This window comes from Panthera tigris, chromosome B1 (assembly GCF_018350195.1).
Source record: "Panthera tigris isolate Pti1 chromosome B1, P.tigris_Pti1_mat1.1, whole genome shotgun sequence".
Lineage (NCBI taxonomy): Eukaryota > Metazoa > Chordata > Mammalia > Carnivora > Felidae > Panthera > Panthera tigris.
This window is the reverse complement of record NC_056663.1, coordinates 8,821,132-8,965,310: the sequence shown is the minus strand read 5'-3', so window position 1 is coordinate 8,965,310 and position 144,179 is coordinate 8,821,132. Positions and strand designations below refer to the sequence as shown.

The following is a 144,179-nucleotide window of genomic DNA, read 5'->3' as shown; positions in this document are numbered from 1 at the left end:
TTTCAATCCTGGTTGGCCATTAAAATCATCTGTGGAACTTCCCGTGCCTGAGCCCTGCCTCCTGAGATTTTGATTTAACTGCTGGCAACAAGACATTTGTTTTGTTTCCTTTAAAGCTTTCTAAGTGATTTTGATTTGCAGCTAAGATGGAGAACCACTAAGCTATCACCTCTTTCGCGATTTATTGCTCTTAATGCCCAGTCTGCGTGAGGTGCCTATCTACTGTGCTTTCATTCAATCCTGTCCATGCCATGAACTTGTCATTTATTCATTGGATTGCATATGTTTGCCTCATTCATTCCAAGACCTACTACCCCAAGAGTAATTTCCGACTCCTTCCCCCCCTCCCCCCGTCTGAGGCTGCTGGTACAACTCACTGGGGCAGAAGTGGCTCCAGAGCTTGGCGGACATAAGTTTGGGTGTTAGAGGCAGTGCATCTGATTCAGAAAAGGCGGAAACAGGCTGTGAGAAAGAAATTCCCGGCCTCGAAGCCATGATGAGAGAAAAAGTGCAGTGGCCAGCGCAGGGGACATATAAAGGTTCTCTGTAGTGAAAGGGGGAACTTCTTGAAAGACACTTTCAATTCTGTAGGTCCAGTGGTTAATACTTAAAAATGACCCATAGTAGCGCCTTCCCTTCAAAGAGTTCTGTTTTTATTAGTAAGACATTGACCACCAAAGATCTCCCCCACCCCTTGCCAAGGTTCCGGGCTCCAGAGAACAAAGCAGTGCCCAAATGGCTTTTGAATCCTGTTCCAGTTGTGTGACCTTGAACAAGTTCCTTAACCTGTCTGGGTCTGTTTGCTCCGACTTAAAGTGAGGAGACTAATTGTACAGTACTTACCTGAAAAGCTATTGTGCAGATTAAATGGATTAAACGCTGTGAAGCCCACATTGTAATTATTTGCTGTTAGGAAGTGGTTATTGAGACTTGCCATGATTGATGTTACCTTAATAAAAGTCCTCATTGTGTATATTTTTAATAATCTAATGATACAGAAGAAATTTATAAGCCCGTGGTTTAATGAACTTTCAATTTAACTGCCTTTTAGTGGCTTCAATTATAAAATTGAAGGAGAGAAGACATTTCTTACACAGCATAGAAATATTAGTAGGTAAAAAATAAAAAACCCTCACTTTACATCAATAGTGTTTAAATTCTTCACAGTAAATAGTTGCATTATACAATTTGTATCACTCATTTAATAAAGTAAAATTCTGTTTAAGGGTAAACATGAAAATATTTTTTTAGATGAGTGCTCAAAACATTTCTGGTTTGTTGCATTTGGCATTGGAAAAAAAAATCAATATATAAACCAGCACTCCTGGGATTTGATTAACAGCGTGGAGGACGTTAGCATCTGGAGGCTCTCCCTTGGATGCAGTTGAGCAGGGCTGTGCTGTGTGTGAGAGGGAACAGTGTGACGGTACCGTGGGCTTTGGAGGGAGTCCTGATGAACTTGGAGAGACCACACTGGATGCCATGATCATGGACGGGTAAGAAATCTTCACCCCATGTTGAGTCACACTGAGCAGTCTTCTACGGATCTACTTGCTTTTATTGAGAGCAAGACGGACGAATATGTAAGTTTCATCAGGTCAGAACCCCTAGCTTATGGTACCCAGCCTTTCCAAACACAAGTTAAGAGAAAGTCATTAGAATAATAGAAATTTCACATGGATGCAGTAGTCTCCTTAGAACACATAAAATCCCACACTACAGAAATACGTCTCTGACGTGGTAAACAATCACTTAACTGACTTCTATGTACGGTGTGGTTTGCATGACCTGAAGCCTTAAAACTCTTTAGAAGCCATGTTTAAAAATCGGGGGTGGGGGGCGCACCTGAGCGGCTCAGTTGAGTGTCTCACTTTGGCTGAGGTCATAATCTCGCAGTTTGTGAGGTCAAGCCCCACATGGGGCTTGGGGCTGTCAGTGCAGATCCCCCTTTGGATCCTCTGTCCCCCTCGCTCTCTGCCCCTCCCCCGCTTCCACTATCTCAAAAGTAACAACAACAAAAAAGCTACGAGGAACTTTGAATTGTGGTGCTGTTGGAGTATGCTGTAGGTTGATTTGCTATTTGTTCCTTAATTTATCTGATCATGGGAATTTGTATGCACTTCATGGATGTGGTATCATCTTTACGTTAAGACAGTGGAGTTTATCCTACAAAGCTATTGCTTGGAGTAAATCAATGTAGTTTTTATCTGTGAACCTGAGAAAGTACCTTAATAAATCTTACTGTGCTTCTTTTCTTGCAGCACTACAATGAACGTAGGAGCAGTGGGAGGTCTCAGACGAATTAAAAACGCTATTGGTGTGGCACGGAAAGTTCTGGAACATACAGCACACACGCTTTTAGTGGGAGAGTCAGGTATATTTTAGCTACACTGGAACTTTATCTAGTCCTTTGTCTATATTCCTCACTGTGAAAATATAAAATAGTAGATAAAAGCCAACGCAAGGTCAAATTCTAGCTGTTTTGCTTAACATCTATTTACCATCAGATAAGTTACTTCTAAATTCACGCTTTTTTCATCTGTAAAATAGGGTTTTAAAAATGAGTTCATTATCTGTGGGGAGATAATTGCTGGATGGAAATATGAGTCAACATCATTTCTCCTCCTGAACTAGTTGCACAGAGCGCAGAGCATTCTTAACATCAAAAGATGAGCACCAGCGTATTTTTGTCCCTTGCTTGAACGTCTTCCAAGTTATATGCCAAAAATCATACCATGATCTATAATCAAATATACTTTAAAAAAAATTTTTAAACATTTTTTTAAGTTTATTTTTTTTATTTTGATGAGATATAGAGAGCAAGTAGGGGAGGGGTAGAGAGAAAGGGAGACAGAATCCAAAGAAGGTTCCACGCTGTCAGCACAGAGCCCGATGTGGGGCTCAAACTCATGCACTTTGAGATCATGACTTGAGCTGAAATCAAGAGTCAGATGCTTAACCAACTGAGCCACCCAGGCACCCCCAAAATACTTTTTTAATATATTTTTTTAATGTTTATTTTTGAGGGGGGGAGGGAGGGGCAGAGAGAGAGGGAGACACAGAATCCAAAGCAGGCTCCAGCCCTGAGCTGTCAGCACAGAGCTGGACATGGGGCTCGAACTCATGGACTGTGAGATCATGACCTGAGCCAAAGTCGGATGCTTAACTGACTGAACCACCCAGGTGCCCCCCAAAATACGGTTTTTAATGTTGTATTAGCTAATAACTCCAGTAGGTGTCCTTCAATTGTGCCGAAATCCAGAATTAAAAACTGCCTGACAAACAAAAAGGTCTGTTTGTTACTCATGCATAGAATCCAGTTGGCCCCTTGTGTGGGGTCTCAACACTGGGTATGGCGCCCTAGTTAGAACAGGAAGATTCTGTGTCGGTGAGCGGGGTGCTTTCCCTTTTGTGATGTACAGGAAGGGGGATTGTGAAGGGGGTGGAACAGAGAACTGTCACCATACGCACCCCAGGGTGTCAAGAAGATCAGTTGAAACTGCCTTAACACCGTTCCCATCTAAATATTGCTCTGAAAGTCTTTGTGCGACCCAGGATGGTATACCCCACTTAAGAGACCGCTAACCGAGAACACTCCACGTACATGTGTTTTCTTTAGAAAACCGTGCTTAACTAATGTACATTTTCCTTCTCTTCCTAATCTCCAGCCACCAAGTTTGCTGAGAGTATGGGCTTTATCAGTGAGGATTTATCTACCAATACTTCCCGAGCCCTTCATTCAGATTGGCTTGCTCGGAATTGCCAGCCAAATTACTGGAGGGTATGTAGACATAATTCTTACAAGCAGATCATTGGAAAATACTCAGTGACATCCTGTCTGTCCTCTGTTGCCTAAGGTGCTGGTTATCACCCTGGCTGCACTTTAGAAACAGTGACTGAAGGTGACTCTCTGGGCATGGATGTTCATGAACGTTCCTTAGCTGCTTCTCATGCACATCTCTGGTGGAAAACTCCTGGTTCCTCGCAGTAGCTTTCAAACTGACGGATGTGCCGCAGGAAGAGGGGGCGTCCTCAGTCAGACCTGCTCTGCTTGTATTTCCTTGTGACAGAAGGTTCCAAGTGTAAAAAAAATCAAAGTTTGGAAATCATTCATCTAGAATATGTCTTACATTTTGTCTCTGTGGAGTATACCCCTTATCTTACCCTTATTTGACTGGATCTATACTATTTGGTGTCTAGTGTGTTACTGCTGGGATAATTTATCCTTAAACCACTGGGACTTTGAGCATAAATCAGGTTTTCTTTGCCATCCAGAACCCTTCTGTGGCCTGCCTTGGTCTCATCTGTTTCTTCCTCCAAATCCTAATTACGTTTGAGTAACTAAGGAGTCTCTGGGCTTAGTTAGCATCTAAAAGCGGCAAATGGATAAAACCAGGTCAGGGGAGGCACTAAGTGTGCTAATGAGTAAGACATAGGTAGTAGGTTTCTTGATCAAATACTAATCCACATATACAACCTAAATTAATGGATTTGGATTATTTTCTTGTGTCTTTGTGATCCACAGAGGAATCGACAAGTACAACTTAGAATATGTTCACACAAACCTAGCTTTGAAATAAAGAAGGGTTTTGGTTTTTTTTTAATTTAAAGTTAATTTATTTATTTGAGAGAGAGAAAGAGAGAGAGAATCCTAAGCAAGCTCCACACTATCAGCATGGAGCTGGATGCAGGGCTTGATCTCACGACCAGGAGATCGTGACCTAAGCTGGAATCGAGAGTCAGATGCTTAACCGTCTGAGCTGCCAGGAGCCCCAGAAATAAAGAAGTTTTTTAAAATAGATTTTCCTTTAAATCTCAGAATTCTTCATTGGCCAGGGAACAAATTCTGAAATTTAAAGGTAGGGCTGTGTACCTGATTCCTTTGAGGATTAAGATCTAACAAAAAAAAAAATCTTCATTTGTATCTGCCACTGTGCTGAGAACTTTAGCCATAGAAGGAGAAAAATCAGGGATCGTTTCCAGACATAGATGTCTATTATTCTACGTTATGTAATTCTGAGATAAGACTAGGTATTCAATAGAATTATATCTATCTGTTCACATAAGACTCAGCTAATCTTTGGTTTTTAATTCATAGCTTTCTGTTACCAGACACCCTTTGGTTTCTTGCTCATGTTTAGTCATTGTATGGAACTGCTTGCCAATTTCTAAAATGAACTTTCCTAAAAAATAAAACTTAAATCTTGTTTGCAGAATGTTGTGCCAGATCCTTCAAAATACTGTGGACCTTACAAACCACCTAGTATCTTAAAGCAAGATGGTCCTACCTATAAAGAAACAGGAGATAATTACAGTCATGATACAATTGGTAATTTGCCTTTTATATAACTTTTAGGGTTAAAGTTCAGCCTTTTTTTTTTTTTAGTTTTACTTTAGAGAGAGAGACCATGTGAGCCGGGGAGGAGGCAGAGGGATAGAGATAAAGAATTTTAAGCAGGCCCCACACTCAGCTCAGAGCCCAATGCAGGTCTCAATCCCACGACCCTGGGCTCATGACCTGAGCTGAAATCAAGAGTTGGAGGCTTAACTGACTGAGCCCCTAAGGTGCCCCAAAGTTTGGCCATTTTTAATTGCCTTCCTGTAGTTCTTAACTTCTTTATCCCTATTTACAGTGCCAGATGGTGATTTTAACTGTTTTAACTGCTAAATAAGCGTGCACACACATTCTTTTCATCACATCTATTTACATTTTGGTAAATTACTTTATACAGGGCTCCTAACATCTAGTGATTATCCACTTGTAGATATTTAAATCTTTATTTGATATTTAGTTGGGTTTTTTGTAGTTTTTATTTATTCATTTACTTAAGTAATCTCTTTACCCAACATGGGGCTCGAAATCAGGACCTTTGGATCAAGAGTCACATGTTCTTCTGACTGAGCTACTCAGGTGCCCCTATTTGATGTGTAGTTAGTTCTTTAATAATTTTATGTTGTTTGCCATATCTGAGCTATAATGTTGAAAATTTCCCTTATTCTATATCAGTGATTTTTTTTTTTTTTTTTTGGAATTACCTTTGAAAGGTAACTGAGTAACTTGAAGAGTAAGGATATGGAAAGTCTACCAAATGATGCTGACACTGGGTTCTGAAACAGTACAAATGACACAGCCAGTATAAGTTTCAGTATTCCTGAGCTTCCTATTTTCTTCTACCTGAAATTAATGAATGAGGATATTTATATTACCAACAGCTCAATTATTTCTTTATACTTGAGGTAAACCTCAGAGTTGATACAATGATTTTTTTTTTTTTTTAACTTCTAGGCATGGTTGTAGTCCATAAGATGGGGCGTACTGCTGCTGGTACATCTACAAATGGTATAAAATTCAAAATACATGGGTTAGTGTTTCGAAAAGAACAGATCTCGCAAATATGTATTGAGTGTAAACCAATATGTGCAAGGTGCTAACGGGAGATGCAAAACATAAAGCACAACCCTACCCTCACAGCTGAGATAAGTAAATGTGAATGAAAATAAATTAGTACGTGCTAAGTGCCACAGGAGTGGGCGTCACAGTTAGTGCTAGGAGCTCAGGGATGGGAGTGGTGCCTGAGTAAGCAGGGCAGGCAGTTGGGGAGACCAGCAGAGAGATGCTGGGGGCTGAGCCTGAGCCTCAGGAGGGGAAGGGAGCTTGAGTAGTACACGCTGGAGTTCAGGGCTCCCCCTGGAGGGGAGAGAAATAGCATGAATGTCGGGTACCTGGGAGGAGGACCGGAGCCAGATTTCAGAGAGTCCTGAGTCACTTTAAAGATTTCTGGATTTTGTTTTAAAATAGCAGAAAAACACTGAAGGTTTATTACAAGGAAAAACCTTGGTAAAATTTTGGCACGTCAGATAGAAAGCAGGAGTAGATTATAGACGAGGAAAACCACTTTGAACCTATTGAGATAATCCAGAAATCTGATGATAAAGGATAGTAATAATTGAACAGTCACTGTAAATCTGTGCCATCCTCATATTTAGCCAACTGGTATCCAATTCTTACATAATTAGGTTTATGGAAACCTTAGCTGAAAAACTAATGAAAATCTTTGATCTGTGTGTTCTGATGAAGAATTTACTTAAAACGATCCTGAGTGGCGAATTAGAAACAGCCCCTATTGTGGAAACCTCTCATAAAACAGTGTGTGCATGCACGCTCGGTCTCCTGTCCTAAATCACTGTGCTGTGCCCTCACACAGTCGAGTCGGAGATTCACCGATACCTGGAGCTGGTGCCTATGCCGATGATACCGCAGGAGCAGCCGCGGCCACTGGGGATGGGGACATCCTGATGCGCTTTCTACCAAGGTGTGAGTCCTCACATCTCTGACCCTTGGAGATCCTTAGGGGAGATGTTGTCTGTCAAGACAGAAAGTAATGGTTTGTGCCACGCAGTCTGATTTTGTGGGTACCAGCCCTGCTTAGAAATCCTACCTCCACACTCTCCACCTATCATTTTTGATGATAATTTAAATTAAGTAATCATTGTCCTCTGAAATAGAATATTTCTTGCTTTACTTCACAGATGAGAACACTTATGATGCATTTAAATAATTTATGCAAGGCCACTGAGTAAAGGAAGGGTGATAATTGGCGATAAAAGCGGGGAAGTCAGTCACGGTGTGCAATTAATTACTGAAAGATGATCATTACGACTGGATGTTTTGCACATGCCCAGTATTTCCCCCACTGATTGTAGCCCCATTTCCTGTTTAAATAGAACCTCTTTTTTTTTTTTATCACTTCTGGCTGTTGTTACTGGGTAGCAGTTACTCAGCCAGAGCCAAAGATAATAGTCCTCATCTGAAATTGAGGGACAGATTAGCTGAAAAGACAGACATGGGGTCAAGGTTTACTTCCTTTCGTGTTGATGCTTTCACAGGTGCTACCAACTTTTCTTTATGTATTACATCACACATGTGACAGCTCGGATGGTTTTAGGTGTCTTAACTTCACGCTAACACCCTTGGACTTTGTTCTGTGATGCTTACGTTTTGCCTCTGTTTAAACCAGCTACCAGGCTGTAGAGTATATGAGAGGAGGAGAAGATCCGACCGTAGCTTGCCGGAAAGTGGTTTCAAGAATTCAGAAGTATTTTCCAAACTTCTTTGGGGCTGTGATATGTGCCAACGTGACCGGAAGTTATGGTAAGTTTTATGTGGAATTCGTATTTGTGTGAACTTGTAAATGTTGTTGCAAACATACGCTAAAAAATACTCTGGTGGATTTTTGCTGCAATACAATGGAAACAGGGACCGTATCGGGCAGGCACCAGGTAAATGTTAATTGTTGATCCGTCAAGACCCCCAGAGTCCTTAAATATACCTAAACCCCCCCTTTGGTTGACTGCTAGTGGTTATGACCTACTCTTTGGCTCTTAATTCTTATCTTTGACATTGGTCCTACATCAGGTTTAGCTTCAGCTCCAGTACATGCTGAGATGGGCTAACTCTAGTCAGATGCTTTTATTAATTCGAGGTCGATAGGGACAAATTATCTTCCCTGCTTCTTTTCCATTCATTATATTAATGTCTCAGTCATTTAGACCTTCTTGGGGCTCCACAGTACAAAATGTATTACTAATTAGTAAACCAAAGAAGTTGGCAGAATTATTTTTGCACGGCATTTGAGGCATGTCCTTTGCTTCATTTACTTTCTATATGAGCCTATCACCGTTTCAAAGTGTTTCAAGATCAACCACTGCTGCTTCTCATTAGTGCATTTTCAGATGGGGAAGAGATACAGCTTACTGATCAATATAACTTATTAGGTTAGACTGCTTATTATTGTTCTTTGATCTTTTCCTTCCCACAGTTCTGTATTTGAAAAACTTGTTTGAGGAATTCCTTATTCTTTTTTAAGTACTGAGATACCAAAGTCAATAGACGTTATGGGCGGGCGGGGGAGAAGGCTTTACATTTAAAGTAAGTCGGTTTGATTGATTCGGTGTTAAGAAAGAAACCGTAGAAGGCTCAGAGTTGGATTTAACAAGATGTAAAAATGACAATTATATAATGGGAGATGAATTTAAAATTGACTCGTTCCTTAAATTATTGGCATTAGAAGAGGCCCCTGCAAGGTGTTTGCGGAAGGGGGGGGGGCGGTGACGGGGAAGAAGCCCCCTATTGCCATAGGGGTGTGTGGCTGGTAGGGCAGCAGGGAACCGCGTCAGTGAGGCTAACTGGATTAGACACAGAGTGTCTTAACAAAGAGCTCGTCTGGCTTTGCGTGGGAGTAGAAAAGTAGGAAAGAACAGGGAGAAAGGGGAGGGGAGGATTAGGAATGGATCATGGTCACGTCCTAGTGGCTAGGGAAATAAAATGTGAAGCCCTTGCCTAAAAAAATTATTTTTTGCCAAGAAAAGGATATGAAAACAAAGTAGTGGTAGCAATGACCGCGTGCGTGCCTAGAGTCCCAGATCAGCCTGTATTCTGAGGTTCAAAGAGATGGCTTTCTCTCACGGACCGCCAGCTAGTCCGTGCACAAAGCATGCTTCTGCGTGGCTCTGTTCGCGTTGGGTTCGCCATCGCCAGCAGCAAGGCGAGGAAGCTACGCGTGTATTGACCGTACTCACGTGCGTTCTGTTTACCCGGATAACTTTCTCTCTTCTTGGCCCCAGGTGCCGCTTGCGGTAAACTTGCAACATTTACTCAGTTTAGTTTCATGGTTTATAATTCTCTAAAAAATCAGCCGAGTGAAGAAAAAGTAGACTGCATCTAATCCTTCTCGTCTGTCAACATCTCTGTTTAAAGAAGAAACAAAGGCTGAAGAGGTCACGCACCGTCCTCCTCTCACGTGCCTCGTGTATCCTACCTTCTGTGTGTAAGAGAAGCACAAAAATAAATGTGCGCTGAATTAGCACTTGCGGTTTCTACATCGGAAACGTTTTTGATGATCTTTTTATCTAAGCTTTGTATATGCCCTGAACATGAATGTGTGTGTGTGTGTATTTTCTGTATGTTTAAATTTTAAGTGATACTTGGATCTCTGCTAGTGTTTCAAGACATTGCAACTTTGGGGATTAATTTCCATAGTGACATATTGAGGCCAAAAGGACTAATGGGTGTTTGGACACTTACAGTAATTAGCATACCCAAGTTTTTAGACTCTAAGAACAACCTAACAATGAATCACAGCATGATTAGTCCGGATTCACTTTCATTACCTTACAGTGATGGGTCTCTTCTCACTGATTATCAGTTTTACATAATGCTCCCTACTGACTGGAAGAGGGAACAATGCTGTTAATAATAAAGTTGATTTTTGCATGTATTCGAAAATGTTGGGCGGTCTTCTGATGAGCAATTGTGTTAATTTTGTTTCTTTTTCTTTTCCTTTCCCCCCTCTGATGGAGTTCTTGGCGCGTGAAGTTTTTTCTCCAGAAAAATCTCTGATCTTTTAGCTACTGATATCTAGTATGATAATTTGTTCTGAAAATGTTTTCTGGCACTTGATTGATACTATGGTGTTACGAATCTCATGTGTAGAGGTTGGTGGTGGCACTTAGAAACAGGCAATGGAGCGGCTGGGTATCTCGGATGAGCAGCTGACTGTGACTCAGGTCATCAACTCACAGTTCGTGAGTTCGAACCCCACGTCGGGCTCTCTGCTGACAGCTCGGAGCCTGGAGCCTGCTTCGGATTCAGTGTCTCCCTCTCTTCCTACCCCTCCCCTGCTTGGTCTCTCTCTCTCTCTCTCTCTCTCTCAAAAATAACAACAAAAGAAATAGGCACTACAATGGCGTCTAGCTTGGTATTGTTTTCTTCAGCATTCAGTCAACTATCTGGCAACGAGAGGTGCACACGTGCCTTTCTAGCATCATTTCCTTCAAAATCATCTTTTACATCGGGAGTCATTCTTAAACCTGTATGTACAATATTCTTCTCAAAGCGTAGTATATCTGCTCTGATCTTTTTCTGCACTCATCGTAATATGCAGTGTTCTTTATAACTTACTTAGGGCTAGAAACCTATAGTTTTCAGATGCTTTCAGGTCACTTGTGACCTGGCCTGTATAATTGCCTGGAGAACCTCTTCACAAACACCCTCAGCTCGAGCTGTGAGAACCTAACGGCATCTTGAACCGATCTGCCTTGAGGACCTGTGTGTGACCCGAAGACTTCTGGAACACAGCCCCAGCCCCCCCCCCCCCAACACACACACAAACACACACACATTTTTTTTGGTATAGTCACACCTTAAAGTACATCCTTGGGGCAAAACATCCTTGATCTGCTCTGGAGATGGGACCACGATGCTTAAACATTTCCTTCTGGGTGATTCCCCCAGCCACTAGGGCTGTAAAAAGCAGTTTTACAGGAGGTGAGGTTGTGAACCTCTGCTTATCTTGCAGCTTCCCAAGATACGCGTCTGTCCCTAAGTCTCCTCAATAAACCATTTCTTGTCAAGCTGGACTTGGCAGCCTTTTTCTTCGGTCTTAAGGCAGCTTTGGCCTTTGGAGGTCATTCTGCAAATACCTCCTTTTCATGGGACACTAGCCCATCAAATCAGAGTCTTTACAAATCAAAGTCGGAAATCTGGAATTAGCAGCGACTAATGGGAACTTGTAAACTAAGAATCCTACAGCTTTATACTCACAGACCAGAAGAGAAAATCTTAACTTTTGACGGTTCTCATGAGGTATGTGGATTTGTGTAAACCTGACATTGAGCCTTGGAACAGGGAAAGGATACCAGATTCAAACTTGCAGAATGTTTATGTTAAGGTGGGGCCCCCGTTTTGTGTGGTGGCTATCTGTTCACACTTTAGGCACCCAGGTGCTACCAGCAGAAAAATGGGAAGTCTTTATGACCTATCTTTCCCCAGCAAATTAGGAGTTTAGCTGATAAAAACAACCCACTTATGTTTTTAAAAAGTATTTTTTCGGGGCACCTGGGTGGCTCAGTTGGTTGAGCTTCTGACTTGGGCTCAGATCATGATCTCATGGTTTGTGAGTTCAAGCCCCATGTCAGGCTCTGCACAGAGCCCGCCTCGGATCCTCTGTCTCCCTCTCTGCACCTGGCACCATTCTCTCTCTCTCTCTCTCTCTCTGTCTCAGAGATAAATATTTAAAAAATATATATTTACTCTTTCACTTTTCTTCTTCCTGATGGAAATAATTTCCCTGTATATCTCATGTAGAAAGACAGAAATGGAATTAGCTTTGGAAACACTATTTTTAGGTTCTAGATTTGAATACCGTATTATCTCAATGCTGCAGATGTGTTATCTTTTCTTTTGAAAAGCTAGAAATGCTTTGTTGTCCCTGGTGATGTGCACAGAGGGAGCTCACCTCTTTGATGATGAGCTTCTGGTTAGCAGCGTTCCCTGGGGTTCGCAGGGAAGACACGTGGGAAACTAGTGCAATAGCACAGTTTGAAGAGAGAATCGTGAGCCAATCATAAATGGAACTTAGAACTGGTAAAACTTGGTGAAAGCGAGAAAGTGCGTGGGACGGCAACCCTGGAAACATTCATCACGACCTAACTTTTTATGGCAAACAGTAGTCGGGGGTTTGCGTCACATCTATCCTGGCTGTGCCTCTGTGTAGGTGCGAGGCTATCAGGTGCTTGGGGTCAAGGTAAGATCAGACCGCAACACTTTCCTCTCCATTCTGCCAGGTTGGCTTTTTGTTTTTGTTTTGTCTTTGACCCCACAGAAAATGTTCTATTCCTTGCCTATTACTGTCTATTACTACTTCGGAGAAAATAAATTGTCCTAGCACACGCACGACTAGTCACCTTTAAGTGTTTCTGAGAACATTAACGCTGCCACTTGGATTTCGTTAGTCAGGTTTTCTATACTGTGTGGATACAAAGAGTTACACACACCCTTCCCACCACCTCATTCTGTTCCTGCCTCTTCCGCTCTTGTCTTTCAGCTTTCCTTTCCGGTAAGGTTTCTAACATAACAAAGGAGTTTCCTGGGCTTTAATTGGGGTATTATCTTAGCTCAGTTTAAAAACAGCCATCAGAAAAACAAAGCATTGTGGTGTCAACAGTGTCAAAGTTTCTTGATTGTTACCCTAGATGAACAAGACTCAGCTGTTTGGTATTTTTTAGCACGACAGGTAAAGAGGAAAACCTTAGCCACAACTAGGTAATAAAGATGTTGGTAATTGCATCTTCATTTATTTACTTTGATTAATCCCTGGAATAATTTTTTTTTTTTTTTTTTTAAATAATGGGGCAGCAGGGGCACCTGGGTAGCTCAGTTGGTTACGCATCCAACTAGATTTCAGCTCAGGTCATGATCTCACCTGTAGATTGAGCCCATGTGGGATCTGCTTCAGATTCTCTCTCTGTCCCTCCCACCTGGCACTCATAAATATAGATAGATGATAGATAGATAGATAGATAGATATAGAAAGACAGACAGAAATAAGCCTTTGTTACTGTGACCCAGAACAAACTACCTTCTTCTGATATGTAAAATATGCCTAAGTAGTTGAAAAGTTTTATGGAGGTTATTAAACTTACTACAAATGAACTGTTTAAAAGACAAAAGGAGTTAAAAAAAACAGACAAAAAATACCTAGAAAGATTATTGGTTAGAAATTAATCAAAAAGTTAAAGGCAGGGGCGCCTGGGTGGCGCAGTCGGTTAAGCGTCCGACTTCAGCCAGGTCACGATCTCGAGGTCTGTGAGTTCGAGCCCCGCGTCGGGCTCTGTGCTGACAGCTCAGAGCCTGGAGCCTGCTTCGGATTCTATGTCTGCCTCTCTCTCTCTGCCCCTCCCCTGCTTGTGTTCCGTCTCTGTCTCTCAAAAAAAAAAAAAAAAAATAATAATGTTACGAAAATTTTTTTTAAAAACAATAAACATTAAAAAATAAATAAATAATAGCCTGCATTGATTCAGCATTGAACAATACTGAACAATTTTATGTGTGGTGTCATTTTATTCTACCAAAAGCTGATTAAGGAAGATAATACGAGTATTCTGAGTTTTGATATTTTACATGCACTGACTACAACCCTCTCAGGCAGGCATAGCACTGGCTTCTGTTCTGGACTATTCTTTTCAACGTTTCTAAAGCAAAACCTTGATTGAGATAGTATCCCTTTCCCAGGCAAGGGGCAGTTTGCTTGCTGTCCAGCATAATAAAAAGAATCTCTTTTTTTTTTTTTTTTTTTTTTTTAAGGCAAATGTTAGGCAGATTTGCTTGCAACCTCATTATAAAAATGTGGGTTTCCTGAGCTTGAGTTTCCTCGGTTGTGATGCAGCCTTACTGTGTGCTGTGCCCACCCGAGCCCACTGCTCTGTACCCTCACTGGACCTAGGAGGGACCTGAATAGGAAGATCATGCTGTTTGCTGTGTTGAATAAGCAAGCAAGTCCTTTGTCTCTGACCCAGTATCTCTTGTCTTCTGCCAGCTTCCATGAAATTAGCAGGCTACCTTGTTATCCGTCAAGTAGGATGAGATCTCCAACTCTTCACAATTCTTGGCACTGTCAACAGTTATTAGTAGGAAATCCCTTATTTTGTTATTATTCCCTGTCTGTTGTCTATTTGAGGTAAATGATTATAGACCTGCAGTTAAGTTGAAGATAAGGACAAGGAATGTGGTTTCACAAATGCAGACTCTAAAGAATTGTTTTACAAAGGCCAAAGACAACCGTCTGAAGCTGTTCACACAAAAAATGTTAAAGTGATTGTGATAAAATTTCAAAAAGATTCCTTATTCTATTCAGGAATCCCATCTGAAACCCTAGATATTATCATTTCTTTAAATGAAATAATCAAATTTTACTCAGGAATCTCGTCTACAACCCTAGATATTATCATTTTTTTAAAGAAAACAATCAAAGGGATGGTAACTAATATAATTCAAATTATAACAAGGCGTACAACTAAATAACACATACCAAATAATGGATAAATGATACTTCAAGAGTCCTTCCCTGTTAAAATTGTTATAGATCTTGAAGTACTTTTCTAGGATACTGCCCTAAAGTTGCTAGAAATACACATGTACACTATATACACACAAACAAAAAAACATGTCTATTTCCAACACCAGCATTTACTCAAGTGATTGCTTTTGGTTTCAGAAGGCAAATAGGCATAATGTATTTTAATTGAGATATTATACGGAGTATAATATACTTTTCAAGCCCATCATTTTTCCTTGTTGAACTCCTTTTTAAAGTGTCATTACATCTGATGCTTGGTGATTGAATTTGGAGCTATGGACATAATTGAAGTCATTTAGTATCTTAACAGTTTCATTAAATTCATTTGAATAAAAACTGGTGACATATAAATATATATCTTAATTGGATGCTAATTATGAAGATAAATTAAGACCTATTTATGTCATTTTACTGGGATTTTTAAAAAAGAATCCTAGACCTTTGAAAAAGCTTCCAAAAAGACATATTTAAAATTTTTACTTGTTTTCTTGAATATTATGCTGTTTATGATTACTCAGTATAATTCCAACCCCTGTCTTAAGAAGTTAAAATGAGATAACGAGGTCTACAAAAAAATATAATTGCTTCTGGTTCATATGTGCCATATGATGTTTTCCTACCAACCCAGGCTCAGCCAGCAATGTGCCAATGGAGTGCACACCCATTTGAAGAATAAAATAATCAAAATAAAAAATGAATATAATGGGGGACACCTGGGTGGCTCAGTCAGTTACACATCCGACTTCAGCTCAGGTCCATGAGTTTGAGCCCTGCGTTGGGTTCTGTGCTGAGAGCTCAGAGCCTGGAGCCTGCTTTGGATTCTATGTCTCCCTCTCTCTGCCTCTCCCCCACTCATGCTCTGTCTCTCAAAAATTAATGTTAAAAAAGATCTTTTTAAAGTAAATGGATAGAATGGAACTTAAAGCTGCCACGATCACACTTATTTGCTTCTGAGTTAAAGGGACAGGAAGTTATTTATAGTTCTAATGCACGGACCGTGCACGAAAAAATGGATAAACTGATGTGAACTTGGGACCTTTCTATGCTGCATTAGATGTAGCTGCTCATTTATTTTCTTTAATTAAAATGTGGTTCCTATAATGTGGATGGTGACATAATATTTATGAGAAAATCAGATCTAAGCGTGGATGTAGAAAAACAGAGTCCCTTCCAATTGCTAGCAACCTATCTCTATTTTTTTCTAACTTAGGTAAAACCCTTCACCACCATCAGTGTCAAAATACTCTCCACTCCTAAGTAAAACCAAAATCATTTGCCTTCCTATTTTGTTCTGCTCATTGTAATTAAGGCCAAATGAAAATTAAACCAAAGATGAGTTCAGAATAAAAGTAATATCAGACAATCGAAGCTCCCTCAATTCAGTTCTAGTGAGGCTAAAGCAATATATTGGGTCCTACTTTTACCAGTGGGGCCAACTGTTCGATCATTAATACCTTGCAATCAGCCATGGTGGGAGCAGGCATACCACACCTGTCAGCAAACACTACTAATTAGGACTTGTTTTTCCCTCTGGAGAAACTGTTTACTAGCACACCATTGGCCAGAAGCATTTTGAGATCCTGTAGCATATGCAGCACGCGCGCGTGCGTGCACACACACACACACACACACACCATTTTAGAAGAACTCTGGAACCGGACTGTTTGCATTCACACTCTGCCTCTATCACTTATTAGCTGCAGGCTGTTGAGCAATTAACTTACCTTCTTTGTGCCTGTAAAAAGGGAACGAGGACAATAGTAACTACCTCACAGGACTGTTTTGGGGGACTCGTCAAAAAGTATTTAGTGCCACACGCAGAAGGTGCTCAGTAAATGTTGGCTGGGATTATCACTGTTACCTAGACTGGAGCAAGAAATTAGATTCTGAAGAGTATCTTTGGGCAAGTGTATCTGATAGAGGTCACGTAGTCTCACCGGCCACCATTTGTGTCCTACTGGGCTCCTTACACCCTGATTCCCTTGTCCTCCATATGCTGCTAGAAACTGCACGAACACACAGGTGTGGCGCCAGCTCCCTGCCTGGGACAGCCAAGATGGCACTCGTGCACACCTGCACACTTCCCTTCCTCGTCCCCACTGCATCCTCCCTACAGGTAAAGAAACCCGGGGCAGGAAGCGCCTCAACGAAATGTGTTCCTGAGCCCGCTTACTTAACGTGTGAAATTTCACTTACGGGTGACTGGTTTATTTCTCAATTGCTGCCTGGTATTCAAAGACTGGCTTCTCATGCCCCCTTCATGTTTAAGACCTTTTCAGGAGCTTACAAGTCAAGATGCTCATTTCCTCTCCCTCTACTACTTTAAAATGACTTTAAAAAGGAAGAGGAAGAGAAGGAAGCCCATAGCATCAAAGGAAACGCAAGGGGACAAGTGGAAGAGGTTTTGGAAATTTGGAAGACGGAAGAGTGATGCCAAAAGATGTAGAGTGAAGGAGGTTATACGCAGATGTGGTGTAGGACTGGCGTGCTCCCAAAACTCTAAAAAGAGGAAGAAATCAGAAATGTCAGGAACGACAGCGCACCCGCGAAATGTAGAGTTAAAAACAAGCGGACCTATATAGACCCCTCCGCAAGCTCCCTGCCACGCACACACACACCCCATTCCCAGCCTGCCAAGCAGGGCAGAATAAAAGGAAGCCTCGTTTAAAAGGGAGAAGGAGGCCATAAGGCCGATGCCTTAGGCTTACCTCTGTTGCCCTCTGATCTGCCTCCCCACATGACAATGGAATTACGCAAGCACTGTTGTTGATTTTCAGCTATTAGAATCATTTAAGCCTTAGCTTTTCCTTCCACAACACAACACACACACACACACACACACACACACACACACACTACACACCTTGAATGAACGTGTGCGCAGAACTAGAGAAGCTAGTGTTAGGGTTGGAATCATCATGTCAACTTCTGGAACCACACACAAATTTAATATGGTTAAAGACTAGACTAACTGTATACTTGCATACATGGGTAAAAGTACGATTAAATAGAAATACCAGAAGATGGGCAATGGAAAGGGGAAGAAAGATCAAATAAAGGAGAGGGAGATGAACAGTCTCATCTCACAAAGCAGAAAATCGGAACACTGTCGGTAGGAAATTAAACGAGAAACAAAGGCATAAATGTTTATAAGTAACCAAGAAAGAAGCTATAATATGACTGCAGTGATTTAAGTACAGTGACAGACACAAAACCTGCATCATCTAAACCTGATCAATCATAGAAGAGGCAGAAATATCACTCCCCCTTAATGACGTGGAAGTAACCACCACTGGGTGTGGAAATAGGACAAAGGAAGACCACGGATGCTTCCATGATAAGCCTTCCCCTGCTAGAATCTTTAAAAAGTATTTCTATTCAGCTCTACCTCTCTCTCTGTCTTTTTGATAATATATGAGAGCTCATTAGAGTTCACTTTGTAAATATAAAACATGGTTTGCAGGATTCTAGTTTTAAAAATGAAATACACGAATGAGATCCCCAAGTCGATCTCCCATATTTTGGAGATGAAGAGTCTGAGCTTAAGAGAGAAGTGAGTCATAATTCAGAGAGAAGGCCACATAGCTAGTCAGTGTCAGGCACATGTCACCTGTCTCTACCTCTGACATCCAGGCTTATCCTGCAACCGCTACAGTTAATTTTGCTCTTCGGGAATCAGGTATTTCATTTCCTTCCCCTTCTTCAGCAGTATCAGTAAATTATAAGGTTCACAAATTCTAAATCAGATATGACACCAGATAACCTCCAATATCTTCACGAGATTCTCAAGAAATTAGATCTCAGGTAAACTGATAACCCCAAGTGTCCACATTCTCTTAACAAATTATGCTGTTCGGTCAATATTCCATGTTCTTGGTGGGTTACTAGGGGTTATAGTTCAGGCCACCGTAACGAAAAACCCTAGAATGGGTGGCTTAACAAGTACCTGTTTCTCATTTCTGGAAGGTAGGAAGTTCAAGGAGAAGGTGCCCACAGATCCAGGATCTGGTGATGCCCCGCTCCCTGGTTTCCAGATGGCAGGCTTCCTGCTGTCCTCTCACAGGGAGGACAGAAGAGTAGAACCACGCTCTCTTGTGACTCTGAGTGGAACCTTCACGACCTCATCTAATCCTGGTTACTTCCACAAGGTTCAACTTTCCAATTCCATTCAATTGGGGACTGGATTTCAACATACGGATTGTAACAGGAGGATGACACATTCGGTTCATAGCACTAGGCTTCTAAAAATTTAATTTGTATACAAAATTACAGACATGGAAAATAAATTCACTCAATCTCTGATTCTGATATTTGGAGGCACAGAGGACAAATCTATATTTTGAATTGTGATTATAGAACCTAAAGCCACTTACTAGGGATTATTACTCTTGGGGTAATTAAATACACACACACACACAAACACAAACACACACACATATCTTGTAAGATAATGTTTGAATTATCTGGCATCCTTGGCAGTTTAAAGTAATATGCAAAAAAAAAAAAAAAAAGGAAAAAAACTCATGATACTATTTACCTGTTTACCTCTTCTGCTAGATCTGGTTCGTTTTATAAAAACATTTTTTAAATATTTATTTATTTTGAAAGAGAGAGAGCGCGCGCACGTACGCGCAAGCGGGGGAGGGACAGAGAAAGAGGATCCCAAGCAGCCCCCACGCCCAGCACGTAGCCCAACTCAGGCTCGATCCCAGTGAGACCACAACCAGAGCCGACATCAAGAGTTGGACACTCAGTTGACTGAGCCACCTAAGCACCCGTCATTTTATAAAAACATTTAAGCAGATATTGCTGCCTCGGGGGCCTCGTTTATCCAGATGTTGGTGCTCAAGTGAATAAAGAGCGGAAACACCAGAGACGCATAATCATCTGATCTTTTACAACTACAGGGAGATCCTCCACCATCACACCACCCCTAATTCCCTAGAGGATCCTACCTGTTCTCAGAGGAATTAATCATCGAAAGAAGATGCACACAGCGTTGTTTAGCGAGATCCAAACTCGACTAAGCTGTAGAGGAGTTTAGGCTGAATCGGCCTTTCTGAATTAATTAGAATCTCTCCTGGTTTGGCCTGGAAACCAACCTACACCGCCATGGTGATCCTGGCTTCAAAGGTCTCCATGGGGTTGGTTGAGGCCTTTGCTGATTCTGCATGGCAGCCCAGTCCTGCCTCCTTCCTTGCCCTTCCGGGAGCTGGGCAGGGCTGCCTTCTGGGTCTGGACACACGCTCTCCGTGTGTTGGCACCCACCCGGGTCTGCTTATTCCTTCACATTACTTGCCCGGCCACGGACGTTTGTGCTTCCGATCCCCACCGTGGAGGAACCGTAATGGTCTTCTTCCATTACTTGTCTCTCAGGCTTTGAACCGCTATACTTGAGCTACACTAAAAAGGCATCAACTGAAAGCCAGAAAACACAAAGGCTCGACTCCAGAATTCCACACAGAAGGGAAGGACAGCAACGGAACTGAAAAGGGGGTTCCGGCTGTTCACCTGAGTTGCAGAGCGAATACATGTGCATTTTTATGGGTCTACCTTGGTGGGGGCTGATGGGTAATAGGGGGGTGCCCTCCAAACCATCGTTTGGCATTGAGACCTGTTCAAACTCAGCTCTGCCATGATCTAGTTATGCGTTCTTAGGCTTTTAATGTCTAAGCCTTAGGTTTCCACAACAGAACTCGTGAGGTAAACTAGAGGCTGGCTACTCTGAGTACAGCCCCCAACCAAACACCATCGGCATGATCTGGGAGCTACTGAAAAAAATGCAGGATCTCAGGTCTCACCCAAGGCCCGGGGGCTCAGAACCTGCATTTTCACAAGACCCTCAGCTGACTTATGTGCACATTAGCATCTGAGCGAGATACGCCACGTTCCCTCCCTGATGAGTCAGCCTCGTGAATTTGAGAAAACACAACGCTGGGATTTGAGCGCCTGAAACTGGAACTCTTTTTCTGCTACCACAGTATCTGTGTGCCATTGGAGAAACGACTTGACTTCTTCGCATCTGTCAAATTAGGGATATTACTACATGTTTTACGAGGCTGATGCGGTGGCTATAAATTATGAAGCACCCTACCACGATGCCTGGCGTACAATAGGAATTGAACACATTTTAATTCTCCTTCCTTGCTGGCTCTCTCCCGCAGAACCAATATTTTATGAATCTGCGGATCTTATTTCCTGCCACAGCCTCATATCCTAGCGCCTTTGCCCCCAACTGAAAAAGAAACTAAAGTATCAAATCTTGCAAAAGTCACGCAAAATTCTAAAAGCTAACAGTTACCAGGTGGCGGCCAGTGGAATGAACCGAGGCCTTCATATGCAATACTTCTTAGGCATAAACTAGCTTCTCCCTCTACTGCCGTCAGTGCAGCTAAGAGACAATCAAGCTAACATTTTTGTTTGTCAAACTACCAAATTGATGCTGTTGCTTGGGGGCAGGGTGTGTGGATCCCCGGAGTGCTGTCTCAGAACAGGGCAATTGTGGACCGATTACCTAGTTCGTGCTTTTAGTCTCTCAAAGTAACCCCGAAGAAATCTGTTTATTCTTAAGAGCTGTTAGGGGAGAGAAATGTCTCCCAAGATATCCTTTTTAAGGCTGTTCCATCGTATTTTGAGGTGATATGTTTTGTCTTTTACTGAATACGTTGTTATTCAAAAATGCTCACTTATCTTTTACACTCTTCATTTTGAATTCAACTACGTTGTGACTTTTCTGTCAATCTTTTATGAACAAGGTCTCTGGTGGGTCCTCTTTAATTGGTTAAGGGTGATCAGCAGAGAGCATTGTCAAAACTCCAGACAGTGTTTCTTTTGAAACTCGTGGCACCAAACTTTTCCTGGGATAAGATGTCTGGATGTGGATAAAAACCAACCATGCTGTCCTGCCCGCAAACACTACCTGAGCCTGACTTGTCAAAACAAGAAGGGCTTTCAAGTCCTCCACCGGCAGTCAGAGTTTAGAAGGGCTTTGTTTTTCAAAACTGAATTATTTGTGTTATGCTTCTGACAAAAGGGGTTGAAAGAAGGAAGGGGATTGGAGGTCTTTGCTAAGAACACATTCTTGGAGCGATTCTTCCAGGAAAGACTAACAGAAAGTATCAAATACAAAAACTTCTGAAGGCCTTCCTCCTGTCATCTTGCAAATCTGGACACAACTTCATTACCCGGTGGGAAGGAGGAAGCGTAAACACACACAGGCACCCACCTGTTGCATGGACACCATGCGCTGCTTTTTCTCCCCCTTCTTGGGTTATTGTCTGATCCAGAGAATTCATGTTTGAGTACATACTGGCTTCGTTCAAAGTCCTTCCCTGCCCTCTTCCTTCCACCCCTTCCTCAAATTTGTGAAGATATCCTCTATCCTTTCTCAGCTCATATCGCAACACGCACAGATGCTTCCCAGGTTTTTCTGTATACAGCTTTGGATGGTCCCACTGGCTAGTAGGACTATAACTCCATTTGTAACTCAAGGTGTTCCTACATACCGTAATAAACTTAGAAATGGCACTACAGTCAATGCTAGCATGTATATTTTAATTCTAAAGCCCCTGTGCTATCACACTTACGCATTAACTGAACTACTTTTTGTCTGGTGTGTAAATGTCATTTACTTAGCATAGACATTAAAGGCAACCTTACAGGGGGAAAAAATGAGCTATTTTTACACTGCTTTTAAAATCATTTTCAAGAAAAACTGGTATTCAAAATCAAGATTAAACTAAAAATTAAAACGTGGGCAATATTCTGCATGACTTCCTAAGTTATATTCAGGGAAAGCAAGCGGATTCTAGAATTACTGGACATCATCCAGAAGATTCATTTCCTGCCAAGGTACTCAATCCAGACCTAACACTGCATCAGCAATTTCTTGATTCTGTATTATTTTTGGTTTACCATTCTGTTTCTCATCACTATTCTGCTGGACATAACATCCCTCTGCTGTTTAGGATATTCAAAAAAAATTTTTTTTGCCAGCTTTGAGAAGCTGTTTTGGTTGGATTGGCATAATTGCTCATCAGAACCACACTTAATTATATTACTTTTAACCTTGTCTTCGTCTTATTTGGGATTTACAATGCACTTACAGATGTCATGATATGTATTGTTCTTGGATTTTAGAAAAATCGTTGACAGTCCTCTGTATATCCAGGAAATCCATTAATCCCAGCACATCTAGATGTGTGTTTTCCCCAAACCTGCCTTCATCCAGGCAAGTCCTAGCCAGTGGTTAATAAGTAGGGCTTTCCCACAGAAAGCCTCTGCCGTATGACAAAGAACTTTCTACAGGTAATGGAGGCAGAGCTGTCCACTCTAAACACAGACGCCTTCCTGGGAGTTCCTTTCCCTTCTTTTTGAGATTCTGATCTGCTTTGGGAGAATGGCTCACAGGGTCAGGGATAGTTGAAAGAATGTGCACGGGGCACAATTTTTATATCTCTCTTTCACCTAGGAGATTTTTCATAAGCCTGCTCAGAACCTCTCTGCTTGGTATGCAATACAGAAATAACGGGGTAAGTCTCTCATAAATGGAATTGATCTGACCATGGATTTGAAGTTACTGCCTTTCCCACTGAGTTAAAGCCAAATAGAGTTGCCTGCCCGGCCAGCTTTGATCAGTAGCGCGGTACTTTCCTCTTTCTGACTGAAATGCGTCCAGTCCCTAGCGCTGGTTTTATTCAATGTTCTTGTTCACTTCACTGGAAATGCTTTAACTCTGGCACCTGCTGGCTGTGAAAGTGATTAGGGTTTCATGGGACCAGAGCGCTTCATTTCTAGTAAGACACACCACGGCCCATAAATTAATACAGGATTATGCTTCAGCATTTACTCTGCAGGCTTGTTTTGAACTGAAAAGGAAAGGCAATTGAAGGGTGAAGAAAAAAGGAGGTGATCAGATGAAAAGTGAGCAGGTGTACAAAACCTGACGGTGCGCATTCGCGTAAGCGCTTTCTTAGGAGGGAACCAAGAAACTTGCTCCCTTTGCTCTGTGAATGCTGACGAGCACCATTCCTTCCTCTCAAAACCTGGCTCATTCTGCCGCTGGAAAACATCTTGCCCTGCGTCAGAATGTAGACGGCTCGTCCCCAGTCCCTCTGCAAGCCGGAGCAAACGCTGCGGCCACAAGGCATCTGAGCCTCGCCTTCCAGGCACCCCCACCATCGTGCCAGACGTAGGAACATCAGACCCTCCAGGCCAGCAGACCCCAAGCCGAGTGCTCTCAGGTGACCATGCCAACATCAAGAGGAGCAGGAGAATTGCCCCGCTAAGCTCCGTCTTAATTCCTATCCCCCGGAATAATTAAAGGTAATAAAAAATATTGTGGCGAGCAGCAGCCCAGGAGCCAGATTCAGCCCACTGACGGTTTCTGTACGGCCTGTGAACTAAGAATGGCCCTGACATTATTAAATGGTTGCAGATAATCAAAGTAGCAATAGCATTTTGTGACACAAGGAAATCACACGAAGTTGAGTTGTCCTGCGCAGTACAATCGTTCCGGAACACAGCCACGCTCATCTGTTGACGTACCGTCGCTGTCTGCTTTCAGGCTCCTGCAGCAAAATGGAGTGATTCCAAAAGAGATGTCTGAAATATTACCGCATGACCCTTGACAGAAAAAGTTTCACTCTGTTTTGTTATTTTTAATGTTTATTTATTTATCTTTGAAAGAGAGAGAGAGAGAGAGAGAGAGAGACTGAGAGAGCATGTGTATGAGCAGGGGAGAGGCAGAGAGGGAGGATAGAGAGAGAATCCCAAGTAGGCTCCGTACTGTCAGCACAGAGCCCAACACGGGGCTCCAACTCATGAACCCGTGAGATCACGACCTGAGTCCAAACCAAGTGTCGGATGCGCCACCAACTGAGCCACCCAGGCGCCCCTTAACTTCTGCTTTAAACCACTAAGTTTTGCATTATTTTGTCACATGTCAATATGGATTTTGCAGATGGAATACCCAAGAAACACATTTCAATGTCACAGGTGATCTCTCAGCCACATACCCACATAGTTAAAACTCAAGAGGAAGCCAAAAGCTGAAGAAAAAAAAAAAAGAAAGAACTTTCTGAATGTTTCCCATTTGTTGTATACAAATGCAAGCATTTTATTCCACTGGGAAACAGGATGGATGTAACATTTCACGGACTCCCACCATATTTGAGGCACTGCTCTGGGCCACGGGGATCCAAAGGTAAGTAAAAACCCATAAAAACTGTGCCCTCCTGGAGCTGACAGTCAAATGAAGAAGAAAAACAGCCATCGACCAATTCCACAACACAATCTGCAGTAGGTTTATCAAAATGATTGCAAAGAGTACTCTGATCACTATTCCACAAAAATCTGACCTCGCCTGACGACAGCCAAGTTTCCCCAAAGATGTGATACTTAAGTCAATATCATAATGGTAAGTCACAGTTAATTAGACAAAAGGGGGGGGGGGCGGAGCGCTGAGAAATGCAGAGTTTTCCAGACTTTGAGAGCATGGGGAGATGTGTGTGACAAAGAGAAGCCCAAGATTGCGGGCCTTTGTGAACCGTCTTCCTTGTTTTCATTTGTATCGTAAGAGTCATTGAAGTATGTTAAGCAAGAGACATGGGGAAAGAGAAGGACCTTGGTTTAATGTTGTCAGATTCACATCTGGAAAATCATTTGCGTTTGTGGGAAAAACAGGTGGCAGAAAGCAGGGCGGCATGCCCAGAATGGAGGAGAAAGGCTGGTGGTAACCAATGGTGGGAGCGTAAAAACAAAACCTCCTCACAACCCAGGAATCCTCTCCATGAAGTGAGCAGGGAAAGAAAATCCTTATTACTGAGTAAGCGTTAAACCAGAGAGGGCTGCACATGGCGGGCAATCCGCTACGGAGTTGCCGAGGCAGAACGGGACCTCACTCTTGTATCCGCCTATTCCCCGGCACCGGCCACCAATCCTTAGAGAACTGGGACCCCCGCGTGGTTCGGCGACCCCAGGGGAAGATTCCAGCTGCAGGGGAGACAGCAAAGATCATCACCATGGCAGCCACCAGGAGCGAACGTCCCAACACTTCTGCCCACTGCAGCCACCACAGGGCGATATGCCTGCGTGCACCCCTCCACCGGTGCAGTGAAAGGGCCCCATCCCCCCCTTCACAGAGGACAAATAGAGCAGGAGGCTTGGACAGGTGTCATATGATGCACACAGTTGGCGTGAAGATCAACGGACCCTCGTGGAGCCCAAAACAAGGAAAGACAGTCCCACTCGAGATGATAAACCCCACACAGCTGTGTGGGCCCCTTAGGTCTCCGTAGGAAGGTTCTAGCCCCAGGCCTGTTCCTGTGCTGCCAGAAGACTGTGCGCATGAGTCTCCCTTTTCCAACAGCCAAGGAGACACAACCCATCACACACGGGTTCTCAGGATAAATAATTAGTCCTTAAGTGAGAGGACCGGCCAGCACCACTGGTTACACGGAGTCCAGCCTAACTTTACCGGTAACTGGGGGGAGACCACCCAGACTCGCAAACTGGCTTCATCCAGGGGAAAAGAACACACTTCCCGGATCTTTTTGACAGGGGGTGGTTGTGCAGTTTGAAGGAAGGCACCCCCTAAAATCCTGTTCCTCCTTCCCCCACAAACCTGGAAATGGGGGTGCCGGTCTCTCTATAGGCTTATGTTTCAAAGAGATGGTTCCCAGGTCCTTTAGAAAGACACGCAAAATTGACCAAAGGCCCATCAAGTTTTCAAACAGAAGACCAAGGACGTACAAGTTGTCCAAAGGAAATGCGCTGAGAAAAAGCAGGGAGGAATCTCTCCAAGAGGAGAACCAGGCCTCTTGTTTTTCACTTGTTTTTCTCCTCACACTGGTGCAAGAGAAAAGACAATGCATTTCTAAAAGGATGGAGTGTAGGGGAAGGATAATATCCTTTGAGCTTAGGGTCACAGAAATCACTGAGGACTTTAACGAAGCCCGTGACTACGACGTACTTACAGCAGAAGCCGGACAAGCCAGACATGAGCGGCAGGTAACAGCAGCCCAGGGGCTGGAAGGAGCGGGCCAAAGCCAGTGGCGCTTCCGTGGTGACACTCTCCTGGTTTGCTTTTGCTCCTCTAGATGCTTCTCAGATTTCTCTTCTTATGCCTCTACCTCGAATGTCTGTCTTCCTCCGAGCCCTGCCCTGGCCTTTTCATCCTCTTCCACACTTTTCCTCAGTTGTCTCATCCACTCGTCTGACTCCAAGTCTCAGCTACAAACTGAAGACTCTTCATCTGTTTCTCTTGCCAGCCAGCCAGCCATCCATCCATCCATCCATCCATCCATCCATCTCTCTCTCTCTCTCAAACTTGGACTCATAGATAAACACACCTACTGGAAAAGTCAACTGGGAGTTCACAATCATTCCAAACTCATCAGGTACACGTGGCACTCACTGTTCTCATCAAATATGTTCCTTCCTCCACGTTTCCTGTCTCAGAAGATGGCGGCACCATTCATCCAATTGTTCAAGACATTGATATTCTCTGGTCTGTCACCAAATATGAAATCAATCCAATTTATCTCCTTCATATTTCACATCCGCACATGCCTCTCCTGACCGAGACTGACCGGCAACTCCTTAGACTGGCCGTCATTTCTCTCATGGAGATTATTCCAAAAGCTACCTAACTGATCTTCCAACTTGTACTCATGGCTCTTTTCGGATCCATTCTCAAAAATTCAGCCGGACTGAATCACAATAACCCGAACGTGAGAACAGATATAATTTTTTCACAGTGACATTGGTGTCAGGATAGAGCGCTGGTCTTTAACATGGTTTGAAATGACAAGTTCTTGAAACCGGCAGAGTGACCTCCCTCTGGGAGCTCAGCTGTCCGGATGCTGACACTTCTCTAAGGGCAAAAGGCAATCTTGGCCCAACCCCCCAGGGATCCTGTGAGACTTCTTTAGCATAACAAAATCCCTTTGGAGACTTCCTTTATCTCTACCCACCCCCCACCCCCAAGATATATGTTAGCAATTATTCTCCAAGCATATGGCCCACTCAGAGACCTCTGAAGGGTCTCATGACTGAGGTTTTACCGGACAGTATCAAATGACCTTATTCCAACAACAGCTAACCTCAAGGTCCTGGAAACCTTGTTTCCCAAATTCCCTAAAGGCCTGTGCTGTCCCTAACTCCCTCCCAACCTGGACGTATATAATCAGCCACCCCTCAGCACCCCAGTGCAGCTCTTTCTGCCCACGGGTCCTGTCCCCAGGCTTTCAGAAAAAGCACCGTTTTGCCCTGAAGACATCACAAGAATTCTTTCTTGGTCATCAACTCCAAACCCCAACTCTTCCACATCAGTGTGGGCACTGTTTCAGTGTTAACTATCATCCTCCCAGTTCCGATGTAAGGCTTTGACCTTAGTAGGGAATCAATAGATGTTTTCATATAAAAGAGAAGGAAGGAAGCAATAAAACTCTTAGGCGGAGCAGCCTTGGGACTGGTCATCAGGGAATTTTGCAAATGCATAGGACGCTGCGGTAGCTGAGACAGGATGAGATTGATTTACAGCTTAAAAGGCAGGGGGAAGGCAGGCTTCCTAACTGCTCTTCGTACCTGGAGGCAAATACATCTTGCTTTCTTGAGCTTGAAATTAGAAAGAGAATTAGCTGTATTAAAGCTCTAATAATAAAAACACATCTACGAGTGACACAAATGGTCTCTGTTTACATCGGTGTATGACAATTAAGAAGATGTGACAGTCTGCAATAATTCACGGCTCAGGTGTTTTGTGCAAATGTGACAGAGAACAGGATGCCACCTTGACATTAAACAGGGTTCTGACCTCGGCCGGTAAAATATTAAATTTCAAGTTTCCTTGTACAAATCTTCTCCCTGGATTTTTCCCATTTAAGTACTTTAGTATCAAACTAGAAAATAAAGTAAAGGAATCTGAGCCTTCTCTTTTATTTAACTCACGGACTCTTGTGAATCAACTTCAGAACGTAACCACGTCTCCCCTGGCTCAGCCAGGTACGAAGCAGCAATGGCAGGATGGGGTGAACTTAGGGGGCATCCCCTTCTACCCCATGTCACCAGCCCCGTGGCATTCTGACACCCTTCAAGAAGGGAATCTCTTCACACAGTGGCCGCTAGCCCAGTGGGTGTTGAGATGTTTGCTCTACAGTGAGACTATCCTTCAACTTCAGAACGCCCATGTCCAACACGTTGGTACAGTTAGATGTACCCAAGTCAGGGACTTCTGGGAGGGAGAGGGAGGGAGGGAGGGAGAGAGAGAGAGAGAGAGAGAGAGAGAAAGAAAGAAAGAAAGAAAGAAAGAAAGAAAGAAAGAAAGAAAGAAAGAAAGAAAGAAAGAAAGAAAGAAAGAAAGAAATATCTGGTGGGGATTTTCCTCAGCAAAATAACTACTCCTTCCAAGATGCACTCAGCAAAATAACTACACCTTCAGAGTCACATCTTGACGTGACAGAAACAGAAACGATACATTCATCAAGTCAGATTTTTTTTTTCTTCTTTGGTTTTCCATCGAGGGACATTTCTATAATCGGTAGGTTTGTTTCTGTCTAATATAACATAATCTTTGCTTCAGGGCATGAGGAAGATGGGGGGTGGGGGGTGCGGATATTGCTTTGGCAAGACTCTGCCCGGGTCTACTTTGCTCCCGGATTAACACTGTGGCCGAGGGACGTTGCTTTCTACACGACTTGGGTGAAAATCATTGCTCTTTCTTGCATTTGAAATCACTCTGCTGAAACTTTAGCTCTGTTGGACCAACGTCCTAGTTTTAGACTTCAGCTCGGCCCAATTTATAGGATAGTATACTCTCAGGCAGGGCATCTATCCTTACTTGGAAGCTGGGGCGGATGTGTCACATTTTCCCTGCCCACAACTTCCCTTGGAGGTAGCAGCGGAAGCACATAAGCACATTATGCCCCGAGGGTGTCACACTATCCTTTCCCACCACTTCCGTTCCAGGTAGCGGAGGCAGCACATTATGGCCCCGGAGGAGGCCGGAAGCGGCCCGTTCTCACAGCCCCGGGAACAGAGCTGCCATTTTTGTTTGGGGTGCTGAGTCAGGAAACTGACATTCTCCTGTTGTGCTTTTAAAAGTATTTGCTCTAACTTCATTTTTTTCCCTCTGACAGCTGAAGCAGAAAGGTGGATTAGCTTTCTTGATTCCAATTATCTTCCCTGTAGTATATTGCTGATACGCTACTGTGTCAGATAACTTATGTGAAGTAGAAGAAAATGTCACCTAGTAAATGTGACAGAGCTGGAGGGAGGGCTTGAAAGGTATTTCTTGTCACTGATGGGGCTCCAAGAACGTTTTTAAAGACAGGTAGAATTCTCGTGAAATATCTGAACTGGATTTTTTTTTTTCCTGCCAAATTGGCTGAAAGATTCCCATGCACATGTCAACTTTTGCTTTTAGAGAAGACCAACTGAGATGGTCGATGTTGTGCTCTACCTGATTTCCTTGTACATCTGGATATGAGAATGGAAGGTGTTCCTCACGACACCTGAGTTTTCCTCTGTTTGTTTGTTTGTTTGGTTCACATCGTCAGACAGGAGGTCATATCTCAGAAAGACGGCGCTGTCACTGCCTTAAGGAGATATCTGGGACAATGACTGGTTAATATCTGGTGACCACGTGTGTCTTTGTGTTTATGTTTTTGTGTCCTGAGGTGGTGAGAGGAGGCTGAAGTGCCTGTGTGCTCATTCAAAGCCTTTAAAAAAAAATTAATGTTCATTTATTCCTGAGAGAGAGACAGAGAGAGAGACAGAGCATGAGCAGGGGAAGGGCAGAGAGAGAGGGAGACACAGAATCAGAAGCAGGCTCCAGGCTCTGAGCTGTCAGCACAGAGCCCGACGCGGGGCTCGAACCCACGGACCGTGAGATCATGACCTGAGCCGAAGTCGGACGCTCAACCCACTGAGCCCCCCAGGCGCCCCAAAGCCTTTTGATTACACAGAACGACCTGCAGTTTCTGACTTTCATTATTTGTGTCATGAAAGCTTATTATTAAATGTTTTAAATGTACAACTGTTCTTGTTTTCCCTGATGAATCACCTGTATCTTTTTACCACGTTGAGAGAATTTGAATCAGAGTTAAAATATAAAACGCTGCCCGTATTTCTGAGACAAGGACACCGGTCTGGAAACTTTGTAAGAGGAAGAAACCACGTCCAGAGGTCAGATTAAAGAGGAAAGCGGGTAATTACTTACATGGACGAGGCAGAAAGGGGCTGCAGGGAGTTAAACTTGAGTTCTTTGCCTTATGGACTTTATCACCGTGTCGTAGTGTGATATCAGGATATCACGGTGACATAAAACCACCAAACAAAATGTTGTGGTTTAAGCCAGGGCTCTCTGCTAATTCTTCACAGAATGAAAAGCAAAGACAAGAAATGTTTCTGACCTGCCAGAGGGGATCGTGACTTCCACGAGGCAAGACTGCAGCTCGCTTGATTTGTTCACTGTTTTCCATCCAAAAACTTCTGAATCATTCTCAGCACCATAGTGAACATACTCCCTTTTTCTTTCGTGACAGACGTAGTCCTGCAAACATAAATAATCTCAGGCCCTCACTCTCATTTAGTTGATTACTAGCATTTCAATAAAAGCAAAACATTCTCGGTTGAGGCTCTTGACTCGAGTTCCTCTTAGTATGTAGTCGGTCTGTAACAATGACCTCCGGTCCCCAATGCTCTTCAGCTCAGTCCTTAAGTATCGCCAGAAAAAGAAAACCGCCCTGATCATTCTCAAGATGTCTCGCCATGAGCAACCAGCCTCCTCAACCGAGTAAGCCATCAACACGGCCCTTACTGGAGCCCTGTAGAGACGGTCAATTTTATCACTTAGGGTTATAGTGAGCAGAAATGGGAGATGATGGGGGGTGAGTAGGAAGAAGAAAACAGAGCAGGAAGCCAATGGTACTTCCTCTAACATCTGCAAGAGACCTGGGGAAAAAGTAGACAAGCAGGGAAAAGCAAGCTTGCAGAGCATCGAAGAAAGACTTGCCAATTCAAAGTAACTTTTTCTCTGTGTGTTAGCTGGCTGACATTTCCCCCTAAAAACACCCTTCTCTGTCCTTCACAGCACACCTCAGGCTCTGAGTAACCAGGTTTGATCCGCAAGATGAATTAAGAAAACCCTAGGGACACAGAGGGAAACAGACGGTTATCTACAGAGAGATAGATTACACCTCCAACTTGCAAATATGTGGCTCCTTTCTAGGTCAGCTCCTGTGCGAACAGGACTCACCTGCTCCCTGATTTTTCCTTCAGGAAATGTGCTTCTGCTGAAAATGTGAAATGAGCAGGAATTTAGGAACAGGTGAGGGAGACGAGTATGTATTTATTAGAAATAATACTAGAAAAAAATGCATGTATTCTTTGGTAAGAGGGACAGGTGTACATTTTCCTGGGAACATTTACCAGGTTTCTGCCCAGGTTCAGAAAGGTCAACTAGTCCAAACCTTGATATGGCCCGCATAATGTGAAATTTGACGCAACTAAATTTCACGGGATGTAGCCCAAGCACTAAGCACAACAGGTTCCGTTTATTTTCTGAAAGTGTCCTTATAAAATTAAGGCTTGCTTTTAACAAGCGAGAGTCAGTAGTCCTGCAATCTTGCTCTGCCTCTATCATTATTTTCTATGTATTTACCAGCCAAACATACGCACAGCATGTTACGCATAGGCGTGACGTGGTTGTGAGCAAACACGGCATCCGAGTTGCCAGAGGCCGTGTGTGGGAGGCGAGGCTGAAGGGAAGATGGTTTGTGAACTGAGTGCACAGCTCAAGTACCCAAGGGAGGCCAGAAACAACTCTCTCTACACTCAGGAAGACTGATTTTGTTTTCTGTCTTGAGTGGATTAAGAAAGAGGAAGCGTACACACGAGTATAGACGCGATGCACCATTCTCTGCCACCTTGAATTGAAGGCAGGTGGTATCGCCAGGATGATGAGAAGTCCCGGGCATCTCTCCTTTGTCCGTAGTAACGTAGGAGGCTAGAAAAGGTAAATACCTGCCGGGCCAGAGACACAGCCCTTCCCTTCCCAACCAGCCTTTCAGAAGAGTGAGGATCATCCAAGGGGGCAGCCCGTGTGTCTGTGCAGCAAGACTCCTGCTTGCACCGAAAAGGAAACTTAGCTGAATATGTTTATCCTTCTGAGAAATACAGTCTGAAGAAAGCAGGCTTCAGCTCCTGAAAGACCTCGGTAAATGTCAATGATTTAAAAAGTACACTCCCAATGCCACATCAAGGACCATGCCTGCTAGAAACAGCTCGTTTACAATCTGAGGAAAACGGTCAGAAATAAAATGTGGGAATGGCGCTTTAAAGACATCTTACCAGTTGATTCTTGATAGGATTGATGTTAAAAAGTTCTCGCGTTAATGATATTTATCACAATAGCACAATATGAAAGCATCAAGGTCACTTTCCAAATAGCATGTTGCTTTCCAGAAGTGTAAATATGACTGAGTGTCTAGAAACTGCCTAACAGTGGTGTTATCATAAATTCTGATGATAAATGACTTTCAGGCAGTCCTAAACATCCCACAATGGGCTCTAATAATACTGAGGGAAAATTTTATGATGAATACAAATCACCCCTAAAACCCATAATACATCAAACTGAGTAATATCACAATGAGAGGGGAAAGAAAATGAAACTTTAAATAGGCATATGCTTTTATGTACTTTGATTGGATTTGTATTCATTCTACCCACTCCCTCAATCCAACAATAAATATTATTGTGGAAAATAAGAAAATATCGTAAACCTCTCTCTGAAAATTTGATTTGGAAACCAAACAACAAATATAACATCGCTATTGTCAGATATTTACATTTTAATTTTTACTGATTAAGTCTGGTATAACGATAAGGCTTTAACACATGCTCCCTTCTGAAAGGACATTTCCGTGGATTCTCCTTTAAACCTTATAATAATAAGGGGTAGGAAATTTGGTTCCTTGCAAATTGCACATTAGCCTTATCAACTACCCACGATGCACATGAATTAATTCGGGGGCTGCTCTTCTGTTTAATATTTCCGTGTAGCAAACAAACCCCAAACTTAGAGGTGTTTCATTCTGCTCCAGACTTTGTGGATCAGAAGCATGGGAAGGGCTGGGCTGGGTGGGTCTCACTGGAGATCCCTGAAGCAGGTTTGGTCCGGATGCCCACTGGGGCTTTGGTCGTCCGGGGGCTCTGCCAAGCGAGGTGTGCCAGAGGGTCACTCTAGTGGCTGCACTCTAGTGGCTGTTGGTTGGGTATTAGTGGGGGTTCTCTCTCTGGATCCCCCAAAAGATGCCTCTCCACCATGGTTATCTGAGTGTAGCAGGACCGTTTCTAGGAAGTCTGACTTCCCTCAACAAGAGTCTGAAAAGAATAGGGCAGAAGGCACAGACTTTTCTGATCCAATTTGGGAGATCACATGGCACTTCTCCATTCATTAAAGCAGTCCCAAACTCTCTTCCGGGTCAGGAGTATCAAATAATTTGCAGCCTTTTATTATAAACCAGTATAGTCCCCAAAGTCACCCTTCCCCTCCAATTTCATTTGAGCCAAATATATCTCACATAAGTTTATGATAAATTTTCTAAGAAAACTAAAGAAAAAAGTCATTAAATCAATCCATGTCTTTGCAGGTAAGATATGTTCTAGGTGGTTCCATTGAGTAATTTTAAGATAAGGCACCTGCTTAATTTGCTTTTTATGTTCCAAATAAAACAATTTTGATTAAGCAAATGCCATTCCAAATCGGTCAAGTCCACAGAGAGTAACTATAGGAGAAAGTGATAATTCCAAAAAGAAAACAGGATCACAGCGCTGGCTCTTAGTAACTGCTGTTGCTCAGTATGTCAGCTCAGTGCTTTTCTGTGGCTTACAAAATAGTTAATTTTTTAAAATAATGACAGTTCAGGGGCCTGTGGGTGGCTCAGTCTGTTGAGTGTCCGACTTTGACTCAGGTCATGATCTCGTGGTTCGTGGGTTCGGGCCCCGCGTCGGGCTCTGTGCTGACAGCTGGGAGCCTGGAGCCTGCTTCGGATTCTGTGTCTCCCTCTCTCTCTGCCCCTCCCCAGCTCACACTCTGTCTGTCTCTCTCTCTCAAAAATAAATAAATAAATATTTAAAAAAAATAAAATAAATAACTGTTCAGTTCTTCTAGAAGGAAAATAGCTCACCTGGTTGCACTTAAAGCATTCCCTTAACTAATGTCACTACGCAGGGAATTGTAAGACTGCCTGTCTCTGTGTCCCCCGGAGCTGATTCAACATCTTCCACACGATGGTACGCACACACAATGGGCCACTCCATGTATTAATTATTTCTTAATTTCAGCCATGCTGCTTAGAAATGATAAATGGGAAAAGCCAGTGCAATGAAATATAAGATTTATAACTTGGTCCTGTGCATTCATTTATATTTATGTTCCTTGTCAAAGTTTCTGCAATGTTTCCTCAGATTTTGAGGCTTTTGAGCCTCACGACATCATTATAAGGTAGAGGGGAGGAGTGTTTCCATTCACACCTTGATGATAATTCTGTTAAGATTCATAAAGGCCAAATGACTTGCCCGCGAAGCCCCTAAACGTTGGCGAAGGGAGCTCAAGATTGGGGTCTGATTCATCCAGTTCTCTTTCCACCAAACTACTCCCAGAAGAGGAGAAACCAGACATTGCGAAAGGGAGATTTTGCCGGTTTGCTTACGTGGCTAGTGTAGGTCTGAGCTGTTTCAAGAGCCCAGGTTATATGGAGAACCAAAGATGTTGCAGGACAGAAAATGTGTGGTCAAGGAAAAATGGGGGAAACAAAACAAAACACATCAGTCCAAGAACCGAAGAATATTCAAGTAACTGCTGATATACCTTCGAGTCTCCCATTAAGCCTTCTCGGTGTCACACACGAGGACCGGGCCTCTCCTGTTTTTCCACTTTTCCTCTGCATCTAATTAGTAACTTCTCTCTATTCTTCTTGAGTTTAGAAGACGATTTTCCCCATTAACACAGGCTTTGAGGAAGAAATGGAACAGCCTATAAGATATGATCGCAGATACGTGAAAGTATGCTAGTGAAGGAAAATATGTAAAAATAGACACAGTTGTGGTAGTTAGGCCTCTTGGGAGATACGTCGTTGTTTTTAATGTTATTTCACATATTGTATTTTCAATTTAAAAATAAACCCCATCCACTCCTCAGAGTCAAGCATTAAGGAAAACGAAGACACGGAGAACCTGGGGAGCATGAAGGCATGTATACACGACCTGCTTCCTAAATGACGCTTGGAGAGTTTTGCTCTAGCTTGTATTTTTGGTGACCTTTTACAAGCAGGTGGTGGAAAAGTGGATTACACGTGGCTCCAACATTGATTCTATTCAAGGGAGTATAAGGTTGAGTCCCCAAACCCCTGTGTGCTAAGGAATCTTATTTACTGGAAGACAAATTAAGTTAGTCTGAGCCCCATTCTGACAGCCTGGAGGTGAATTCTATTCCGGTCGCTATTGGTGTCTTTCTTTTCCAAAGTGCTCAGAGTGCCTGGGGTATATGCAGACTCACGCTGAGCAGCTGGGGATGGTCTTGTCACCAATGCTCTGGATGCCTCAAGTGTGTTCACGTTCCAGACCCACGGGATCGCCCAAGGGTCAGCTCTGCTGCTGGTGGGTCATCCATGGTGTCTGACAAGGCTTCGGCCCCCGTGACAAGAGTCCAGTCTCTCCAAACTCACCCCGGGGCTGTTTCCTTTCAGAGCACCTGGCCTCCCTGCCCTGGTAGAGAACCCCCAAGGGGCTCGGGGTTCCCGACATCAAAGTCCAGGAAGAAGTACAGGCTGCAAACCGCCCCTACTCTCTTCTCCACACTCGTTCCCTGGGGCCCAGGGCAGGGGGTGCACAAAGGCCTGGCCACCTGCTTAGAAATGGTAGGGATCTATATATCAACATATATAGACCCATAGATCAATATAGAGCAGATTGTTATACCAATATAACGTTCAGATCTATATATCGATAAATTATCCAGAACAACTTTCATTTCCTGGCCCTCCTGAGAAGCAGGTATGAGGCCCCCAAGAAAGCAAGATCTGACTGTTTCTTTCCCCTAATCCCCTTTCTTAGTTTGCACACTTTTAAAATGGAAATTATTAGTTTCTTTTCGAGAGGATTAAGCCTCATTCAACCTCCCGGTGTGAATTATTCTGGGTAGATGAATGCCCCAATTGCTTATTAGAGTAGAGAGATTCAGTTCCGGGACTGTCTCTCCACGCAGACTGTCGTGGCCGTATCTTTCCTGTAAGAGGGAGTCCTGCACAATTTGTCTTCCTCTGATCTTTCAACTCCTGACTCTCATTAGTTTGCGGGCATACTGGCATGCAGAGAATATAGATAAATATCTTCTGGAGTCAGTGTTTTGGTCATAGCAGTAAAGATTCAATGTCTGAGCACATACTGTATGATTTCGATAGGAAGATTATAATGCCCTAGCAAACATTTTTGTTCCTCAGCTTATTTTCTTTAGGAATCTCTGCAAAAGTGTACATCGCAGTGCACTACTGCCTTACCCACCGGCTCAATCCTTTTTCTTTTTTAAATGTTTGTTTATTTGAGAGAGAGAGAGAGAGAGAGAGAACAGGGGAAGGAGAGAGAGAGAGGGAGACACAGAATCCGAAGCAGGCTCCAGGCTCTGGGCTGTCAGCACAGAGCCCAATGCGGGGCTCAAATTCACCAACTGTGAGATTGTGACCTGAACCGAAGTCGGACACGTAAATGACTGAGCCCCCCAGGGGCCCCCCAGCTCGATCCTTTTAAATGGTCCCTAATTCTGAATGCCACAACATGTTCAGCACGAAGCACAGAGGACAGCCGACGCTTAATATTTACGGAAGAGAATGAAGGAAGGAACAAATTCTGAAGGCCATTTCTAAAAGTCACATTTCTAAGCCGCCAAGGTCTCACGAAATCAGTACTGTGTAAGTAGAATAGGGGAGTTGAACAATCAAAACTGAATGCTGATAGGAGTGATGTTAGCAGCTTGGCATGAATTGGGAGCTATTTGATAGTAGTGAGTGTAGACTCTGGAACCAGACTAGCTGCTTTCAAGTCTTGTTTCTGCCCCTTCGCTTGGGAAAGCTATGTAACCGCTACAGACTTCAGCTTCCTCATCTGGAAAATGGGGATAATAAAACCTCTAGTTGCTAGGGGTATTAAGAGAATGACACATTTTAAAAACACGTAGAATGGTCCCGTGTACAGTTAAGTGCAACGTGAGGGTTAGCGATCATCATCTTTGGTCAAATAAGACCGCTTTTAATGTTCGAAGGTAGTGAAAGACACATACGTTTTGAAATCCCTATACATAGCCTGTGTTTACATGTAACATTTTCAGTATCCAGATGTAGACTTTGTCCAAGTTAAGTTTGGAAGAAAAAGTGGAAAGAAACAGAAGTTTTAAAAGCAGCTCCAGACTCATGCATGACTTCGAGTGAATCAGGATAGTGGAGTTATTTGTAAGGTCTTAATCACTGTCGTTTGAGATGGTAGCAACGGATCTCGGGATATAATTATGTCACCTGCCTACATTTAAGTTGACACGACGAAATAGTAAGACAGCAAGCAGGTAGCTATTAACCCTTCTTGCCCAGGGAGGTAAGCATCGGATAATGAGTGGCAGGAAAGTATTTTAGAGAATTTCTTTTCCCTAAGGAGATCCAGTTTCTCAGGCAACAAACAGCCTGGAAGAGAATTAATTCCTCCTAAGACAAAGTCATGCCTAAAACCCCTTCTCATTCCAGGAGCAGGAGAGTCACAGAGGTCCTTCTTAGAAAGCAATCACAGCAAATGCTGTGGAAAAGGGAATCAGACCCTGTGTTTCAACATTAGAAGAAAAAAATGGGAAAACAAGGACTTTGTCCTGAATGAACACAGCAAAGACAAATTTGGGATATCGGGTTTTTTGGGTTTTTTTTAGTTGAAACAGAAAACATTTAATGGAACTAATGAACCAAAACTAATGGCATTTTGAAGTCCTACTTGTTAAGGTTGGTGGTGTTTTGTCATTAATATACAAATTTAAAAAATGCTTCCCGATACACAAGTACAGGCTGTGTCTATACAGTATTGCTGATCAAGTTTTACAAGTGGATCTTGAGTTAGAAACTAAAGAAAGGACCCACGTCTTGAAATCGCCGGCTCTTCAATCACCTTCAGTTCCCCAGGAGGATCTACTCTAATATTTTTCATTTCATTTTTATCCCAATCACAAAATTTACAATGAAAATAAAGGAGAAAAAAATGCATGAAACAAGATGTTGGGAAACCGTTTCTTCTGTCCTCAGCACTACCTCTGAAACTTCTTGCCTCCCCAGCGGCTTCAAGGATAGATGACATTTTCCATGCATGTGCCTCATCCTTCTTTATTTTTATTACCACAATAGCCACACTAGTCTATACCCCTCATGACTGGTCAACCTCACGACTGGATTATTGCAAATGCTGCTATTGTGTTCCTACTTCAATCTATACGGTACTCTCCTCACAGACTCACATTCGCGGGACACATCTCTGCTGAAACTCTTTGGTAGATTTCCACAGAGTTAGATCCACTTCCTTAAATGATTGGATCTCACGCCAATACCTCAGGTTCACATTCAAGATGCTACGCCAACTGGCCCTCCAATATACAATCTCTCACTGTCTTCAAATTATAGCCTCCATCTCGTCACATGGGTTTCCTTCCAGCCCTCTGCCTACGTGCCAACCAAAGCCCCATCTCTGGGCCTTTGCCTCAGTGATCTCCTTGCCTAGAACAAATACTTTACGAAGCCAGAGCGTACATATCTTTAGGTCTCTGTGCATCTTAACTGCTCTGTGAAGATTATTTGGAAAATTCTAGCCCATAGAAATGCTCCTTTGTCTGAATTCCAACAATATTTCTGGTAACAGATTATGTTAATATTAAATAACACTTGACGTTGGTTTCTATTGGGCTCATTAAAATAAAATATTCTATATACTGTGAAATATGAGTAACCCCTCCCAGGCTGTATCTATACAGTGAAAGTGAAAGATGACGGGGTCAAATATCCAACGCACCAATATGTCCCCACAGCCAGTCCAGACCTTTCAGAACAAACCATCCGAGAGGATTAGAGGAGAGGCCTGAGGCCAAAGGAAAAGGAAAGCAAAAAGCACGCCCTCACATCTACCCTCCTGTACTTAACCAAATCTTGGCAGGGGAGCTCCTCGTGGGTGTTGTTTTACAATAATTTTGTCTCTCAGAGGTCTTCTGCCATTTCCTCCTTCCTGTCTCCATTTTTCAAGCATCATCCATGCTTATCAAGGTATTTTTACTTCGATACTAGTCAAAATAGTTCAGTGATAACAATCAGGCTTTCTATTTGTTATGGTCTATGATCTCAAACTGAAGAACAGCTGAAGTTTTTGATCACAGAATTTTTGATATTTATCTCAGAATGACACGGAAGGTTTTTTTTTTTTTTTTAATCTGAGATTGATTGAGAATCAGGCAGAAGCACATGCAATAATTTCTCAGGGTTGGGGAAACAGGATAGTGAGGGGGAGCTCCACATGACAAAGAAGAAAACAAAAAGTTTTGGTATAACTTATCTTGTAGCAATTGCTTCAGCATTAGTTAAGGAAGAGAATTCGGAAATACAAAATATTTTATTTATTTATAAATAAAATAAAGGAGGCGGGCCTGGGTGGCTCAGTCAGTTAAGCGTCCAACTTCGGCCCAGGTCATCATCTCACAGTTCGTGAGTTCAAGCCCCACATTGAGCTCTCTGCTTCAGCACAGAGTCTGATTTGGATCCTCTGTTTCTCACTGTCTCAAAATAAATCAGCTTAAAAAGAAAGAGAGACAGAGAGAGAGAGAGAAAAGGAACTGTAGGAGTACAAATGGCTAGAACTATATTAATTGCGATTAAATCTGGAGAATGTGATTTCCCGTCCTGATGGGAATGTATCAGACAGAATACCACAGAGAAGACAGGGGAGACATTTATCATCTGACAAAGGATTTTAGTGGCACAGAGGAAAAACCTCTGTCACCGGAGAGGCTGATGGTGCGTTTTGGTCAGTGGATTGAAGAATTAAACCCAAACCTTCTGATGGGGTTTCAAGACGACAGACATTTAATAAATGCAACCAAAAGTTTTAACACATGTATGGCAGGAACAGTCAGGGAATCCATGTGGTTGCTATATTAATTTTTTTTTAAGTTTATTTATTTTTGAGAGAGAGAGAGTGTGTGAGGGGAAGGAGCAGAGAGAGATGGGGATAGACGATCTGAAGCAGGCTTTACGCTAACAGCAGAGAACCCCACGTGGGGCTCAAACCCACAAACTATGAGATCATGACCTGAGTCGAAGTAGAATGCTTAACCAACTGAACCACCCAGGTGCCCCTGCTTGTTATATTAATTAAGGAGAGTTGAAGTTCACCCTAAATAAACTAACTTCGGCTCCCCATAAAATCCATTAAATAGCAGGATATAATTTTTGAATTCAACATTCTGGAAAGCCAACTCTTAAGAAGGGTAAGATTTAGATCCAGGGGCTCAGCTAAGAGTAATAATGGTATTTTGTGGAGTATTTAAGGAGAATCGGAAGGAGTCGAGTGTTTCTTATACACTTAGTCCATTGAACTGCAGGAGGAAACAAAAGGCCAAGTCACATTAGGTGAATTCTTCAAAACAAACGTTAAGAGATGAATCACTGGGTTCTGCTCCTGAAACCAAGACCGCACTGTATGTTAACTAACTTGGATTTAAATACTAAATAAATAAACAAACAAACCCCAAAACATTGAAGGATGACTAGCATGCAGGGCAGCAAGGGAAAGCCTGTATATAATTTGAAAGTCAGATGTTTGGAAGATGAAATGGGACTGAGGGAAAGCAGGTGACAAATCTATAGGAGAGACACAAAAAGATGGGTCGAGGAGCAGCCTTGCCCCGAGAAAGCGGAAGCCATGCGGTACTGAAGCCTTAGTATGTAAAGTATGTGCGTTGTATTGGTCCGCCAGATACCCTTAAAAATCCGCAACGGAATATATTTCAGAAATCTGACAAGGATAAATTAATCTAAGCTAGAAGTACGAGTAGTGAGAGGGAGGGATGCAAACTTAAAACCATGGTAATTATTTGTAATGAAAGACTTTATCCATATTACGTTAGTGAAAGCTCTCCTTTGGGCAAGAATTATTTAGGGAAGGATAAATGGCCGTAGACTTGAACCTGGGCAGCGAACAGAAATCCTTGCTGGAAGTATCTGTGGATAAAGCCACAGTATAACAGGAATCAATGTCCTCTTGGAGAGTGAAGGCTTTTAAAAAAATCTATCACTTGGTGACTCAACGTTAGAAACAAACTATGATAAAATACAGGTACTGTAAAGCAGAGTCAATAATCAGCAGGAAATCTGTATACTGTTTGAAAACACCCTAGGGCAAACCCAGAAGTGTATGGCATGAATCAAAAAGAAAGATCATGTATTTCCTCACGGCTACCATCTTTCACGAACATCTTCCTCCTTCCTACCTGTTCCCCCATTGGGCTCATTTCTCCCCCACCAATCACCGCCCCCTCTTCCCCAACCTCCCACACCTAGAAACTCACAGACAGCATAGACATCTGGCAAATAGTAGGCTAGTGTTGTCAAAAACACATCTTTTTCGAATGAGAACCCCAAGCGCGTATATTGTGGCAGGTTAGTGACAAACCAGAAATCTAGAAGGCCAATAATAATTCAAGGTATATTAATATTATTGCAAGCTCTCAGGCAGAACATCTTGGAGTCCCTTTTCATTCTTTTCTCCTCCAGTCCCTCCATGCCCCTTTTCACCCTAATTTTCCCAAATAGAGACCATAGTAACTACAACTTCTGGAGTACTGCCTATAAACCTTAATGAATATACTGTCTCTAATGCTGCAAACCACAAGTAAGGTAGACAGTACAGCCCTCATTACTAAGGCTGAAAGACTGTCTGCGATGCACCCGAGGCCATGTCGGTAGCAAGTGCTAAGAGTCGTCTTAACCTGTTTTCTTTCATTATAATTCTTTTCGTTTTCTCCCCCAAGATGGCCTCATCACCACCTACTCTTATTCCGGGAGCTTCAAGTCTTTTAGACTCATCTCCTTTCAACTCATCTTTTGCAGGCAACTCCAAGACAGTTTTCCCAAGCAAAGCTTTTATATCAGCAATCTATTGAGAAATCTGTTTTATCTGTATTTTCAGGACAACACAGTGGATGGGAAGAGGATCCAACGGAAAGCAATTAAGGAAATTAAGACAAAGGAGGGACAAGAGTATAATAACAGACTAGGTGAATCAGGACTACGAGAAGTCAAAGCCGAGACCAGCTATGGCAGATGCCAAGGATACAAGAAGGCCAAGGGAGGAAACTCAGATAGAAGCAGCAAGTCAAAAAAATCCATGATGCTGAAAGAACTAATGAGTGGGAGAACTTGGAAAGGTCTAAAAGGAAGAGCCATTTCACAGGATGAATAATGCACTTCTGGAATATTCTACATTGTGAGATGCTAAGTATAAAAAGCATCAGTGACTTGAAGATGGCTTTGGATAAATCTACAGAAAACAGCCTGTAAAAGATCATTAAAGGAAGCTTCTGATATTTGCAGGACACTTTCATTTTTTGAGGTTCTCACTGATGCCAGTTACTCTTCCTTTTTAAAATTTTCTTTAATGTTTTTACTTATTTTTGAGAGACAGAGCGGGAGCAGGGGAGGGGCAGAGAGAGAGGGAGGCACAGACGCTGGAGCAGGCTCCAGGCTGTGAGCCATCAGCACAGAGCCCAATGTAGGGCGTGAACTTGTGAACCATGAGATCATGACCTGAGCTGAAGTCGGTCCCTTAACCGACTGAGCCACCCAGGCGTTCCTTATGCTTATTTTTTTAAAAGAATACTCTGTGGCTATGGTTAGAGCCAGAATCGTAGACGGAATGGTTAGGCCTCTCACTCCATCAGGAAAGGCCATGTAGCCTGATTCCATCCGATTCCCCTTTCACTAACTCGGTCCATTCCACATTCTTCCTAAACTTGAAGGTCAATATCTGCAAAATGGGGGAAAGGACACTTCCTACTGTAGAACATGATTGTGAAAATGAAAAAGATATCTATAAGATATCACCATGCCCAGAACATGATAAGTCTGAACAATGGATGGAAATCTATGACCCTTCCCTCTAATGCTGAAATAAGGAAGAAAACAAGAAAGCCAGAAAGCCGGAAAGAAAGAAAGAAAGAAAGAAAGAAAGAAAGAAAGAAAGAAAGAAAGAAAGAAAGAAAGAAAGAAAGAAAGAAAGAAAGAAAGAGAGAAAAGAAAGAAAGAAGAGAGAAAGGAAGAAAGAAAGGGCAGAACAAGAAATATGGAGGGGGAAAAAAAGGGATTTTTTAAAAATAGAAATAAGCCGGGATATTTCGAACAGGAAATCTATAGGAAAAGCCAAATAAACGAAGCATCAAAATTGCTCAGTTAACGTGAAAAGCGGATGTGAAAAATTGTAGTAGAAATGACTGAAACAGAGTAGCCAAATAATCCAACAAGTGAACAAATCATTAGGTAACCATCAGCAAGGAAAAAAAGACAACACAGTACAAAATCATGTGCAGATGTAACTTCTTCCCCAAGATTATCCCCAAGTGGCACCAGGCACTGTCACAGACGAGAGTGCGGTGAGCTCAGATGTACTCAGCTCAGAGGCTGCGGTCTGGAAGGAAGAGAGAAAGCCCGGGCGGCAGTTCAATGTCTAGGTGGTCCAAGCAGGGACACACGATTGGACTTGTGTCACATCACTTCCCTAGTTCATAAGGGTTTGATGTACCGATGGCCTAAATAATTCAGTGGAAACATAATTCTAAACAGAAGAGTGAAAATAATGATGATAAATAAGAGAAAAGCAGATATTATCAAGTCGGTTAAACCTCACGCCTGACCTTTTGCTATTGGTCCAAAAGCACCCAGAGCGTTAATTTAGTAAATTTCCCTGGAAACTTTAACTGCTTCCTGGTCAATAAGGCTGTCGAGTGGGTCCCTACGGCAGCTCAGAAAGACAACTGTGGAAAACCAGTAAAGCTTGAGACGTGTATTCGCAGCCATCTCCTTTGCCTGCCTCCAATTCCCCTTCATGACATCAATCTCTTGATATACTCTTAAAAATCATTATCTTCTTCTGACCTGGAGGGGTCCTCTCCTCTTTCTCACTCTGAGCAACAGCCACTCTTTGGTGTTCTATCAGACAACTTGATAACGGCTCAGAACTCCAGTCTGTGTGAAGGGAGAAAAACACTTTCTCCCCCGCAAATGCCCATCTTAAGGTCCACACAGTAAAGTGTTCAAATGCTATTCTGTGGATAGTTTAATCAACGATGCTAGAGGCTGGTATGCTCCACTCAGAAGCAGGAAACGTGGATTTTTGACATCAGCTCTCTTAGTGCCATTAGTCATTGGAGACGCTTGGCCTTTTAGGTGTTTTGTTTTGTCTTTTTTTTTTTTTTAAGGAAGGAATGAAAGCGTGTGCTCAGATGTGAGAGGGTTACCATAAAAAACGATAGGTCATCTTTAAAAGTGTTCAACATTTTTCATAGGAAAAGATGTCGTAAACAGAAAACTTTATTTTTATAATACTGTTAAGCTTTGCTTTATGATCCAATCTTTATTAGGAGGTTCTGTCACTTACAGAGAGTTACGTAATTTGTATCATAGGCTTAATTCTTTGTGCACATGATACCAGAGTACCCTACCCACTGAAATTAAACTCCAGCAAAGTGCCATGAATAAAAAGGAATTTAATAAACTTGATTTATTAATTATTATTTATTAATTTATTATATTAATAAATATGATTTTATTTGCTTATTAGCAAATAAAAACCACTGTGGATTCTTTCCCAGGAACAAGATCATGTAGTTACCAATCGTTTAAAAAAATTTTTTTTAGTGTTTATTTATTTTTGAAAGAGAGACAGAGAGACAGAGTGCTAGTGGGGGAGGGTTAGAGAGACAGAGAGAGACACAGAGTCCAAAGCAGGTTCCAGGCTCTGAGCTGTAAGCACAGACCCCGATGCAGAGCTCAAACTCACAAACTGTGAGATCGTGACCTGGGCCGAAGTCGGACGCTTAACCGACTGAGCCACCTAAGTGCCCAGTAATCAGTCGTTTTAAAAACCAAAGGGAAGAGTAGAATAAGCCCTCAGTGAATCAAATGGCTTTAAGATAAAGTATTGTGATGAACTAGGAAGAAATTTAACCATTATTGGTTCCTTATTTAAAATATACTAGTACTTTTCTGGTTGGGTACAGTATAGAAAGCAGTATGTAATCATCTTTTACAACAAGAGACCAACCTTTTGAGTATCACCCCCATTATGTAACTACAAGAGAAAGAGTTAGATCAATACTTATGCCAAGAGAGCCCCTTGATTTTTTTAAAGAAAAAAAGAGAAACAGAAAACGCCGTAAGCCTTTTATTTTGACATTTGTCTTTTACCGAAAAGCAATAAATACGGTAAAAAAAAAAAAAAATTACCATTTAATTACACAAGCTAGGTGATAGTTTATCAATGTTTTATTTATTTTATTTTTATTTTAGAGAGAGAGAGCTTGAGCGTGGGAAAGAGGGGCAGAGGGGGAGAGAGAGAGAATCCTAAGCAGATGCCCCGCTCAGAGCAGAGCCCAATGCGGGGCCTGATCCCATGACCCTGGGTTCACGACCTGAGCCCAAATCAAGAGTCCTACCCTCAACAGGCTGAACCACCCGGGCGCCCCAATGCTTTATCTTTATCACTTTCTTCATCTAAAGCCTGAAAATTGTCCTCACAGAATATGAGATCTGAATGAGTTGGGAGAGTGATAGGTACATGTTCTCAGCCCAACAAAGAACTTGGGAAGAGTCAAAATAAGGAAACAAGGAAGAAGGGACCCAGGTTTGAAAGCAGGTTCAAAGACCAGCCTCAAGTTTCTCAACCCTGCTGACAGTCGAAACCCCTGGGAGGCTTTCAAAGCATAAGGAGCCCTGGGCCCGGGTCTCAAGGGTTCCGATTTAATTGGTCTGGCTTGCGGCTGGAGCATAGGTATTTTTAAAAGGCTCTCCACCTTGTTTCAATGTATAGCCAGGGCTGGGAGTCCCCTGTAATAGGCCAGCGCGTCGCATGTGGTGCCTGGGCCCTGGGGGCTCTTGAGACATTTTCACACAGTCCATGAAGTCATAACGCTTGTCATAATAATACTAAGGCACCATTTGCCTTTTTCTCCGTGTTGACATTCACAGTGACAGTGTAAAAGCAGCAATGAGTAAAAGAGCTAGTGTGTTGGCATGAATCAAGACAGTGGCACTGAACCATATTAAGTGCCATCATATTTTTTACCATCGGACATCGTGCTTAAAAAAAAAAAATACCAGCTTCTCTTAAGAATGACCTTGATGAAGGAAAAATAGTATTAATTTCATTAACTGTCAAACCTTGACTGTCTTTTTGATACTCTGTGTGACAAAATGGGAATTCTGTATATAAAGTATGTCTGCTGTAAACTAACGTATAATGTTGTCTTGAGGAAAACCCTCGTGTGATTGAGTGGTGAGCTAAATGTAGCCAACACTTGTGCAAAACAACAATTTCATTTGAAACAAGGGCTAACAGGCAAACTCTGGTTAGAAGGATTTAGGTATTTGGTAGGCAAGTTATGGGATGAAGTAATAAGCCTGATGCTTCAAAGGAAAATAACTGTCAGTATGTATCGTTCATGATGAACTCTGAGTTTTCACGTGAAAATTAAATTTTGGAATACTTACATTCACAACTGTGAGACGTAACAGCTCCCCACTACTTAACGACTTCTGTGATGAGATCAGTATTTATAATAATATACCTCTTGATACTATATGATGAAATCATCACCATTTGTAAGAGTTGCATAAATCAGTTACACGGTGTTTTCCAAATGAGCAGTGCATGAGGGTACAATACTATGTGTGTGTAAGAGACTCATTCAAGTGTAAGATAAACCAATGGATTTCCACATAACACAGTGAAGGAAGTTCACCGATAGGATGTTGCATACCCTATCATGAAATACCAAAAGAAGTTCAGTTTTGGAGCGCCTGGGTGGCTCAGCCGGTTAAGCGACCGACTTCGGCTCAGGTCATGATCCCACAGTTTGTGAGTTCGAGCCCCACATCAGGCTCTGTGCTGACAGCTCAGAGCCTGGAGCCTGCTTGAGATTCTGTGTCTCCCTCTCTCTCACTCCCACTCATGCACTCACTCTCTCTCTCTCTCTCTCTCGAAAATAAATATGTTGAACTTCAAGAAATTACCACTTGTCAAGATTTGAGGTCCTATCAAAGAAGAAAATCCAACATTTTCTGAAAAGGCAATTAAAATACCCTTCCCTTTTGCAGTGGCATAGCTGTATGAGGCCAAATTTTCTTTTAAGACTTCAGTTAAAAGAACATATTGCAACACGGAATGGAGAAACAAAAATGAGAATCCAGGCCTCTTCCTTTAAGCCATGCATTAAAGAGATTTGCACAAATGCAAAGCAATATCCCTCTTCTCACTAACCTTGTCTGGCAAAATACAGTTATTTTTCACAAAAAAAATTTATGTTGACAGACAATGAGTTTGCTATTTTTTAATTAAGAAATAGATTGTTATAATGTCTCCATCTTAGTTTCCAAGATGGTGAAGATTAATGGACGGTAACACACATCAACATTGTGGCTCTCAGTGATTTTTAGGAGCGTGCAGGGGTCCCAAGACCACAACATTTGAGAACCTGCCGCCCCAAACCAGGGACACAGGTAACAGAACCTTGTCAGAGGAATGCCGTCACGCAGCTATGGCTAAACAGAAGGACACTGAGGGAGCAGAGATGGAATCTGATACAAAAGCCCAAGGGGAGCCGGGAAACTGGAGGAACCATGTGACATAGCCGAGGGGAACAGACACACAGAGAGATGGCTGTCACATGGAGAAAATGACAGTGGTCCAGGCGTGACAAGACTGAGACCTGATGCAGAGATGTGATTCTGATCTGTGGAAACAGACACGAATACTTTGATAGCCCCACAGGAAATTATACTGATTTTTAAAAATGTTTTTATTTATTTTTGAGAAAGAGAGAGAGAGATAGTGTGTGAGCAGGGGAGGGGCAGAGACACAGAGACAGAATCTGAAGCAGGCTGCAGGCTCCAGGCTCTGAGCTGTCAGCACAGAGCCCGATGTGGGGCTCGAACTCACGAGCCATGAGATCATGACCTGAGCCGAAATCAGACACTTAACTGACTGAACCACCCAGGAGCCCCGAAATTATTCTGATTTTTAAGGCAAGGAGTGAGCAATTTTCTCTAAGAGGTTGTCTTTGGATGAGAGCCATGAATACACAGGTGCCCCACGGTGTCTACGGGGCAGGAAGGGAGCTAGCCGTGAGGAGGGGCCAGTAAGAAATTAAACTCTGCTTTGCTCTGGTAAGGTTGTTTCTTGACCCAAAATTCTTCCTGATAATTTAGCCGATTATCCCATTTTTAGTATTTTACACCCTGTATGAGGATCTCTGAATACATCCATTTAGTTCTGTTTATCATCCGGGTCATGAATGTGTCCTACAACATACATTTCCAGGTTTGACGTTGGGAAGAATGAGGGAGAGAGAGAGAGAGATTCACTGGGATCTCTCAAGGGGAGAGAGAGGCCACAAAGGAAGGGCTCTCTCCTCTTATTTTCTTTTTAAAGCTTATTTATATTGAGAGAGAAAGAGAGCACAAGCAGGGGAAGGGAAGAGAGAGAGAGGGAGGGAGAGAGAATCCCAAGCAGCCTCCACGCTGTGAGCGTGGAGCCCGATGGGGGGCTTGAACTCACGACCCATGAGATCACGACCTGAGCCGAAACTGAGTCTGACGCTTAACCTACTGAGCCACGCAGGTGCCCAAGGGCTCTCTCCTCTTCTAGAGGAGAGTCTGGGAGCAGCAAACGACGTGCAGGCAAAGGCAAAGAATCAAGGTTAGGAGCTGAAGGCCGTAGAGAACAAGACAGTTTCCATCTCTAGGATATGATCTGTTTGTCAGAAAGTTGAGGCTGCTGCTTTATTCTGTGGTACTTGAGGAGGTTTGCTAGAATACATTTACCAGAGCTGACTGGCACACTGCTCCTGCTTAACCACGCTTCCTATGAAGTGCTGCTTGAAAATCAAATTGCCACGTTACATTTGCATCATATGTTATGCCTGGAGTATTGTCCTTGGAAATAGATTGGTCAGAGTACGCTATTCACAGAAGAACAATAGGCAACCAGCTTGATATTGCCACGGAAGCTTTGCTTTCGTGGGAAGAATGCCAAAGTAAGTTATCATAGACTCCTCTCAAAACACGAGAGCCTGTTCAGACCAAGCAGAGTCTGGGAAAAAAACAAAGTTTCCCCGTAGTCTTAGAACTAAGGCAACATTTCCCTGACTCCTCGTTTACAACCGTGCTTCTGACCTCTTCGTGCCGGTCGGATTCACGCGCAGGAGCCTCGTGCAAGCCACGTGTCTGCAGACGTGCACAGGCTGTCATCTGAGACTGCTTGGGAAAGGATATGCGTCCTCAGGGATGGGTATAAAATTTGGCTTTCCAGAAATTTACTAAATGACATGGGTTTCTTAATACTGAGTTCATGCCGTGATCCCAACTGGGGGAAAATAATTTCAAATCGGCCTCGGATAGATGTACCCGGAAATCACGCTGGAAGCACGTCAAGACCCGTGAGGTGAACATTATGCATTACGTACGTTTCTGAGAAAGTCAACGCTGAGGTGACATCATGGACCCAGAACACTACTAACACTTTAACATCGTAACATAACACGATGTTTCATTAGTTCATTTATCAGTGGCCTCAAATATCTGAATCAACAGCATTGATAGGGGAATAATGAAACTTGATGAAATGACCAAAAGAAAGGTTTCCTTTCCAGCTTATTGACTGTAAGAGCTTCTCTGATTACCAGTTAAGGCTCCTCTGTACAAGTGAAGAATACTGTTAATTAACTGGCACTGAAGAGGTTCTCTGGAGAAACACAAATAAGATCTTACCTGCTCCATCCGGGTAGGTGGGCTGATGTGGAAAAGGAAGCGTATGGAAGCTCTCCTTTAATTGTTTCTTGAGTGACCTAGAGAGGAAGGTAATCAGATGAGAGTGAGCACGTAGAAGGGGGTGGTTACTTGATGTCTGAGGAAGGGAGATGTGAAATAATGCCAAAGAGAGTCATGAGACAAGGGAGGCATTCAGAGCCCGCTGGATATTAGGAAATGGAAATGGAAAGTGAGATGCACAGTGTGATTGAAATCCCATCACATGGGGATCCAGAGATGTTGGTGCTTGAAAGAGATTCATTTAACTGGGGTTATGGTTTAGCCAAGCGGGAGGATGGATTATTAGGATGGACCATGCACTTGAGTTGGCTAAGAAAAGCAATAAGGGAACACGTAGTGAGCCAGAGTGTAAAGGTAGTAGGTTCAATTAATTTTAGGTCTTATTTTGCTGGAAGCACTGTTGGAATTGAGGAACTCGATCTGGACAAACATGCAGTCTTGGGATTCTTCTCAATAAGCCATTGGTCTTTGCTTTCTTAAGATATAGTTGGATTGGGGCACCTGGGTGGCTCAGTCAGTTAAGCATCCGACTTCAGCCCAGGTCATGATCTCACAGTGTGTGAGTTCGAGCCCTGCGTCGGGCTCGAGCCTGGAGCCTGCTTCAGATTCCGTGTATCCCTCCTTCACTACCCCTCCCCCTCACTCTCTCTGTCTTTCAAAAATAAATAAACATTAAAAAAATTTTTTTAAAGATATACTTGGATAAATATTAGATATGTATTATGTAATTTAAATCCATATTCTTCTTTGTTTTGATTATTATGATAATTAGAAAAATCTTTCCATGCCAAGTTTATAAAAGCAATGGACATATTTTAAAACCTAGTTTGATACCTTTATTTCTCAATACTTAAAATCTTGTTCCATGTGGAATCTGGTTTGGAATGAGGAGTAAAAAAGGAGTTTGGTGTTTTTCTTCCAAGTGGATAATTCCTCCCTTAATTCTTCTTTTTTCCATTCAAAGACATCCGACCTGTTTCTACAAGAGAATAAATGGCATCTATTTTGAGAAAAGGAGGAAAGTGCCTGGACCTTTTATTATGTGGTCAAAAGCATCCATAGTTAAAGTAGCAAATTTTATTACTGAGTGCTTATGAATAAAATTGTAAAATGCAACTGAAGAAAACAACGTACATTAGATCAGAGAGACAGACAAATACCAAGTTCTTAGGAAATATCCATATCGTAAAAATGTGCCAATTATTTCTAAATTAACATAGGATGTCAGTGTGACACAGTCCAAAATTTTTTTGGAGGAAAAAAATTTAATAATTCTATAATTTATATGGAAGAATCAAAATGTAATAACTTTATAAGAATTATATTTTTCAATAATGAATATTTAATTTAATTCTTATAAAAAGATTTTTCTTTTATTTTTTAAATGTTTAATTATTTTGAGAGAGACTGTGTGTGCAAGCCAGGGTGGGGGTGGGGGGCAGAGAGAAACAGTGAGAGACAGAATCCTAAGCAGGCTCTGTCCTGTTGGTGCAGAGCCCAGTGCAGGGCTTGACATCCTGAACCATGAGATCATTATCTGAGCTGAAAACAAGAGTCAGTCACTGAATCAACTCAGCCACCCAGGCGCCCCAAAATATAAATTTTTAAAGTGAAAATATGCTGAGCACTACCGATCCTAGGAGAAATGCAAATTAAAATTCAACTCTTACCTTCTATCAGATTGGCAAAGAACAAAATGTTTGAAAACCTACTACTTTTGTGACAATGCAGGAAAAGTTGTCATTTTATTTTTGCTGGCAGAAGGGTACAATGGTATAGGTTTTAAGGAAGGCTATATTGCAATATCTAAGTTAAAATACACACACCTTAGATCTAACAATTCTACTTATATTTATCTTACATTTATTATCACTTATGTAAAAGGTGATTAACTGCAGCCTTCATATATATTAATAAGAAATGGACTACACAAATCTCCATCATGGACTATTATGCAGTTGCATAAAAATGAGGAACAAAGATATACGTATATTTGTCTATATATTTACAACGTGCTTTCAAAGGATATACACATAAAGATACACACACACGTCCCCAGTACACATCGATTGTCTCTGGAAGAGGAAATGATTTCTTGGAAATGAGCAAGAGTGGAGACTTCTAACTCTACATTCTTTTGTATTTTGCAACTTTGAACCATATGAATATAATACATATTTTTAAAAAATAGAAATGGAGAAGGAGGTCAGAGAAGAAATCCCTCTGACAAAGATCTATGTTGAAAACCTCTCCCAGATTTTGTCCGAAAATATTCTGAGTCTCATTCTCGTTCTTGAAAGTTAATTTTGTTAGGCACACAATTGCTAATTGATAATTATTTCCTCTCGGAACTTAGAGGAGTTAATTACACTGGCTTCTGGCTTCAGTGGTTGCTGTTGAGAGTTAACCCTACATGTAGTTTCCTGTCTTTTGCAGGGAGTCTGTTTTGTCTGAATACTTTCCACATCTCTTTATCTTTGGTGTCATTAATTGTCCAAATGATGTGTGTATATATGAGTTTATTTTTATGGTTTTTTATTCTGCTTGGAGTGCACTGTGCTTCTAAATCTAATGACTCATATCTTTCAACATATACTTAAAATTCTCATCACTTTTCAAAATACTTGTTCTCTGTCATTCTATTATTTTTTTCTGTCAAATGACAAAATAATAAGTTTAACTTTTTTCATATCTAAACATTTCTAAATGTTGCAAATTACTCTCAACAGCATGCTATAGTATCTTTGGCAATGTCTTTCATGCTTTGTCTACCCTGTCTCAAACTCCATTTCATATTTTCCATTTATTATGCTACATTATGCATGTCTGTGCTGCAATCTGAGTGATTTCTTTTCCTCTGTCTTCCAGTTCATCATCCTCCCTTCAGCCCTTTCTATTATGCTGTTGAGTTTGTACATCACATTTTACGTTTCATTGGCTATATTTTCACTTCCACAAATTCTGTCCCTCAATCAGCCTTTGAATCCGATGCACCAGGTAAAGAAAATCTTAAAAATTTCTCAGGCCTTTGGTATCTCCTTAATTCTCTGCATTCTACCCATTTAGAATTTGGTCAGTGTAATCTCCCTGGGTTTTGGTAAGCTCAGCAAAGCATTTTAAAAGACATTTCTTATATTACTGAGCATTTCTAGGTGTTTCCAGGGGTGTATCCAGCATTTCCAGGTTGTTCCAAGCATGTGATCTGTAAGTTGCTGGCAATGAATTAAGGAAGGAGATTTCAGCGACTTAAGGGGAGAAGGTGATAACATCTACGTAGAAGAAACTGTAATACAACAACAAGGAAGAACAGGGACAAATAGTTGCAAAGGAGCTGGAGGTATTCACGGAGGAAAGACGGGAAATACTTTAGATGTGTCAATAGAGAGCAAGCAGGTCGAATTCTTTATCTTGAGTTAGTTGGGATGCCTAGGAAAAAATAAAGGCCTTCATTGAAAACGGCTGCAAAAAAACAGTGTTTCACGTGTCCTCAAAGTTTCGGCTAAGACCAAAGGTAACTGGAATGTTTAGAGCAGAAGTCGGAGATAGGGCAGGTTTTGTTGATTACAGCTGTGAGATTCCATATTTCTAGAGAGGGGAATGGGGGGATGAGAGAGAAACGGTGGAGGCAGCTTAGGGAGTGAGGAGGGAGGCAGAGGAAAGTCTCCAGGTAAGAGGGTATCTGACATATTGTCTTAGAGACAACCCCTCTCCTTCAGACACTACTCCTCTCCGTCAGACACACAGCGATAGCACATTTCAGAAATGAAAAAGGTAAGGTCTCACCAGGCTCCACAGGAGACCATCGTTTCCACGGATCAGATATGGGACACGGACACACAATGGCAACTGGAGCTGAAACGAGTAACAACAGTCAGCAGATACTCCTGAGATCTGTCACCTCTCCAGAGCAACGCGCAATAAGAAACGTCTCCTTCGCACCAAAGCAGGGGCCAGACCCAGTGCACTGCTTGAAACCATGTGCTTCTTTGGAATAGCCATGCTTGTAAAAGAAGTACAAGGGAAAACTACTACAGACTATTTGACTGTTGCTTTTATAGACTCACATGGGGAGGCAGAGAAACAAAGAGCTTTGCAGCCAGAATGTGGACCATTTGTCTCAAGGACTAGAGCTGGGGTGATCCCACCAGCACGAGTCCTGAGTCGTCCTAATGAGAGATCATTCCAGACCTGTGAGTCAGCATGGGGAGACAAGGAGGTGAAGCACTTGAGAACAGTGATTTGGAGAGAGATTAAGTGTTTGTGACTGGGAGGGAAGGGGAAGGGAGGGGAGGGATGGAAGAGGAGAGAAGGGGAGAGAAGGGAAGGGGAGAGATGGGGAGGGGAAAGATGGGGAGGGAGGGGAGGGAACGGAAGGTGAGGGAAGGGGAGGGGAGGGGAGGGGAGGGGAGGGAAGGGGAGAGATGGGGAGGGGAAAGATGGGGAGGGAGGGGAGGGAACGGAAGGTGAGGGAAGGGGAGGGGAGGGGAGGGGAGGGGAGGGAAGGGGAGAGATGGGGAGGGGAAAGATGGGGAGGGAGGGGAGGGAACGGAAGGTGAGGGAAGGGGAGGGGAGGGGAGGGGAGGGAAGGGAAGGGGAGAGATGGGGAGGGGAAAGATGGGGAGGGAGGGGAGGGAACGGAAGGTGAGGGAAGGGGAGGGGAGGGGAGGGGAGGGAAGGGAAGGGGAGAGATGGGGAGGGAGGGGAGGGAACGGAAGGTGAGGGAAGGGGAGGGGAGGGGAGGGGAGGGGAGGGAAGGGGAGAGATGGGGAGGGGAAAGATGGGGAGGGAGGGGAGGGAACGGAAGGTGAGGGAAGGGGAGGGGAGGGGAGGGGAGGGGAGGGAAGGGGAGAGATGGGGAGGGAGGGGAGGGAACGGAAGGTGAGGGAAGGGGAGGGGAGGGGAGGGGAGGGGAGGGAAGGGGAGAGATGGGGAGGGAGGGGAGGGAACGGAAGGTGAGGGAAGGGGAGGGGAGGGGAGGGGAGGGGAGGGAAGGGGAGAGATGGGGAGGGAGGGGAGGGAACGGAAGGTGAGGGAAGGGGAGGGGAGGGGAGGGGAGGGAAGGGAAGGGGAGAGATGGGGAGGGAGGGGAGGGAACGGAAGGTGAGGGAAGGGGAGGGGAGGGGAGGGGAGGGAAGGGAAGGGGAGAGATGGGGAGGGGAAAGATGGGGAGGGAGGGGAGGGAACGGAAGGTGAGGGAAGGGGAGGGGAGGGGAGGGGAGGGGAGGGAAGGGGAGAGATGGGGAGGGGAAAGATGGGGAGGGAGGGGAGGGAACGGAAGGTGAGGGAAGGGGAGGGGAGGGGAGGGGAGGGGAGGGAAGGGGAGAGATGGGGAGGGAGGGGAGGGAACGGAAGGTGAGGGAAGGGGAGGGGAGGGGAGGGGAGGGAAGGGAAGGGGAGAGATGGGGAGGGAGGGGAGGGAACGGAAGGTGAGGGAAGGGGAGGGGAGGGGAGGGGAGGGGAGGGAAGGGGAGAGATGGGGAGGGAGGGGAGGGAACGGAAGGTGAGGGAAGGGGAGGGGAGGGGAGGGGAGGGAAGGGAAGGGGAGAGATGGGGAGGGAGGGGAGGGAACGGAAGGTGAGGGAAGGGGAGGGGAGGGGAGGGGAGGGGAGGGAAGGAGAAAGCGAGAAGTTAGAGGAGGAGGAAAAAGGAGAGCTAAAAGGAACAAAAGAATAAACCAACATTCGGGGTGCTGATGCAAATTACAATTGCAAACGTGAGGAAAAAGATAAAGCTTGGAAAGGCAACTAATGAGCTAAACACAAAGCAATCAGGAGATTAGTGCACTCCAGAAAAAATGAAAATAACAGAACACTTTGAAAATCACAATAAATAATATGTCTAGGGTAGAAAGAACAAGAAATCATGAAACACAGCACAGGGAAGTTAAGTAACAAATGGTTACAAAGCAACACTTAACACATTTGCAAAGAAAAACACACTTTGCAATAAACTCTAAGTATATAGGAGGGGTGGCTGGGTGGCTCAATCCATTAAGCCTCTGACTCATGATCTCAGCTCAGATCATGATCTCACAGTTTGTGAGTTTGAGCCCGGCTTTGGGCTCTGTGCGGACAGCTTGGGGCCTACTTGGGGTTCTCTCTCTCTCTCTCTCTCTGCTCCTCCTCTGCTGGTATTCTCTCTCTCTCAAAATAAATAAGTAAGTAAGTAAATAAATAAATAAATAAGAACAAAATCTAGATATAGAAGATAACTCTGGACTAGGCCAAATTAAAGAGAGAATAAATAAAGTATTCATCTAAGAGGGATTCACCTCTATCGCAAAACATAAAGATACAGGACAGAGAACACTCTAACTGAAAAGAGGCTGAATGACAATTAATCCAACCCAGAGATTACAGAAGAAATACATACCATAAGGGGCAGAGAGATCGCGGAAGTTGCCTCAAGCATTAGGGACGGTATTTTGGGAGATAACGGATGACGGGATTAGCCCTGTAGGCTCTCAGAGAGGGCTTCGAACCCCAGTGTGTAGCCAGGCATGTGACAGAAGTGTAAGAAGTCAAGGGACTGTGAGTTGGTAAGATGTTTAAGGACCATGGATGCTCTCAGCATGCAGAGGCAGTAAGGACGGGACCGGGACAAATGTGAGCAAACACCTTACAGACAGAGCAGCCCACGTGGGAACACAGATCCATTGTTAGGAGACAGAGTTTTAAGAGAGAACCAATAAATCTGGACTTCTAGGTCACAGCTTCTAATTTTAAATGTTGGCAAACAATTTAAAATAAGGAGCTGTACCCAACAGGGCAGGCCAAAAAGCACTGGCTGAAATTTGCACTGCTGACTTCAGAGAAATGTGTGCAATTAGTGGAATCTTTATAGCTCTGAATAGGCTTGACGTGACTCTGTGGGTTTCTCTGATCTATCTCCTCTCTTGTCAAAACCATGCTTTTTAAAGCAATATCGCAGCATCTGCAAAATGCAGTCTGTATTGTGACTCTAACAGACTTCCTTTCCGCCCACGGAGAGCGGGAGGGTTGTCACCTTACCCCTGGGGTCACGAGCCATGCCTGAGATTTTGTTAGGTTGGCCAAAACTACATCTCCAAGTTCCAGAATACTTACACATGATAGCTTCCTGTGAAATTATACTGGGCCTCGTTGTTTTCTTTTTACTAAGGAGAATTTAACTAACATCAGCCACATTTTCCCTCAAAAATAAAGACAAAATCAGGCTCTGGACTGACAGTGCACAACCTGCTTAGGATTTATTCTCTCTCCCTCCCTCTCTCTCTCTCCACCCCTCCCTCACTCGTGCCTTCTCTATCAAAATATATAAACTTAAAAAAAAAAGACAAAGTATAAATGAATTTTGAAATAGTCTGTGCTCTTCTGCCACAGTCCTTTTCCATAACTCCGAGGGAGTTAAATGGACACCGGAAAGATATTAAAGTATTGTAAGTTATTCATAATTTATTATCTTTCTGGAGAAAAAAAAATTTTTTTCATTTTTATTTTAAGATTTTATTTTTAGGTAATCTCTACACTCAACGTGGGGCTCGAACTTACAACCCTAAGATCAAGAGTCACCTGCTCTTCGGACTGGGCCAACCAGGAGCCCCAGAGACCATCTTTTATGACGGTCATCTTACCGCTTGGCTTTGCTCATTTTCGTTTCTTCGAACACGACTGCACACAAACGCATCATCTAATAACCAACTTAGGCATCGTAAAATAACAGGTGATGATGAAAATCACGTCTATGTTTCTTACAATGACAGTAAGTATTCCAGTGAGCAATCAGTTGCTGATTTTTCCTCATCATTTCCTATACAGCAGTATATAAAGTGGTAGTGCTTATAGAATGAAATACAGTATAGGGTTATTTTGATGACATTTGTGTGAGACGAAGGAGTTACCCTGCTCAGTTTAAGTGTCTTGATTTTATTTCATCTAAAGACACCTTATTTTCTTTAAATATTTTACTTGAAAATATTTCAAGGTTTCAGTGAATAGGAGGAATGTCTCAAGCATTATGCTGCTGTAATAAATCACTTAAATTGCCAGGTTATATGTTACAGCTTTGGTGGCTTGAATATTTATTGTAAAGCACCCAGTCTCATGATTTCCATTTTTATAATTAAGAAGACCCGGAAAAATCATTCTAATTGCTAAGGCAAGAATGATAGCAATGTATTCTCAGAATTTTGTCAAAGTCCCTAGGTATTATTCTCTTTGGTGAACACAGATCAGAGGAAGAATGATTACAAGAAGCTAAGTCCCAGACACTTTAATGGTGACGGGGGTTGGGTCCTATTAGGCAGGTCCTAACTTTCAATGCACAGTCATCTTCGTTGGTGCATTTTTCTATAATTGTTAACGTTATTTCTCATTCTTAACCCGCAAAATACTTCCTTCACGGGAGGCAAGGAAGCCTGAGTTTGGAGGTCCCGGTATAATTCTGATAGCACTATTGAACAAGAACACTGGCCTCAAACCTCTTCTATCTACATCTTCTCTTTAGTTTCAATCTGTTACCTTCCTGAACTTTTACGTCAATCCACTCTTCACTCTTGAAAGACCGCAGTCCACCTACTAGTTATGCTAGACAGTAATTTGACTTTGCTCTTTTTCCCTCCAAAGTGTCTCATTTTATATTGCTCCCAAGACCCCAAACAGTTAAGTGATCCTTGACGTGAATTCACCATTTTCTCCTCTGCTTTTCCATCTGTCACCCACTCCTGAACATCTCCAATATACGCCCTCACCAGAGTCGTGCCTACACTGGGGCTCTTACTTACATTTTAATCATTTTCTCTATCAAATCCTACGTCTACCTCATTTATAGCCTTCTTAAATCTTTAATCTGCGAGCTTCAGAAGATCCAGAATTCTGCTGCTACACTGTGTTACCTCTGCATTTTTCACAGCTCTATATTCTCGACCTTTTCCTATAACCTTTGATGGCTTCTTCATCAGAAACTCTCACTTAGCAGCTCCTATGTTCCATTCTTGCTATCTTTTTAACTTCCTCACACCCTTCTATGGAAACAGCCCCATCAAAGAAATCACAGTGCAATGTACCTAATTTCATTGTGTTTCCATGAAGCTTGTCTCACCGAATCACCCAACATAAAGCCCGAGTCTGTGCCAGAAATTGTAATGGAAACAGCATACAGAATGGTATACTGTAAACAGGACATCTACCATTAAATGTTTACTGAGTTGGTCACCCGAGGTTAAGGTTTTGAACATGAGTTACTATTCTATGCTGTAATAAGGGCTGACTTTAACACAGAATGAGACAGCAAGGCCCCCTACGTTTGGAAATCTTCATCTCTGCTTTTTGTAGTTCTGGCATTTACGTTTCCTTGCTTTTACCAGTGTGGATACCAAGAAGCTCCCTCCCACCCTCTCATTTCTGCTTTTTAAAATTTTTTATTTTTTTAGCTTATTTCTTTTCGAGGCAGAGAGAGCAGGGGAAAGAGAGAGAGGGAAAGAGAGAATTCCAAGCAGGCTCTGCACTGTCAGCACAGAGCCTGATGCAGGGCTCAAACTCAAACACCGAGAGATAATGACCTGAGCCACAAGCTCAACCGACCGAGCCACCCAGGTGCGACCCTCCCCACCCCCGCCCCACCATTTCTGCTTTTGTCTCCTAAGGTCTGGAGCACTGGACAACCAATTTTATGAAAATAATGTACAAAAAGTAAATAGGCTCAGAATCTGATCCTCATCTTTAGGGTGGTAGGAGTTCATCCTGAAGGCATGTTGTAGAAACGTAGTGCCTGGATTTGGGGACCCATATTTTATCCCCTCAAAAGCACGTTTTGTATTCATAGTGCACACCCTTTGTTGACAGTTGGATACATGGTTCTGAATGCAGATGTTATTTAAAAAAAAAATTTTTTTTTAACGTTTATTTATTTTTGAGACAGAGAGAGACAGAGCGTGAACAGGGGAGGGGCAGAGAGAGAGGGAGACACAGAATCTGAAACAGGCTCCAGGCTCTGAGCTGTCAGCACAGGGCCCGACGCGGGGCTCGAACTCACGGACCGTGAGATCATGACCTGAGCCGAAGTCGGACACTTAACCGACTGAGCCACCCAGGCGCCCCTGCAGATGTTATTAAATCTGTCAGTGAGGTATCTAAAGATATACTAAAACTTTTTTAAACTTTTATTTTTGTTTTTCAGAGACAGACAGAGAGAGACAGAGAGAGCACACACGAGTGAGATAGGGGCAGAGGGAGACAGAATCCCAAGCAGGCTCTGCACAGAGCCCAAGGTGGGGCTCGATCCCATGACCCTGGGATCATGACATGACCTGAGCCAAAATCCAGAGTTGGTCACTCAACCAACTGAGCCACCCAGGCGCCCCTAGATATGCTAAAACTTTATTCCACTTCTGAAATGCATGACCACTCATTTTGATATAGAGAATAACTTGAAGCCTTTTGGGAATGGTGATATTCTATAACAAAAAAGTTATTTTTGAAATTTCAATAAACGGAGTTATTTGTATTTTTGTTTATCCCTTACAAGTAAAGTTCTGTGGGCTGTATGTCAAGAGATTACATTTCCTGTAGGCTAGAGATATTTGAGGAAATAAAACAAAAATGCGTTTTGTGCACACTTAACTTTGTAAACCTATACTTCTCATCTCTTGAAAGCAATTAGAAGTAGGCCTGGAGCCAGAGCAAAGGGGTGGACCTGAACGCACACATGGAAGGTTCCGGAAATTCTGGAAAACTAGGACTCCCAAGCATTAACTTTTTTTTTTTTTTTTTCAATTTTAGAGAGAGAGAAAGAGGGAGCTCACCCAAGTGTGAGAGAGGAACAGAGGGAGAGGGAGACACAATCTTAAGCAGGCTCCAAGCTCAGTGCGGAGCCTGACTTGGGTCTCAAGCCCCCAGTCCTGGCATCATGACCTGAGCCAAAATCAAGAGTCAGACGCTCAACCGACTCAGCCACCCAGGCGCCCCAGGACTTCCAAGCATTAAATTAATTCCACAGTACACAAGGAATATAAAGCCAATGCATTCATTATTCACAGACTAAAAGAACGTCAACGTTTACCAGGAGATCCTTCACGCTCTATTGAATCTTTTGGGGGAAACATGTGCTTTGACAACAGCTAGCTACACTATAATGTTTCTGGAGCTGCCATAGGGAAGTCTCTGATATTTGGTTTCCCTGAAAACCAAGAGAAGTCTTCTCATGACTCCTCCGAAGGAGAAATCTCTGTAAAGCCAAATATGTACACGAGCGGAGCCTACTCCGCTGTTGACCTCCTGGGACAACAAAGAGCCCAAGTTCTCCTAACTGGAGTGTTGCTGAGCCCCCGTGTCTCTGACCTGTCGTGGCCACTGTGAGGAAGGCTGGAAGGCGGTGTGGCTGGAACGTTCACCTGACCCCACTTCACCTTGCAAAACGTGAACCTGAGTGTCAGTGCTTGGACACAAACTGAGTTGTGTTTCTTCAGAGCCTGTAACACTGAGCCATCAGAAACGTCTTATTATTACCAAACTGCTTCTGCCTGCTCTGTGCTCCTCTGAGATCTGGAAGGCATGCACATGAACTAACATTCTAGGCCCCCAGTGAAAAGTTCACGAAAAAGCTCTCCCACTCTTCGTCAGGAGCTATCTACGAGGAAGTCTCGGCCACCAGTCTCTCGAGACAAGAAACAGACAGCAGGAAAGGAAGAGAAAGAGGGGCTGGGGTTTGTCAGCTCCGGGAGGCCCAGGAGTTCCGCGCCAGGCGTGGTTAGTAGTGGCGAGGACAGGAGTCACCCCGGCAGTTTGAGATGAAGTCGCCCTCCAAGAAGAGAATCAGGAAGATCCCAAACATGATGGATGAGATGAGTTATCTGTAGAAATGACATGCCCTAAGGACTAGCCAAAAAGACTGTGTGCAGAACTTTAGAAACACCCTGAGGAATTCGACAATAGCAGAAGCTTGATGGTATCCATACATTTCCGGCAACAATCTAATCGAAGTAAATGGATGAAGCCGTAACACAATCAAGCGGTAACTTAATCAGTTATAGTGAATAGATGAAGTACTCTAATCACAATCAATTGTATTGTAGAGCACCTGAAGAAAGAGCGGCCAGAACGAAATGGGAAGCCCGGGATTTGTCCGTGACTCCAGCTCCCTCCAGTGTGGGAAACGCAGCCTCAGCAGTCGGCTTGGCAAACAGGTAGGACCCGGGGCTGTTTCCATGGTAATGGGGATTCCAAAGGCTGGGGCGCCTGTCCTTTCCTCCGAGAGAGGAGAGCACTTGTCAGCAGAGCAAGGAGTCCTTAGCAGTTTTGAGGCCAAAGGAATCCAGTTTTAGAATTACAGGGACAGCTGAAGAACAGAATTAACAAGGTAACTGGATAATATTGGCTCAGTAACCCTTTATGGAATGCCGGCTGTATTCAAGCCGCTGGCCTAGGAGCTGGGGAGTTCGTGGGGAACAAGGAAATCCTTGCCCGCATGGAGCATGTGTCCTAAGGAAGACAGATGTGAAACAAGTGACTATACAATAAATTATTTTGTTAGAATTGTGACTACTTCTAGGAAGAAAATACACAGAATTTACTTGAACAGAAAAACATCACAGGCCTCTGAACCGATGGGACATCCAGAGATAGCTTTTATGAGGCTCCGTTAGGCCTATCTCACAAAGGGAAGGAGATGGACAAAGACAAGAATAAATACAGGCCGAGGAGTAAAATCAGAATAACACCATGAGTAAAGAGGGCAACAGGAAGTAGCTCGAGAGTGATCTGTGGCGAAACAATTACTCACAGAGAGACCATTTAGGAAGACTATTGCTAATGTTCCCTTGAGAGTAATCCAAGTCCCAAAGACGATCTACTATTTAGAAATGAACAGCTTCGCTATTTTTAGAGCTGGGAAGAGCTGGGAAGATTTTACACCCCTGGCGTTGACCATGGATCAAAATTACCTACGTGCGCTCCCGAAACAAGAGTGCAGGAAACGTGCTGTGGCTCGAGTCCCAAATCGCAAAGAACCGGACAGTCACCTACAGCAGTTAGACCCGCATGGGGATGGAAGTCCATCAGGCATACGGTGGAATGACTGTAGAGCGACGCTGACTGACAGAGAGCATTACCCTGTAATTCCGTATCTGAGGCAGAGAAGGGTTATGGAAAAGTTTTCGAAGCAGAAATTGGGCAAATCGAAACCCCGTACGTTCTTGCAAAAATACAGGTAAAATATTTGGAGAGAAGCTCCAGGGATTGTAAAGAAAACCAACTCATTGACTGGGGCCAGTAAGCATTAAGCATTATAAGCCTTAAGTAAGCATTGATTCTTTAAGTCCGTGCTCCTTAAGCTTTTATTAATTATTTATTTAGGGTGTTATGCTAAATGTTATGGAGGGTTCTTACCAAATCTTGCCTTTTGGAAGTTTACGGTTTAACATATGCAAGAGTTGGCGAGGAAGCAATTCAACCCAAAGAAAGTCTGCAGAAAAGAACTGTAAAAATGAGAAGGAAAGGAGGGAAGAGGGTGGGAGGGACTGAAGGGAGGGAGGGAGGAAGGAAGGAAGGAAGGGAGGAAGGAAGGAAGGAAGGAAGGAAGGAAATTCTAGGGCGCTGTGCACAAAAAAACCCAGCTAAATTCTTTTCCCTGGGTCTCTAGCTTCTGAAATCTTAACTTCAATGAATGTTTTCTTCTTCATTCCCATCCCTTGTGAATTTCTCAATTTACATTCAAGGCAGGATGTTTCACACTCTGAGGTGCTATTTGCTTTGTTTGCATCTAAAAGTCTATTAGGGAGTTTTAGACAAGGAGCCTTCGTGGGAGTTATGGAGAAAAGTAAGGGTATCTCATTTGAAACAACTGTGTAAGTGAACCCACCGCTGCCCCAAGGAGGGGGAAGCAGGAATAAAAGGAGGTCTAAAAGTGAGGGACGGAAACACAGCGGAGAGCAGGCTGGACGGCTTTCAAAAGGCACCAGAGGCAAAAACAATGGAAGGGAAGCTGCAAGGAGACCGCTGCGATTATATTATTCAGTTAGGCAAGTAAGTAACGTTGAAAACCATTCAGAGTCACAATGTTTTCGACTTGGAAAGGGGTTTTGGAGCTCTGCCCACACAAGCTCCTTGTTTTATGTCTGAAGACACTGAGGTCCAAGAGAGTTCAGTCTCTCACCCGGGTTGCACATTATTTAGCAGCAATTTTTATTATTATGTAGTGCAGGCCCAGCATTAGAAACCAGGTCGCCTGACCATTCATTGCTCTCTCCCCCGCCTCACATTCCCATTCTATTTCAAATTAAGTTATTATTACAGCACATTAAAAAAAAAAAAAAAGCACGACACATTGATTCTAATATAGTAGATTAAAAAGTTTTCTAAAACCCACGAAAATAGTCCATTCTGGAACAGTGGTTCACAAACTTGAGCTTGCTTAAGAGTTATCTGAGGGCTTCTTACAGCGAACATTCCTGGGCCTTGAACCTGGAAAGTCTCCCAAGCTTTCGGGTGATGCTGATGCGGCTGGCACACGTTTTTAGTAGTAGTTTGCTTAGCAGGGCTCCAAGAAACGGCTGGTATTTTCTTTGATAATTTTTTTAACGCCTATTTATATTTGAGAGAGAGTGCACAAGCGGGAGAGGGGCAGAGAGAGAGGGAGACACAGACTCTGAAGCAGGCTCCAGGCTCTGAGCTCTCAGTGCAGAGCCTGACCTGGGGCTTGAACTCAGGAGCTGTGAGATCATGACCTGAGCCGAAGTCGGACGCTTAACCGACTGAGCCACCCAGGTGCCCCTGGCTAGTGTTTATGGGAAGCGTACTCTGGGAAATCGGGGTGAGAGTAACCAACAATTTGCAATGAATGAACAACATGAGAATAATTACCACGACCCAAGTTGGCTGACTTGGGCTGGAGTCACCTCCCATAGGTATAATACAGTAAATAGCCTCGCTCACGCCAAACACCTTGTACAAACTCTTCTGGGACTGAAGGCTCCTCTTAATCTCTCCCTACCTGTTTGCAGCTGGCAAACTCCTCACCTCCAGCGTTTCCTCCTACAGGAAGCCTTCCTGGCGTCCCTCAGGTTTCCACGGGAGCTCTTTTTCCGAGTTTCTCTTTGCCCTTGCCATCTCTCTGCAACAGCTCTTGCCACACTGGACTATAACTATGATTGTTGCTTTGAATGCCCACTTCCCCCCGAGACTTTAAACAACTCAGTCAAGCACAGCAACAGGCACATAAATATTTGTTAAGATGTTACAAAAATGAGGATAACCAGACAGAAAATATAGAATACATACCATAGAACTAATTCTCTGTGAGTGAAATTTGTGGTTTTTAATTCAGTATTTATTACCTTCCATGTATTATGTAGCTATGTATTTATATATCCATTCTATGTGCCTATCTCATCTATGTGCATATCTTTCTATCGATTATCTATCATCTATCTATCTATCTTCTCCTTGGTAGACTTGTAAATAAAATGAAAACTTCTGTCAACAAAGAATAATAAACATTTTAAATGTAATGTTACATGCATCTTCCATGCAAATATTCACAAAGTGCCACCCATAAGTTTACCACCATCAATGATCATTCATTTATTGCCAAATCATTTCCTTCAGAGGTTTAATTCCTAGGATTTTACAATGGGAAGGAGCCTTTGCCAGAACCTAAGGTCCTTTCTAACCAATCCGCCCTTGGAGGAGGTCACTGAATTTATTTGATGACATCCAGGCAGGACCTAAATATCTCACTGTACCCAGTTCAGTTTTAAGACCTCTAATTTTGGAAATTGTGTCCTTTCTATTAAATCCATAATCCCACATCCCTTAGTTCTGTTTTTTGGACCTGTGTGAAAGAACATAATTCTTTGTCATATCAGTCCCTCAGGACTTTTTATTTTATTTTACTTGAGAGAGAGAGAGAGAGAGAGAGAGAGAGAGAAGCCCAAGCAGCTCCACAACTTTGGGCTGGATCTCACGACCCTGGGATCATGACCCGAGCCGAAATCAAGAGGTGGATGCCCACCGACTGAGCGACCGGGCGCCCCAGTCCCTCAGATTTCTAAAGATAGTTATCATGTTCTGTTCAGCAGGGGTTTTTTTTTAGTTAAAAAAAAAAAAGATCGAGAAAAAGGAAACTCATTTGTTAAGAAATACTTATCAAGAACATTTATTGATTCAAATGCAACTACATGTTTACTGTAAAAAATATGATCAGAGATAGATATCTGAATATAAGCTCATTCAGAAGGGACATGTGGGAGTGTGCAAATCAAGTGTGATGTAAAAGTGAAAAAAAATACACACTCATTGAAGGAATTTTACTAACTGATTTCCCTATTCTATTTCATAAGTGCTTTTTGGTCATTGGTAATATCCTTGTTTCTATAGGTTTTTCACTTACAGAACTTTATTCATGTGAACATTAGCAGTACTATCAAAAGAAAATTAAAAATGGCAATATGCCATCAAATGTGAGAATCCCGTTCCTAATCTCGTTTCAGGGGGACATTCCCACCCAGTTCAGGACAGAGCTGATAAACCTCCCTTCCCCTGGAAGTCTCCATGTCTGATAAAAAATGGAATACTTGAGTTTGTGCAGCTGTTCACGAGCTAATTATCTGCAATCATTTCTGATTACTTAATAGGCCGTGGTAGGATGTGTGTTTGTTGCTATGTTGAGTTTAGACATTAGGCTTTAATGTGCTGATATGGTTAATTGTTGCACTCACTGCCGCCTGCTAATAGACCATTCCTGAAAATGAGACCATATCTCAATGGAATTTGCTTGTTTATTTTAAATAAGTCATAACTACAAACTCAGATCCTAGATCCAGTGTTTACCATTTTAAGAATGCACTTTTTAATGCTGTATCATTTCTAATGCATTTAAATTATTCAAGTTGGGAGAAAACGCGTTATTAAACTAATGAGTCAATAACCAACTCAAATACTTAGATTTCACATTCTTCCTGCTCCGTTCAGCTTCCTGAATTGTTTTCTGCCATTGATAGCTAAATAAATTCTTCTTAAATGCGGCCAAACAAGCTGAATGCAATAACACAATAATGAGGAAAATATGCCTATTAAAAGCCGACGAGTATTTATTAACATGTAAACCAAGATGCCAAAGCTAGTGGTTGGGTGTGACCCAGAGGCATTAACACGGAAGGTAGATGAGGAATTGTTGCAAGGACAATGCTAATTTGCTTTGCAGTTTCCATTTCATGATGGAGTTTCGTCCAAAAAGCCAGTGTGTAGTGTTAAAAATTTAGAAGGCTGTTCTTTTGTTGACTATCCGTATATTTGTGTTTCTGATTGCCAACAATGGATGCAAAGGGCCCATACAGATGCTTCTGGAGTCTCTTCCTCTTTGCCTTGCTGTTCACAAGCTCTACTTTTTTCCTATCATGTTTTCATATCTTCATCTCTTTTAAACTTTTTTCCGTCTCTCGCTACTCTTTCATTAGAGAAGCCAACAGGATCCATAGAACAAGTAGAAAGCGTTTTAACTCCCAAACCCTCAGCTTTCCTCCTGCATCTTCCAAGAACAGGGTCCTTCCATCCTGTCCCTGCCCCAGGCCTTGTTCAGCACTGGATTTACCCCTTTTAAAGTAGACTTCGAGGAACGGGACCCTGCAGACTGTGCGGATCCATCGCGCTGGGTGAAATGGTGCGATCCTATGACCTGCTTTCTCAGAAACACTACACACGCAGAGCTTCAATGCACTTAAACCCAGGTCTCTTCTGCCATCAAAGAAACAGGGGGAGAAAAGACTAGAGTAATTGTACAGTGATTTATACTCCTTATTGGCATGTACGATTTCCATGTAGAAATAGAACACCTGGATTTTTCCAAACCTTTGCATCTCCTTCACGAATTAAGGTTCTTAGTAGTTCTTTTGTGTTTTCTATGTCTAAATTTTTGGTGCGTCACTGGGCACATAAAACTCACCCCAGCATCTCCTTCCTAATACCTTTTTTTTTTTTTTTAAAGTTCCGGGCTCTCTGTCCCCCAAACACAACATGTATTTCCTGAGGTGCCCACACAGGTCTCTGTCTGGTGAAATCAAATCCTTCCTTCGGGCCACTGCCATTGCTGTTTCCCCTCTGAAACCTCTCACAATAGTTGCAGGGATAAGAGCATCACTGTAAGATGATACAGTAAGAGCATCACTGTAAATAATAAAGACAGTGGAATGAACTTGAGTCTTTAACCGCCAGGTGCTGTGCTAAGCCCATTAAATGGATGCAACACTTTATCTTCGAAACAGCGCTGTGCGGTGGGCCCTTTGGTCCCGAGACTCATCCGATGAGTGAACCGGGGATTAGCACTCAGGAGCCAAAGCTTCAAATGTGTTCAGAGTCACATGGTCAAGGTCTAGGTAAGGGAGAGGGCAGGTCTTTAAATCGGCAGTCTTGAAGAACTCCATCTAATTCCAGACTCTGCGTTATTAAACATTGTAGCTACCCTTTCTCATCACACCCGCAGAATAGATTCCTTACGTGTGCAAAACGCCCTCTGTTTGCATCGCTAATCTAGCACGGGTCCCAGGGTACCCTGGCTTGCTCGCTGCCTGTGGGCTCCTTCAGGGGAGAGAGCGACTTCTTTATTTTCACATCCTCAGGACAAAGAACTGGCCCTTCTCAGAAAATCCATTTGTAGCGGTGAAATGGAATTAATTCTCCCTTTACAGATTTCTCTTCCTGTACGTGCCCTATGTCCATTTTTTTTCCCTGTACATAGCTTTCCTTCACATACACGATTTCAAGCCAAACGGGACTATTTGCTATTCCCCACACACCCTGTGCCGTTGCTGTTAGATACCTCTGTGTGTGCTGCGCTCACGCCTGAAATGCCCTTCTACTTATGCAAATCTTCGCCAAGGAGGAAATCCAATCGTCCGCTCTTTCCTGGAGCGCTTCTAGCTCCTGAATCGGATGGGAGCTTTCCTTCACTGTCCTTTCTGCACCTGACTTGTGGGGCTCTCATTCCTTTTAATTTCCCACCTCACTTACAGATGGGCAGGCGCTCCTTTCAGCCCACCTACTATTGAGTTTTCTACATAGTAGGTGCATGATAGAGATTAAATGAATTCAAAACTAACAAGGTATTTAAACCAGTCGACTTGGTTTCCTAGAAAATGAAGAGGTTCAAACTCATGGCGCGTAGTTACATTTTTTCATCTTTATGTTATTAAATACAGTGTTGGAGTAAGACAGCATTACTTTTATCTTTTTTTTCCTTCTCAATGAATGCATACTCTTTGATCTGATTAGTTTTGGCCTGTCCATTTGTAAGCAACTATCTATGGAATGCTAAAAAAGAAAGACAGAGACAGAGACCGGGGGTGGGGGGGGGGGGGGGTGGGGGGGGTGGAGAGAGAGAGAGAGAGCGAGAGAGAGAGGAGACTTTCATTTAAATTGCTGCAAAGATTTAACAGCTTTTAGACACTGAGGAATTTCTCTTTTATGATAAACCCGCAACACTCTTGTCAATGACATTTAAGTGCACTCGTGTTTGAGTAGCGGTAACGAGGTTAAAAATGTTCAACAGACTGACATTATATTAAACTTTTATCCATTAAATTCAACAGATGTTTACCAAGTTTCTACCGTGCACAAGGCACGATACTTGGTAAGATTCTGTGGGGAAGAAAAAAGAGGTATATATAATCCCTTAAAGAGGTGAACATCAGGAATGCTGCCAGGACAGGTAACTGAGCCTGAGACACAGTATAAGCTCCAGAAGAGACAGCAAGTACTGTGCAACCCACAAAGGAAAAAGAGGTTACATCTTTTGGAAACTCATCAGAACATCTATTCTTTGATTTCACATGCCAACCTGCTGGCCACGGTGACTTGGAATATGTAGCGACAGGTGCCTTGAGCAAGTACACGAAAACAATGGGTTTAAAAAAAAATTAATGGAAATTAAATAAATGAAAACAACAGAAGGCAGTGGAAATTTAACATAAGTTTGTAGACATTTTATCTTTTTCAAGTTTATTTATTTTGACAGGGAAAGAGAACACATGTGTGTGGGTGAGCAGGGGAGGGCAGAGAGAGAGAGAGAGAGAGAGAGAGAGAGAGAGAGAGAGAGAGAGAGAGAGAGAATATATCCCAAGCAGGCTCTACACTCCCCTCTGACTTGGGGCTCTACTCTCATGACACAAGACCATGGCCTGAGCTGAAATCAAGAATCAGACGCTTAACTGACTGAGCCCCAAGGCGCTTCATAAATTTGTAGACATTTTAATATTGCACATTTAACAAGATAGGTTTTAGGGAAAACATTAGCATAATTTTATCATCATACCACAGTTGTTTCCATTTGTGTATCTTAGGTATTTGTACATATTTAAGATGCGCAATTCTGGGAAGAGCACTTTTCTTCAATGCATAGAAAGGAGAAGAGTTTATCTCAGAGTGTGCGCACGAGCATGGCCTGTGTGACACACGCACATCTCCTACTTAACCTACGTTAACCAGGTTTCCTAAACCGGGAAATGAGAGATAACAACGACAGTAATAAAGCCTATTTCATGGGTGGTCGAGAGGATGAAGTGAAACGCTCTAGGGCAATGACAGCAGCTGTCACAAAGTAAGGGCTCAAGAAACAGCGGCTCTTTTTTTTTTAAATTTTTTTTTTAACGTTTATTTATTTTTAAGACAGAGAGAGACAGAACATGAACGGGGGAGGGTCAGAGAGAGAGAGGGAGACACAGAATCTGAAAAAGGCTCCAGGCTCTGAGCCGTCAGCACAGAGCCCGACGCGGGGCTTGAACTCACGAACCGCAAGATCATGACCTGAGCCGAAGTTGGACGCTTAACCGACTGAGCCACCCAGATGCCCCAAGAAACAGCGGCTCTTAAAACCATCTTCCTCATTTCGCTTCCTACCTCATCCCCAGTTCTCCCCCATCACCAAAAGCCTTTATATTCATACGATATTGGTTTGAAAGACCAAGAAACAGACAGACGAACTCCAAAGACACGAAAACCAGGAGACCACACAGCATCTCCTGAAAGTCTGGCACGAGGATGAGCAGACACAGGCTCCGAAGGGTGACAGCCATGTCCCGGTCCTGCTGCTGCAGGTGTCAGGGCCACTGACGTGGGACAAGAACGGTACCTGCTTCCCTCGACCTGGAAGCATCAGGAGTCAGAGACACAATGGCTTCTGCCCTCGCCCCCCTGCGGAAGATGGCCTAGGAGCACCGGGCAGCCTAGGCAGTCACCTCTTTGCCCGGCCAGAAGCATGGAGCAGGGGCCACGGCAGGAATAGCATGAAGCGGACCGGAATCGCCTCGCGAGGGCTCCGTAACCTACACTGTCCCCGGGACTGAAGCCCGCAGCGTAAGGCGGAACCTGCACATTCAGTCAAAGCAGAGCAGCAGCAGGCTCGGGTAGACAGGCTCCAGAGATTCCTAACCTAATCGCCAAACACCCAGGAGACAACAAAAACATCACCTCTCGTGCCCCAAACCAGGAGAGGCTCAATGGAAAGAAGACAAGACACTCAACCGGTGGCAATAATGAGGTGAACCAGATGTTCGGGTTATCCAACAAGGATCTCAAAAGTGCTTCCGGAATCAGTGATAAATTCTCTCGAAAACAATGGAAAAAATGGAAAATCTCCGCAGACAGAAGTTTCGCAAAAGAACCAGGTAGAAATTCCACGACTGAAAAAGCACATTCACCAAAATAAAAAAGCTTGCTGGAGAGTCTCCCTAGTGACGAACACAGAAGAGACTCGGGGACAACAGCAATCTAACGAGCTAAGTAACATCTGTATCATCGCAATCTCCGAAGGGGGGGGGGGAGCGTGGGGGATTGAGAAAATATTGGAGGAGTGATTGAAAATCCGTAGGTATTACAGCTATCGCCTCTGACGACCGAGATAAAATGGCACCACTTTGCATAAAATGTAGGCAACCTGCATCTTAGCGTTCCTTCGACCCCTCTCTTCATGCTACGGTCATTGTAATCTACCTGCATACAGTACGACTCTTGCAGGACAATGTTATATTGCTTTCAACAGTCCCATGTAAAGAAACCACAAGAAAATACGAAATACTTTGTGCTCTAGGTATTTGCCTTTTCAGGTTCTTAACGATTTGCATTTCCGTCTGGCATCACGTCAACAACCAAGGGCACAGTTACTCTCGCTGCTCTAAAGTCCTCATTTGCTAATTCCCACGTCTCAGTCATTGTGGCATCGGTCTTGGTTGGTTGTCTTCTCTCTGAAACTGGGTCACGTTATTCTGGTTCCTCTTATGTTGCATAATTTGGATGGAATCCTAAATATTACATGGAGGCGGGCCTGGATTTGGAATATTCCTCTGGAGAGGGTTGATGTGTTGGTCTCAGCAGGCCACTAATTTGGTCAGACTCACACTGCAAATTCTCTTAGGCAATGGATTAAATCTTGGTTGGGTTCTCGTATCCTCAGCTGTTCTGTGTTCAGTCGGCCCCCACACACGAGTGCGGTTCAGGGGTCAGGCGAAGACAAGGGCAGAGCTGAAGCACAAAACTTGGGGCTCGCCATCTCAGATCTCTCCTATCCCCCCTTTTCCAGTGGCTGTGGTTGGCCAGAATGACCGTGGCCTCTTCAGGCCCCCTTTCTGCCAGACTTTGGCCTGCCCACTGGGTACTGATTTTGTTCTGCCCTCAGGAAAAAAAAACTAAAAAAGAAAAATGGGAGGTTACCTCCAGCTGGTCTCTCCTTCCAAGTCTTACATCAATCCAGAATCTGCCTGCTTTTGTTCACTCTCCAGTGTTGTCTGATTGTGGGTGGAATCTATTGATCAGGTTGTCCAGAATCTAGAGCTGGGCTCAGTTAGAGCTTGCTCCACAATGGAAGCATAAACCTCCTCGAGGTTTTGAGGGGAAATTTAGTCAAAACTCAAAATGAGGTTTGAATGAGTGCCATTTTTCAAGCATTCTTTCCAAATAAGACCCTGTTCTGCTTATCCATTTGGTTCATTGATGCTTCCCGGTACCATTTTCTTCATATACATCATGTATATTTCTTATTAGAGAAGTATCAAATTGTATCAGACTGAAATTGATTGTCATTAAAAAGTTTCCTTTGTAATGTTTATTTTTGAGAGAGACAGAGCGTGAGTGGGGTAGGGGCAGAGAGAGAGGGAGACACAGAATCTGAAGAAGGCTCCAGGCTCCCAGCTGTCAGCACAGAGCCTGATGGGGGGCTCAAACTCACAGACCTGGAGATCATGACCTGAGCTAAAGTTGGACGAAGTCTGAGCACCCAGGCGCCCCTGGTTGTGTTTCATTTGCCGAGATTTCCTTGGCATTAATTTGCTAATTTATGGAAGCCTCATTTGAGAGGTGCCTTTCCCTCCCTGTGGCACAAAGAATCCACAGTTTTTTTCTGAACGCACAACACTGTGTATTTCACTTCAAATCAGCTGAGATCACCCATGGTCCAGCTCAGTTCCCGGTCTGCCTTGTGGTCACTGTCCTGTTCAGTTCTTCAGGTAGGATCACTGATTTTAGGTTGGTTCCAAATCTGTGTCTTCAGCATAGAGGTCAAACGCTGGCAAGAGGATACCTTATGTTCTGCCCTTGCTGATTTCATATGCTGATGATTCTCAAAACTCTGCACGGAGAATTTAGTGACAGAATGGGAGACAGGTTCAAGCTATCTTCTCTGCTTTTTTTTTTTTTTTTTTTTTTTTTAATGTTTGAGAGAGAGAGACAGAGACAGAGAATCCCAAGCAGGCTCTGTGATGTCAGCCCAGAGCCCAACAAAGGGCTGGATCCCATTAACCATGAGATCATGACCTGAGCCAAAATCAAGAGTCAGATGCTTAGCCAACTGAGCCACCCAGGAGCCCGTCTTTTTTTTTTTTTTTTTTTTTTTTTTAAAGTAGGCTTCACGCCCGATGTGGGGCTTGAACTCACAACCCTGAGATCAAAACCAAAGCTGAGATCAACAATTAACTGACTGAGCCACCCAGGTGCCCTTGTCCTTTTCTTTATAAAAAATCTTTTTACTAGACTGAATCAGCTCTGGATGGAATTTTCCACAAACATGCAGAAATAACCTAACATTGAAGTTTTCTTTAATTATATAGTTACCTGCACTAAATTTGAGGGGATAAAATAAGGGAGAGAAACTAAAATGAGAAATAAAAAAATAAAAGCACAGTATTAAGCTTTATAAATGGACTTATTTTTAAAAATTAATTTCAGATATTAAAATCAATCAGAAACATTTAAATCAACTTCTCTTTTAAAGATATACAGACTACTTCTTCTGTTCTTAAATGTTACTTTTATATTCTGAATCTCCATAAGTTTCCATGAAAATGTATTAAGCTATCCAAGTATTTGGCTTATCTCTAATGTCTAAGAGGAACTTGATGTTATTGAAAAGAATACAGAAATATTCTTTTCCAGAGGTGATCTCATCTTAAATTTCATTTACGAAAACAAGAAGTACCTTTAATCATATGCTATGAAGAGTGGCAATCCCTGAGAAAATGACTCATTGCAGACAAAGTAATTAGCTATTTCACTGGACTACATAATCCTCTCAAAAAGAAAAAAACCAAAAACCAATCAATGCTTCCCCAAAGAAGTTACAAGAGGCCAAGAGCACACTAAAAATTCTTTATTGTCATTATTAAATGCATTATATAAACATGATAAGTGGAATATACTATACATTCGATGGAACACATATAGCCTTTATCAGGGTAAAAAAAATACACAGCCAAGAATGGAAAGCAGCATACATTAAAAAAAAAAAAAGTGAACAGCTCTCATATATTACGGTCACTATACAATGTGCCAGGATGTTTTACAACCTTTCTATTAAACAAAAGGGAACTAAACATTATGTATGGTTTAAAGGCGTTAAATGCCAGATATTCCACAGAAGGAGAAAATATTAGCATCCTGGAATCATCTTTATTCCTGGTCCATTTTCTGCCCACTGGAAAAAATTGCACTGTTTTGCCTTCCCAAGAGGACACACGAAAAAATTCTTTCCGTTATTGGGTCCAATCTTCAACACCGTTCTCATGATAGAGCGTCTGCCATGGTTGCAGAATGGGAAGGACAGATCCGCCCACTACAGGGTTAAAACAGAAGGATTGGGAAGTTTGGATGCAGGTTAGAAACACGTACAGCCTAAGCCTGGGTGCATCTGGTTAGCGCATCCCGTGTTCCCTGCCACTGTTAATCTGACATTGGAAAATAGACAGAAGTCATTAGTGCTTGCCCTTGAAAAAAGCTTACATCCTGTACGAAGCATCTCTCCTGCAAATTTGCTTGAATCACACAAAAAACTGCCCAAATGCTCAGCTTCTCTTTGTCTACAGACATGTTTACAGGGGTTCTCTTGCTTTACTGAAAATAATTGAGAACGATCAGCATCTTGCTGCAAAGCCATCACCAGTGTTTCTGCTATGTTAAACCGATTAAGATCAAAGATTTGTTATGATTTTAATACTCAACTTCCTTCCTTCATCTCTTAGGAATAAAAAGAATGCAATACAGAATTACATGGATGAATTTAGGCAGATTCCACTGTATTACTCTTATAAACGTTGGCCTCAAGGGAACTATAAAGCAGGCTGTAATATTATTAATTTTCTACCTAATATTTTTTCCATTATGTCTACGAAAGCTCCTTGAGGGAATGTTGTCAGTTCAGTAGGACGCAGTCACTGCTCATGCAGGGGTTCAGACCCAGTCATTATCCAGTTTTCCTTGGAAAATTCCTTAGCAAAGTACCACACGGAAGACAGAGGTTTTCAAGCTCAGTAAGCCCAGTCAGAAAATTTTTGCTCCAGCACTGAGACAGATCAGTATTTGCAGTTATGCACCAGATGTAGCAGTTGGCTGCAGAAATATGTATTTAAACATTGAAACCAGTCAGCATAGTGAGAGACTCACATTCTGAGAAACACAGAAGGTGAGTCGGAGGAAGACGGACTCCAGACTCTAGTGTCCTGTCCTCTCTTCACTTCCAGGGACACGCTCCCAGAACGGCAAGGGGGGAGGAACCGCCCTACATCTAAATTGTTGTTGTGCAAGCTTGTGTGATAGGATTCACTACGTTTACTGTAAATCCAAGGTATGTCTGTGATTCCCCCCCCCCCCCCCCCGGGTACTTCTCCCCAGGGCATACACCAAAGGTTTTGTGGAAGGGAGGAAAACCACGTTTGTGTCCTGAATTATTCGCCACCTGCGTAAATCACTCAGTCCCTTTCTACCTTTATAAACCAAGGACCACACATCTGCACCTGTGGTTACACACGGGCTACACCAGAATCAACTAATGGCTATTATTTGATTAGTTTTTCAGTTTCTGATGAAGCTCCTTGAGTTTTATGTTCTTCAACATTCAGGCTTTAGACTGAATGTCAGTGTGGCTCTTTAAAATTTAAAGGTGAACAAATTAAATAAATAAAACTTAAAGCTGAAAGCGGAAAACAAGATCGCTACTCATTACATCTTAATAATGGAAGCATGTGATGACACTACAGCGAGCTTGAAAAAATCTTACACGTACTTGGAAAAATCCGCACTGCGCTTGTCTAGGTAGAGGACAAGCGTAAAACTGCCTGCCCTTGTTTTCGCCATCCTTCCGCACAACGCGTAGAACACACAGGCGCTTGTGTTTACCGCAGCGAGGACTGCCAGCATTTAATGCACAGGTACCATCTGTCATGTTAATTCCAAGTTCACTGTAACGACAGGTTACAAAGTTACTACAGCCCAACAGCGCTAAAGGGATAATCCCCACCGCCTTCCCCTGCATTAGAATTCTGCTCGTACAGGGGGTACCCGGCTGCCTCCGTCGGTTAAGTGTCAGACTTCGGCTCAGGTCATGATCTCATGGTCTGTGGGTTCGAGCCCCACATGGGGCTCTGTGTTGTCATGACAGCTCAGAGCTTGGAGCCTGTTTCAGAATCTGTGTCTTCTTCTCTCTGTGCCCCTCCCCTGCTCACTCTCTCTTTCTCTCTCAAAAAATAAACATTAAAAAAAAAAAAAAGAATTCTGCTTGTATAAAGACGAGGTGCCAAAAAGGGGACCAGGGTCAATGGCACGTCATTCCACGCACTGCTACCACATCTGTTTAATTCCTGTTTTTCTCAGGTAATCCTAACTTACCTCCAAAGCCACCTGTGCACCCAAAGCATGCAATTAACATTTCTGAAGTACGAAAACAGCTGAAATGTGTACCAGCACACCTACTTTCCTTAGTTTTCATTTGTGATAACTGGTTCTTCCCTTACTCAGTAGTATAGGGTGGCCACTTTAATTTCCTCTAAAATATTCTCAAGTTCAGTAGCTCCCCAGCCCCCAAAGTAACTAGAATGACAGTCTTCTCTAATTATTTCCTCATCGGTAGCAAGCTCTCGTGGATGGCTGTGACAAGGCCAAAAAGATCAGTCTTTCTATCGTCCATTTTAAAGACAATTTTCTACACTTTTCTTTGATCAAGGCTACTATAATAGTTGCAGTCATATTTCAGCAAGGCCTGGGCTGCCTGGCAGAGAAGAAATGTGTATTTTGTCAAGCCAGTAGGGAAGCTTTATTCTCCCCCACAATTAGGATCAACTGTATTAACATCCAGAAATAGCAAAGCTGGAAGGCAACAGGATTTTCTTTTCCATACTCCCTCCATTTTTCCGATGCCCCTTCCAAAAGAGGATACATTAAAATTTTAACTTCAAGAGAAGTTAAATATCTAGGTGGTGCAGAGAAGTCAAGAAACATCAAAAATGTGGGGCTGCCTGGGTGGCTCAGGCGGTTAAGCGTCTGACTTTGGCTCAGGTCGTGATCTCACTACTCATGAGTTCAAGCCCCGAGTCGGGCTCTGCGCTGACCACTCAGAGCCTGGGGCCTGCTTGGAATTGTGTCTCCCTCTCTCTCTCTGCCCCTCTCCCACTCACGCTCAGTCTCTCTCTGTCTCTCAAAAATACATTAAAAAAATTTTTTTTAATAAAAAAAAAAAAAACACTGAAACCAAAGCAAGTAGACCATAAATGTGCTTTTAAAGAAACTGTTAAGAGAAAGAAAAAAAAGGTAAAGAATATTGATAGGAGTGAAGTGATGCTTTCTTATAAAAAAAAAAAATACACACTTGCAAACAGTTTTCTACATTATTATGGAAGTGGCTGTCTTTGATAACAATTAGTTGAACACTTCCAAGCCATCTGCTTCAACCTAGAAATCTCCAGAGTTCCATATAGCCAAGAGAGGTTTAAACTCTTTCCTAGTAAAGCTTTCCTGGGGAGGGGCAAAGTGGAAGGGTGGAAGGTAGGATTCAGTTGGGGATAAAAGGCTCCAGGGGTCCCCTCTGGCTCCTCATTTCTGTCTTTCATTCCATTTTCTTCCTTGGTATAAAGCTAAAGAAAAACAACAGCCATATGCTCTCTTATCCCTGGCACTCAGAGTATGGGCTGCTGACTAGAAGCATCGGCATCACCTGGGAGAGCCTGAGAAACACAGAATTAGGGGAGCCTGGGGGGGCTCAGTCTGTGAAGCGTCCGACTCTTGGTTTCGGCTCAGGTCATGGTCTCAGAGTTCGTGGGATCGAGCCCCTTGTCAGGCTCAGCACTGGCAGTGTGGCAGAGTCTGCTTGAGATTCTCTCTCTCTCTCTCTCTGCTCCTCCCCCCTTCTTTCTCTCTCTCAAAATAAATCAATAAACTTAAAAAAGTAAAAGAAATACAGAATTATCCACCCTGCTCCAGATCGCCTACTGAATTAGAATCTGCATGTTAACAAGATTCCCAGGTGATTCGTATGCACATTGAGTCCTGAAGCAGAGTGAACGTAACCAAGATACTGATGCCACCTGTGATTGCATCAACTCTAAATATGCACAGCTAATCTTAATTTTATGATAGAAAACATCATCCAGGATAAATGTTCTGAGGAATCGAGGACTTCCTGGTTCCTCTTTGTTTCCATCATTATTTAAGAACTTTGTAAACTGTAGCAGAACATTTTCTTAGGTAAACTTAGCATAAGAATAGTTCAACTTATTTTATAATTAGGACCATCACTTTGAACATTAATAGACTATAAATGGTCTGTTAATGGATCGGGGTTGACAAATGTTTTCAGATAGCACATATTTTCGGCCTGTGGGTCTTAACAGTCTCCGTTGCAACTACTCAATTCCGTCTGATATTGTAGCATGAAAAGCGGCCATGGAAACTATGGAAACCAACGGGAATGGAATGTGTTCCAATAAAACTTTATTTATAAAATCAGGCGGGAGGCTGGATTTGGCTCTGCCAACCGTAGTTTCCTAAAGTAAAAGTCATTTGAACTGAGCAGCGCTTGATGCATAATAGGTTTTCAATAAATATTTGTTAATGAATAAATAACACTGAACACAGCTCAGATAAAAACTCTTCTCAAGAGAGAATACATCACCATGCACAACTGTGTAATTTTAAAATGGATAGGTTTTCAATGCTCAATTCATCATGGCTTAACTAATTTTACAGATAGGGTGATTCTTTATAATAAAACCACTGTCTACATTTTTTTGAACCCTTCAGTCTCACTGAATGTAGATTTTGTAGCTCAGTGGCATTTCAAGAATGAAAACAAACACAGGGAGGTAAAATGACTCATCCTAGCTGGCCCCAGGCGGTTTTCTTGGGGATCGAATACCCTGAAGGTTACAGGAAGCATGAATAAGGGGTGTTTCCCTGGTGTTAGAGGTGGCACTCTGCCAACCTTGATGTAACAGACGTGAGAAAATGGTAGTGATTCTGCCAGTTTTATTTCCTCACCCAAGCAAACCTCTGCACCAGCTCAGGAGAAACCTTCACCCAAACAAACACATGGATTCTCTGAATATGTACCACTGTGTTTTGTTCTGTATTTACACTAATTGGATCAAAGACTTGAAACTGTTCTAGCAGGTACTCTGAACTGCTAAAAAACTGGTTCGACCATCTAATTCATAATCCGGTCACTGGATAAAACTCCGGTATATCCAAAGACCAATCCGAAATATGCCTCGTCAACAGAGCATGTATCGTGTAGTGTAGTGATGGGATCAGTAATTAAGAGAACAAAAGGCGAATTAATTACCATATAATTATTAAAGAAAAAAAATAAACTGCCTATAAATTCTCTGAGTGGACCACCTGTTTTCACATATTAGGTTGTGAGCTTCTGCTGGGCATCTTGTCCACAAGATGAACACTGAAGCTGCCAGACAAGGAGAAAAATGAAATAAATGACAGTAATTTGCAATTTATTCCTTGTAAAGTAGCTGGGTGCAGAAGGGCTGCTGGGTGAATGTATTTCATCACTTGACATTTATTCTGCTAGTTGATCTTGATTGATTTTAGAGTCTCAGTCCTGGGGTTCTTATATTCAACACATACATAGGCTGCGGCGTTTCTAAGTAATGTTATGCACTGTGATTAATCATATGACCCTATTACTAATGGCTTATGAAGAAATCATTTAAATTTAAGGTTACAGTAATGTTTTTTTAAATCCCTAATTCATTAGTTAAATTGTCTAAGATTTTCCACAAAGCACTAAGGAAACAAAAATATGCCAAGATATTTCAGCTGAGTACAAAGAATGCCACCACACTAAAATGATCACATCTACATCTTTGCTCTTAAGCTACAGAAAAGACTTAACAAATGACTTTCTTACAGGATGGTCTCCCAACTCAGATGCTCCAGACCCTACCTCCTTCATGACCTCTGATTAGGGTGTTAGATGTTAATTAGATGTTAAATGGGATTAAAATGTAAAGTTAGTCCTGATCCGGTCATTTAAATGCTTGGCCTCCATAGCTTAATTCAAACATCTGCCATTTCTTAGTATTATGGACACAAGTTAAAACAGATATTATAAATGACTGTGAATGAGATTTTTTGAGAGACGGTCAAGGAGAAATCATCAAGACTAACCGATGGCAAATTTAGTGTCGTGACAGGAAACTGGAGACAAAATCATGTACTGACCACACACCGCCTCGGAAATCTGTTAGCAAGTAAGCTCGAACGAAGGGTTCCCAGAGCCTGGTCTGGGCCTGCACATCAAGTGGCCCCTGGTGGTGCGGCCCAAGGGAAGAACCTTCCACTCAGCCAGGACACAGCCCATCGGTGGAGAAGCCAGTAACGCAAATCCCGCCTGCGATCGCATGAGATCCCACGCACACCAACTCTCCCTCTGCCTCTCTCCCGCTGGCAAGACAACACCCATGGGAAGGAAACGCTCCAACTTCACTTTATTTAAAAACACAGGATGTACGGCACCTGCTTTCTGAAGGAAAAAGGAAAACACAGCTTGAAAAAGAAAACTGTGGAGACATGCCTCTCTCTGACGGAGGCCCAAGAGCAGGTGGCCAGAGTAGAGAAGCCCCAGATAAAGATCTAGAGAGTGTGGACAGGTAGTTCTAGGTGCTGCCGTAATCACAGAAGGGGGACATCGTTTAGTAAAATTTCTCTATCTCCAGCGACAGCCATTGGGAGGCTGCATCTAGATGGGAAGGTCAGAGTCTCAAAACATACCTGGTCTGCCTGTATTCATGAATTTGCAATGACAACTTTTCAAGTTCAGCTACAACTGTGGCACACACGCTCTCTGGGCCTTCGTGGCTGAAACACACACCATCCCACACGGCTGGAATACAGCCACCTTCTTCGGCAGCAATGCTGCTGAAAGTATCTCCTCTCTCTCTCTTTAGAAGACACATACCAAACTCTCATGACTAACAGTCTCCCTTTCGGAAGAACTATCTTTCTTTGGAAGGAAATATAAAAAAAAAATGCAGGGGCACCTGGGTGGCTCAGTTGGTTAAGTTTCTGACTTCGGCTCAGGTCATGATCTCTCACAGCGTGTGAGTTCTAGCCCTGCTTTGGGCTCTGTGCTGACAGCTCAGAGCCTGGAGCCTGCTTCAGATTCTGTGTCCCCCTCTCTCTTTGCCCCCCACTTCGCGTTCTATCTCTCTCTCTCTCAAAAATAAACATTAAAAAATGTTTTAAAATAATGCTAACAGTGGTAATTGCTATCAGGTGATATTTTCCTTTATACTTTGCAGTATTTTCCAAATATTCTGTACTGAGCACGTACATGGTTACAGTCAGAATAAAGTAACTTTGGGGGTGCCTGGGTGGCTGAGTTGGTTAAGAGCCAGACCCTTGATTTTGGCTGAGGTCGTGATTTCGCGGTTTTGTGAGTTTGAGCCCCACGTCGGGCTCTGCGCTGACAACTAGGAGCCTACTTGAGATTCTCTCCCTCTCTCTGCCCCTCCCCAACTTGTGCTGTCTCTCTCTCTCTCTCAAAATGAATCAACTTAAAAAAAAAAAAAGAATAAAATAACTTTTTACAGATAGATGCAGAAGATTGTTTTTCATTCTCTTCCCTTCCCTAACATCATAAGCTAGAGAAAACACGGGAAGGAGATGGCTATAGTCATCTTTCCGGGTTTGATTCACCTTACCAAAATCAATGCAGCTCCCTTAGCAGGGGCCGACTCTTCTGCCTTCTCAAAACTTAATGCGAATACCTTCAAGATCAAGGTTAGAGGTATCATACCTGTTAGAAAATCCAGGGCTACCGCTTTTGAGGTCTGGTGATGAGGAGTGGGTTGTTTTTAACTTTTTATAGGCTGGACTAAATAATTTGGACTGAGAACAGGCCGTAGGTGATCCGTTTACTCTGTTAGATGGTTGAGTTCTATGGTTTGCTCTCTCCTTGGAGGGGTGCAGTGGATCCCTAAAACACATGTCAGTCGGAGGAGAGTTTTGAAATTCTCTGCCTAGTATCCCACTTTGGCTTGTTTTTCCTTCCAAAGCACTGGATTTATTGCTGAAATCGGTCAAGACAAGGGTTGTAGTTCCAAATACTGTTCTCCTGTTGACCTTCACCTCTGTACTTGGTTTTCCAAAACTATTACAAGGATACTTCACTAAGCTGTCAAAGGCAATAGAATTGTCTTCATTGTTGATTACTGAATCTGGAAGGAGAGAGAAGTGATACTTCAGAGTTCCTAGAAGTGTGATAATATATTGACTATTTGAAACATCTTTTAAAAAAAATTTTTTTTTTTACATTTATTTATTTTTGAGAAACAGAGTGAGACAAAATGTGAGTGGGGGAGGGGCAGAGAGAGAAGGAGACACAGAATCCCAAACAGGCTCCAGGCTCCGAGCTGTCAGCGCAGAGCTGGATGCGGGGCTCGAACCCACAAACCGCAACATCATGACCTGAGCTGAAGTCGGACCCTCAACCGACTGAGCCACCCAGGTACCCCGAAACATCTTTTTATATCGTTAAAACTTTTAGTTCACTTATGATGGTGAATGCATAGAACTATCAACACAGTTAGTTTGGACAATTCAGGATTAACTGTCTTCTCGTTAGGAAATAAAGTATCATAGAAAGGGCAATATTTCACCAACTCCTAGCAGCGCAGAGGTGGCTTTAACAGAGATTTATATTTGCTTGTTATTATTTTTTTACCATTTAAAAGTCATTCAGCTACCAATTTTGTTCCTATTAGGCAACACAATAAAGCAGTGGTAATTAAGGGATGGTATATAGATCAGCAGTTAGAGGCCTGTCTCTGGATTATCAGGAATGTCTCTGTGAATGACACATATTGGGAAAGGCTTACTGAAATTAAACAAAGATGAATTACAAAGACTTGACATTAATTAAAAATGTTTCTTTTTTAAAAATATAATTTATTGTCAAATTGGCTAACATACAGCGTGCTCTTGGTTTTGGGGACAGATTTCCGTGGTTCATCACTTACATACAACACCCAGTGCTGATCCCAACAAGGGCCCTCCTCAGTGCCCATCACCCATTTTCCCCTTTCTGTGAATGGCACATAATGGGAAAGCCTTATTAAAACTGGACAAAGATGAATTACAAAGACTTGACACTAATTAAAAATGCTTCAACAAAGCATCCTAGCATTTTGGAAACCATACTATGTTCTAAATTGTAGTCTTTCGTACTCAGAAAAATAACAAGAAAATAGTTAATGGGATGCAGAGAGGCGTTTCAGAATGTTGGAATGAATGAGGAGGCCTCAGACTGTGGTCTTCTGAGGGCTCTGTGCTGAAAGATACTGAACGGGGGGAGTGGATAGAAAGAGGAGGCGTGGTCCCTTCCAGCAATGCTGTGCAAGGGGTGGGGCCCACCCTTCTCGCCCAGAGAACAAAACACCCTGTGACAGCAACCACAATGTGGGGTCCATAAGTCAAGAATGAACTTTCTCATCTCTAATTGAAGGGAGAGAGAACACTTTGAGAACACAATAGAAACTGCATCAATGAGCTGGTTCCTAATCACGGGTTCGCTCTGAGGTTTTACATTCTCTGAAGGCATGAAATTGTGAGCTGTAAAAAGAGTTATTTTAAAGGATTTCAATGAAATCAGTACAATTGTCTGGGTAAAGATTTTAATAACAAGGGGTAGGAAGGATAAAGAAGAGAAAAAATTCAGCATTTTTCTGTTCCACCTGCAAAGATATTCTTACAGAAATCCTCCCTTTCAGTTTATGAAGTGCTTGGACTGAATAACAAACTCAAAAGTTGCTGAAATCTGCATAAAACAAAGCTTTATTGAATAATTCATTAGAAATAGTAGAGAACAGATGTGATCATCTCAGTTTTTTGAGATACAAAGGCACATACTCTTTTAGCACAAGCATGTTTTCACTCCTCGTTTAAGAAAAAAAAAAAAGGACTGAACAGAATATTAGCATGGTTTACATGCAAAGCCTGGCAATTCCTTTAAACCTTGCAGAAAGAAAGCATTTTACTTAGGAAATCTCAAGATGGAACAAGATATACAGCTTTGTATAATTAGCCGCCTTTGAACTCAAAATCAAAATTCAGTCTTACCAATAGGTCTTGAAGTCAGGCAAGCATCACAAGCCTTCGAAGACGGCCTGTTTATGAGCGTGCAGACCACACACGTCCACTGCTCTTCGGATTTCCGAGCCACATGGTCCCCTCTGCTGGATGGCCAGGTGACCGTAGTGTTTCTCCTTGGCAGCGTGCTACCAGAGAATTTTGTAACGTTAACCATTACCACTCTTACGGTTGCCTTGTTCCTATACATTCAGGGTATTTTAGAAACTCTTACAGAAACATTAACGTCCAAATGTGTACAAGCCCTAACTATCTCAGAATAAAATGTTTCCGTTTGCGTCCCGCTGACTGCTATTAAAGACAGAAATAACAAATAAATGTTTTTGTTTACAGTCAGAGCTGTGGTTTTGTTTTTTTAAAACCCTCTAAGAACATTTGACATAACCACTAGGAAGCATTTCTCAAATAACGTTTTAAGTAAGTGGCACTCTTCCCAAAGCCAACCTAAGATATCTCTGTTCAACCCAATTGGCGGGTGGGGATGAAGCAAAGACTTGGGCAGAAATTAGAACGTGGAAAGCAGAACGAGAAACATTTTACACTTCCTTCATGTCCAGATCTCTCCAGAATTTCTCAACACTATCCACTAAGCACTACACCAGATAGCTGATCTGTAACGAAGAAAAAGATCCCCAGCCTCGGCGTACTTTCCTTCGGGCAAATTTGTTTCATGTTAGATATCTAATAAGATTAGTAAGAAAACAGTAAAACCAACCCTGATTTTTGGACACAAAAGTGAATCATGATTTTCCAACTGGAGTTCCTGACTGGTTATTTGTCATTACACAAAATGCCTTTAAAAGCTCTGATAAAGTCCTACTCTTAAACACATCGTGCCGGGACGCCTGGGGGGGCTCAGTCGGTGGAGCGTCTGACTTGCGCTCAGGTCACGATCTCATGGTTCACGACCTCGGGCCCCACATCGCGCTCTCTGCTGTCAGCTCAGAGCCCGCTTCAGATCCTCTGTCCCCCTCTGTCTCTCCCCCTCTCCCGCTCACTCTCTTTCTCAGTCTCTTGCTTTCTAAATAAATAAATGAATAAATACACTTACAAAACAACAGCACCCCGTTCTGTAGAGCATGTCACGTGGGTAAGCACCACGGCAGCATCACAGGTCCCTTTATTCCCAACATTAATACAGAAAAAGCTCTTTTGGTAAAAGCCACGGTGCCTTACATCTCACAACATGAGTTCTTTGACTCCCAGAGGTACCTGGTCTCCTGTAACATTTTGCTCCTTACATATAATTACACCAGTTGTTGAATTCACCCTTGTCTGGTGAAATAACAAACAACATAAGCAAATCTGGAAATCAGACACATGTCACTGTGGCCCTTTGATGTTTACTTTTTTCTTATTCCTATGGAATACCAGACCTTCCACAGAATTTGCTTGACCTAACTCCTGCCCTCCTCCCAACTTACTCTGAAAGGCAGCAAGATGTATTTATTCATAATGAAATAAACACAATTTAAGTAATCCTCAGATTTTCAACAAGCTCCAATTTTTCACCTCTCTTATCTTCTAGCCTATAGATTTCACTAACCATTAAGCATATATTCACTGTGACCTACATACGGCAGCCTTGGAAGCATTTTCCCCTTACTGCTCCACTGTTAATCACTACCGAGAAATTCTTTCCAATCCCCACTTGGATGCGCAACAGGAATTTCCAATTTCATGTAGTAGTGGACTGTGGAATGGTGTCCTGAAGGCATCGCATCATAATGCCAGGAACCTGTAAAGGTGAATTTACAAAGAGGACCTTTGCAGATGTCCTCTTGACATGGGGGAGATTACCCTGGATTATCTGGGTGGTCCCTTACTCCAAATACGAGTGTCCTTGTAAGAGAGAGGCAGAGGGAATTTGATACCCATGCAACAGAAGGCGATGTGACCAGAGAGGCAGAGACTGGAGTGACGCAAACCACAAGCGAAGGAAGCCGGGCAACCACCGGAGGCTGGAAAAGGCAGTGGGTTCTCCTCTAGCGCCTCTGGAGGGAACACAGCCCTGCCCACACCTTTGGCCCCAGTGAAACTGCTGTTGAACTTCTGGCATCCACAACTGTGCGAGAATACATTTCAGTTGCTTTAAACTATCAGGTTTGTGGTAGTTTGTTATGGCAACCACAGGAAGCTAGTGCAAATAAAATGCATGATCACTTCCCCAGCCCCAACACACACACACACACCAACACACACACACACACACACACACACACACACTCCTTTGCAACTGCCAGTCTGTCTCATCTCGGTAAACGCCATCACTGTGCACTCCACCCGTCAGGCCAAACACCCACAAGAAGTCATTCCTAACACTTCTTACCCTCACATCCCACATCCAATGCACCAGCAAATCGCGTAGGCTCTGCTCCAGGGGCAGACTTACCCTGAAGCTCAAGAAGCTTCCGTAGCTCAGTGTGTTCTCCTCTAGGGACCGGAGTGGGGACCGGGAACAACAGAAGCAGGAACCCCAGCCGCCTGCCGGGGGCCGACAGCACCCTCGGCGGTGTCCGCCCCGGGGTTCTTGGTAGGCAAGGCCCGTGCCCCGCCAGCACTATCCCGCACCTGCCCGGTGCCAGGGACCACGTGCCCCGGTGGCGTCGGGAGCCGCTGCACCGTCTCGCCTTTCAGGAGAAGGACCCGAGACAGCCCGCCCATCCTTCGCTCAAGGGCCAGGGTGACCCAGGCTGCAAGGCCATCCACCACGCGCACCCCCCCACCACCAGCCCAGGACCAGCCTGGAAGAGGTGAGACGTCAGAGGCAGCCGAGGGAGAGCCGAGGGCTGGCTGTCTCCTCCAAGGTCCTCGGGCCACCAGCATCAGCGTCGTGTGCGAACTTGTCCGACACCCAGACTCTCAGGCCAGGCCCTCCCCGGGCCTTCGACTTCGGGGCCGAGGCCCAGCCGTCTGTGCGGACAGCCCTCCACAAAACTGTGGTGCACACGGACGTTTTAAGAACCGTCGCTCCGAGGGCCTCCCCACAGACAGCAAGTAGCGCTTGAGCAAAACGGTACAGGGCAAGCGAGAGATGTGCCACCAGTGACAGCCGATTGTGAAGCCAAAGGACGATCTGCTCGTCTATCGATAATGAAAAAATACGATGCTGTTGATGGTGAAACTACAAGGCAAGAAGGAGGCAAGGAGCCAAAACATGGAAGAAGGTAATCACCCAGCCGTGGCAGGTAGCTGAGAGAGTCTTACTTGTCTGATGTCTGCGGTGTTTAAAAACTAAAATTTGTTATCTATTTCTTATTCTAAATATTCACAGTAGGAGCAAACTTTGCATTCATACTTTTTAATATTTTTTTTTCATAAAGAAGTCCCCTAAATTGTTTAAGTTTCAGTCCTTAACCCTACCTGAACTTCTAATATAGCCTAAGGGGCGCCTGGGTGGCTCAGTCAGTTAAGCGTCTGACTTTGGCTCAGGTCGTAATCCCACAGTTCATGGGTTCGAGCCCCACATCAGGCTCTGTGCTGACAGCTCAGAGCCTGGAGCCTGCTTCCGATTCTGTGTCTCCCTCTCTCTGCCCCTCCCCCACTTGCACTGTCTCTCTCTCTCTCTCTCTCAAAATAAAAAAAGAAACCATTTAAAAAAATAAAATAAAAAGAGCCTAAACTGAACCATTTTTTACCACCCCACCCCACCCCAGCCAAGCTGCCATCATTTACCACTGGCACTAGTGAGGGCACCCAGATGTCATTCCTTCACTCTGGTCACACTACAGTCCCTTTTCCACACAGTGGCCGCACGATCCTCATAAAACACAAGTCACTTTACGTCATCCGTCTGCTCAAAACCTTCCAGTGGCTTCCCGGCTAACTCAAAGTCAGTGGACCCCACGCTGCCCACGGTGACCACTTGACATATGAATCGGTTACTGCTCTCCCGTTCCACACCTCCGATGCATCCTAGCATACTCAGAATAAAACCACAACTTCTTCTCACGGCCGGGCGGGCCCTGCGAAGTGGAGCAGCCCTGCGCCCACATTCACTCTGCTCCGCTCAGTCATGCCTGCCTTCTTTCTCTCCGTGACACCAGAGACTTCTTCATGCTTCTCCAGTCGCCTTCTCCTCCGCCCCTGATCTTTACAAGACATCAGACCTTCTCAAAAGTCTCCTCAGGGACTTCATCCACCCAACCTATTGAATATGAGCTTCCCTGTCGCCATGTGTCCCCTCACTGAGGCTGATGCTTCTTCCGAGCACTGCGTGTCATTATCTGACATCTTACACATACATGGACGTAGAGCCTTTTCTTAAGAAGATCTCCTCCCACTGCAATATAGAGTTCCACGGATATGCCACAAAGAGAGGTTTAATGAACGAATTTTTCCAATGTTATCTACTGAATTTGCTTTCTGGAAGATCACCATTTCTTGGCTGTCATCCCTCAAGCCTCACCTGCTCTAACGGCCTGGATGTCCCTCTCTAAATCGCTTTCCAGGGCTCTTCCAAAAGGCTCCTTTTCTTCTTCTCATCAGCAAAGTGAAAGCAACCTCAAGGCTTTCTCCGGGACTTTCCCTGCTTCTCTTAGGACATACTCTCAGTGACTGCAAACACTAGCGGGTTCAACTATGATCTCAGGTTATCAGGTAATGGGGAGGGGCTGTGTTCTTAGAAACCAAAGGCTTAAGATACAGGTGGAGGATGAGGGTGTAGCCAAGGAAATCTTTGCCCTTCTCAACGGAAACTACGTACAAGTACGGGAAACAACTCATTTTGCTTTGTCGAAACAAAACAGACTATTTTTTCAAAGGTAGAAATGTACACATTAATTAAAAAAAAAAAGAAAGTTAGGTAAAATAAAGCACCATTTAAAGAACGTTTGAATAAAAAGAACACCCAGGGGCGCCTGGGTGGCTCAGTCAGTTACACGTCTGACTTCGGCTCAGGTCGTGATCTCACAGCTTGTGGGTTCGAGTCCCACGTCTGGTTCTGTGCTGACAGCTCAGAGCCTGAAGCCTGCTTCAGATTCTGTCTCTCTCTATCCCTCCCCTGCTCACACACCCTCTCTCTCTCTGTCTCGAAAAATAAACATTGAATAAAAAGAACATCCATGCTGCTGCCCAACTGCTATTTCAATGGAACCAACTGCTACTCCGTTCTAACAGGGCCCCTTCCTCACGGGACACTGATACTTCCCGGGGTGACTCCAGTCTCACCGGGACCCTCCCTCATGGGGCACGGGGCCTTCCTGGGAGCCCTCCAGAACATGCTTCTTCTGCTGAAAGGAATTTGCTATCATGAGTCTTGAGAGAAGAGGCTTAAGCAGGAAGCACCTTAGATCTGCCTTTATTCTTTCCACCTGTTCTGTCTGTGGAGTGCCCAGCCAAGGGCGCCTCGGTGGGTTCCGGTTCCCGAGACTGGAGCTTTTACACCTTTTTACTAATCCCATGAATTACACCAATGTTCGTTTTGGCTACAAGACCCACAGATTCCCATGCTAGTGTAAAATAATTTGAGCTGGGTTTCTTTCCTTGTACTCAGAAGAATCCCTTTTAAATTATGTTTTTAAACATGACAATTGTGTGATCAAACTCGCTTCCCAAAACAAGGCTATCCTATCAAGACTAACCCGTTAGAGATTTTCCTCATTCATGTCTCCTAAGTGCCTTGTGATTGCTCCGTTTCCCCTCAGACATCTCTGCCAGCTCAGACCTGCCTTAAGAATTGGCTCGAAGGGGCATCTGGGTGGCTCAGTCGGTTAAGTGTCTGACTTCAGCTCAGGTCATGATCTCGCGGTTCGTGAGTTTGAGCCCCTTGTTCGACTCTGTGCTGACGGCTCGGAGCCTGGAGCCTGCTTCGGATTCTGTGTCTCCCTCTCTCTCTGCCCTTCCCCCCTCACACTCTCTCTCAAAAATAAATAAACATTAAAAAAAAAAAAGAACTGGCTTGTGAACATCAGTAACTTCTCATTAACTAGCAACCAATTCTCAATACTTTCCAAATTAGATGGTTTTCAGAGACCTGAACGTGTCTCCTGGTAGGAACAAACACCACCCCCCCCCCCCCCCCCCCCCACGGCAGCTCTCCACATGCATGTTCCTGCCTCATGTCCTGGAGGAATTCCTTCCACAGATCTCAAAGGTCACCTTCTTCACCTTTCCTTGCCCTCCCCAAAGCGGAAGAACGACTCCACTGCTATTGGTACAAAAGTGCCCTCTGCAGCACTTCCATTCCAAACCCGGGGGGCGGTTAATGATCTACTTACTCATTCACTCCCCACCTTAGGCTCTGACGGGCTAAATTTTAACTGTTTTTTTATGTTTATTAATTTTGAGAAAGAGAGAAAGAGCATGCACACACGTGTGAGCGGGGAGGGGCAGAGACAGAGGGAAAGAGAGAATCCCAAGCAGACACAGAGCAGACCCTGACACAGGGCTTGCTCCCACAAACCGGGAAATCGCGACATTGAGCCGAAACCAAGAGTCGGACGCTGACCGACCGGGCCACCCAAGCACCCCTAAACTTTGTCTATGTATTTGCAGTACCTGAATTATAACAGACACTAATTAAGACAGTAGTAACAAATTTTCAAAGATTTATAAAACAAAGACTAGCACAGAAAAGGAAAAGACATTAAAAAAAAAACATTTTTTTTTTAAAAAAAAGAGGGGCGTCTGGGTGGCTCAGTCGGTTGAACGTCCGACTTCGGCTCAGATCACGATCTCGCGGTCCGTGAGTTCGAGCCCCGCGTCGGGCTCTGGGCTGATGGCTCAGAGCCTGGAGCCTGCTTCCGATTCTGTGTCTCCCTCTCTCTCTGCCCCTCCCCTGTTCATGCTCTGTCTCTCTGTGTCTCAAAAATAAATAAACGTTAAAAAAAAAAATTTTTTAAAAAGAAAAGGAAAAGACAGCAGTTTCCTCATAAGGAAAAAATACTCACCTGTATATATTACGCTAGCTCGTATACAAAGAGCCAACAATAAATGGTGTAAGTATTCAGTGTGGCGTAACCCATAAAGACTGTAAAACTGGGGGAGGGCTTCATGAAGGAGTTAAATAAACTTTGTGTGATTCAAAGAATAAAAGGGATCAATGCTGTTGGGCTTTTGTATTTCTTCAACTAAATTTGAGATGACTTTAACTTAGGATGAGAAAATGGAATCAACATTAAAAATGTTCAAAACCTCATGCAGAAAATGAACAGAATACACTTCGGTATAGAAATCTCTAAGAATAGGACAAATGCTACTAGTTTTCAAATGTCTTATTATACACACATTTGTTTGTCAATATACGGTTGCTTTTCCAAATGATGTCTTAAGCTGAATGTCAATGCGTAAGTCAGAAGTAGCTTAGGAGAGAGGACGGACTGCAGGGCTCAGAATATTTGCAGCAAAGCAAGGCCTCCCCTAGCTCACAGATGCCCCTACGTCTGTTGCAGGGAACCCTTCAGTCTTTAAAACCTAGTTTCCAACAACCTTTGGAATCAACATTTACATGATAATCAACATATTTCTTTGATCATGTGGAAGAATACTTTTTGTTAAACCCCCAAAACTATCAATTCACAGAAAACAAATATAGAACATCAATCATTTATTCAGGAGACAAACATTTATCCAATGTCCTTCTGCCAGATACTGTGCCATACACATTTGGTCAGATAAGTGTACACCTATAACATTAAAACTAAGAAAACCATAAATCTGCACAATAAATATATTATCTAAATATACCTCAGATCTTGGTGGCAGTACGGTGGGGTGAAGAAGCCGAGAGGAAGAAGCTGTGAGTGGTTGGGGAGCTTAGAACAAGAGAAGGGGGGATGAAAAGGAAACCACAGGGGCAGGGAGGGCGGGGAGACTGCCGCAGACACACGGGGGAAGGCGCAGATGGGGGCCTCCCTCACAGACCGCCTCCGGCCCATCACCTCCAGCCCGTGGGCCTAAGCCTGCCATTGGGCAAGATGGCGCCTCCCTCCCCAGGGTCCACAGCTGCTTCCTTCCCTGCTTGGGCACTTATTCCTCAGCACATCACTGTGTCTTCCTGGCTCACTCTTTTGCTCCTACTCTGGATATTCCCTGAAGCTCAGACCTTGGTTCCTGCCTCTCTACATTCCCTGTGAACTGATTCCTTTTGAGTATTTCACTTAGTAAGGGCACCTGGGTGGCTCAGCCGGTTGAGCGTTGGGACTCCTGGTTTGGGCTCAGGTCATGATCCAGGGTCATGGGATCCAGCCCCGCGTCAGGCTCCTCACTGAGGATGGAACCTGCTTAAGATTCTCTCTCTCCCTCTGTGCCTCTCCCCTGCTGGTGCTCCCTCTCCCTCTCTCCAACATGAATAAATAAATAAACAAAAACAAAACGAAGACTTGCCCGTAATAACCATCAAGCCATGACCTGCCAACTGTGACAGGGCCCATCACACATCTCTTCAGACAGTCCACTGTTGCTTTACATGGACAAAATTCATCTTTTCTACTCTATCCCAACTCTCCCAGACCCTCTGAGTGAACATTTCTATTATTTGGTCTGAAACTTCTTACATCACCTTACATATCAAACCTGTCAAAATTCTCACTGACTTTTAAGATTTTTAACCCAAGTCCCGCTCCTCTTCTCCGTTGCCAGGGTCCTGACCTCAGGCCCGGCAACTGTCACTGCACCAGCTTCTTGGCCTCCCCCCCCCAATGAAGAGTCCTTAATCTCCTGAGTTAGGCAATCCATCAACCATTCCCAGAACAGCTAATGATTCCTAGTCTTTGATCCCCTTCTACCTGTAAAACTGGCTCTTATGGTCCACCAACCCAGAGCCTCCTGTGGCGTGGCCCGTGTTACCGTCACCCCTCGACCATGCCGTGATTATTAACGGTCAGGGTCTCCGTGCTCCACCTTCCCAATGGTGTTTGTTTTCTCAGTTCACCAAAGTGCTAACTGTCTTTTAAAAGTAAACTTCAGGGGCGCCTGGGTGGCTCAGTCAGTTAAGCATCAGACTTCGGCTCAGGTCATGATCTCGCGGTTCGTGAGTTCAAGTCCTGCGTCGGGCTCTGTGCTGACGGCTCAGAGCCTGGAGCCTGCGCCAGATTCCGTGTCTCCCTCTCTCTCTCTGCCCCTTCCCTGCTCATGCTCTGTCTCTCGCTCAAAAATCAAACATTTAAAAAAAAAAAAAGAAAAGCAAACTTCACACTTTTTCTATGACATCTCTCCAGCTTTGTGTGTACATATAAACACAACATCCCTGAACTCTTACGGCACTTCATGTGCTTTGTGTCCGTACTGGTTATTTTGGCTTATGATCACATACACTCCTTTATATTATTACTTTTTAAATGCTTATTTATTTTGAGAGACAGAGAGAGAAAGTGTGAGCAGAAGAAGAGCAGAGACAGAGGGAGAGAAAGAAAATCCCAAGCAGGCTCATGCTCAGCGGGGAGCTCGACGTGGGGCTCGATGCCACGGACTGTGAGATCCTGACCTGAGCTGAAATCAAGAGTGAGACACCTGGGTCAGCCACCCAGGCGCCCAACACTCCTTTATATTATTGATATTTGTCCCAGGCTTTCCCAAAGGGACCTAAAGCCTTTTACCAGGGTAACTGAGCACTGGGGAAAAGGAAGTAATCAGACGTTTTGGGGACCACTGGACACTGGCTCCAAACAGAGGCTAATTCAAAGAGACTCAAAACAGCACTGTGCTCCACTGAGAAAGCAGGGGCTTGGAGAGGTCAGGTGATCAAGGGAGTCGTAGCTCAGTTCCATCTCAGTGGGTCCCTGAACCTATCCTGTGGTTATTTCCCTAGTTCGGGAAGGCGTAATTGGAATAGACGTACTCAGTAGCCGGAAGAGTCACCGCGTTCTTGTTTAGCAAGCAGCCAATTATTTAACCAATAAGACAAGAATTTTGTAAAGAGATCTGGCTTAGGTTTTTTAGTATTATTTCTAACTAAAGCAAAACCCTTTGCAGAGAGTTGCATTTGTCCAATTATTGACCTATCTACACCTCCTGGTAATCATTTTACAAACAAGATAAAAACCAAACGCTAGATATTAACATCTGAACTGCATTTGTTCTACTGAATCCAGAAGTGGTCCATTTATCGTCTTCAGCTTATCCTGTTTTCTGTTGTGGTTGTTGTTTTGACAGAGAGAGAGAGAGTGTGCGTGAGCGGGGGATGGGGGAGAGAGAGAGAGGGGGAGAGAGAGAGAGAGGGAGAGAGAGAGAGGGAGAGAGAGAGAGAGGGAGAGAGAGAGGGAGGGAGAGAGAGGGAGGGAGAGAGAGGGAGGGAGGGAGAGAGAGGGAGGGAGAGGGAGAGAGAGGGAGGGAGAGGGAGGGAGAGGGAGGGAGAGGGAGGGAGAGGGAGGGAGAGAGAGGGAGGGAGAGGGAGGGAGAGGGAGGCAGGGGGAGGGAGGGGGAGGGAGGGGGAGGGAGGGGGAGGGAGGGAGAGGGAGGGAGAGGGAGGGAGAGGGAGGGAGAGAGAGGGAGGGAGAGGGAGGGAGAGGGAGGGAGGGAGGGAGAGGGAGGGAGAGGGAGGGAGAGGGAGAGGGAGGGAGGGAGAGGGAGAGGGAGGGAGGGAGAGGGAGGGAGGGAGAGGGAGGGAGAGAGGGAGGGAGAGGGAGGGAGAGAGGGAGGGAGAGGGAGGGAGGGAGAGGGAGGGAGGGAGAGGGAGGGAGGGAGGGAGAGAGGGGGAGGGAGAGAGGGGGAGGGAGAGAGGGGGAGGGAGAGGGAGGGGGAGAGGGGGAGAGGGGGAGAGGGGGAGAGGGGGAGAGGGGGGGAGAGGGAGAGGGGGAGAGGGAGAGAGAGGGAGAGAGGGAGGGAGAGAGAGGGAGAGAGAGAGAGGGAGAGAGAGAGAGAGGGAGGGAGAGAGAGGGAGGGAGAGAGAGGGAGGGAGAGAGAGGGAGGGAGAGAGAGGGAGGGAGAGAGAGGGAGGGAGAGAGAGGGAGGGAGAGGGAGGGAGGGAGAGGGAGGGAGGGAGAGGGAGGGAGGGAGGGAGGGAGGCAGGGAGGGAGAGAGGGAGGGGGAGGGAGAGAGACTGAGAATCTTAAGCAGGCTCCATACTCAGGGCGGAGTCCAACGCAGGGCTCAATCCCACAACCCTGGGATCATTACCTGAGCTGAAATCAAGAGTCGGGCGCTCAACTGACTGAGTCACTCAGGAGCCCTTTCCTGGTGTTTTGATAATGTTATTTACCATTTCCTTCCAAGGGTTCAAATGACTTTGAATTATGTTCTTACTAATAGCTTTTGAGTTAGCCAGTTAGGGCAAATGGTATATACGTTTACATTAGGTAACTCACCATATGTCAACATGTTGAGGATTTTCTTTTTGACAGCGAGGACAGAAATATGTCATCCTGTTATTCTCTCCTAAGCGACACACAGTTATTTTGCAACAGCACTGACAACAGTTAGGACGCTTGTAAACCTTATAGTGTTTAGAGATAACAGATCCAGTTTTCCGGCACTAAAAACAAACAAACAAAAACCAAACATTATAATATTTCTATTAAGACAGTGTTGCTAAGGAGCCAAAGATACGTTCTTGAAAGTCATTTCTGAAAATAATTTGGTTAAAATTTACATGTTTGTACATATGTCCATATAATCTTTTCTTTTCATCTGAGAAAAAGGTATTGACAAGATTCAGCAATACTTGTCAAACAACATTTGTGTGAAATAATTAAGTCATTATTGTACAACTTACTAGTATTCAGAATTATCCTTTGCATAGCATTATCTTTTTATCTAAATGGGATACAAAAGTTCTACAATGTAAAATGTCTCTCATGCTTTTAAGGTTTTTTTTTTTTTTTAATTAAACATAATTATGTGGTTATAAGAAAAAGACTAGATTAACTTGAAATCTGATTTGTTTTTAGAACACTAAAGCTGCTCACTTTCTTTCAACAGACAAAAACAAAACATTATTTCTAGGGCCAAAAACTTGAGATCATCTTCTTTGTTGATCTGACAATACTTTTTCACTTTTCATCTTACAAATTCACTAAAAAAGAAAATAAAAATTCAAATGCCTTCCTAGCCAAGAACATGTTCCATTTGGTATACATTCTAACTCAAAAGACATTTTGATATTCCCTGTCACAGCTTTATTCTACTCACATATATATACTTAAAGCTCCTAAAAAGAGGATGTTTTGGGTTTACATCAGCACTGCGAAAATCTCAAGACCCAGAAATATGGAAGATGAAAATTACACAAACAACCTCTATCGATTTAAACGAAGTATTAAAATACCCAACTTAACAGGGGCAGAAAATGGATAGTTCTCTATAATCACCTTCCCCTGGAAGAATAAGTAAGCATACAGAATATTAAAATAGTTATGGGGTGGGGCTCCTGGGTGGCTCAGTCAGTTAAGCGTCCGACTTCGGCTCAGGCCATGATCTCGTGGTTTTTGAGTTCAAGCCCCGCGTTGGGCTCTGTACTGATATTTCAAAGTCTGGAGCTTGCTTCAGATTCTGTGTCTCCTTCTCTCTCTGCCTCTCCTCTGCTCCCACTCTCTCTATGTCTCTCAAAAATAAACATTTAAAAAAACTAAAAAAACTAAAAAAAAAAAAAAAAAGGTTATGGGGCGCCTGGGTGACTCAGTAGGTTAAGCGTCCAACTCTTGATTTTGGCTAAGGTTATGATCTCGTGGTTCATGAGATCGAGCCCTACATCAGGGTCTACACTGACAGTGCAGAGCCTGCTTGGGATTCTCTCTTTCCCTCTCCCTTTGCCCCTCCCCCACTCACCTCATTCTCTCTCTCAAGAAGTAAAATAGTCATCATACTCAAGGGACACACGTAAAGCAGGAGGTTCAGTAACACTCCAGGCCAATTAATGAAGACTCCTATCATAGCTGCCTTTCTGAACAGAGTGAAAATAAAAATTTTGAATACAGAAAATGGACAGTGGAGAAAAAAAAAATGACACATTCACGATACCTTGTTTAAAAGATAAAATTTGTTTTTTGAACACTATATGCACATGTATACGCATATTTACAACTTCCAAAATTTACAGGTTAGCAAGTACTTATTTCATTCTCAAAATAGTCTTTCTGGTAGATGGAGAAAATTTGTTATCCCATTTTACAGATGAGGAAACTAAACCTAAATTACCTACATGATGTAAAACACACAGACAGCAAGTGGCAAAATCTGACTGAAGGGAGGACTATTTATTCCAAAGAATTGAGTTCTCTCTCTCGAGTTCCTAAGTAAAATGCTAACATGGCTGTTTCCCCACCTTAGTCTAAATTTAAAATAATTACCGTGAGACAAGTTTGGACTGAGCCATGACATAAAATTTCCAGATGTTCATTACGCCCACACATCCCTCTCCCTTATTGTACCTCTACACACTGGCCACTAGATGGCTACATACAGCCAAAACATTTTTGGTGCAATGAAAAGGGAAGCGGTTGACGTTTCACAAGTAGAAAAAATTTTGCTCTTACCCTATAAAAAAGAACACTGAAGTCACGTATCATTTTCACAAGGTGATGGGTCTGTTCATCTGTTAACTGACAAGCCTTCAAATAGAAAAACAAGTGAGGACAGTTTCATAATTTGCTCATTACTCTACAAAAATAATACCAGTTGCCAGTTCTAAGAGAACTCTCAACAGATTTCAAATACATGCATACTTTCCAGAACTCTATTTCTCGCACATTTATTTAGTGTCAGTAACGATGGTTTTATTTTTACGTGATAGGACTACGGATTAAAAACTGCCATTCTTATTTATAAATTTTATATCTAAATTCAAGTATTTATTGAATATCTCTTCTGTTTCAGACATCTTCAAAGTCCCAGCATTGTTTATCAGCCACCTCGAAAAGTCCTGCTGGATTTGCAAAAAGAAAACAATGAAAGAAAGAAAGAAAGAAAGAAAACAAAAGGAAAAAGAAGGAAGGGGAAGGGAAGGAAAAATCAGCACAGGAATAGATGACCATCAAGGACACTATTCGGCCTAAAAAAGATATGAATTTACATACATGCATTAATATCAGAGCACTTATTAACACATGGAAGAACTCAGAAATAGACCTTCCTGAAGAAATTTTTGTGACACAGCCTGGCATAAATCTCAGTGTTATCCTTGTAGAATTATTCACCATGTGCATTTGGTTTCAATGGTGAGGCCAGGAAAAATTCTGATGACTTATCCTTGTTTATGTACGTGAATGTATACATACTTCTATATACAAGAGAAACTCATTTATCAGTGACCATAAAACCTAAAATCATCTAATCGACATAAATATTATGAAAGTATTCTGTATATTTTTCATTTATTTAAAGCTTAAAACATATACGCTTCTACAACACACTTGTCTCTTCCCATATCTTATATAACAGATTCACTCATACGTTGCAATGTTAAACTGTACTTTTTCAATAACCGTGCATGTGCTCTTAAGGGGCGAATAGCTAAACTTGAGAACTGCCGTTAATTTTTAAACTCCCAGACATTATGGGCAGATGATCCTTTACTAGATGAATGGCTGGTTGGATATACAAGTAAGAAGTGAATTCTTAGATTATTAGAGATAATAACAATACTCCGGGTTCTTTTTTTCAAAAACGTTTTCCATAGAGGTCTGGGTAATTTTAAAAAGCTCATTCTTATTAAAAATCTGTTTTATTAATTACTCCCATGTTACAGAAATTTAAGTAACCTGTTCCAAGAGTCAAAAAGCAGAATCTAATCTAGAAAAATCATTAACTGGTTTCTTTTAAGACTTATTTCTTACTGGACTGGATTTAATAAAAACTACGAAATAATTACACAAAAATCAAAAGGTACCTTTGGATTCATGTAGAAGATGATTTAGTTTAAAGAGACTAGTTGGATATAGGCAAAAGCCCTCAGGTAGATTTCTTCCCTAGAAACTAAAATATACATAGCCTTCTACCTGGGTCTGAGTTGTAAGCTCTCTGACCTTCTTACAACTTTGCCCGAAAAATCACCATTCTCTTTCCTACAGATTTAACCTGCCCTTCTTTACCATTTTTTTCTCATTTAAATAAGTCTGTGTCTCTTCTGTTGAAGAACAAGGGAAAAACAACCAAACCCGGTCCTTGTCCTGAAAACGCGCCCCTCCCCAGAAATCTGTATTTTCCCTTCATTCCAGTCTAAGCTAGTTAACAAGTGCTCCAAATTTTGTTTCCATCCCCCCACTAACCTCTTACTCCTCAACCTCTTCCTTGCTTATCCCACCAACAAAGCATTTGCTAACGTCAGAACAGCTACACGCAGGAATACGTGTGTGGAGTGTGAACTGAATAGGCCGGGTTCAAAAAGCAAGCTGCGAGCTTACTTCGTTCATACCCCCCAACAGGTATTTCTTTGATGCCTTCCATGTGCTAGACGCTGCGTTCTAGACACTTGGCTACCTCAATGCACAAAACAGACACCTTCCTCCTAAGAGACTGCATGGCCGCAGGGGGCGGGGGGCAGATTTTAAGGAGTAAGTATAACAAGTAAAAGTTAGGTTGATCAAAAAGTGATCCATGGCATGAGGATAATAAAAACCAAGTCAAGTTAGGGACGATGGGGGACATGAGGTGGGGACAAAGGTATACACAGGGCAATTTTAAACAGAGTGGTCGGGGGACACCTGGGTGGCTCAGTCGCTTAAGAGTCCGACTCTTCATCTCAGCTCAGGTCACACATGATCTCACGGCTGTGGGTTCAAGCCCTGCGTCTGGCTCGTCGCTGACCGCTCGGAGCCTGCTTGGGATTCTCTGTCTCCCTTCCTGTCTGTCCCTTCCTCACCCACTCTCTCTCAAAATAAATAAATAAACTTAAAAACAATAGAGTGGTCTGTGTTGGCCTCATTAAGAAGCTGACGACAACAAACACCGTCAAAGTCTCTGTTTGGGGAGAATGTTTTACTGCAACACGGACTCAAGTGTCACACATTGGTCCCTTAACAGTATTTAAAAATACAGAAATCATTTAAAAAAAAAAATACTTATATCACCTACTTTGACAGCTGGGTTGAGGCCACTGTCAAAGAGAGCTTCATTTTTGATGATGTTCCCCACCCCAGGCAATACTTTCTGGTCCATTAACACGTCACACAACATCCGTCCTTTTTGCTTTTTAACTTCACTCTCTGCTCTTGAGAAACTAAATTTAGGCGAACATACATCTAATTCTTCCATCATTCTTATTCTCTGTTGGCTTTCTGTAGAGTTTCTGTAGAAAGGAAATATAAAAGACATTCATCATAAGTCTTCACACAGTGTCATTTAAAATGATCTCGGATACACACACCTTCCGTTAATCAGGGCAGAAGAGTTCTAGAGCCAAACAATAAAGACCCTAACAAACTAGATTATCCGACGCCTCTTCCAAAATGAGTGTTTATCAGTTATAAACCATTTTTAAAACATCTACCTGTCTCCACATTTCAAACCGCAGCTCTAACTCTGCACTTTTCCAGCTGAAGTACTTTTATTTTCTTCTCCTTTTTACCTGAATTCTACCGATGAGTCAAAGAAACAAATGAGATCTTCAGTGAGCTGGACTTCAAGGACAGGAGAAACTCCATTTTTATTTTTATACTCCAGTGGATTAATCATGATGGAGCCTTTCATTCCAAAATGAATCCTGAAACAACATCAGACCCATTTTTGAGTGGCAGAAAGTATACTGTATATCTAGTTTTTGTTCCTTCGTTTCACTTTTTGGATTATAAGAAAACAAATGATAGTCAAGACAGGCGCTTTCAGAGGGCAAACAATGTAGTTCATATTATATATTCTTCTGTTAGGGCATTGTATCCTTATAAAACTAGGTGTGACAATCAGTTTTTCAAACCACAAATAAAATAAATTCCTAGGAAAATAATAGGGCCCCACAATAAGCTCAGGAACACATACCCTGTTCTTCTTTTCTTGTCAGATGAAGTACTTTTATTCACAGAACAATCTAGCGTCTCCGCTTTCTCTCAGATTCAAAGGCTTTGGATGAGATGAGGCTAGATTTAAATAGCCTCTAGTTGTTTCTGTTTTGTTTGTTTTTATATAAATTCTATAAAGCCACTAACATTCAAATTCCGTATTTCTAGCCACAATGGATGGCAAGTGTTTACCGACTCCAAAATGGTATCTACGGTTTATGACCCTGTTTTGTTCCCCCTTGCTCTGGGATGCACAATGAAGCAATTTTTTTGCAAAATCTTACGTTATCAAAAGAGAACGAGTCAAAATGCTATTGTCTTCAGTTCTTTTAGTTTTCTTTTACATTTATACGTATTGGGAAGAGGGGATTTATAAATATTTACGGTTAGCTTGAAAGCCACAATGCAGTGATGAAAAATTTGGAACCTTTCAGGTTTTATAGGACTGATTAGCATGTCCAGTAAAAACATGCATGCACACACACATGAAAGAAAGCAAGAGAAAAAGTGGTTTCGTGAGGCCTCTGATGATGGAGATCGCAAATGATTCTCGAGATGAAATACTGTGTTCCGCCTTTCTGATCCTTCTCCTTACAGCTTTGTTGAGTTAATAAATTTGGCTCTTTTGGCAGCAAATGTTACCGCACGGTGCTTCTAATTCCGAGGCACCATGTTACAGTATTGTACAAGGTTAACCAGTCTAACTTTAAAAATGTGGGTTTTAAACTCTGTGTGCCCTACTATCAATCACAAATGCATTTTACATGCCCCATAGTTCCTGACAGGAAAAATGTGTGCCTGTAAGTACTCCATAATTTAGCCTCTGGAGGTTCAACCCCAGCGAAAGGTATACAGCTGTCATGCCCAGAAGCCATCACATCTAAAATCTTTTTAGTTGCATGGCTCATAAAGTGGATTCTAAATCACCTTCTGTAATGAAACCGCATCCACATAAAATATCTCAAAGGTTAAGACCCAAACGAATTGCGGCAGTAGCCCCAATAAGAGCCCTGAATCAAATTAAGTAGGCTTCTTCTTTCTTTTTTTTTGTGGTCTTATACATCTATTCAATTTAGAAGAAAATGTGCGTACAAAAGTGTATTTCGTTTATTTTTATTTCTTTTAATTGAACACCAGAATGTTGTCACTGCTGAGTCCCAACGTACCACATTTTGTGTAAAGTACCCTTGACACTAAACGAAGAAAAACATACCAGCATTGTGAAAATTTCTGAGGCACACTAAGCATCTGTACTGTTTTTAAAATTGCCATACTGATCTTTTATAGACCAGGACATAGGCTCGTTATCACATTTACATTCAAGAGTTAGATAGGTTTTTTAAGACTCATTATCGTCAACCAGTTAGGAAAATTTTATTCGATCTTTGTTTCTATCTCCTGATCCTGTCAAGCTCCTTCCACCCCCAATCAGACTGGTTACCCAAGATCATTTACTCTGCGTAGTATGACCGCCTGCCAACAGGGGGCCTGAGGCCCAACTTTGAGTTCACCTCTTGTCCCTTCCTCAAGATCTCAGGCCTTGACATAGTTGATTCAGAAATGCACAACTGAGTCAAGCTGGATCCATGAGTATCCAGTATCTGGATTCATCAGCATTCTCCTGACGAATTTATGGATTCGGGATGCAGAGAGATCAGTTTCTTGTGAGTACTAGGAGATCTACTGTGGGAACGGTCTCCGGGAATATTACCCAACATGGGCAGCGGAGAAGCCAAGAGAGGCCTGTCTGCAGAAAGGAAGATTGCAGCAGATGACAGTGAGAGACAGAATCAAAAAATGCAGAGTCCTCAGAGCATCTAGTCTTTGCTTCCAGTTCTCCCTGAAACCCGACTGTCCTATCTTCAGGTACGATACTCCATATTCTTATAATAGATAATCACTGAACTCAGTGGAGTTTGGCTTCTGTCACCTGCAGCCAAAGTTCTGATATAAAAGAATTATGTCCAAACTAAAAATTGAAGTGATACTGGGAAAATTCCTCTAGTTAGATATAACTTCCTAACACAGATCAGTAAGTAATACCTGATCCTGTTTTCAACAGCAGCCACATTCCATCAGAAAGATCAGAACATCCTTATACAAACATAAATAGCATCAGCGACGGTGTCAGAGGTTCATCTTAGTGACAACTGTACATTGCTAACAAGATAATTGCTTATGAAAATTAGCAAGTAGTCAGAAGTGACCTAAGGATAATAACAAGTGTAAAATAGTTGAATATAATTATTGTAAAGCTTATGGTACGGATTTAAAGAAAGAAGTTATAAAACAATCTGGACTTAACGATGCGAAAGCAGCAGCAGGGAGTTCTGAATCTGCTTAGGCCATGGAAGCTGAAAGCACATAGAGCTCGTCTCCCAATACGGAGAGAAAACTGCTATTATTGACAAAATGCTAAGTTCTCTTGAGCCCGTCAGAGACATGGGGCTGCAGGCAGCCAGGTAAGCCAAATTCCAAAGAGCCCCGAGTCCCTCCATGTGGAAACACAGACACACAAATTACTTAACTGTAGAAATGGGTAAGAAGGAAACTGCTGAATCTAAGAACCTCTAACTCCTGAGTGTGGCTGCTGGAACAGCTGAGAATTCCTGGAGTCCCAGATACGGAGAGCACGGGCTCGTGTGTGAGGGCTGGTGTGTGAGCTCTGTCGCACGGCGTGCAGCAGTTGGCGGGAGAAAGGGGAGTCCTGGGAGGGGACTGAAGGAGGCCCCCCGGTGGCAGGGCACCTGTCTGTAGCCGAGGGAGAGGTACAAACAAAAAGCCCGGGGCCCTCAGGGGTAACGGGAACCCCCCGCACCCACAGGAAGTCCTCTCCTTGGAGCTAACACAGGCAGGCTGCCACCGGGGAGGGCAGGAAGCTCTTGGCCAGCGGGCTCAGGCCAAACGCACCGCGCCTGAGGACAAGCAGAGCAAAAGCCGTCAGTCTTTGGGGGCGAGGCTGGGAATCAGCTTTGTCAAGGATTCCTGCAGGGATACGACGAGACATCCGTTCCCACTTAGAAGAAAGAAATGCCCTTTGACTAGAGACCACCCCCACATGGAAGTAAGAATGTGGCTGCCTTGGGGGAAGAGAGGGTCAGCAGCTCTGGGCAAAGTGCAACCCTGAGGTCCAAATGCACAGTGGCCTAGAAGAACCACTTTCCCCATCATGCACCTCTCACTGGACGACAGGCAACAGCAGTGGTGGGGGTGGGGGTGGGGAGGAGAAGCGTGTGGAGAAATCCCAACACAAATACGCAGGGTCTGTAAAAGCTGAGAGCAGGCCAGAAACACAGAGAACCAGCCGCAGCCACACCAGGCCATGCTCGAGGCCTAAGGCTTGAGCAGCAGCTCAAGTTTTCGATGTCACTGTCCCCAGAGCCAATGACAACACAACAGGATCCAAACCAAGCTCAACTCTTCAATCTCCCACCTGATCTGATGGAAGAGGCCTATTTTTGAGCTCAAATATTATTTACCCGTCTCTACTGTTGCTCTCAACAGGGTTATCTGGGATCCAAAAAAAATTATGGCACATGAAAATAGGAGATAAAGAACAAAAAACAAGAAAGAAAAACAAAGGGACTCAATGTCAAGAGATAAAGCAGTCAACAGAACCAGATCCAAAGATGTGCCAGATGTTGAATTATGAAGCAGGTAAATTTAAATCATTTTAACAATTAAAATTACAGTTATCAGTTGAGAATAGCAGGCCAGGTCAATCTGTTATGATAAGGTCCCTAACCTTACACAATTTTTTTTTTAATTTTTTAATGTTTAGTTTTGAAAGAGAGAGAGAGAGAGAGAGAGAGAGCGAGAGAGAGCGAGCGAGCATGAGTGTGGGAGGGGTAGAGAGCTCTGAGATGTCAGCACAGAGCCCAACGCAGGGCTCGAACTCACGAACCACGAGCGAGATCATGACCTGAGCTGAAGTCGGACGTTCAACCGACTGAGCCACCCAGGCACCCCCCATTCCACAGCTATTATGGTGCTGCGCATGGGTTTTACATTAACACGTTTCTGGGCTTTTATAACCTCACACAGAGGTTTGGATAAATACTACACAATCAGAGCCAAGGCAGGCCACGCACGGGCCGTTCTCTACTGTATGACCAGGTGCAGATGCATGTGCTTTCTGCTCATGATAGATTTCCATACGCTTTCAAAAGGGATATAAAAAAGCACCAGTAGGGGCATCTAGGTGGCTCAGTCGGTTGAGCGACTTTGGCTCAGGTCATGATCTCACAATGTGTGGGTTTGAGCCCCGCATCGGGCTCTGTGCTGACAGCTCAGAGCCTGGAGCCTGCTTCAGATTCTGTGTCTCCCTCTCTCTCTGACCCTCCCCTGCTCGTGCTCCGTCTCTTTCTCTCTCAGAAATAAACAAACATTAAAATATTTTTTAAAAAATGAATAAATGTTGAAAAATTAAAAAAAAAAAAAGCATCAGTAACCAAGATTTAGCAAATCCACATCTAGGAATTTATCCTAAGGAAACATCACAATGGTAAAAGATATATGCTCAAGGATGTTCACTACAGAGTTATTTATTAGAGTGAAAAATGGGGTGAAATGCTAATCAGCAGTGATATATAAACGATCTAGTGGAATACTATGCAAAATAATAAGGCACACGTATATTTTGACACCAATATGCATACTGTGTAAAACAAAAGCCTCATGTAATTAAAATTCCCATTTATATAAAGGTTGTAATACACAATATCATATGATCCATGCACATGTGATATAAATTGTGTATGAATATATGGTATATATACAACTTGTATTTTATCTATGATGTGTACAAACATTGTTAAGAGTGCCCTTTTTTGGTGATTGTAATTATGGGTGGTATTTGCTTTTGCCGTTAGACTTTTCGGAACTCTCTTAATGTTTTATAATTGACTTATGCATTACTTTTAAAATAAGGAAAAAAATTGCAGTAAGATGGTGTGTATTATTAAGTAAAACAGGAAAAGCAGGCAGGACTGGTAATCATGCAGGCCATCAGGTGCAGAGGGAAAAGGGAGCGAAAGAGGTGAAGATTTCCAGATTTTCTCCAGTTACGCCTGACAGGACCATCACAACCGAAATAGAAAATGAAAATGTCAACAAGTTACCATCTCAAGAACTAAAGATGTTTAATTTTCTGCCCACAGATTACTTTTAATGGTGAGTGCTCTTATTTTCTCTTCCTTTCTTTCCTCCTTCCTTCCTTCTTTCTTTCCTTCGTTTAAATCGGAGGTACAACTGACAGAGAGCATTATATTAGTTCCACTTGTACAACACAATGACTCAGTATTTGTATACATTGCAAAACGATCACAGTGAGTCTAGTTAACATAGGTCACCAAACGTAGTTAAGAAAATGTTTTTCCTGTGATGAGAACTTTTAAGATCTACTCTCTTAGCAACTTTCAAACATGCAATACAGTGTTATTAAATGCTGTAGTCCCCATGCTGTATGTTATATCGCAGGATGTATTTAGAGAAAATACACGGTAAACTGGAAGTCTGTACCTTTGGATAATGGTCAATTTCTTAACTTGCAGGTAACAGAAACCCAAGTGAAACAGGTTTAGGCACTAAGGAATACTGAGCTCACAGAATCAGAGGGGAAGTCTGAAGAATCAAGCACAGGAAAGGCAGGAAAGCAGCCGGATCTCAGGAACGGATGGAAGGAGGGGCTAAAGCCTTTGTGCAGGCTGGTTTTATCCTGCACCACCTCACAAGCCCGGGAACATGGCCACCGACAAGTCCTGAGGCCTCATATCCCAGCTTGCCTACATCACAGAGCCTTCAGATGAGAAAGTCTCACAGAAGAACCCACACTGACCCAACCCACTGTGTGAGAGAGAAGGTTCAGTAACACTGTGTCAGAATCAACAGGAACTCTGCAGTTAGTGTGGCCAGACCACCAGTTTCCAGAAGTGCTATCCTTAAGAGACAATTCAGCAAGTGAGGCAGACACATCGTAGGAGTGACTCCTCTTAAAGTACATGATTTCATTTAGAATCTCTCCCCACGCTTCGGTTTTTCTAACATGTTAAGTGACAGATGGCAAGAACCACGTCTAAGCTGTAAAACCCTTTTGTGAGCAGCATAGGACAGATTCCTTAAAGGCTGTTTAGCAAACATGTTGTCTCATGCAAATCTGTTTAGAGGATGGTATCACTTAAACTCCAATAAATTACAAAATCGATAATGTATAAAGGTTCTCTAAAATGGCAAAGCCTCCGAAACATTTCAGATAAGTTTCCGAATACGATACAAGCCACCGGAGTCCTATAAGTCACAGGTTGGAAATAGCGAAGTGCTTTGGAAAGAGAGATTCATTAAAAAAATATGTTTTGAATGTTGGTCCAAGATGTAACAGCTGGGTTCAGTTTGATGGACAATGGCAGCTTGGAGGGTGTGTGTGTCTGTGTGAACACACTCACAGATGTGTGCCCACACAGTACCGTGTGCTGGTGCATGCACCCACAGTTAAGGGAGGTGATACTTGGGAGCGAGACTGCCAACGTATACATTTATTCCTGCTTGCTCTTTACGGCTCAGCTTCCTCTAATGAGTATTTGCCATGTGTATAGCCAAACACTTAAAATGATTTTTGTTTTGTTATACGTGACAAGCTTCTTTAAAGTGTTCAGAAGGAGTGCAGGTTATTAGTCACACAGGACGCCACAACTGGGCTCCAAAAATAAACGCGTAGCAAATAAGTTCAGTCTTCTATGGCACTCACAGGAACGCTTGAGCACTTTGATACATCTTTTAGTAACAAATACTCACTCTAATTTGTATCCCTCTGAAATGTGGATGTTTGCAAGGCAGATCCTCTTACAGAGCAGCCGGGCCACATTCTACTTCCATTATGCGTGAATACCAGGAAGATTCATGGCCTGCCCTGTAAGATGTATTAAAGTCCAGGGCATTTTTAACTGTAAAAAGCTGCGCATTAAGGGATAAATGGAAGCGATCACTAAGTGGGTTTCCTGCTACATGCTCTCTAAGATGCAGAGCAGCCCGGTGGGTAGCAAAACGAGGTCAGAGATGAACACTACATTTCCATCTCGCGCCCACAGACTCGCAACCTCACGCAGCGATCGCATGTCTTTGACAGTCACCCATTCTAAGAAGCGCAGGTTGGGAGTGTATATATACATATGTGTGTGTGTATTTTTAACTTATATTAAATTGCGAAGGGGGATACAGTTGATTTTAGGTTACTCGGCTCGTATTCAAATAGCTGATCTGCCGCTGACCTTGAATTATTATATCAAATAGTCGTTAGGACTGTAGGAAATTGAAAGGAAGCCAGACGCTGCACTTTTCTCCATCCATACGTGGAGACACGTAGTCCCCAGGGATGGTACCAGTTCAGTTCGTTTAAAGAGGTGATTGCCCTTGTTTAGAACTTCAGGGAACACTTACTGACAGCCGAGCACTGAGAAATGATTCCCCCTTTCTCAGTCTGCTAGAGAATGCCTGATAAAAACGTCCCTCTCACCCTACAGAAATAAATCTGCACCTAACACCAGAGAATCAATAACATATCAGTGTTTTCAACTACCTTACGTGGGCTCCATTGTGTCCCGCTCAGTTCAGAGCCAAGAGTTTTCAATCACATCCATCTACCAAAACGATAATGCAGCCTTCCGTGGGTCATTACTGCGTGAACCAGTAAGCATATGCTGATGCGATCATTTCCAGACTAAGACAAAACCATGAAGTGATACTTGTCCAAGGACAGCAGCTGCTGACAACAAAGAGAGCCCATTTCAAAGGAAAAGCAATGTCATCAACTCCAAAGTTCTCTAAACGTGTGGGAGACGAGGTGCAGTAAATAACCATCATCCAGTCATATTATCTCCTCGTGACCATCAGTCGCCTTCAGTTAGAACCACGAGGTCTCTAGGAACAGGACTCTTCTGTTAAGGTGAAATCGCTCAGTATCTTAAAGACACGTTGAAAGAGATTCAAGGAGGCACTACCATTCTTTACAGTTTGCGATACCTTAGGCTAAACTCTGAGAAGACAAAGATACAAATCCACAGGCCTCTCTCATTTTCCTGCAAACGTTAAACAGGGGATCACGCTCTGGCAGGTACAAACACTGTGACATTTTTGTAGTTAAGTCAACCAAGGTCGCGGACTGCTCGTCGTTCATTGCCAACACATTAGCAATGACTTTGCAAAAGCGCTGTGAAAGAATGGAGAATCTGTGACTTCTGTGCACAGTCTTGGAATTCTATAAGTAAGTTTCTGATTGCATACAAGGCTTCAGAAAAAGAAGGGAGATGGAAAAATATAAAAACCTACAGACAGGCTTAAACCAAACTGGGAGCTGTTAGAAATGCAGAGAAACTGCTGTCACTGATACGATAAATGCCTGGTGAAAACAGGAGGGGAGAAGAGCCGTGTGGGGAATCTGCAAAGAGCAGAGCCCCGCTGCGCTCCTCCAACGTCTCCCAGAAGCCCGTCCAGCCTATCGGTTTTTCTTAAAAGAAATAAATTGACTAGCCTTCCAAGTGACGATGACATCACCATTTATTCTGCTGCTGCTTATGGCTTTCCATGATAGAATCTCAACCTCTTATATGAGAGCCCTCTTAAAAATGGAGTACTTTCTACATGATTAAATGTGACACCCGGTGAACTACAAGAAAAGCCTCCTACACATCTGTAAACGGAGAGAGATAAGATGCATTGTACAGGTTTATCTTACCGTAAAGCTTTTGGTCCAAAGTACATAAAGAGCTCTTTCCCCAAAGTTTGTACACCACTGTAAACGTGTCCATTAAACAGTCTCGAGAAGTTCTGGCTGGAATCTTTATTACTGTTCAGCGCAGCAGCCTGGTAGAGAATACATACACACATGTAAACACACATACACACTCTAAACAAAATTACAATTCCATTCTTCAATGTGCTTATAATACTTCCTACCCAGGTGCATCCCAATGAAAAGAATAATCTCCAGCAAGTCAAGCAATGTAATCAGCTGTTTACATACATCTTGTCAAATTACTAGGTAGTCATTTAAAAGAGGGAGGCCTAAATAAATAAATAAACAAATAAATAAATGGAAAAGAAAGTAATTGGCTCACAATCAAAATGAGTTTCTTCCAGGACCATATGGCTCTGTGAAAAGAAAGCACAGAAAAATGATGGGAGGGTTTTAAAACTAAAAATAGGATAGAGCCTTCCATTGACCAGAAGCCTAGTCAATGTCCCAGAAGGGCATTCCGATCGAAACAGCTAAAAATAGTGGATAAAATATGAAAACAAAGTATTTTTACCTGTCATGATGAACTCAGAAGGCAGGAAGGCACAATAAGAGGTTGCAAAGCAAGAAGAAGTGGGAGGGACCCCCAAAGACAAGAAGCTGTTGGCAGCAGGCTTTTATCAGAAGGGCACTGCTGGGCTCCAAAGACTGAGAGTGGCCATTTCCTTGGTCTTGTCGGGGGTAGGGCATCAGTGGTGATGCCTGGGGCTCCCCCAAGAAAGGGATCTAATGCAAGACCTGCTCTTCTCTTCCTCCCCAACCACAATGTTAACAATAAAGGAAAAAGAAACCCACTTCCTCCCATCACGGTGCAGAACCAAACAATCTATTATTAGGATCACAATCCATCACTGGGAAGGATGCAGGAAGTTATAAACAAAGTATCAGTCGTTCTGTGCAGAAGGGACAGGAATGCAACTGTTTAGACATCAGTAAGGCTCTTTTTCTCCAGGGGGAAGTAGGTATCCTGGTATGGGCAGTAGGTATCCTGGTATGGTTCGTATCCTTACTCTTCCTTCTTGAGATATGCTTTGGAAGTTATCATTTAAATTTGCCCTCAAAATATAGTAAAAAAATTAAAACTAAGGTCTAACTATAAGATACCGTAAGTACATATAATTATATTTACACATTAACCCTTAATCTCATATCTCCACACACTTCTTTCTTTCCTTTTTCTCAAAAGGACCTCAGCATTCTCAGAAGGTCCAGGGTAAAATCTTGGTTGGGGGTGACGTAGTGGTGGTGGGGGTGACAGGGAGATAATTACAAAACAACTTTAGATAGAGTCGAGGAGCAAATCCCAACTTGCCCTCCACTTATGGTTGAAGGATACTGTTCAGTGATTCTCAAACTTGTGGTTTACAGACATCTGTCATTCTAAACATTTAAGATGATATGTCCACTCTATTCTTTAGTTCATGAAATTAGCCCTTGTGAAAAAAGACACATAGTATTTAGTTCAAAGGAACAGAGGGATAATGGATTTACAAATAAATAAAAATAAAAAAGATTGAAAACATCTAGGGACTGAGTTTTGTCCCCTCCAATGACGCTCTAACCTCCAGTTAGAGCATTTGACTGCGTTTGACAAGAGGGCCTTTATGAGGTGCTTAAGGTTTAATGAAGTCATAAGGGTGAGGGCCCTGATCCAGCAGGATTAGGATCCTTACAAGGAGAGAGAGCGGAGTTTGCTCTCAGTCCCCTGTGCTCAGAGGAGACACCACATGAAAAGGAAGCCGGGAAGACAGCTTGCACCAGAAACCCAACTGGCCTGAACCTTGCTTGAGCTTGGACTTCTGGCCTCCAGAACTGTAAGAAAATAAATGTCCGCAAGCCTCCCGGTCTATGGCATTCGTCATGGTGGCCCAAGCCGACTGGGGCAGGAGCAGACACCGCCCTCCCACCCAGGCCACGTTCAGTGATCATGGCGACAGGGGGCTGCAGATCCCCCCAGCTGCCTGAAGCTCGGGGAACGGGCTTCACATCCCTCCTTCACGCAGTAAGAACGGGGGGTCATCACAGGCTCAGAGCAACCAACCAACAGATGCACAGGGGGTAATTACAAGTGGCAGCCTTCCAGTTCTGCCCAAACCACAAAAGAACCGGTGGGAGGTGGGGCATCCGGGTGGCCCAGTGGGTTAAGCGTCTGACTGCGGCTCAGGTCATGATCTCAAGGTTCAAGAGTTCGAGCCCCGAGTCAGGCTCTGAGCTGACAGCGCGGAGCCCGGAGCCTGCGTCTCCCTCTCTCTCTCCCTCTGTCTCCGTCTCTCTCTCTCAAAAGTAATAACAAAATATAAGCATCAAAAAAAAAGTTAAAAAAAAAAAAGAACTCGTGGGAGGTTCTAGCTACGGAGGCGCATGTCACATCCTCAGAACATCTGCCTCTCAGTCCTCTTCTCCTTCTTGGTTGAACCCCGGGGCCCAGGTGATGACCAAGCCCTGTCGCGGCAGGCTTGCGTTCTCGGTGGGAGAAAAATACACTTGCGCGTCTGCCTCGTTTTCGTAAGTGAACCTGTTACAGCCCCGAACTGAGAAGGCACGGGAGTCTGCCTAAGAGAAGACTTGCCCTCCTCACATCTACGTGCTTGGAGCCAGGTGCCGACTAAGACAGTCTGTCTCAGTGCAGGTTCCCAAGACACGCAATCAGGAGGTAAAAAGCACTTCTAAACCAGCCAGGACACCTCTGACATGATGATACACGGAGTAGATACAGATCTGTTAGGGGTGGCCTTTGCCTCAACATAGATTAGGTTTTACACATGTTTGGATCTTAGATTGAAGGTCCTGGAGACATTTAAAAAACCTTCATTTCTAAACTCATGTTTTCCCCACCACCTCCCATGTCAACGATCCCTTATTCTTGCCCAATATCCGTTACGAGCAAGCGGTTTCAGCCATGCCCTCTGAAGTCCTCTGGCTTCCCTTAAGCTTCCGGCAGAGGCTGGGTGACCAACGTGAGCCCATTTCACACACACAGCCCTAGACACCACAGGGGTTTTCCAGGCCTCTTGGCCAAGAGGGAATCGGTGACCACTGCCACCACAGTGCTTTAATCTCCTTGAACCCTGCAAGTTTTACAAGCGCGTCTCTAACTCACCCTCTCTCCAGTGTGTTGGGAAGGCAATGGTCTGTCCTACCCCCACCCCCCTGGGCTGCGTAAGAATGGCCCTCGGGCCTGGAATGTTTCCTGTCTAGAGACAGACGGCCCGCACAGCCTGTGCTCCCCTTGTTGCCTTGGGGGGCAGTATCCTTCCCTCTTCCAGGCCTGATGTACAGGCCTGTGTGCATCAATGGCTCTCGGGCACGACCCCAGCTTTCTGCATTGCACCCCCGAGGGGGACGGAGAGGGGTCCTTCCACCTCAGCACAAAGTGGGGTGCGCGCACAGGCACAGAGTGCGTGTCAACTGCACAGAGGACCCACTGGCCATGGGGACCCAGGCATTGCAAGGGACTGATCCTGTCTGGCCTCAGGCTCTGAGCACATACCGTACCACTTGACCCTGGTGTACAAGGTGTCTTTTCTCAGCAACTTGGAATCAGGCACCGGTAACTTCCAGCGGCACTTAACCTCGGTCACGCTCCTGGGAATACAATCTATCCTGCGGCACAGACTGATGCCCTAGTGAACAGTGAAACACAGTAGCTCACTGGCCAGCAGAAGATTTTCCTGCTCACTTGCACATCACTGTTTCACACTGTGCTGCCCGGAAGCTAATTTTGCCCCGTTTTGCTGCCCCACCCGCAACGGGAAACCCCATGACTGAGCTCGTCCACCACTTCCCCGTGCCCTGCCCAGACCTCCTTTCCTCTACTTAATCCCAACTTTACCAGGTTTTATGATGGCTCCTGGCAAAGGGACAGACACGGTAACCTTGCAACAGACAGGTTGTCCCAACACCTAATAAACAGTAAATGAGTCCCAACTGTCCCGTGTGAAGTCTGCTCACGTCGCTAAATGAACGGCTTCAACAAGAACTTACTCCATTCAGGTCAACGCGCTCACAGACAACTGCTACCACAGGTCAGCTATTCACTTGGCTGCGTCTTCAATTTGACAGCCTCTGGCAACAACAAGGGTGGCACGTGACATTGGAAAGACGTCCCTCGCCACCGAAAATGCGCCCCCCGTGGCTGCTCATGGGATTCATTCGCTGCAGAAAAGCTAACTGACCCTCCACCATGTATTACACCTTGTTCTAGATCCTGAGGAAGCATCGGTGAAAAACAAAAACAAAAAAACAAACACAAAAATTAAAAACCTCCTGCCTTCCCGGAGTTTACAGTCTTCTGGGCAGGGAAGAGTGAGCAATGAATATAATGACAGTGCATTCGAACATTTGGAAAAGAAATCGAGATGGGAGAGAGAGATCAAGACTAGGGGAACGTGTCACAGGTTGCAATTCTAGATGAGGCAGTCATAATCTCATGAAGAAAATGGCATCTGAACAGGTCTGAAAGGGGTTTCGAGTGAGTCATGATCTGGACATAGGGAACGGTGATGCAAAGGTCCTGCGGCAAGGTGTTTCTGATGTATGAGGGACAGTGAGCAGGCCAGGATGGCTGGCGCACAGAAAACAGAGGAAGGTGTAGACAGATGAAGTCTGACACTGTGAGAATCAGAACATGTGGCCCACAGGGTCCATTCTACGGTCTGGTGGTTTCTCTGACAAAAATGAGAGAGAAGAAAAATATGATCTAACATTACTTTTTAAAATGCTCCCTCTGGGGGCACCTGGGTGGCTTAGGCGGTTAAGGGTCTGACTCTTGATTTTGGCTCGAGTTATGATCTCACACTTCGTGAGATCAAGCCCCGTGTCAGGCCCTATGCTGACAGCACGGAGCCTGCTTGGGATTCTCTCTCTCCCAACCCCTCCCCTACTTGCTCCCTCAATCTCAAAATAAATAAATGCTAAAAAAAAAAAAAAAAAAAAAGTTCTCTCTGGGTGCTGGGCGGGATCTCTGGCTAAGGGGATCAGGGTAGAAGGTGGAAAAGATCTCAGAAGAACAGTTGCAACGATCCGGACAAGAGACGAAGGAAATCTGGGCAATGTCATAGCAGCAGAGGTGCTGCAAAGCGGCCAGAGTTTTGGATGTATTTTTGGATGTATTTTGAAGGTGGAAGGGAGACTATTTGCTGGTACATTGAACAGGGGAGAGTTTGGGCCTGGATTATTGGAAAGACAGCAGAGCTATCAACTGAGATGAAGATTTGGGCAGAAGGGGATGGCAGAGGAAGCTGAGGGTTAGGCTTTGGTAAGTTAAGGTGAGATGTCGAGCAGGCAGTCGGGTATGAGTCTGGAGGTCAGGGAAGAGGTCGAGGCTACAGATGGAAATCTGTTCAGTCGTCAGCACTGCAGCGGCTTCTCAAGCTTTGAGACTGGATGAAATCAGCAAGAGAAGGAGTCCGGCTCAAGAAGAGAAGGGGCCCAAGAGCTGAGGGCTAGGGCACACCAATGTCACGGTGGTGGGGAGAGGAGGAGGGGCCAGCAAACCGTCAGAGGAAAGCGGGCCAAGAACGGCACAGGAGAGAAGATGGCCAGCAAGGCAGGAACAAAAGCAAGCCAGGGTGGTGTCCCAGAAGCCACGGATGAAACACCGCAAAGAAGACACGTGCCCGGGACAGCCAACACATCAAGCAGGATGGAGACTGCGACCCGACCACCTGATTTAGCAATACGGAAGTGGTCTGTGACAAGGGTTTTGGAGAAGTGACAGGAAGCAAACGCCTGGCTGAAGTGGGTTTAAGAGGCTACGAGCAGAGGCATCAGAGGCGGAGAGGTAGCGTGAACACAGGACGCCGTAAAGGGCAAACAGAAACGCAGTGATGGCTGAGGGCAAGCAGAGGCGAGAGGGTTTGTTTGCTTGCAGACGGGCCATCTCAGCGGAGCGGAACGCAGTGACACGGGGGACAGGATGCCTGGAGCAGTGTCTCCACCGGGAAGGAGGGACACACAGGGTGCATGGCACCTGGTGGTCTTGACAGGAACAAGGACAGCCCATCCACAGCATCAGGAAGGAAGGCATATTACACAGGTCCAGGAGCTGGCAAGGGGCCGTGGTTGCACACATTCTCTCGTGGTGACGAATTTTCTCAGTAATATGGGAATCAAGGTACCAGCTAAGAGACAGGTAGGCCCCAAGGCCCTTGTTCCTCTACAGTCATACGTAGCACCTAATAGTAAGACTCAATTTTGCCAGATTCTGACATTATGTCTCCAGCGTCATCATTCACAGGGAGAAGCCAATGGCTTCACACAAATGGTGCCGCTCATTCCACCCTGGAGACAGCCATGGAAAAATGTCATTCACACCTCACTGTCAGGACCACATTAGGTATCCTTCATTACTGACATCAAGCTAAAGCTCATCGGTTGATGGTGTTAATATTAAAAGTAAGTACCTGTTTGTATTTGTCTACATAATCTTGCACTTACCAAGATCATAATTTTCCCCGATTTTTATTTTACTCTGTGCGTTCTGAAAACCTAGACTATTCTCTAGGAAGCTTCCCACTCCCTAAGGACTACTGCTCACTGTTCAATGACTAGACGGGACCATCCATAGCTGCCCCATTATCAAAACACCTACATCTAATTCAGCAGTAATACATCACTGGGCTTTGTTGTAGCTAGTTAAACACTTAAGCACAATTCTTATGAAATTTGTGCCACTCATTCTTCTTCAACCACTCCATAACATATGTTTCAGCAGAGACCAACTGAAAGAAACAATAAAAATCTGATTAAAAAATAATAAATAAGGGTTTCTAATAAAAAACCTCTACCTTTTTTTATCCAAATAGTCAAATGCCCCAGAGCTCCTAATAATGTCTATTAAGAAGAAATTCAAGCCCAGTTTATCCTGATTTCTAGCCCAATTCCCCACCCACCTCCCTGCCAGGGAACATCTAACTATGTGCTAATGGGGTCTGTAAGGTCCTGTCTCTGGACTGCACAGAGCCTGCCTGCACTGTGGGAAGTTGAGTTCCATATACAGCTTAGGGAGAGCAGAGCTGAAACATCCTCTATAACCAGTGTTAAAGGGTAGGTTAAAAAAAAAGTTTTTACTGCCAGGATTAATTCCTCAAGGCACCAGAGACTGTCCTGGTGCAGACATCTATATGCTCCTCAAATTACTGTCAACTATCAGAGATTTTAGAACACCTAATAGATCCAACCATGGGAAAATTGGTTATTTAGCAAAATAAAGTCTCAGCGGATGGCCCTCCAAAATTTTACAGATACTAGACCACTTATTTAATAGACAAAGGGGAGTACACGCCCTTGTAAATAAATTCTGTTGTGCATAGGAGGATGAATCCAAAAATATAAAGGCCAATATACTTAAAATGCACGAGACCATTAAATCTCTTTGCACAGCTGTCAGTGGAAAGCGAAGTATGTCGTTCTGGCTGAAAGAGCCTCAAAGAGAACCGCAAACCAAATCCTTAAAGGTGTAACCCAGGGCTCATTTTACTGATGTTTTGTCCTGTTCTCCATGATTAAAAATAACACACAACATGACAGCGAGAAAAGAAATGTTCTAACAGTTATGATACTAAAGTCTCTACAAACACTGAAAGAAGACGGTTACGGCCTGACGATGGGCAGCATCACAGCACAGATGTCAGCAGAAGGGCAAGCGGAGGAATGATGGCAGGTAGGGAAACAGTCGCCGTGGAAACAGATCTGCAACTGTCAAATGACTTTGGTTCAGCACAAACTCTTCCAGCTAGAGATGCCGTGTGACCTTGGCTTGAATACATTCCAGAATCCGTTTTTTAATACTTGATGAGGTGCTTGGGAGTTAAAATGAAATGTGAGCCTAACTTCTTCCTTGCTCACATACACAGATTGTATTTCTCTCTGGTACGAGAATTTTCCCACCTGGGAAGCAGAATAATCTTGAGGCTTCTACCTGCCAAACCCGGCAACCACTATCATGCTACTTACGATGCACAAGGATTATTTGTCTGTGATTTGCATTTCTCCATTGTTTGTGTCTAGGCTCCTTGGGGACAGAGACTACAGCGTTTAACTAATATTCGTGAGCCCATCACACGCTGCCTGGAGTTAAGTAAACATCTGGGGGATCCATCAGATCCCTCCTCCTAAAACTAAGTGTGGCTTTAAACCACAGGCTTGCCCCAATCACCGTGTGGTACACCTAAAACTAATGTAACATTGTGCATCAACTACACTTCAATGATTAAAAAAAAAAAATACAGGCTCACTGTCTCCCCACCTACCATTGCCATCCTTGCTTAACCTTTCCCAAGATTTCTTGGCAAAAACTTCCACTCTACCACTGAACATGATGAACACTCCAGTCTCTTGTTTTCTAATTTTCTGCAATGGAGTGACGTTTAAATATTTGAGAACCAAATTCTCGTAAGGACCAAAAACTAGATGGGAGTAAAGTACTAATGTTTACCAGAACTTGCCATAAAGTAAGAAGAACTTTATGGGAAGGTTTAGGAATTCTGTTTAGTAATTCTTTATGGGGAGGGATTTAGGAAGGGACTGATGTATTTTCAGCAACCAGTCCTAGCACACCCTAGCTTCTATTGGAGATGTTTACTCAGCATTTCCAATGGTTGCTTTAAAAACACCCATTCTAATACTTCATTTGGGTTTTGAGGGAAATGATAAAGATCTTTTAGTTCAGTCGTCCATCATGTGGGCATTGGACCCAAGTTAACTGTTTCCTGGTACACTATCATTTATAAAATAATCAGCTTTGGATAATATACTTGGGACATAATAAAATTTTCCACTTGTGACTGACCATCTCAAGCACCTGCATATGTTTTTAACTGTTTTTGTTTTTTCTAATTCCATTTTAAGAGGTAATTCTGGTATACCAGTGATAGTTTGTGCTACTTATTCTGAAATCTATTGTATATGAACTGGCCAAGGCTTTTGCAATAAATCTAAGATTTGCAAGATATCCACTCATCCTACTGTAGAATGTGGGGTTATCACCTCTTTGTACAAGCTCCAGCTGGCCAGACAAATTCAAAAATTAATTTCCACAAGCCTATTATCTCTGCTATAACCATACACAATTGCCCAATGTATGTTTGACTTTCTCACATTGACCCTTACAATCCTGTTACTGTGTTATTTGAACATTTTATCCTTTTTCTCCCCCTGAAATAGAGATGAAATTCTCCTCTGCCACAATTTTAAGTATGATTGAGAAGGGTTCACCTTCTCACTTTCAAGTGGCTTAATAATATGAAATCATCAAAACAACATACATCTTCAGAGACAGCACATGATTTATTGTGCTGATTACCATTTATCCTGCCTATCCATGGGTGAACAAGGAAGATGAACTTTTCAGAACAGAGCAAGACTTTTCCATAGATAAATGTTTCAACATCTTGCAACTATATATTTTCCACAGAGAAAAGAAAATACCATATTTACTTTCATAGTCTCTCCTTTTTTTTTTTTCCCCACATGACTTTTTCCCACGTAATACAACAACATTTTTCTTAATCAGAGGTCACTTACCTACCAATTTAAACCATCTAAGAACCTAACTTTAAAATAGTCTCTAAATTCCAAAAGAGAGTCTTTAGGTTCATATATCACAACACATTCTACAGTTTTTTTAAAAGCAGAGCTTTCAAGCATTAACCTAAAGGCTAAATGCTTTATGCACAATGTGAAGGCCCCAAATGATTACAAACCCTGCATTAGGGAATAGGGCGTTCCTCCAATATATGGGTCTAGTGAGAAAGCCCTCATCTGGGGGGAAAAAAAGGAGCAAACATTGGGGTGCCTGGTGCCTCAGTCGGTTAAGTGTCCAACTTCAGCCTAGGTCATGATATCACCATTCCTGAGTTGGAGCCCCACATCAGGCTCTGTGCTGACAGCTCAGACCCTGGAGACTGCTTCAGCTTCTGTGTGTCTCTCTCAAAACATTTAAAAAAAAAAAAAAAAAAAAGGAGCAAACATTTACCAGGATATTTACCAGGGCATCTAAGATTACTTTGTTAGACACTAAGAGTTTCATGCATCCTCTCATCTAAACCTGACCAAATAAGCAAAGGTTTCAGTATAAGCATGTCTATAGGAGGAAGTAACAAAAGAGCTAGAATTCAAAAATCAAGATGGTCAGATATTCTTTTCTCTACATCAAACCAAATACTCCAGTGTCGAATTGCACTGATTAAGCCACAATGGTCACAGTCACCTTCCTTAGCCTGCTCACCTGTAAGATTGTTACCTGTTCTCCATTATCTTTGATTCCATGATTCCACATAATGCTGAATATGCTGATAATAATGATCCTCAGTCATTAAGGAACCATTAGTATGCACTTAAGGTAAGGAATCATATCATGCATGTTCCCGATCATGGTATCTCCCCGGCCAGCTAAGTATTACGTCGCATGTTCTATAAAAAATTTAAAACCCTTTTGGACTTAAAGGAATAAGCTCGTCTAGCCAGGAAATGAATCTCTGTGGATTAGTTCATCCCTTCATACAATGACAATAAAACGAGCTATGATTTCTTTTCTCCCCACTATGAACAAAAGGAAGAAGGAAATCTTTTAGTCAACGTCTCCAGTATTTTCTTGTGGTAGGAATTTCCAAGTAACGAACATAACAAGATACACATACTCATAACGAAAGATTCCGAACTAAATTTAGTTTTAAATCCTTATGCATTTTGGACTATTCAAAACTTTGCTCTTCTCCATCCATGTAAATGTTTACTAAATGCCTACTCTCTTCACAACACTGTGAAGGACACTAAAAGATGAACATTCGCCAGCATACTGAATACATGTATCAAATCATAAGGAGTGACAGAACAGCCAGAGGATCACGTTTCAAACGAAAGGAATGCTTGCAAATAAACTGGGTTTCAGATCCAGTTTCGGGAAAGGAGATTAAAAACATATGCAGATTACATACCGATTTCACTAAAATATTGTACCCACCCAACAATTAAAATCGGAGGATTGACTCTTCACAGCTCGTCAAGCAGAAATGGTCGTTGATATTCCAACACTGTTTCTTACCATACGGTTCCAGGAGCTCCAGCACAGTTTTTATGCAACGTGCTTATACAGTCGCCTAATTTTATGCTGACAAGACAGTGGATCAAAATTCAGAAAAATAATATAATGCATACACGAATTGCAGATGCTGAGATCTTGTATGGCTAGGCTTTCTTCTTCAAAATGAGGATGGGCTGTCACAAGGAGACACACATTAAAGTGTGTTCTCTGTGAACTCCAAACCGAAGCAAGGAGGAGGGAACATCATACGACAGGCTTAACTGGTTCAAAATGGCAGTAGCTACATAGGTGGGGGGTTGGGGGTGGTTTTTCAGTACAACGATTATCTGAATTCTTTTAAATGCCCATTATTTTAAATGCCTGGTTAATATTTAACTCTCCTTTGTATTTTCGCATGTTTAGTACAATGTAAAGAATACACTAGGCGGTTGTTAATTTATTTTTAAACTCTGCCTTGCGAAAACTGGTAGCATCTGAATACCTTTAATACCTTTAATTCCATGCCACCAATGCCTGGGAAACGTGGGATCATCTGTAATGGTAATGAGCATTCTGGAAGTGTGGGGACAACCTACCACGTTTTGATTAAATTTCCCATGGATCCAACAACCCTCTAAAATGCAAGAGACTTTTGATGTTGATAAAGATTATTATTGTTGCTATTATTATGTGATCAAAGGCCCAGCAAGTGAAACGATGGCAAAATATTTACAACTCTCCCAATAACCAAAAGAGATTATCATTAATTCCATATTAATTTTCAAATCCAGCTCCCATCAAACCAGATTCCTGATCCCAATCATAATGATGTATTCCAATTTTTAACACCGCCTTATGTCAAGATACGTTTAACAGCTTTAAGTGCACAGCTTTTTAAGAGGTATCGCTTATTTCATATTGCTGCCAACTGATGTTAACAAATGCCCAACAATTCATGAAGCATTCGTGTTATAGTAAGTATCAGGCTGCACTCTCTTGTTCGATCTAGATGTAGGACAGGAAGCCCTCAGAAGAGAATTATCAGCGTAGGTAAATCGATAATTAAACAAAACTAAAAATTGTGGGTAGATGCCACCAAAAACCCAAGGTCTCACTTTCCTAGTTAATTAGTCAGTACTACATTTTAAGAAATATGGTGTTCCTGCCGCTGAACTGGCCACTTTCCCTACTGAATCTTTTACAACCGAGAAAAGCTAGAGCTAAGAGAATCAGCTGTGGAGGGAAAGAGGGAGCTCAAACCCTGAGGTTCAACCCCTTACCAGTCATGTGATCTTGTGCCATTTAATTAAACTCACTCTGAATCTCACATCCCTCAACTGTAGAATCATAGGGTTATTATTTCTCTCAGCTACATGAAACGTAAACGTTCTTCAAAGGCACTTTATGCCTTGCCACTAGAGATAATCACAACAAACTTAAAGGAAATGTTCATGCTATTTTGGCCTAAATACCAATGAGGTGATATCTATTTAAAACATTAAATTGGATTCTCACAGCAGGAACTTTATCTTACTCGTCTTTGCATCCCCAGGAGCTAGCATAAAACCTAACATGAAATACATTACTGTTGAATATGTAAATCATGATACCCATACACAATTCATGTTACTGCCTTTACTTGTGAAATAGCGACTCTGTCCCTTCCTCTTCACCTCTACCACCAGCAACCCCCCGCCCCTGGATTCCTGTGGCCCTCTCCTAAGGGAGGCTGCAGGATCTACTTGGGCTTTCCTCCAGTCTTTCGTTTTTCCTTTTCAAGGTTGAGTGATCTTTCCAAAGTGTGAGTGGATCTCACCACACTCAAGACCGCCATTACTCCTAAGATAAATACAAAGTCCCTAACCAAGTCTACGAACATCTCCATGGTCTGGCTCCTGCCCAGCAACTCCAACTCTGTTTTATCTCAAATGGCCTTCCTTCTAGCTCTTTCTCCCTTTTCCAGTCACAATGGCTTTCTTCCAATCTCTCAAATGTCTGAAGCTCTCTTCCTTTGCGAACGCTCTGCCTGAAGTTGTTCTCCCTGCCAAACTTCCACACCTGAGTGTAATTGTACTTCCCCACCCAAGCCTTTCCTGACTTTCCTGAGCTCTTACAGAACCATGCAAGAAAGCCCTCAGGGAATTTACCAATTTATATTTACGTGCTTCCTTAACGACTGCCCGTGTATCTTCCCAACTAAAGTGTAGGCTCCACAAGGGGAAGCGTTTGTTTTTGTTCCTCAGGTGATTTTCATATTCAGAATTTTGTGGAATGCGTGATTTTTATAAACCTTGATATTACTGAGAGTTCACCCAAGGTCAACCCGAGTTACCCTGACATGATTTTGAGAAACACTACACTAAAAACAATAAGAGCACTTAATGCTTAATGCGGAGCACTTAAGGACGTATAAAGTTAAAAGGAATAAAATACAAGGACAAATGGAAGAACATACAAAACTTATTCTTTTTCCAAGTTTGAAAATGTATTTCCCCAGACCGAGAGCCTCATTTCTTTCAAGTTGTAAGCGTATGCTAATTTCATAGCAAGCAACTTTTCTTCCTGGACCAAAGGCTAGGAGGAAGCTTTGCAGGAGAAATTGAAGTGCACTATAATATTGCATACATCCGTGAAATACAATCATCCACACATCTAAAGGGCTTTTAAAGCATGACGGCTTAATCAGAATATTTTTAGTACAAGTTATAAATTCTTACCAAATGAATATCACACCATCTGCAATGAATGCCTTGAGTGGCCAGAAGCTGTGCTACAAGTTATTTGAAAAAGAAAGAAATTCACTTAAGGGAACCAGAATTGGGTTTCACAGCCCCTTCATTAGATGGCAATATTAAGTTGAGTGGGAGGGTCAGGGCTAAATTTTCTATACGCAATTTTAGAATTATATGGAAGTTGTGATACACTTCTCAACTGCAGAATAGCAGGCAAGCGAGAAGCGAGAGTTTCGTGCTAGAAGCTTATTGTTTTAACCACGCGAAAAAAATGTAGAGATCTGATAATACTAACAGCAGAAAACGCACCTATAACTATACGGAGACCATCTTTTGGAGGGTGGTAAAAAGTTAAGGTGATTCTTAATGAAACATCTCCATCATTTCTTGCCTGGGCATCTCTCTCTGGTGGCCTTCGCGCAGCGGTCCAGTAGTCCCTACTACGCAGGCGCGCGAGCACGGCCTTCCACCAGCAAAATCAAGTTAAAGTCTGGGAAACGCGGAGCCCCAGCGAGTCTGTTCCAGAGCAAAGAGATGACACTTTGGGCCCTGGAAACCTAATGGGGTCTTTATGCCATTTCCCCCTGCTGGCCCCATAGCAAATTATATTAACGGCTCACCTGGGAAGAGACCACACCCAGGCTCTGCAGGGCGCTTCCCCGCAAGTCCGTCACCGCCTGGCCCGGGCGCACTCGCGCCCGAATTTTCTCTCCATTTAGAGTACAGCCTGGTCCTTCCACCATCTCCCGGTCGGCACTGTGGCTCACTAGCTGCAGGACCCTGCGGAGAAAGCCGCTGTGCACCTCAAGCTCTGCGCGGGCCCTCGCTGGCGCAGAGAGGAAGTTCAAATCTCCCGCGCATCCGGCCCCGCCCAAGCCCGCTTGGTCCCGCCCCTGTCACGCCCGCCGAGATCCGCCAGGCCCCGCCCCGTGCCCGCCCCCGTCACGCCCCCTGAGATCCGCCTTGCTGCGCCCCGGCCCCGCGGCACTCAGCTCTGCCAGGCCCCTCCCCGTCCAGGGTGCACCAAGCCCACCCAACGCCGCTAAACTCTTAAGAGCCCAGGCAACTGGGACCTCAGAAACTCCAACTTTTTGTTTTGAGGTTTTTGCTCTTGTCCTTGAACTACTCCATACACGCATATTTTGTGACCTTGTCCTCTTAGTCTGTTCTAAAATTCAAGGTCGTCACAGCCTTGCAGGCTTTAGTTTTTGTATGCCCTCTTCAGATGTGGGTAAGGAGGAGGGTTTTTAGAACAAGCAGCTTGTATTTTTTCTCGGATAGAGTTAGCATGCTTTCGAAAATGTGGCTTTATATACCAAATATATTTTAGTGTCTCATATTAAAAACCCTTTCATTTTTTAGATAGCTAAGCTAAGTAAGTTGTACCCAAATTCATCAACCCTGTTATGGGTTGCTGCATGAATGCCATATGAAATCACTTTGTAAAAGCCAGGGATCTATACAAATATGAGGGCAATGCATAGCTTTTCAAATTTATACGAAGATCTTCCATGTAAATACATGAAGCTAATGGCTCCATACAATTTTGTAAATAATGAAAAATCTTAAATCTTTTTTGAAAATTAAAATACAGCGCATTAAAACAAAATGTTACTTTGTGTGTGATTCAGTAAGCCTATCACTGTGCTGCACTTCAACCAGAAGAATATATATTAGAGACTTGAATTCAAACATTTGAGAAGCATTCAACCTTTTTCTTTGTGGGGAGAGATTAGTGGTCAAGGTAGCGTGATCACCTTCAAGATTCTTTGTACGTTAGTCCCTTGTTTAATTGTGTTTACTCTTCTAGGTCCAGTTACTGAATAATCCAGAAAGAATCCTGTTCATTACAGGCCAAATTCAGTCATCATCTCTGCCCCTTTGGTGCAGGAAAGTGCTATTTGCTTATCTGCTTCTCCCTTTTCATTAACTGTTTATTGCTACCTTGTAAATTATCCCATTTGTTATGTCAAAGTTTCTGCGGGTCTGGAATTGGACAGTGGTCTGGCTGGTTGGTTCCGCCTCCGAGTTTCTCAAGCATTTGCAGTGAAGAGGTTGGCCAAAGCTGCCATCATCAAAGGCTTGACTTTAGCTGGAAAATCCACTTCTGAGGTGGCTCACTTGAGCAGCTATTAACAGGAGGCCTTGGTTTCTCATCTTCTGAGGGTTGCCTGGCTGTCCTCCTGACGTGGCAGCCAGGTTCCCCCGGAGGTGTGATCTACAAGAAAAGCCAGGGAGAAAGCTTGCAAGGATCTTTATTACCTAGTCTCCGAGGTGACACAACCTTCACGATTTCTATTCCTTAGAATCCAGTCAGTCAGTATGGCCCATAAGGGTTTAGAGGTGGGGAATGAAGCTTTATCTCTTGAAGGGAGGAGTATTAAATAATTTGTGAACATATTTTAAAACCATCGCAATGATCATTAATCTGAATGCTCCATCATGGACTTCTCATTTCTCTTTAGGTTGTGCTGGGTGCACATTTAGATCAAATATAATCTTTAGTTAGAATTAAGTTTACCATTCCCCACAGAGCTCAGTAAGAGTTGGGCAGGAACACTGAAAATACAAAGAGACGTCACTGATGTGCCCCAAACAGCCAAGCCAGATTTTGTTTATACGTGACTAGCCTCTGAGTCTTTTGATGCTTCTCTCTTATCCTTCCAAATCGGGGGTGGGGGGTGGGGAAGGGGCACCTGGGTGGCTCAGTAGGTAAAGCGTCCGACTTGGGCTTAGGTCATGATCTCACGGTTCGTGGGTTCAAGCCCCACACCAGGCTCTGTGCTGACAGCTCAGAGCCTGGAGCCTGCTTTGGATTCTGTGGCTCCCTCTCTCTCTGTCCCTCCCCTGCTCACTCTGTCTCTGTCTCTCTATCTCAAGAATAAATAAACATTTAAAAAATTAAAAAGAACAGTAAAATCACATGGTGGTGCATCTGCAGTAGCTATAAAGAGCTGCTTCACCACTGCAAACAAACCAACCTTGGTTTACAGTGTTTCTCTCAAAACTGTCAGAAACCTCCTAAGGGCCATCCTTCCTGCACTTACCTTGTCACATTCTTATCAGAGTAATCTTCTTAAGCAGGATTTATTCACTGATGACTTCATAAAAATCATTTGTTTTCTTTAAACCTCACTTTCTTCATAGGTAAAATAAAATACAACTTTACTGTAAACATCCACATGATCTAATTCTCAAACATCACATACAAAAGCACTGAGAAATAGAAGACACTCTACAAATTGAAGGAATTAAGATAAATTCGACTTGCTACTCCTAGAGTATTTTCTGTGCTTTTTGTTTCTTGGCTCATGCTGTTATTCTTACATTTTTTTTTTTTTTATTTTAGAAAGAGTGAGTGAGCAGGGAAGAGAGGCAGAGACAGAGAGAGAGAATCTCAAGCAGGCTCCAAGCACAGCACAGAGCCCACAGAAAGGATTGATGCCACGACCCTGGGATCATGATCTAAGCCAAATAAAAAACCAGACACTCGGGACACCTGGGTGGTTCAGTCGGTTAAGCATCTGACTCTTGGTTTCTGACTCAGGTTTCTGCTCATGAGTTTGAGCCCCGCATCAGGTTCTGTGCTTGGTATTCCCTCTCTCAATCTCTCTCTCTCTCTCTCTGCCCCTCCTCCACTGATGCACACTCTCTCGCTCTCATAAATGAATAAGTAAACTTAAAAAAACAAAACAAAACAGACACTCAACCCACTGAGGTACCCAGGCACCCCATACCTTTTATTCCCCATTGAACTCTTCAACCCAGCTCACTGAAATCCGCCCAACTTTGAAGTCCTAGTTGAATGCATCTCCTCTAAAAAATCTTCCAGGTATGGTCAGAACTAATCTCTTGTCTTTTGAAGTTGGTTCTTCCACAGATTGTACCAAACTTCCCTTGTGTTAAAGTTAATTGGGTACCTACAAGTCTCCTACTAGCTTTGTCCTTGAAGACAGTAGAGTGGGTGTCCTGTTGATACTTCTTATAACACCCAGGATGCTCTTTTGCACAGAATAGACATTCAACAAATATTTGTTGAATTGATTATCATTATTAACTTATAAATGAAAATACTGGACTTTTCTGTCCCCAAATACCTTTCCTTATATCTTTAGTGTCATTCTCATGAATTGAGGTTTTATGTTTTCAGAAGTCCTTGTTAGAAATCAACATCAACAAAACTAGGTAATACATCATCACCCTATGGCATATTTTCTTTAAAAAAAATTTTTTTTTAACATTTATTTATTTTTGAGACAGACAGAGAGAGAGAGCATGAACAGGGGAGGGTCAGAGGAAGAGGGAGACATAGAATCTGAAACAGGCTCCAGGCTCTGAGCTGTCAGCACAGAGCCCGACGCGGGGCTCGAACTCACGGACCGCGAGATCATGACCTGAGCCGAAGTCAGATGTTCAACCGACTGAGCCACCCAGGCGCCCCGGCATATTTTCTTTATTAGATCAACAAGCCAAGAATCTTGATGCATCCTTGAAGAAATCAGACCAACCACATGTGCAGTCACTTGTGTTCATTCATTTGTGTGTATTTATCTTCACAATAGCCCTGTATGATAGTCAGGATAGATAATATTAGTAGTTTATAGATAAAGAAGTTGAGTTTTAAACCAGTGGTTATTTTGCACGGTGACATTAGGGACCAAGAAAGATACAGAAATGAAACGTTTTCTGACTCTGATACCAATATTCTTTTCACTAACACCACAGGTGAGCGTAAATGAAATAAAAATGTCTAAAACGTTGGAAAAGATATCTTTCTCCGGGACCTCAAGTGGCTACTACATACCACATGGGTCCATGGCATTAGTGGAGAATGTGTTGAAAAGGGTAAGGAATCACCAAAAGGAGATGGAGAGGGGCTGAAAAGAAACATGAATTTTACTTGCAAAGATTTTCACTAATAAAAACAATCCTTGCTCTGTAGGAGACACTGAGTCAGGCTGTGCGGTAAGAAGGGATGTAGAGAAGCCTTTGCACACAAGAAATTACAATGTGTTTAGAGATACTGACATTTAAAAACCATAAAAGGAAAAGAGATCTCATGTACAACAAAGGACTTAAATGCTAAGGAAATTCATTGAAGGGACACATCACTTAGAACTAAGATACTCGGGGGGCGGCTGGGTGGCTCAGTCGGTTGAGCATCCGACTTCAGCTCAGGTCAGGATCTCACGGTCTGTGAGTTCGAGTCCCACGTGGGGTTCTGTGCTGACAGCTCAGAGCCTGGAGCCTGCTTCAGATTCTGTGTCTCCCTCTCTCTCTGCCCCTCTCCTGCTCACACTCTGTCTCTCTCTCTTTCTCTCTCTCTCTCTCTCAAAAATAAATGAACATAAAAAAAAAAAAAAGAAGTAAGATACTGTGGAACATGTTCAGAGAAGAGACGGGGTCTGAGCCCATCCTTCAAGAAGGAGAGCCCTAGGCAAGTAGAAAGGTCAATTAAGAGAATTTTAAGTAACAGGAATACAGACAAACAGGTGATGTATTTGAGACACAATGATTAAAGCAGAAATTGTCAGGGAGGGGAGTAGTGGCAGATAACACTGGAAAGATTCCTCTCCTCAGCCACATGGAGAACCCAGGACAATTGAAAAGCAGAATTCATTTTCCTGGGATATGGGCAGCCATGACACCTCTGAGCCGGTGTAGGGACCCCAAGCCCACGAATTCACCATACTTATTTCTTAAAACTGAAATTCAAAACTCCATTCCGACCATGGAGAAGACAAGGCTCTGCAGTTTGGAGCCCTTATTTGCTCATTTATTCCTCATTGACAAATAGATGGGTCACAATTGCTCACAGTAGGTGGGCAGATGCTCATATACTGCTGAGTTCATAATGCCTTGAAGAGTCCTTAGTTCAGAATCCCTCTGTTTTCACTAACAATAATCGCAGATATTTATTTAGGGCTTCTATGTGCCAGGCAATGCTCAAAGTGTTCTGCAGACTCTTTTGATCCTCACAATAATCCTCTGAGATGAGTACTATTCTTATCTTCATTTTACAAATGAAGGAACTGGCACAGAGAGGTTAGGTAATTTGTTCAAGGCCACAGAGTTGGGATTCAACCAGGCAAGCCATGGTCTTAGCCAAATATTTTCAGCAACATCAATTATATTACACTGGCCTTCAACCAAATATTTTTAGCAATGACTTGAGAAATGGTGTTTTAGGGGAAAAGCAACCTTTTAGTTAGCCTTACATAGGCATTAAAGACAATTTTAAAAAACCTTCCTTTAGCATATTAAGTTTTGACATATTTTGGATAGTGAAAATTTGTTTTTAGCCCTCTCTTAACAAAGCCTGTGGGCAGATTTTTAGGTGGAATAATAAAAATGTAGCAAGGGGGAAATTTCTTTGATTTCTGTGTTTTACATAAATTACCTGAATATATTTAACAGATAGAAAGATAACATCCATCCTCTCTCAACATCCTCTTAATCTAAGCTCTGAATAGAGGAAACAGTCATTAGTGAACATTACGTGCAGGTGTTTTGGTGGTATTTACTAAAGAGTCTCCAGTTTCCACCCATTAAGAGAAACTTTTAACATTAGACTACCAGAAGAATAATAAAACGCACAGCAACAGAAACCATTTTGACAGTTTTATTGTTGGAAGCACATACCAAATGTTGAGACTTTGCAGAGTGGTGGATTTTGTTCCACTGTGAAGGCTGGAGGTGCCAGGCGGCTGTTTTCTGCCAGCAAAGTCACAATCTAAATTGCAGAATCGACCATGGCCTCCTAGGTGATACACGAAACCACCCTGACATTACCTAGTCTATTCACAGTGTTGGGAAATCCAGGATTGTGGTGTTTTGTAAAATTCTCCATGGAAGGGATTTTTTCTCATTTATTTTGTAATTTAAGCATAAGTAAGCAGAGGTAGTTTCTATGCATGAACTTGATTTGGAGGAAATTAATAACTAAATAGTTATTAAACAGTCACAGAAGCCAAAATAATCCCTTTGTGATGCCCTCCATGATACAGGATCGGAGTGATTTCTTTTTTATTTTGAAATAGAACAGTGAGTTATTTATTTATTTATTTATTTTTTTGGTAATATCTTGAGGCATCTTAATATCAGCCTCAGCCACCAGAGAATGTATTCCCGGTGAGGCATGAAATGCACCATTTACTCATTCATTCAAAAAACAATCACTGGGTGGGGCACCTCGGTGGCTCAGTCGGTTAAGTGCCTGACTTCAGCTCAAGTCATGATCTCATGGTTCATGAGCTCAAGCCCTGCGTCAGGCTCTGTGCTGACAGCTCAGAATCGGGAGCCTCCTTCAGGTTCTGTATCTCTCTCCCTCTGCCCATCCCCTCCTTGCACACACACTCTTTCACACACACTCAAAAAAAATTAAACATTAAAAAAATTTTTTTTAATTAAAAAAAACCCAAACAACTCTGGGTTTCAATTTAGGTCACGATCTCACGGTTTGTGAGTTCGAGCCCCGCATTGGGCTCTGCACTAACAGGAAGGAGCCTGCTTAGGATTCTCTTTGCCCCTCTCTCCGCCCCATCCCTGCTCCCCACTTTCTCTCTCAAAATAAATAAATAAACTTAAAAAAAACCCCGGATCATTGGGCACCTCATATGTTGCAGGAAAGATGCTGGATCCACAGGTACAGATAAAAGTCAGAGATCTAAGCAGCTCCCAGACTAGTGCCGGGAAAAGAGGAAGTAAGTACCAGGTCTCTAACAGGTAACTCCTAGCACCACAAAAAGACATCCTAAGGGGACTGGGATTCCAGACATTCCAGCTACATTTTGAGGAGGAATAGGAGAAGGGGAAGAATAGGAGAAGGGGATTTTCAGGCAGATGGGGAAGAAGCTATTTTCGAAGCCAGGGGGTGTGAGAGAACGTCATATTATGGGAACAGTTAAGAATACTTGATGGAAAGAGGTCAGGGAGTGAGGGCTGTTGGGCCCCAAAGAAGTTAGCAAACCAAGATCATGAAAAATCTAATATGAGATGCAAAGAAGTATGGATATTATTTTGCAAGTAATGGGGGGGGGGGGAGCAAATAAAGCAACCTATGCAGAACTGACATGATTACATAAGCTTTACTTAATAATCACCAGAAAAGTGTGACGTAGTGATTCTCAACCAGGGCGGTTTTGCACTTTTGGGGACAGTTGGTCACATCTAGGGGAATGGGAGTGCTATTGACATCTAAGGGGCAGAAGGCAGGGACGCTGCTAAATAGCTACCAGTGCCACCACAACAAAGAGGTCTCCAGCCAACATGTCCATAGTGCCAATGTTGAGAAACCCTGGTGTGGAATGCTGATTAATTCCCCGCTCCCCAAGTTCACGCTCCAATCCTTGGAACTTGTCACCTTGTCTCCTTACGTGGCAAAAGGAATACTGCAGATGTGACTAAGGATTGTGGGATGAGGCGAATATCCTGGATCATCTGGGGGCCCAATGTAATCACAAGCACTGATGAGAGGGAAGCAGGAGAGTCAGAAAGGCAATGTGAGCGCAGAAGCAGTCAAGGAAGGAGATGTGATATCACCAGGCTGATGCCTTTGATGATGGAAGAAGCCAGGAGCCAAAGAAAGTAGGTGGCATCTAGACGCTAGAAGGGGTGAGGAGAGAGGCTCCCTGAGAGACTCCAAAAACAGCCAGCTCTACTGACACCTTGATGTCAGGCCAGGAAGATTGACTTTGGACTTGTGACTTCCAGAACAGTTAGAGAATAAATTTGTGTTGCGTTAAGCCACTTAACTTGTGGCAATTTGTTATAGCAGCGATAGGAAATTAAGACATCTGTTTGGGAGGATGGGGTGAATGGGAAGCAAATCTTAAGGGAGAATAAACAGGAAGGAGATGTCAACATCGCCTGGCACTTATCTGAGTGCTGGAGATACAACAGTGATCAAGGCAGGAAGCTAACAGAATTCCTGTTCTCTTGATGTTTATAAACCAGTAATTTATAGGAGTTCTTGTTATATTCCAGAAGATAATCCCTTACATAAGGCTAATTTCCTTTCCCAATCCATTATACATCAGCTAACGTTTTCTATTTTGAACAGAAAGTTTTACTTTTGATTTATTCAAACTTGTCAGTATTTCACATTATGATTCACACTCCTCCCCCATTCAAAGTCATTTCAGTGTCATAAAATATCTCTCTACATTTTCTTCTACCAACTTTATTTATAGTTTCCTTATGATAGATTATTGTTCCCAATTATCCACTCACTCCGCCAAAGCAGAATTATTAACCCCACCCTTGCAGCATGCTCCTATAGAGGGATAGACCTCACCATACCACTGTCAGAAACGGCCATTCAACTACCTTGGCTCAGTGGAGTGTGAGTTCTCTTATCTGATCATAAACTTGTGAATGAGAAATAAAATGTTCATTGCTGGAGACTTTGGGGACGGTTTGTTATACAGCATAATCCAGGAAACTTTGATTAAAACCCTTACGTCTATATTTAGGCATTTTAGTGATGATGCCGTCATTGTCATGTGCAAAGTTACCCTTAATATATTAATGTGTGTGGTGGCTCCATTGTATTTCATTGACCTATCTGCTGTTGCACCAATTCTATACTATTTTTATGACTGTGCTATTATACTGTGTCTCAATGTCTTGTGGGTTCTCCCTTTTCAGTCTTCCTTCTCAAAATTATACTGGCTTTGTATGAATGTTTAAGCTTTCAGGTTCTATTTAGACAACGTTCCCTGTTCTCCCCCAAATTCTGCTGAAATATTGGCTATAAATACAGAAAACACATAGATAAGCTTGGGAAGCCATTCACAGTTTTGCAATGTTAACGTATCTGCTTTTATTAAGGTCTCATTTAATCAACTTCAGAAATTTTATAAGTTTCTAGGTAAAGAAATTGTGTTTTCTCCCTTGGTTTAATTCCTCACTATTGTATTGTTTGGGTTGATATTTCAAGTGGAATATTATTTTGTATTATAGTTTTAGTTGTTGTGGTTGTTTTTTCTATATGACGCGCTAGACTACAAAGTGAAACATATACACCCTGTGGGGGAAGGAAAGAAAATATTAGCACTTCTCTGTATGCTTATTTTTTATTTTACTTTAACATTTTTATGTTAGGCAAATGTATCTAATGTATTCATACATTAGTTCTATAATAATAAGAATAGCTAATTTTTAGGAGGCACTACCTTTGTGCCAGGTACAAAAGCCTTCCAAGTATGAATTCACTTCATCCTCACGATATCCTAAATGGTAAGTGCTGCTATTATTATTCTTACTATTCTCATTTTACAGACAGGAAAAGCAAGGCAGAGAGGAGTTATGTAACTTGCCTAAGTACACACAAGGAGTTAAGTAACAGAACCAAGATTTGAACCCAAGGCAATCTTGCTCGTAATACATATACTATATCGTATGTAAAGTACAGAATTGCAATTTATAAATAAATATTGGAGTCATGCGAGGCTCATGGGAGGAGTTGGCTTGCTTTTTAAAGATTAAGTTAATTTTTTTTTTAATTTTATTTATCAACTTTTAGGGGAACCAATATTTTGAGACTGGTAGAAAAACGCTATTAATCTTTGAAGTTTATCTTGTATCTGGCAATTCACTGAACTCTTTCATTAGATACACCAATTTGTTCATTCTCTTGGGTTTTCTATGTAGATAATCTTATCGTTTCCAAATAATGACAGTTTTATCTCTTCCTTTCCAATTCTTATCATTGCTAATTATTTTCCTTGTCTTATTGTGTTGGCTGGGGCCTTCAGTACTATAGTGAATAGCAGTGGTGATAAAAGATATCCTTGCTTTGTTGAGTTTAAAAATTCTTCCATAAGCACTAACTAGGCTTTTGAGTAAATATTTTTATCAAGTTAAAGGCATCATATTTGTTTTCAGTTTTCTTAGTTTTACGTTGGTTTTATGATTACATAGGTGTGAAACTTATTAAGTCCTTTCTATATCTACTGAGATAATTTATTTTACTTTTTTAGTCCATTATGATGATGAATTACATTGATAGAATTTTGATCAGTAAACCATTATAGCATCCCCAAGATACTTCCTACCAATTCACGCTGTATTATTCTTAACTGATTATGAATTTATTTGCCTACAATTTTATTTCTCATTGTCTCATCTGTGTTCAGACGTGAACTAAGACTATTTATTTCCCTTTTTCCTTTATATTGTCCTTATTCAACTTTATATCAAGATATTAAATTTATAAAATGACTTGTGCTATCTTTGCTTTTTCTGGAAGAGCATTCATAAGATAAAATTATCTGCCTTTTAAACTTTCACTTAGCAATCTTTAACGGACCCTATTTCAACGAACTCTGACACATTTAGTGAGCAAGGAAGGGAAGGATGGATAGCAGAGCAGTCCTATGGCATTTTCTAGAGGAAGCTGCTTTACTTGGTTAAGTATTCTCTACAATTCATCATAAGATAAGCGAGCTTCAAAACTTCACAGCAGAATTTGGAAATTCATAGCACTGGGCTGTTTGGGAAAGGATTACGAACATTAACACGTATGTTTGACGTGGCACTGTCGTTTTGGTTGCCAACCACTTCCCCCACAATTCGTGTCAGATTATGAGTGCAAAAAGTTAAAATAACTATGTCAACACACACCTTGCTTTATTGGTCAAATAAATAGACAAAAAGGAATCAGCTCCCTGAAGGCAATTACTATAAACGTTAGAACTCTGGCGGGGACCCCGTCTGTTCCAGTGAGAAGATGCATCAAGGTAATCATTTCTCAAACGTGCAGAACTCCCCCTGAGGCAAAGGGGCAACCGTTTTATCTGCCTTGATGGGGTCAGAATGTGGGGGGTGGGTTTAGTGAGGAGCTCCCCTTGAGAAATAAAAACTGAGAAACAGAAATCTTACTAGTATTTAACCCCAAACCCAGGTACGGATCTACTCATTTTAGACCAAGGACCAAGACTTTTAAGAGGCTTGAAATCTTTCCTCCTTGCAGATTCATTGTTCTTTTTAATGACTGCTGGTTTTCCATAATGAGGAACTGGAAAACTCTGAAGACAGTTAACAATCCATGTGCTTGTTTGGAGGGACAGGAAGGCATTTGGAGAAGTGGGAGCAAAGGGCAGAGTGGAAGGCGGCTGCCAACAGGAAGGGCAGGTACTCCTCCGGCCACTACAAAGAAGACGCACAGGAAGGTCTTGAGCCCGAGAATGAAGCTGGAGTTTAAAATGGAAGCGCTTGAATCACGCCATTACGCCTTGTCATCTACACTGTGGACAGTCCACACTCGCCGGGATTGTGTCGAGCCATTGTGTTCAGGCAGCGTTGAAATTGCGAGCTTGTGAAATGACGGCAACAGATAGACCTTGCTAGCGTGAATCGATCAAAGGTGTGCAATGTCTGAGCAAAAATCCTCAATCCTGAGCCTGACAACCACATAGACGCAAGTTGTTACATCATCAGCTAAAGGTCAGGTATAAATATAGTGAGCTTGTCTAAGACAGTCAGGGATGCTCTATCCTTCTCATCACATTTATACACCTAGGGGTAACTTGTCAGCTCTAGGAGTATCCATCTTTACCTATATAATAAACCAAATAGAAATCTCAGGAAGTTGCTGAGCCCAATCCATTGTATTTGATGTCTTAATAAGAACACAATAGTTATAATATAGTAAAATGGATTTACATTCCTAACAGAACCGAGGCGTCCATTTCGGCAGCCAAATACAAGATCACTTCTTGCCCTAACTTTTGGCAAATAATTTTAATCAGCTACCAAAGTCAACAGAAAAACTGTCTTATGTAGTTTGTAGATGTCTTGAGAGCCATTTAAAAAACAAAACAAGAACAAGATTTTGGTATTGTTCCTTTTATGCACACGGGGTTCAGAGTTTACCTGTTGAGCTTCAAGAAGGATTCTTCGCCATTTCTCGTCTCATTATTGTTGGCTTGGACCCAGTTGGAGCTAGCGATTAAGCCATGACAGGCTCTGTTTTCTATTATTAATCTCTTGGACTTGAAAGGTTTATCAGACTCAAAGTGATTAGACATTTAAAATTATGGGCTTTTTGCTTACTTGCTAAATAGTGACACCTGAGATTTTTCTGTTTCAGTGTTTTCATTTGTGAGGCAACTGAAAAATGCTAAGGTGTACGTGTGTGCATGTGTACGTGTGGGCATACCTGCCCACACGCTCATACGCTCGCATGTGCATACACATAAACATGTTTTATAGTCTTTCAGGGATAAGCATCCACCTTTACAAAATATCCTACTTTAGATCAGCAAAGCTGAGAACCTCTGCATTCTCTTCATGCATTAACTCAACTAAGGCATCCAGAGCCACATCCTAAATGCCGACTGGAATTATGGTCTACTTTAGATGTGGAGGTTTGCTTCAGCAGACATTTATGTGACAGCTTGATTATCAATGGTGTCATTAATTCCTCAGCCCATGCATGTCAGAACTTGCCTCTGAGGCCGAGTGCTAGCATGGAAAGGATGGATTAGCACTGCATTCGGGAATTCAAAACTCCCCCAAAGGGACGGGGTAATAAGCATGACATCAACTCGGACAGAAAAGGCCAGGCAAGTTACAGAAACATTTGCAAGGATTCCAGATAAGAAGATCATTTTGTGCCAATTTCACCTTAGAGTGTCTTTCAAACCGTGTAGGAAGCTGAACTGTTTTACTGAAGGGCAATCATCTTCCTCAGTATCACCTGCACTGGTTGCTTCATTTTAGAAAAAGGAGTGATATTTCAAAGAGAGAAAAACACTAGCCGGAAGACTCCCGATTACCAAAATGATGCATAATGGGAGAAAGTCTGCACAGGATTCTCGCATTGATAACATAGACAATTTTAAGGATTTTTCTTTATAGAAACTATGCTAGAAGAGTAGTAAAATGTAAAAGTGTAACTCTCTGGCAGAAGTTTGAATTTGCCTTTGGATAGACGCATGGATTTCCTAAGACTTTCCCCTTTGGTCTTAGTTAGGATTATGTTCAGCTGCATATAACAGAAATGCAATTATGGTGGCTTCACCAAATAGGGGTTTCTTTTTCTCATACATTACGTCTGGACATAGGTAGGTGAGGTTAGTGTTGCATGACATTATCAACATCCTGGCCTTATTTTGTCTTTCTGTTCCTTCAACCTCATGGATACTTCATGGTTTCAAGATAGCGTTTTCTACCTCTGTAGAACTTCCTTCCGTGTTCCGGGCAGGAAGAATAAGAAAGTTACGAGGAGGAAGGGCTGGTACGTATATATCAGGAAAGCAAAACTATGTAGAAATTCCTGGTGGGTTTCAGCTGATTTCATTGACCAAAACAGGCCATATGATCAGTCTGTGCTGTAACAGAGTCTGAGAAATAGTGTAGATATTTTTTTCTTTTCTTAGATTTCCTTTCCTTTCTTCTCCTCTCCCCTTTTTTTCTTTTTTGGCTCTACTGCCAATAAAAGGTACATGAGGGTTCTTTTGAGAAAAGCGAAGGAGAGGATGCATGTTGGGCGGGCAAGCAGTATGTTCTGTCACATGTTGCTTCAAGATCTTTACCAGGGTCCATTGTGATTTGGTAATGCCTGTGATGTTCTGACTGTTACTTGTACACCAGGCCTTCTTATCCTGATTTTGCTTGATTAGAAGTGGATTTTGTTCAGTACAGCTTTAGGGCACAGAGCTGATGTTCTCAAGGATTGTCATCCTGAGAGCTTGTTGCTCAAGGTCATTCTTCCACAGCGCTCCACAACAGCACCACCAACGACCCAATTTTACGTGCAGAAAGGCTAGGGAGTTGTGCTAGGTCGGCGGCATTGGGTACAAAGTCAAAGGCAAATCTGCCATCATTGTTCATATAGTGGCCCTGAGAGCTGACATCTGAAGGATAAGCTATGTTGATATTAAAACCCAAAGCAAATGCTGGTAGAACAAACTGGATAAATAGACAAATCCAATGGAGATTTTAACGTCCCTTATCATGTGCGGACAGTGAAATCTCCAAGATGAATCATATGTTGGGAAATGAAACGTACTCAATAAATTTAAAAGGCTTCATGCTTTCAAGTGTGTCGACTGATAATGATAGACTTAAATCAGAAATCAATAGCGTAAGGTATCTAGACAAGCCCAAACATTGGAAAATGAAAGAACTCCCTTCTGAATGTCAAAGAGGTCAAAGATAAAAAAATTCACAAAGAAAATAAAAACTTAATTTGACTGAAGTTATAATGAAAACATGGCAGTTGTGGGATGCCGCTAAAGCAGTACTTAAAAGAAAATTCTTGAAATAGGAAAGAACAGAGATTTAAGATCACTCTAAAATCCCACCTTAAGCTAGAAAAAGAAAAGAAACTTAAACCCAAATATATAAAAGGACAAAAATAATAAATATGAGTGTAAATCAAGAAATACAAAATGAACAATGGAGAAAATCATCAAAACCAAAGGTATCTGAAAAGATGAATAAAATCCATCAAACTACAGCTAGATTGATAAGGACAAAAAAGTTTTAAAAAAGACCAAAACTACTACTTTCAAGAATAAGTGAGAAGTTTTTTTTTTAGTATACAGATATTAGAGGGATCAAAAAGGAATATTTTGATCAACTTTGTGACAATGTGTATGACAATTTAGGTGAAATAGACAAATTCCTTGAAAAACACTATTTTCAAAACTGCCATGGTAGAAAATCTGAGTAGCCCCGTAATAACAGAGTTGAATTTATCATCAAAATCTCCCCACAAGTAAAACTTGAGTCTCAGGTTGCTCTATTGGTGAATTCTAGCAAACATTTAAGAAAGAATGCAAATCCTACAGACAATTTCACTTAAAATAGAAGCAGAGGTAACAATTCCCAACTTTCACTAGGAGCCTTATATCAGGCCTGGCATTTAATTTTACCCTACTTACAAACTAATAAATTAACCTATTACTATTTCATAGATTCTGGCAGAAGACGTGAGACTCCTGGATCAGAGACAAAAGACTTTATTACTCACAGACAGCAAGCAGCATGAGCACCATTATGTTGTGTCTGTCCCCCTTTTTCTCGAGTCCCACAGAAGGGACACAAAGGGCCCAAGTAGATGCCTGCATGTGCAGTTAACTGCATTGTAGAGGGGGGATTCTGAGTCTGGAGAATCTATTGACCTGTGCCTGCCTAGTGACAGGGCCCTGATTGAAAATTAGGAAAAATGGCTTTCGTTTTACCTCAGTTATTGATGTGTTCCTAGCATAGGACAAATCACATGTGTTTTGGGATCCTGGCTTCACTAACCATAAAATCAGAGGATTTGGACACTGTGATTTCTCAGGACCCTTCAAACTCTATAATTTTTTTTTTAAGGTGGCTTCACATGCAGAGTAGGGCCCAACACAGGGCTTAAACTCATGACCCTGAGATCAAGACCTGAACTGAGATCAAGAGTCAGATGCTTGACTGACTGAGCCACCCAGGTGTCTCTCCAACTCTATAATTTTAAGTGACTATGTCCATGAATTAAAGAAGTTTGAAAAATGTAGTCTCAAATTATTTTCCGTGATAGAATTAAGAACATAAAACTAAAGACAAGGTAAACTCCTTCGGTCAATTTCTGGCCTGAAAGTATCAATACCCCACCCTATGATTCACACATTCATGAGGGAACTATAACTTCATAACATTTCTTTTTTTAAAATTTTTTAATGTTTATTTATTCTTGAGAGATAGAGACAGAGCATGAGCAGGGAAGGGGCACAGAGAAAGGGAGACAGAATCTGAAGCAGGCTCCAGGCTCTGAGCTGTTCAGCACAGAGCCCAACCTGAGGCTTGAACTCACGAACCATGAGATCATGCCCCGAGCTGAAGTTGGACACTTAACTGACTGAGTCACCCAGGCACCCCAACTTTGTAACATTTCTATTCAAGGTTTCACATTTGTGCTGCTCATAATATTATTTTCATATCCATTTCAAAATATCTCTTGACCCCTGAACATAATGGTTTGAAATGTATGGGTCCCACTTAGATGCAGATTATTGTTTTGATAAATACAGTACAATATTATAAAAGTACTTTCTCTTCCCTATGATTTTAATAATATTTTCTTTCCTCTAACTTACTTTATTGTAAGAATACAGTATATAATACACAGAGCACACAAAATATGGGTTAATCAACAATGAACTTGGTAAAGCTTCTGGTTAACAGTAGGCTATTAGTTTAGTTTTGGGGAAATCAAAAGACATACACAGATTTTTAACTGTGTAGGGGGGCTGGATACACCTAATTCTCACATTGCTCAAAGGTCAACTGTACTGTAGGGGCTCCTGAGTGTCTCCGTTGGTTAAGTGCCGGACTTCGACTCAGGTCATGATCTCACGGTACATGGGTTCGAGCCCCGTGTCGGGCTCTGTGCTGACCAGAGCCTGGAGCCTGCTTCAGACTCCGTCTCCCTCTCTCTCTGTCCCTCCCCTGCTCACACTCTGTCTCTCTCGTTCAAAAATAAATGAGCGTTAAAAAATTTTTAAAAATTTTTGATAAAATAAAAGGTCAACTGCACTTACGGTAAAGTTATCTTGACTCTTGCCTGAAATCTACAGACACGCTTCCCCTCAGTTATTTTAAACTTTTGACTTCACTCCTTAGGTTAGCATTTCTTAAATTCTGTTCTACATGATGCTGTTTGAAAACAGTATTCCAGGAAAAATGGAGTTTTTGGAAACAATGGGTTAAATAAAGAAAGGTAAAAGTGGTTTCTTTTGTGCGGACTTCTAAGGGTCTTAACCACTCACTATGGAAAGCTAAAGGGGAAGCGTGGAGTACTGTTTCCCACATCTGTTTTGCCTCTGAAAGGCATTCTAAAACTTATACTTCGGAGATGCTATTTTGGGTTCTTCAGCATTAAGCCTTGTGATTATTTTACAGTTTGCAGAAAGTGCCTAATTTTTATAAAAGCTCTTAATTTGCCCTTTTATCACATTTTCTAGCTAAGAGATTTGTGGTGCCTTGGCCCTCCTGTGCTTTTTCTCATTCAGCTACATAAGAGAGAGAGAAATTAAGGATATGGGTACAAGAACAGGGGACCTACTTAATGGGGAAGTGGACGGAAAGAGAAGCCACAGCAGGTTGAAATGACTGAGTAGACAGATATATTTAGGCCAAGAAACTGGCAGAATGGAGGCGCGTGGAAATGGCAGTCAACGCAGACTTTTCTAGAAACAAAGTCCAGGCAAGACGAGTAGACGAGGCGGGATTGAGGCATCACCAAATAGGACTGGAGTTGCAGATAATATAGTCTTGGAGCGCCTGGGTCTAAGGACCCCACCTTAGGGAGGAACTGAGTCTTAACACTTCTGGTACGTGAAACAAATCCTTCTTCATTTTTCATCTCTGGTGCCTCGGATCATTTTTCTCCTGTTAAATCACTCTTGTTGGCTTTAAAAGACAAGGGTTTTTAAGCCAAACTGCGTGAGAGGGCAACACTATCCTTCAGGTGGTTTTAGACTCAGATAGCGTCAGCTGTGGGATGGGTAAGGCCTGATTCCTGGAGTCCCTGATCTCCTAGTTGTCTTTCCCGCTGGGAAATCTGCTTCGATCAGAATCTTGACAAAAAGCCCCCATTAGACCTTGTCCGATACAATTAGGTTCCAAGCCTTGTACATTTTAAACTTTAAACCAACTCTGGCAATAACATATGTTCTACATGGTATCATGTTTGGCTCTGAGTTATAGAAAACCCGGAAAACAATGGCTTAAGCACAGAAAGGGATTATTTTTCTCACGTACCCAATGGTATGGAGATAGGCAGTCCTACAGTTGCTATAGCTGAGCTCCACAAGGTCATCAAG

At 42.9% G+C, this 144,179-nt stretch overlaps 2 protein-coding genes and 1 long non-coding RNA gene across 9 annotated transcripts in view; 1 reads left to right on the top strand and 2 right to left on the bottom strand.

Annotated features, from left to right (window-relative positions):
- The window catches only part of AGA (aspartylglucosaminidase), a 10,533-nt gene extending 645 nt beyond the window's left edge, over positions 1-9,888 (top strand). The window contains exons 2-9 of the mRNA XM_042982908.1: positions 1,343-1,496; positions 2,262-2,374; positions 3,669-3,781; positions 5,215-5,329; positions 6,287-6,362; positions 7,206-7,313; positions 8,019-8,152; positions 9,625-9,888. Coding sequence (XP_042838842.1) covers positions 1,343-1,496; positions 2,262-2,374; positions 3,669-3,781; positions 5,215-5,329; positions 6,287-6,362; positions 7,206-7,313; positions 8,019-8,152; positions 9,625-9,725 — 914 coding nt within the window. The 3' untranslated portion in view covers positions 9,726-9,888. The remainder of the gene's footprint in view (positions 1-1,342; positions 1,497-2,261; positions 2,375-3,668; positions 3,782-5,214; positions 5,330-6,286; positions 6,363-7,205; positions 7,314-8,018; positions 8,153-9,624) is intronic.
- LOC122237831 lies at positions 7,261-18,995 on the bottom strand. 2 transcript variants are annotated; one of them, XR_006216478.1, is made up of 3 exons: positions 18,862-18,995; positions 9,580-9,747; positions 7,261-7,364 (listed from the first exon to the last, which is right to left on the bottom strand). It is a non-coding gene; the product is annotated as an uncharacterized LOC122237831 (long non-coding RNA). The 2 variants fall into 2 exon arrangements; XR_006216479.1 differs by having other exon boundaries at positions 9,595-9,747.
- Positions 18,996-52,839: 33,844 nt separating this feature from the next.
- NEIL3 (nei like DNA glycosylase 3) lies at positions 52,840-126,188 on the bottom strand. 6 transcript variants are annotated; one of them, XM_042982901.1, is made up of 11 exons: positions 125,988-126,188; positions 111,553-111,680; positions 102,401-102,535; positions 101,908-102,121; positions 99,372-99,446; positions 97,206-97,372; positions 85,933-86,090; positions 83,612-84,032; positions 82,585-82,671; positions 77,591-77,765; positions 75,667-76,144 (listed from the first exon to the last, which is right to left on the bottom strand). In XM_042982901.1, the coding sequence occupies exons 1-11, from the start codon at positions 126,108-126,110 to the stop codon at positions 75,962-75,964; spliced, it is 1,866 nt and encodes a 621-aa protein (XP_042838835.1). In that variant the 5' UTR covers positions 126,111-126,188; the 3' UTR covers positions 75,667-75,961. The 6 variants fall into 6 exon arrangements, with proteins under 6 accessions (XP_042838839.1, XP_042838840.1, XP_042838835.1 ...); XM_042982904.1 differs by lacking the exon at positions 125,988-126,188 and adding an exon at positions 112,127-112,369; XM_042982905.1 differs by lacking the exons at positions 75,667-76,144; positions 77,591-77,765; positions 82,585-82,671 and adding exons at positions 52,840-54,508; positions 54,866-54,934.
- Between the last annotated feature and the right edge of the window lie 17,991 nt (positions 126,189-144,179).

Bases quoted from the DNA above. Each gene is read 5' to 3' on its own strand.
- NEIL3 (XM_042982901.1), bottom strand. From the start codon at position 126,110: ATGGTGGAAGGACCAGGCTGTACTCTAAATGGAGAGAAAATTCGGGCG. The intron at 82,672-83,611 runs GTATGATACCTC...TGTGTGTTTCAG, and splicing joins AGCCCTGGATTTTCTAACAG to CCACGAAGGCCCAGAGAGCG. The intron at 76,145-77,590 runs GTACGTGTAAGA...TTAACCCTGTAG, and splicing joins CGCAGTGCGGATTTTTCCAA to TGGGCGGATCTGTCCTTCCC.